The sequence below is a fragment of the Eleutherodactylus coqui genome, chromosome 7, assembly GCF_035609145.1.
Source record: "Eleutherodactylus coqui strain aEleCoq1 chromosome 7, aEleCoq1.hap1, whole genome shotgun sequence".
Classification (NCBI taxonomy): domain Eukaryota; kingdom Metazoa; phylum Chordata; class Amphibia; order Anura; family Eleutherodactylidae; genus Eleutherodactylus; species Eleutherodactylus coqui.
In genome coordinates, this window is record NC_089843.1 from 193,485,778 (window position 1) to 193,629,956 (window position 144,179).

The 144,179-nt window shown below is 44.9% G+C and overlaps 1 protein-coding gene across 1 annotated transcript; it reads right to left on the reverse strand.

The window, feature by feature from the left end:
* Positions 1-35,488: 35,488 nt before the first annotated feature.
* Positions 35,489-89,283, reverse strand: MLLT1 (MLLT1 super elongation complex subunit). The gene is made up of 12 exons (XM_066574178.1): positions 89,038-89,283; positions 83,432-83,612; positions 78,956-79,038; positions 78,707-78,850; positions 77,326-77,454; positions 76,682-77,236; positions 74,882-74,969; positions 62,992-63,100; positions 56,346-56,445; positions 50,522-50,593; positions 50,366-50,437; positions 35,489-38,217 (listed from the first exon to the last, which is right to left on the reverse strand). Exons 1-12 carry the CDS (start codon positions 89,047-89,049, stop codon positions 38,089-38,091), a joined length of 1,674 nt encoding a protein of 557 aa, XP_066430275.1. The 5' UTR covers positions 89,050-89,283; the 3' UTR covers positions 35,489-38,088.
* Between the last annotated feature and the right edge of the window lie 54,896 nt (positions 89,284-144,179).

Sequence of the window (144,179 nt, forward strand, 5' to 3'; positions counted from 1 at the left end):
TCTGAACACCAAAAAGATAATAATGGACAGATGGACATGGAGCCTAACATTTTGGAAGAAGAAATGGAGAACTGACACATAAGAAAGCCCCAGGAATTGATAGGACACCTATGGAGGTCCTGAGGTCCTGAAATGAATAAGTCAGTAACCTCACAGCCTTGTGGCAACAGATATGGTCCACTTGTAAATGGTCAAACGGTTGGTCAAGATCTATATTCATCTCACTACTAAAGCAAGTTGAGGCAATGGGGCTGTACCTTAACATTAAGAAAAAAAAAGATCATGACAACAGCAGCTAATGCAAAATTTAATCTTAAATTAACTACGAAGAAATTGAATCCGTTCAAGAATTCATGTTCCGTGGATGAAAAATCAATCGCAATAGTGAATCCTCCCCAGAAATCAAAAGTAGGATCACATTGGGCCACTTTGCAATGGTTGGCATCAATCAGATCTGGAAGAGCAAAGATCTTACTCTAACTACCAAAAGCAGACTAGTTAGAGCCATCATCTTTCATATGATGTATGGATCCAAGAGTTCGAAAGTAAGAAAGGCCAACAGAAGGAGAATCAATGTATTTGAATTGTGGTGCTGGCGGAAATTATTAAGAATACCATGAACAGCCAGGGTACCAAACAGGGAAGTGTTGGATCGCATCAAACCGGGGACATTGCTAGAAGCTAAAGACACTAGACTGCGAATAACTTACCTCTAACCCCCACCCCCCTTGTGCGTGCAAACTCGCTAGAGAAGTCAATAATGTTTGAAATGCCCAGCGGAACCAGAAGTATGAACCGAAAAAAAACACGCTGGCTCGCTACTATCAAAATGGCTACCAATATGTGCAATAAGTAGTTAAAAGAAGCAGTGCTTGACAGGGAAGCACGGAGAATGTTCGTCTACAAAAGTCATGGGGAGTCAGATACGACTAAATGGATAGATTAATTGATCGGTGTAGTTGGTAAAGTCTGATCAGTCAGTGCAGTGTTAATGTAGTGAGATCAGTATATTAGTGTAGTTACCATAGTAGAGTGTGATCAGTCAGTGTAGTTAGTAGCATGGGATATTAGTGTAATTTAGTACAATGTGATGAAGTCAGTGTAGTGTTAGTGTAATGGTGGGAAGCACTCCAGGAAGTAGACTTTAGATGAAAACATGTTCAAGCTTTATTAAGAAACATTCTTATTAAGAAAGACTGCCTCTGATGAGTGGTAAAATAGAGACTGGGGAAGAACTAGGATACTATCTCAGGCCCCCCTGGACTAAACTGACTAACCCCACCCACTCTCCACCTTTTATACTTTCCTTCTACACCAGTCCTGAGCTAGGGGACATCTGTCAGTCACCCCTAGCTAGCCTGGGATTAGGTAGACAGATGAAAAGAGCAGGTTAGGGTGAATTCTGCTGAGTCATACAGTGCTAGGTAGTAGGAACACAAATCGTTAACCATTTTAAAATCATATTCGTATCATTGAACATAATTACACACATTTATAAACCTATACACATACACTTACATTAGATTGCAATAGTAATGCTGTGTGACCCCCAATTCTGGGTTACTACACTATGCAGCATCCCTAACGCCAGTGCTGCTTTTATCCATAGCGTACACGTGCCTACCGTCCATGCCTCCAACTCAGGCTGCCACTAACTTTACTCACAAACAGGAGATGAAGAAGAGCAGATGTGATAGCAGCAGAAGAAGAGAAATTCCAGATATGGCACACCATGTGACTGACGGTAAAAGAGGGTAATGGTGGAAAATAGCAATATAAACCTATAATGCAAACTTATTGCTTCTGTGAAGAATTGACATTACTGAAAATAGTCCAGGAAGACTCCTCTGTGTCGCTGCATTCCAAGAGCCATAGCCGTTTTCTTTTCCATTGACAGAGCTCAATGTGGCTTGTTGTTTCTTGCAGGATAAACTCTAGTCTTCATTTATCCAGTTTTTGGGAACATATAGCATTTTGCTTGCTTTTTATTCCATTTTTTTTAGAAGCAAGATTAACATAATTTGGAACTCTGGCATGTTTTTTATTTTAATTTTTTATGGCGTTCACTATGTAGTATAAATAATGTGTTATATTAACCCTTTAGGCAGGACATAGAAACACTATGGTCTGGTCACTAAGTGGGCTTTAATCCCAGAGGACGTAAAAACATGCATCCTCTGGGGATTAAAGCCCTGTAGGCTGTGAACGTGACGGCTCCATGCTGTCGCATACTGGAAGTAGCCGACATCCTGCAGCTGTCATCTCGGGTTGTGGGACTCTTCCCCCGGTCATGCGATCGCTGTTATCCAACGGATACCGGTGATCACGTCAAACTCGGTGTACAGTTAAAAAAAAGTGAAAGTTTCAGCTCCCCTTATGGATCGGATCCATAAGGGGAGCTCAGGATACTCACCCCCGTCCTCCACGATGTCTGGCAGGGTTCTCGTCCTCCCCGGACCTGACGCCGGCGTCTGCGCATGTGTGCCAGACGGTATGGCGCAGAGGAACAAGAGGCCTGGGAAATGTAAAAACTCCCTGCTCCTGGCTAGTATGAGAAGCCGAGAGCAGGGAGCTGTCACTGGGAGCCGCGGTATGCGCCCGGCCACATGATTGCTGCTATCCAAAGTATAGCAGTAATCATGTAAAAGTTTAAAAAAATAGTTTGTTTCATCTCCCCTCTTGGATCATATTCTTGAGGGGAGATGAAATTATGTCTCTAAGTCCCCTGGATTTATCTGCGGACCTTACACTGGCGTCTGCGCACTCGCCCGTAGCTAAAGAAGTGGATGCATGCGCAAAAGCCGCGAATAATATAAAATCTCCCCGCTTTTGGCTACTGAACATAGCCTAGAGCCTGGAGATCTCACGGGGAAGCCGCTGATGCTCCTTTCAGTTTGGGCCCCGTTGAGCATATGGACAAAATAATATTAGGGATACAATGCGTATGTTTCTGTACACGGGACAAACGGCGGTATCCATTTTGAGGTGCAAGTCTTCATTCATATGTGTGCTGTTTAAAAGAAAAAAAAATTTTTTAAATGACTCAATTTCCAAAAAAAAGAAAATCCTAATTTTTTCCTTCTGCTTTGCAATTCATTCATGAACTACGGGATCAAAATACTCAGTACGCCCCTAGATGAATTCATTAAGGGGTCTAGTTCTCAAAATGCAGTCATTTGTGGGAGTTCTCTGTCGTTTTTGGTCACTCAAGAGCTCTACAAGTGGGCAATGGGGCCTAAAACGCCTTCAAGCAAAATGTCTGTTCTGAGAGCCACCAGATGCTCTTTCTGGTTTGGGCTCCTCTAAATTGAATTAACTCCTCATGACTCCCCAATACTCATGGCACCCCTCAGTGAATATATTAAGAGGTATAGTTTTTAATATGGGGTCATTTGTGGTGGTATCTATTATTCGGACACCTGTGAGCCTTTGCAATCTTGGCTTGGTGTAGGAAAACAAAGTGTTCCTCAAAATGTTAATAATTAATGTTACATTTTTACGTCTCCTAAATCATTAAAAGGAAAAGAAAGTCTTTCAAATAAGCATCCAGAATAAGTAAGCAGATGGAAATATATATCCTACCAAAAATTTGTACAGTATATTTTCACATTGCAATTCAAAATGTGAAAAAATCAGAATTTTTAAAACATTTTTCCCAATTTTGGCACTTTTAATAAATATACACATTCTATCGTTCTATTTTTACTACCTAAATGAAGCACAATATGTGGTGAAAAAACAAGTCAGAATCACTTGGATATGCAAAACCTTAATGGAGTTATTCTATGTTAAAGTGACACATGTCAGATTTCCAAAATATGGCCTGGTCATTAAGGCGCAAACAGGCTTGGTCACTAAGGGGTTAATTCTGCAGACCAGAACGATTGCACCAATATCAAGTTTCTTTATTTGAAACTACTTCATACTTAAATATTTTTTTCAGAATGAGTTGTACTTTTTACCAGCACCATTTGTCGATACATACAAAGTTTTGATCACTTTCGATTCCTTTTTTGTAAGGTGAGATATACAAAAATCATGGCAAACAGCTATTTTTTATGTGTACTGTGAGGGTTAAATGTACTAACTTTTATTCTCTGGGTCATTATGAACGCAATGATATTACATGTTTTATTTGTTTTGTTTTACGTATTAAGGGCGAAAGGTGGAATTTTGATGTTTTTAATGTTATATATGGCAAAAGCCCTGACTGACCAACCACTAATTCTCTAACTTCCCGGGATCGCACAAGCATGAAATTTGGCACAAGCATTCTTTATGTCCTAAATAGGAAAAGTAAAGGGGTCCCAACTCGATTATTCCATGCACCCTATGTAATGTAACTAATAACATACATCTGAACTGCACAAACATGAAGTTTTCCACGACCATTCTTTATGTTCTAAAAAAAAAAGGAAAGGGGTCGCAAGAGACACCGATCACAAACTAAAATGTTTTTACACAAATACACAGAGCCTGGGAAACAAACAAACAAGAAGAACTAGAGATCCTAACACAGGAAGAGAAATATGATGTCATAGGCATCACGGAAACGTGGCGGAATGATAGACATGATTGGAATACAAGGCTTGAAGGATTCAACTTATTTATAAGAAATAGACTAGAGATGAGCGAACGTACTTGTCCGAGCTTGATATTCGTGCGAATATTAGGGTGTTCGGGATGCTCGTTACTCGTAACGAGTACCACGCGGTGTTCCGGTTACTTTCAGTTTCCTCTCTGAGACGTTAGCGCGCTTTTCTGGCCAATTGAAAGACAGGGAAGGCATTACAACTTCCCCCTGTGACGTTCAAGCCCTATACCACCCCCCTGCTGTGAGTGGCTGGGGCGATCAGATGTCACCCGAGTATAAAAGTCGGCCCCTCCCGCGGCTCGCCACACATGCCTTGTGAGTTAGCTGAGGGACAGTGGTATCGTGCTGGAGCTGCTGTAGGGAGAGCGTTAGGAGTTAGTGTAGGCTTCAAGAACCCCAACGGTCCTTCTCAGGGCCACATCTAATAGTGTGCAGTACTGTGTTAGCACTGTATTTTTTTTTTTTTTTTTTCAAAATTGGATCTGCAGAGCATTGCGCCCTGCAATAGGGACAGAAGTGGTGGTTAGGCAGGGAGAGTGTTAGCAGTGAGTGTAGGCTTCAAGAACCCCAATGGTCCTTTCTAGGGCCACATCTATCCGTGTGCTGTCCAGGCTGCTGTTAGCAGTGTTGCATTTTTTTTTTTTTTTCTCAAAACCGGCTGTGCAGACCATTGCACCCGGCATTAATACTACAGGGATAGAATTGTGTAGGCAGGGCCAGAAGACATACATTATTCATTGAATAGATGCAGTGTGGCTTGTCCTTTGAAAAACAAGGGAAAAAATTCTATTTCGCCTGCCTCTGACAGTCCTCAGGGCTCTGGGTACGTGTGTGCTGCGTGCAGAACGTTAAAAAAAATCTGACGCAGCCAGCTACGTTTTACTGCAGGCTTGCGCCAATTTTTTTCCTGCATGGGAAATCCCTGATCTGCTGGAGCCAATAACTTTGCATCACTGCAGTTCTCTGACACATTTGCAGGGCCACAACACAGTTATTAAACTTAGTAGTATTCATTGAATACACGCAGTGTGGCTTGTCCTTTGAAAAACAAGGTAAAAAATTCTATTTTGGCTGCAGGCTTGCGCCAATTTCTTTCCTGCATGGGAAATCCCTGATCTGCTGGAGCCAATAACTTTGCATCACTGCAGTTCTCTGACACATTTGCAGGGCCACAACACAGTTATTAAACTTAGTAGTATTCATTGAATACACGCAGTGTGGCTTGTCCTTTGAAAAACAAGGTAAAAAATTCTATTTTGGCTGCAGGCTTGCGCCAATTTCTTTCCTGCATGGGAAATCCCTGATCTGCTGGAGCCAATAACTTTGCATCACTGCAGTTCTCTGACACATTTGCAGGGCCACAACACAGTTATTAAACTTAGTAGTATTCATTGAATACACGCAGTGTGGCTTGTCCTTTGAAAAACAAGGGAAAAAATTCTATTTTGGCTGCAGGCTTGCGCCAATTTCTTTCCTGGCTTGGAAATCACTGGTAATACAGCATGCTGAGGGGTAGGGGTAGGCCGAGAGGACGTGGACGCGGCCGAGGACGCGTAGGCCCAAGTGAGGGTGTGGGCACAGGCCGAGCTCCTGATCCAGGTGTGTCGCAGCCGACTGCTGCGCGATTAGGAGAGAGGCACGTTTCTGGCGTCCCCACATTCATCGCCCAATTAATGGGTCCACGCGGGAGACCTTTATTAGAAAATGAGCAGTGTGAGCAGGTCCTGTCGTGGATGGCAGAAAGTGCTTCGAGCAAGCTATCATCCACCCAGAGTTCTGCGCCGTCCAGTGCTGCAAATCCGAATCCTCTGTCTGCTGCTCCTCCTTCCTCCCAGCCTCCTCACTCCACTACAATGACACATGCTCAGGAGCGGGAAGACTCCCAGGAACTGTTCTCGGGCCCCTGCTCAGATTGGGCAGCAGTGGTTCCTCTCCCACCAGATGAGTTTATCGTCACTGATGCACAACCATTGGAAAGTTCCCGGGGTCCGGGGGATGAGGCTGGGGACTTCCGGCAACTGTCTCAAGACCTTTCAGTGGGTGAGGAGGACGATGACGATGAGACACAGTTGTCTTGCAGTGAGGTAGTAGTAAGGGCAGTAAGTCCGAGGGAGGAGCGCACAGAGGATTCGGAGGAAGAGCAGCAGGACGATGAGGTGACTGACCCCACCTGGTGTGCAACGCCTACACAGGACAGGTCTTCAGAGGGGGAGGCACGGGCAGCAGCAGGGCAGGTTGCAAGAGGCAGTGCGGTGTCCAGGGGTAGAGGCAGGGCCAGACCAAATAATCCACCAACTGTTTCCCAAAGCACACCCTCGCGCCATGCCACCCTGCAGAGGCCGAGGTGCTCTAAGGTCTGGCAGTTTTTCACCGAGACGCCTGACGACCGACGAACAGTGGTGTGCAACCTTTGTTGCGCCAAGATCAGCCGGGGAGCCACCACCAACAGCCTCACCACCACCAGCATGCGCAGACATATGATGGCCAAGCACCCCACAAGGTGGGACGAAGGCCGTTCACCGCCTCCGGTTTGCACCGCTGCCTCTCCCCCTGTGCCCCAACCTGCCACTGAGATCCAACCCCCCTCTCAGGACACAGGCACTACCGTCTCATGGCCTGCACCCACACCCTCACCTCCGCTGTCCTCGGCCCCATCCACCAATGTCTCGCACCGCACAGTCCAGCCGTCGCTAGCGCAAGTGTTGGAGCGCAAGCGCAAGTACGTCGCCACGCACCCGCACGCTCAATCGTTAACCGTCCACATAGCCAAATTTATCAGCCTTGAGATGCTGCCGTATAGGGTTGTGGAAACGGAGGCTTTCAAAGCTATGATGGCGGCGGCGGCCCCGCGCTACTCAGTTCCCAGTCGCCACTACTTTTCCCGATGTGCCGTCCCAGCCCTGCACGACCACTTCTCCCGCAACATTGTACGCGCCCTCACCAATGCGGTTAGTGGCAAGGTCCACTTAACTACGGACACGTGGACAAGCACAGGCGGGCAGGGCCACTACATCTCCCTGACGGCACATTGGGTGAATTTAGTGGAGGCTGGGACAGAGTCAGAGCCTGGGACCGCTCACGTCCTACCCACCCCCAGAATTGCGGGCCCCAGCTCGGTGGTGGTATGTTCGGCGGTGTATGCTTCTTCCACTAAAGCACCCTCCTCCTCCTCCTCCTCCTACTCAACCTCTGTCTCGCAATCAAGATGTGTCAGCAGCAGCAGGACGTCGCCAGCAGTCGGTGTCGCGCGGCGTGGCAGCACAGCGGTGGGCAAGCGTCAGCAGGCCGTGCTGAAACTACTCAGCTTAGGAGATAGGAGGCACACGGCCCACGAACTGCTGCAGGGTCTGACAGAGCAGACCGACCGCTGGCTTGCGCCGCTGAGCCTCCAACCGGGCATGGTCGTGTGTGACAACGGCCGTAACCTGGTGGCGGCTCTGCAGCTCGGCAGCCTCACGCACGTGCCATGCCTGGCCCACGTCTTTAATTTGGTGGTTCAGCGCTTTCTGAAAAGCTACCCATGCTTGTCAAACCTGCTCGTAAAGGTGCGCCGGCTCTGCGCACATTTCCGCAAGTCCCACACGGACGCTGCCACCCTGCGCGCCCTGCAACATCGGTTTAATCTGCCAGTGCACCGACTGCTGTGCGACGTGCCCACACGGTGGAACTCTACGCTCCACATGTTGGCTAGGCTCTATGAGCAGCGTAGAGCTATAGTGGAATACCAACTCCAACATGGGCGGCGCAGTGGGAGTCAGCCTCCTCAATTCTTTTCAGAAGAGTGGGCCTGGTTGGCAGACATCTGCCAGGTCCTTCGAAACTTTGAGCAGTCTACCCAGGTGGTGAGTGGCGATGCTGCAATCATTAGCGTCACCATTCCTCTGCTATGCATCTTGAGAAGTTCCCTGCAAACCATAAAGGCAGCCGCTTTGCGCTTGGAAACAGAGCCGGGGGAAGACAGTATGTCGCTGGATAGTCAGAGCACCCTCCTGTCTATATCTCAGCGCGTTCAGGAGGAGGAGGAGGAGCATGAGGAGGATGAGGAGGAGGGGGAAGAGACAGCTTGGCCCACTGCTGACGGTACCCATGCTGCTTGCCTGTCATCATTTCAGCGTGTATGGCCTGAGGAGGAGGAGGAGGAGGATCCTGAAAGTGATCTTCCTAGTGCGGACAGCCATGTGTTGCGTACAGGTACCCTGGCACACATGGCTGACTTCATGTTAGGATGCCTTTCTCGTGACCCTCGCGTTACACGCATTCTGGCCACTACGGATTACTGGGTGTACACACTGCTCGACCCACGCTATAAGGAGAACCTTCCCACTCTCATTCCCGAAGAGGAAAGGGGTTCGAGAGTGTTGCTATACCACAGGACCCTGGCGGACAAGCTGATGGTAAAATTCCCATCCGACAGCGCTAGTGGCAGAAGGCGCAGTTCCGAGGGCCAGGTAGCAGGGGAGGTGCGTAGATCGAGCAGCATGTACAGCCCAGGCAGTGCAACAGTCTTTAAGGGCCTGGACAGCTTTATGGCTCCCCAGCAAGACTGTGTCACTGCTCCCCAGTCAAGGCTGAGTCGGCGGGAGCACTGTAAAAGGATGGTGAGGGAGTATGTAGCCGATCGCACGACCGTCCTCCGTGATGCCTCTGCCACCTACAACTACTGGGTGTCGAAGCTGGACACGTGGCCTGAACTAGCGCTGTATGCCCTGGAGGTGCTTGCTTGTCCTGCGGCTAGCGTCTTGTCGGAAAGGGTGTTTAGTGCGGCTGGGGGAATCATCACAGATAAGCGTACCCGCCTGTCAACCGACAGTGCCGACAGGCTAACACTCATCAAGATGAACAAAGCCTGGATTTCCCCAGACTTCTCTTCTCCACCAGCGGACAGCAGCGATACGTAAGCAATACGTAGGCTGCACCCGCGGATGGAAGCTACGTTCTCTCTCACCATCCAAAACGGGGACATTTCTGCTTCATCAATCTGTGTCTAATATTCCTCCTCCTCCTCCTGCTCCTCCTCCTGAAACCTCACGTAATCACGCTGAACGGGCAATTTTTCTTAGGGCCACAAGGCTCACTCATATAATTTTTCTAAAAATTTTTTATACGTTTCAATGCTCTTAAAAGTGTTGGAACTTTAACTTGAACCAATTTTTCGTTAAACTGGGCAGCCTCCAGGCCTAGTTACCACTTAAGCCACATTAACCAAAGCGATTAATGGGTTTCACCTGCCATCTTGGTTGGGCATGGCCAATTTTTACTGAGGTACATTAGTACTGTTGGTACACCAATGTTTTGGGGCCCTCACCTACAGTGTAATCATAGCAATTTGTATGTTCTTCGCCTGCACTCATGGTACAGAAGTGTGTGTGGGGTTGGCCTACACTTTAGCTACATAAATGTAACTTGGGCCTTGGCTATACTGCAGCTACTGAAATGGAACTAAGACTGCGCTCCCACTATACTGCTGCTTCGGAATTGTTCCTGGGGCCTGTGTAGGCTGCTACAATGACTTAAATGGAACTAAGACTATGCTCCTCCTATACTGCTGCTTCGGAATTGTTCCTGGGGCCTGTGTAGGCTGCTACAATGACTTAAATGGAACTAAGACTATGCTCCTCCTATACTGCTGCTTCGGAATTGTTCCTGGGGCCTGTGTAGGCTGCTACTATTACTGAAATGGAACGAAGACTGCGCTCCCACTATACTGCTTCTTCGGAATTGTTACTGGGGCCTGTGTAGGCTGCTACTATTACTGAAGTGGAACTAAGACTGTGCTCCCCCTATAATGCTGCTAGTGATATGTTAGTGGGGCCTGTCGCTAATGCTACGGCTGAAATGTTACTAATTCTGGGCTCTGCCTATACAGCTGCTAATGGTATGTCTCTGGGGTGTGGAAACAGAGGCTTCCCAAAGACATGATGGCTGCAAGGCCATTTCCCACCAACGCTGTTACTGTTAAGGTGCATATAACCACGGACACGTGGAGAGGACACGTAGTGCCTCCAAAACATCCCCCGCCACGGCCCACTTAATCCTGGCCACATTCCGAAAACCAACAAAATAAAACCGCGCTACTAGGTCCGCAGTCACCACCACATTACCACCAACGCGGTTACTGTTAAGGTACATATTACCAGTCTGACTGGGGCATGCAGTGTGGGCCGAAGCCCACCTGCATTAAGCACGACATTACTACCTCAGCTGTGTTGGGCAATGCAATGGGATATTTTTGTGTATCGCCGGTGGGTTCCAGGGAGCCACCCATGCTGTAGGTGCACACGGAGTTTAACCTACATGTGTCCACTTGTAAAGAACCCCAGTCTGACTGGGGCATGCAGTGTGGGCCGAAGCCCACCTGCATTAAACATGACATTACTACCTCAGCTGTGTTGGGCAATGCAATGGGATATTTCTATGTACCACCGGTGGCTTCCTGGCACCCACCCATGCTGTGGGTCCACAGGGAATTATAAATGCATCTGTTTCCACTTGTAAAGAACCCCAGTCTGACTGGGGCATGCAGTGTGGGCCGAAGCCCACCTGTATTAAGCATGACATTACTACCTCAGCTGTGTTGGGCAATGCAATGGGATATTTTTGTGTATCGCCGGTGGGTTCCAGGGAGCCACCCATGCTGTCGGTCGACAGGGACTTCACAATAGGGAGTTGTACCTGCCTGTGTCTATGAATTAAAAAGCCCGGTCTGACTGGGGCATGCAGAGACACCTTGACAGAATGAATAGTGTGTGGCACATAGGTTCCCCATTGGTATGCCCACGTGTGCAGCTCCTGATGGCGGTGGCACAGGATTCTATTTCTCATTGCTTCTGTACAGCATTGTGGGCTATCGCCCCGCCCCTTTTAAAGAGGGTCGCTGCCTAGCCGTGCCAACCCTCTGCAGTGTGTGCCTGCGGTTCCTCCTCATGGCAGACGCACTTCTAAATAGACATGAGGGTGGTGTGGCATGAGGGCAGCTGAAGGCTGCGCAGGGACACTTTGGTGTGCACTGTGGGGGGGAGGGGGGGCGGTTGGGCAGCATGTAACCCAGGAGAAGTGGCAGTGGAGTGTCATGCAGGCAGTGATTGTGCTTTGTTGGAGGTAGTGTGGTGCTTAGCAAAGGTATGCCATGCTAATGAGGGCTTTTCAGAAGTAAAAGTTGTTGGGAGGGGGGGGGCCCACTCTTGCCGCTATTGTGGCTTAATAGTGGGACCTGTGAACTTGAGATGCAGCCCAACATGTAGCCCCTCGCCTGCCCTATCCGTTGCTGTGTCGTTCCCATCACTTTCTTGAATTGCCCAGATTTTCACACAAGGAAACCTTAGCGAGCATCGGCGAAATACAAAAATGCTCGGGTCGCCCATTGACTTCAATGGGGTTCGTTACTCGAAACGAACCCTCGAGCATCGCGAAAAGTTCGTCCCGAGTAACGAGCACCCGAGCATTTTGGTGCTCGCTCATCTCTAAAATAGACCTAAAAAAAAAGGGGGAGGAGGTATTGTGTTGTATGTTAGGAAAACATTCATCTCCACAGAGATTCAAGCTTCAGAGCATGGTAGTTCTGTTTGGGTAAAAATACAAGGAGAGTAGAACAGAAAGGACACTATTGTAGGCATTTACTATAGGCAGCCTGGACAAGCAGAAGATATTGATGAACTCTTTCTACATCAGATGACCAAGCTCTCAAAAAAGTATGACATAGTGATCATGGGAGATTGTAACCATCCAGACATTTGTTGGAAATCTCTTTCTGGAAAAAGTAATGCACACATGTCAAACACAAGGCCCGCGACCAGAATCCAGCCCGCCACCACATTTTCTCTGGCCTTACGGCTGTCCAGCAGGTTCCCTCTCCCTCCATGCTGTTGTCAGTAAGAGATCTTCAATCGTTTTGTTCTGTTTAGTAGAGCAGACAAAAATAGAGGAGTGCCGATAGCACACTGACAACGGCCGCGGAGGAGGGAAGAAGCCTGCAGAAGACATCATCTTTGGTGCGAGGAGCAGCTGCAGGAGGAGAGCCGCTCAGCGCTGACCTCCTCTTACCGGCCCTCCCTCTGCTCATGGCAGCAAATCTGGGGAGACATCAGGAGCCCAAGTATGTAGGAGGATAGCAGCCAGTATACCTGCCATTGGGACCACATTGGATGCAGGTAAGTATACAGATTGCTCTGTCTGGTATATAAACATATTTGTTTGCCTTGTGTATAAAACTGCAAAGGTGTCTGTGTAAGGCTGGGTTCTCACACGGCTTATTCTCGGTGGAAATCCCGCGAGCTTTCCGCTGGGAAAGCGCTGCTTTAAAATCCGCGGCACTCTTTTCCATTGCGGCCGGCGTTCTCATAGAGGAGAGTGCAGCCGCAGTAGAAAAAAAAATGGACATGCTGCAGTCGGTGAATCCGCGCCGCAGCGCCAGCTTTACCGTAAAGGATTCGCCATCCCGTGTGTACGAGATTTCTGAGAAATCTCATCCACATGGCTGGCTAATACCGGGATTAGCGGCCGCAGGCGGATTTGCCCTGTGCGAACCCATCCTATATGTATACATATATTATATAAAAAGTGTGCACCTGTGTGTGTGTGTAAATGGCCATCTGCAGAGGCCGGGTCGGATCCCGCTGCGAGAATTCTTGCAGCCGGATCTGACCTGTGCCCCTGCAGTGACCAGTGCGGCTCGCCTGCTTCCGCGTATGCTTTGCTCTGTGATGTGCCGGCTCCCGAGACCCGCACAGAAATAGAACATGCTGTGATTTGTTTGCCACGTGTGTTTTCACGCGGACAAATTGCGGCTGTGTGCTTAGGATTGCGTTTCGTAATGCAATGCTATGCAGGCGGGCACGGACGGAAATTCTGCGGGAAATCCCGCCGCGGAATTTCCGCCCATGTGCAAGGGGCCTGGCTATATATATATATATATATATATATAATCTCAAATATAATAATGTTCGTCTGTGCATATATATGTATAAGGCCGCCTGCAGACGGGTGGGTCGGATCCAGCGGCGAGGATTCTCGCCGCGGGACCCGACCTGAGCGCCTGCAGGGACCAGCGCGTACTCACCCGCGCCCGTGGCTCCGGCTGTTTGATGTGCCGGCTTATCGGGCAGCCGGCGCATGCGCAGACCGGAGCCGGCAGCGGGTGAGTGACGTTTCTGTGAGCCCCGCACAGAAATAGAACATGCCGCGGTTTGTTTGCCGCGTGAGATTTTGCGCGGCCAAACCGCGCCCGTCTGCATAGGATTGCGTTTGTTAATGCAATCCTATGCAGGCTTCCAGAGGCGGAAATCCCACGGGAAATCCCACCGCGTAATTTCTGCTCGTGTGCAGGCACCCTAACAGCGTGTGTGTATACAGTATATACATATATATTTATATATTGTGTGTGTATATGTATGTGTATATATATATAATATAGTGTGCGTATGTGTATAATATATCTCTATCTATCTATATTATTAGTGTGAGGGTCACTTTTTACTACTGCGGCCAATATAGGGGACACAATTACTACTGGACCCACCATGGGGGCACTATTCCTACTGAGGCCACCAATATAGGGGACACTTACTAAAGAGGCTACTATGGGGTTACTATTAATACTGGGGCCACTATGGGGGACCCTATTACTACTGGGACCACTATGAGACAACTTCTGGGCCATTATGGGGGTAATTATTACTACTGGGGCCACTATGGTAGCACTATGACTACCGAGGCCATTATGGGGGTCACTATGACTACTGGGACCATTATAGGGATCACTATTTATTATTGGGTTACTATGGAGGTTACTTACTACTGGGGCCACTATGGGGGACCCTATTAACACTCGGGCCACTATGGGGTTCACTATTACTATACAGTCTTACAATTAGAATCGGCCCTTTGAAGGCAGCCATAAGGCTGATGTGGCCCTCGGTGAAAATGAGTTTGACACCCCTGAAGTAATAGATCCAACAAATTCCTATCTGCTCTTGCTGATAACTTTATCTTCCAAAAGGTAGAAGAGAAAACAAGGGAATCTGCTATCTTGGACCTAATGCTTCCCAACAGGGAGGGGATGCTTGAGGAAGTAAGGGTGGCTGGGACTTTAGAAGGCAGTGATCATATCTTGACTTCAGTAACACATTTGGCAAAGTATCTCATAACATACTTATTGAAAAAATGACCAAATATGCGATTGACAAGGCAACTGTTAGGTGGATTTACAACTGGCTGAGTGATCGTACTCAAAGAGTGGTCAAAAATGGCTGCAGATCCAAGTGGGGTACCACAAGGCTCTGTCCTAGGCCCAGTGTTGGTCAACATTTTTATAAAAGATCTGGAGGAGGGAATTGATGGGAAACTGATCAAATTTGTTGATGACACAAAGCTAGGAGGGATAGCTAACACTAGGGAAGAGAGGGAGTATTCAAAAAGATCTAGAAAAGCTTGAACAATGCGCGGCGACTAACAGAATTGTATTTAACAAGGAGAAATGCAAAGTCCTATATCTGGGCAAGAAAAATGAAAAATGCACATACAGAATGGGGGGAATTGGGCTAAACAGCAGCACATGTGAAAAAGACTTGGGTATACTAATAGATCTTAGACTGAACATGAATCAACAATGTGATGCAGTAGCCAAAAAGGCAAACACAATTCTGGGATGTATTAAGAGAAGCAGAGAGTCTAGATCACATGAGGTAATTGTCCCCCTCTACTCTTCCTTAATCAGACCTCATCTGGAATACTCTGTCCAGTTCTGGGCACCCCACTTTAAAAAAGACGGGCAAACTAGAGTAAGTTCAAGATGGTGAGCGGTCTGCAAATCATGACCTGTTAAAGGATCTGGGAATGTTTAGCTTGCAAAAAAGAAGGCTGAGGGGAGATTTAATAGCTGTCTACAAATATCTGAAGGGCTGTCACAGTGCAGAGGGATCAGCTCTATTCTCATTTGCACAAGGAAAGACGAGAAGCAATAGAATGAAACTGGAAGAGAGAAGAGTTAAATTAGATATTAGAAGAAACTTTCTGAAAGTGAGGGTGATCAATGAGTAGAACAGGTTACCACGGGAGGTGGTGAGTTCTCCTTTAATGGAAGTGTTCAAGCAGAGGCTGGACAAATATCTGTCTGGGATGATTTAGTGAATCCTCCACTGAGCAGGGGGTTGACCCGATGACCCTGGAAGTCCCTTGCAACTCTACCATTCTATGATTCAATATTCAATTCTAAGCGTGAAAAACTGTGAAAATCCACGATATATGAAATAGTTCTTTGCTCAGAAACAATAAAGCCTAGGGAAATTATTTGTATACTGAGAAGAATCTACTTCACCTGTGGGCTGCATTCCCACGAACGTATATCGGCTCGGTTTTCACGCTGAACCGATATACGTTGTCCTGGTTTGCAGGGGGGGGGAGGATGGAAGAGCCAGGAGCAGGAACTGAGCTCCCGCCCCCTCTGCCTCCTCTCCGCCCCTCTGCACTATTTGCAATGGGGATAGGCGGGCCGGGGGCGGGGCTAATTTGTGAACCTTAGCCCCGCCCCCATCCTGCCTCCTCTCATTGCAAATAGTGCAGAGGGGCAGAGAGGAGGCAGAGAGGGGGCGGGAGCTCAGTTCCTGCTCCTGGCTCTTCCATCTCCCCCCCCTGCACACGAGGACAACGTATATCGGCTCGGCGTAAAAACTGAGCCGATATACGTTCGTGTGAATTCACCCTTATGCATATATACTGAGGAGAATCGAACTGACCTGTGTGTGCATATACTGAAAGGAAGCGGCCATTAACTGCCAGGATGGAGCATGCCTTCAAGGCTAAGAAGGGGCTGCAACCTCCAGTCTAGGGGTAAATTTCAATAAAAAGGGGTATTACCTTTAAGGGTTAAAAGTGAGGAGAGTCAGAGGCATGCCATATTCTGCAGAGGGATATCAGTACATGCAGTCTGAGGAGAATCTAACACTCCTCTATGTATACACATTTTATTCCTTGGTTCCTCTGAAGTAACCACCACTTCATAAAATTTTCAGTGCGAACAACATGTAAACACCTGTATCAACGTAACTTGGGCGAAGCCGGGTATATCAGCTGCTTTCTTTATGTACTTTTTAACTTATTTTTGTCCAACCAGGGGACTTGAATATCAGCGTCTTTCAGCATTTTTCTAATACACTACTATACCTCAGTATAGTAATGCATTAGAAAGCCTATCAGGTCAGCCGGAGGCTCAGCCTCATAGGCCACTGTAGTTGGCAGACCCGGAGACCATATTCAATTCTCATAACTCATCAAGACCTCATGATCACATTGCGGGAGTCCAATAGGTGAGAGTGGGAGCCACTTCCCTCGGTCACAATTTTAGATGCAGCAGTTGCACTGACCTCGCTAATGGCCGGCGTTCAGAGGTTTCTCGGGTCATTGCTGCTTCAGCAGGTGTCAGGCTGTCATTCAACGGTTGAGCACTGACTGTCCCTGGCATGGGAGATGCATCTGCCCTTAAAAAGCAGCGCATCAGAATAAAGCTCCATAATGGCTGCCATCAAAAGGCATATGGTTGGCCGTTAAGCGGTCAATGAAGTGTGTCACAATTTTGGCTCTACAGTCAAAGCAGTTGTAGCCTCATGTTGCACAGAGTGTTAAGGCAGCAGAAATGCAGTCTTAAGCTCTCGCTCACGACTTGAAGGTTGCAAGTTCAATCCCTGCCTGGTTCAGGTAGCCGGCTCAGGGTTGACTCAGCCCTCCAAGGTTGGTAAAATGAGTACGCAGCTTGGTAGGGGGTAATAAATAAATTACCTGAAAGCGCTGCGAAATAAGTTGGCACTCTACAAATAAGATTTATTTACACAATCGGGTTCAATATAAGACTGATGTCGCAACTCTTAAACTTCTTGCAACATGCGGCAATTATCACACAGCATGTTCCACAGGAATGGACTGTACACTCTGCATGCGTTTACATTTAGATGGGATTAGCAAATTTTCCTCAGTACTTCCATCAAACTCATCTACATCACATTTCTTCCCTATTATTCTGAGCCTCTTGGCATTGTCTGCGTTTTGCTGGGGTGTGGGTACAAGCCATGTGCATCACTGCCAATTACTGTCTGGTCCCTGGTCTTGCCAACTGAAACCATAACAAAGTTTCGGTGTTGCCCAATAATTATAGATCCACTTTCAGTTACAACAGAACAGCCGCACCTTTATAGATGTTGTTGCTGCCACATGATTGGCTGATTAGTTCCATTAGTGCAAGTGCTTTGGCTCCATTTTATTTATTTTTTTAATTTTCTTTTGCCAATAAAATATTTTGCCGGGCAGGTGCGGCAAGAGCTCTGTGTGCGGGCGTAACAAGGCTAGAACATCGAATGTTGTAGTGTAAGTGTTGCTCCTCATTTGTGACCTGTAGCCTCTGATCCCTCCAGTCTACATATTGGCATGATCGCAGGCACAACACAACCTAGATGTAGCCTACTAGCCTTCTCCACCACTTACCCCGATGGGCTGGCCCACACTGGCTCCTGCACAGAATGTATTTGGGGTCCAGCCTTTCCCAACAACTATCCCTGGAATTCAGACACACTACTGCAGCAGCATGTAGGACACTTCTTGAGGACTTGTGGCTGATGTTGTAATTGGTGATCGCGAACTGATTAAAAGAGTATCAGAGGGTTCCTTTCTTGAGCGTTACAATATTACATGTTATATCACTGATTACTCAGAAGGGTCGGTGATCTGGGGATTATTCTGATTGCCTGATTGGAGTTAGAAAGGAATCTGTTTCTTAAAATTAGGAAAATTGGCTTCTACCTCATTGGGGATTTTTGCCTTTCTCGGCATCAGCACTGCAGGATAGCAGACTGAACTGGATGGATAAATGTCTATTCCTCCGCTCGGACATTGCACTGTACAAAAAAACCTGTTTTTAAAATGACGCAGTTGCCAAAAAAGGGAAATTGTATTTTTTTAAATTCTGCTTTACTTAAATTCATTCAAAAACTGTGGGGTCAAAATATATATTATCAAAAATTTGTATTGTATGTTTGCACATATTTGACTTAATGCAGTTGAAAATGTGAAGCAACGACAATTTTTTAATAAATCCACACAAATTCTATCGGTCTATTTTTACAACCTAAATGAAGTACAATATGTGGCGAAAAAACAATGTCAGAATCACTTAGATATGCAAAACCTTTACGGAGTTATGCTATGTTAAAGTGACACATGTCAGATTTCCAAAATATGGCCTGGTCATTAAGGCACAAGCAGGCTTGATCACTAAGGGGTTAAGGACGGAGCAATTTGCATCATCGCATTGCAAGAGCCATAACCGTGTAGGACTTGTGTGACTTGTATATTTTATGTTTCAACGGTTTTTATTGAAATAAAATCTTAAGGATGGCAACACTCTGCCGCAATTTCCCCACGCAAGGGGGTAAAGTCTTGACAATGCAGTACAGAGTCCTTGGCCTGTTTTTAACTTATATACTACTAGCGTACCCGTCGCGCGTTGCTGCGAAGACAGACATACATACATACATTCGTTTTTATATATCTAGATGACGGCAGCAGCGACCACTGAGGTTTTGTAGGCCGCTGCTTCCCCCTTGCGGACTGAATAAAATAGCCGTTGGGTGGAACATCCAATTTATCCGGCTGCTGTGGCTTCTTGGGAAGATAGCCTAGTACATGTTTGCCCACTTCCAACTCCAATGGAGACTGACTGTAAATGGCTGGCGTGCTCTAGTATTTATGGTTTCAAGCTGTACGTGTCATTGCATACAGTCTATCTATCTATCTATCTATCTATCTATCTATCTATCTATCTATCTATCTAGGTTATTGCATACAGTCTATCTATCTATCTATCTATCTATCTATGACATCCGGAAATGAGAGAATTAGATTCCGTACATAAAATTTGAACGCTAATTCTTTGGCGCTTTGAATTGAATAATCGAGTTGGGACCCATTAACTTTTCCTATTTATGACATAATCAATGCTCGTGCCAAATTTCAAGTTTCTATGACATTGGGAAGTGAGAGAATTAAATTCCGTACATAAAATTTGGACGCTAATTCTTTTGCGCTTAGAATTGAATAATCGAGTTGGGATGAGACATAAGGCCTTGCCCATAAGCATTCCCCAACCTCCAAGAACTGAACCTACCTACCTGAATGAGATTTTGTAGGCCGCTGCTTCCCCCTTGCGGGCTGAATAAAATAGCCGTTGGGTGGAACATACAATTTATCCGGCTGCTGTGGCTTCTTAGGAAGATATCCTAGTACTTGTTTACCCACTTCCAACTCCAATGGTAATTGGCTGGCGTGCTCTAGTGGTTCCAAGCTGTACGTGTCATAATACAGCCTTAATGACATCACAATGCAGCTTTATAGAACATGTTGGGGCATGTTCAAGGGCGTCCGATGTTGATGACATCAGTGATGACATCACAATAGCAGGTGGCTTACTTATTCGATCTACGTGGGGGGGGGGGGCGTAACTTTCGACGACGCTCGCGCGCCATTTATCGTAGGATATTTGTACTATGCCTATAATCTTCCCAGGAGTGTACTTAACAACTTCCCAAAGTTTCATGGCGATCGGATGAATGGTGTAGTAGCGCATAAAGGACAAACAGACACGCACGCACGCACGCACGCAGACACGCACGCAGACAGACATACATTCAATTTTATATATATAGATAGATAACAATTAACAGAACTAAAATATTTATTCAGTTTGCATAGATAGGGTTACATCATGGTGTTATGAGTCTCACATGTTTTTATTAGAATGATAGGGGGGTGAGGGGGTAAAACAGATCTCGATGTCCTCCAGCTCTGGTCATGACTGAGAGAATCATTATTTTTTAGATGCCTTTGCCACCTTCATAGTGGATATTTTTAGATTAGTGAATATAACTAGATGGAACTAGCAGGATCTTCCACTTATGTTCTCATGTGGTTGTATAGATTAGGGATGTTGATGTGCGTTATCCAGGGATTCCATATCTTCTCGAATTGGGAGGTTGTGTCTTGCCGGATGGCAACAAGCTTTTCATTTACAAAAATCTTATTTATTCGTGTTATGCAGGCTTCGAAGGGTAGTGTAGGTTTTCTCCATTGTTGTGCTATTAGTATGCGAGTTGCCATAGTTATATGTTGGAGTAACTTAAATGGAGGGTTGCGCATTCCTGTGGGTTTATTTCCCAGTAATAGGATGAATGGGTCTAGTCCAATATCTGTCCCTGTTACCGAAGCTATGAGATGAGAGACTCTTTTCCAGAAGTCCTGGGCTTTTGGGCATGACCACCATATGTGTCTATGAGAGCCCGTGTCATTGCATCCTCTAAAGCATAATTGTGAGATATCTGGGTATATGTTGTGTAGTCTTTCAGGTACTAGGTATGCTCTGTGTAGTACCTTTAGGGAGGTCTCGGTTAATGATATTTGCCAGCTATTCTTGCTGAGGGTTTCACAACAATGGTGCCAGCGGGCTAATGATAAGGTTGTGTGCTAAAGTCGTTTCCCACTGTAGCATGCAAAGTAGCTTGTGATCTGATAGTGTGTTGTTTAGCATGGCATAAAAGTGGGATAAGGTTCCCGGGTGAGTGGGGCAAAATTTACATATGGCTTCCATCTGATTTAATTCTATCTTTGTTGATAGCTTTAGTTTTGAGGTCCAAAAGTGGAAGACCTGCATTTTTCTCCACCACTCGCCAGGTGGTGGGTTGTAGTGGCTGTTAAAAGTGGACATCGATATCAGTTTGCCATGGATCAGAAAGTCATATAAAGTATTCAGATTATTTGCTTTCCACCATATGAATTGAGTCTCTTCTAGCCCAGGTAGGAAGTCTGGGTTATGGCACAAAGGTGTCAATGGTGATGGGGTAGCGGGTAAGTTTATTTTAAATCTAGTTTGTCTCCATAATAGTATGGAGAAGAAAGTATATGGAGAGTTGGTTTTTAGATTGGGTGGGAGGGGGACTTTTGTCCACAGAAGTGATGGCCAGGTGTATGGTTTTAATTTGGTTTCCTCTATGGTGGTCCATAATGGCGATTGGGAGCCTGCATATACGGGTGGTATTTGGGCCAGTCTCGCGGCCTTATAGTATTTTGTAATACAGGGTACTGACAATCCCCCGTGTTTCTTATGGAGATGCATTATGGGTTTGGATATTCTGGGGCGTTTGTGTGCCCAGATGAATGAGGATATTTTCTTTTGCAAGGAGCGTAGTTCTGGGGTTGGGACTGGTATGGCGAGGGTTCTAAAGAGATATAGCAACTTTGGAAGTAGAGTCATTTTAATGCTGTGAATGCGACCGATCCACGATAAGAGTGGGTTTTCCCATCTCACCAAGTCAAGAGCTAGTTGTCTAAAGAGTGGAACGTAGTTCCATTTGTGTAATGTATCGAGTGAGTTAGTGAGTTTTATCCCTAGGTATGATATGTAGTGTTTTTGAGTTTTAAATTGGAAATTTATTTCGATTAGTTTTTGTATATTTGGCGGTGTGTTGCAGTAGAGGATTTCTGACTTAGACTGGTTTATGTTGAGTTCCGAAACGCTGCTAAATTTTTCTAGTATCATCATTAAATTTGGGAGTGAGGTTAATGGGTTGGTTATAGTAAGGAGCAGGTCGTCAGCAAAGAGACGGAGTTTGTTGTTAGTATCACCAATCAGTATTCCTTTGATATTAATGTTACTTCGAATGGCAATTGCTAGAGGTTCTATTGCGAGGGCGAATAGGGCTGGTGATAAGGGGCATCCCTGACGTGTTCCTCTCAGAATATGGACTGGGGAGGGGTGGGATGAGGGAATTTTAAGGTATGCTGTCGGTTTAGAGTAGAGTGCGGATAATAGTTTCACGACAGGACCTTTAAAACCCATCTTCTGGAGGGATAGTTGAAGGTAGGGCCAGGAAAGGGAATCAAAAGCTTTTTCTATATCTAGTGCCAATATTGACATGGGGGTTTTATTTATGTTTGCATGGTTAATGAGGTTGAGAATTTTTCTTACGTTGTCTGGTGCCTGTCTGCCTGGGATAAAGCCCACCTGATCTCGATGTATTAGTGCGGGGAGTAGTCTGTTTACTCTGTTTGCTATTATGGATGTTAGTAATTTTAAGTCTATATTAAGAAGTGAGATTGGCCTATAGTTGGAGGGGAGGGTTTGGTCTTTCCCTGGCTTGGGTATTGTTGTAATAAGTGCTTGTAAAAAGTCGGGGTGTATGTGTCCTTCTTGGAGTATGTGGTTGAATAATTGTACTAAGTGTGGTTTTAGGGTCTGGGCAAATTTTTTATAGTATAATGATGTAAAGCCGCCCGGGCCTGGAGCTTTTCCTCGTTTAAGTCGTTTGATCGCCCAGTCTACCTCCTCTTCCGTGATGGGTGAGTTAAGATTTGTTGAGCTTGATTCAGATAGGCAGGGAAGCTTAAGTTGGTTTAAGAATTCGGTTATTTGTGGTTCTGTGGCTGTTTGTTGGTTATTGTATAGCTTTTGATAGTATTGATGGAATGTTTTGTATATTTTTTCCGGGTTGAATGTTAGCTGGCCGTGTCTGGTTTGGATTTTATGGATTATGTTTATAGTTTGCTTTTCCCTAAGCTTTCTAGCCAGGAGTTTGTCAGGTTTGTTTGCGAGTTGATAGTATGTGGCTTGAGTCCAGGCTAGGGCTTTTTCTGTTTTATGGGTTAGCAGCGTGTTAAGTTCTAATCTAGTGTCCTGGATGGCTTTTCTAAGATAATTTGAGGGGTTCTGCGTGTTTGCTATCTCAAGTTTGCGTATCTTGTATTCTAATGTAGCTTGTGCTTTGTTTTTTTCTTTTTTTCTTTGTGAAGCTATAGAAATTAGTGTTCCTCTTATCACTGGTTTATGAGCTAGCCACCTTATATCAGTTTCTGTGTCGTCTGGTCCATTATGTTGGAAGTACTCATCTAGTTTTTGTTGTATGGTGTCTCTTATTGTGGGGTTGGTGAGGAGAGCCTTGTTAAGTCTCCATGTGTAAGGGATTCGTGTCTGGGGTGAAAATAGGAATTCGGACAGAACAGCGTCATGATCAGACCATTCCATTATTAGGTGGCGGGTAAAGGACAGTAGTGGCAGGGTCACAGAGTTGGTGAGGATCCAGTCTAGTCTATAGTGTTGTTTGTGGGCCGGGGAGTAATAGGTGTAGCCTCTCTTATGTTGGTTGAATTCTCTCCATGTGTCGGCTAAAGTTAGTAAATTAAAGGCTTCTTTAAGTTTGTGCCTTAGTCTTTTCTCTCTTGGAGGGGTTGTTTGTGACGTTGAGTCAATTTTGGGATCGATAGTAAAATTGAAGTCCCCGCACCAAATTAATCTGGTGTACTCCAGTGGTAGAAGAATATCACAGACTGTTAGGAAGAACTCTATTGGGTTTTCATTCGGTGCGTATGTATTTACGACACAGAGTTTATCATTGTAGAGTTCACCCATGAGGATCAGGTATCGTCCCTGCTCATCGGCCATAGTGTTGTTTATTTTAAAGGGGAGGGAGTTACGAATAAAGGTAAAAACTCCTCTGCTTTTAGTGGTGTATCTGGCGTGGAGATGGGTTTGGTATCTTAGGTTGAAAAAGTTAGGGCTAGATGTACACTACCGTTCAAAAGTTTGGGGTCATTGAAATGTCCTTATTTTTGAAGGAAAAGCACTGTACTTTTCAATGAAGATAACTTTAAACTAGTCCTAACTTTAAACAAATGCACTCTATACATTGCTAATGTGGTAAATGACTATTCTAGCTGCAAATGTCTGTTTTTTTGTGCAAAATCTACAAAGGTGAATAGAGGCCCATTTCCAGCAACTATCACTCCAGTGTTCTAATGGTACAATGTGTTTGCTCATTGGCTCAGAAGGCTAATTGATGATTAGAAAACCCTTGTGCAATCATGTTCACACATCTGAAAACAGTCTAGCTCGTTACAGAAGCTACAAAACTGACCTTCCTGTGAGCAGATTGAGTTTCTGGAGCATCACATTTGTGGGGTCAATTAAACGCTCAAAATGGCCAGAAAAAGAGAACTTTCATCTGAAACTCGACAGTCTATTCTTGTTCTTAGAAATGAAGGCTATTCCATGCGAGAAATTGCTAAGAAATTGAAGATTTCCTACAACGGTGTGTACTACTCCCTTCAGAGGACAGCACAAACAGGCTCTAACCAGAGTAGAAAAAGAAGTGGGAGGCCGCGTTGCACAACTAAGCAAGAAGATAAGCACATTAGAGTCTCTAGTTTGAGAAACAGACGCCTCACAGGTACCCAACTGGCATCTTCATTAAATAGTACCCGCAAAACACCAGTGTCAACATCTACAGTGAAGAGGCGGCTGCGGGATTTTGGGCTTCAGGGCTGAGTGGCAAAGAAAAAGCCATATCTGAGACTGGCCAATAAAAGAAAAAGATTAAGATGGGCAAAAGAACACAGACATTGGACAGAGGAAGACTGGAAAAAAGTGTTGTGGACGGATGAATCCAAGTTTGAGGTGTTTGGATCACAAAGAAGAACGTTTGTGAGACGCAGAACAAATGAAAAGATGCTGGAAGAATGCCTGACGCCATCTGTTAAGCATGGTGGAGGTAATGTGATGGTCTGGGGTTGCTTTGGTGCTGGTATGGTGGGAGATTTGTACAGGGTAAAAGGGATTCTGAATAAGGAAGGCTATCACTCCATTTTGCAACGCCATGCCATACCCAGTGGACAGCGCTTGATTGGAACCAATTTCATCCTACAACAGGACAATGACCCTAAACACACCTCCAAATTGTGCAAGAACTATTTACAGCAGAAGCAGGCGGCTGGTATTCTATCGGTAATGGAGTGGCCAGCGCAGTCACCAGATCTGAACCCCATTGAGCTGTTGTGGGAGCAGCTTGACCGTATGGTACGCCAGAAGTGCCCATCCAACCAATCCAACTTGTGGGAGATGCTTCTAGAAGCGTGGGGTGCAATTTCACAAGCTTACCTCAACAAATTAACAGCTAGAATGTCAAAGGTGTGCAATGCTGTAATTGCTGCAAAAGGAGGATTCTTTGACGAAAGCAAAGTTTGATGTAAAAACAATGTTATTTCAAATACAAATCATTATTTCTAACCTTGTCAATGTCTTGACTCTATTTTCTATTCATTTCACAACGCATGGTGGTGAATAAGTGTGACTTTTCATGGAAAACACAAAATTGTTTGGGTGACCCCAAACTTTTGAACGGTAGTGTAGTTGAAAAGTGAGACTCTTGTATGCATAGGATATCTGGTTTGTGTCTTTCGTAATCAAGGAACGCTTTTCTTCGTTTGTTTGGGGAGTTAAGTCCCCGTACATTGTGGCTTAGAACTCTACACATGGTGGCTTATCTGGGTGAGGCTGCTGATGTATTTGGATGGTTTTTGAGATCTGTTTTTTTTTTGGGGGGGGGGGAGGATTGGTAGGGAAGACTTTAGTATCTTTGTGAGATTTGAGATATTTAAATTGGGTGATGGTAGTGTAGCCCTGAGAGATTTTAAGTGGTAAAACAACTTGACTAATAACTTTTAGACATGTTCTAAACATCAACAAAATAGTAAGAATGCGACGGGGGTCCTTGTGGTGGACCATCCCGCGCTGTATTCTCCTGCTCCTCCGGTTTCTGAGGCTGGTGGGAGGGGGTCGGGGGTGGTTTTGGGCTCTCCGGTGTCTCCGGCGGTGGATCAGATGTTCCCCCTGTGCTTGGGCTGCTGCCGTTCGCTCCTCCGGCTCGCGCCGACCCGCGGCGTCCCGAAATCTAGGCCGGGGATGCAGCCGCGGCAGTAGGCCTCAGTCTACGGACCTCACGGAGCATGTCGGGAGAGGTGTCTTCCTGCTCCTCTTGTGCTGGGCCGCGCGACGGGACAGGTCGACTTGTATATTTTAATGGCACCACTCCAGGCTACATATAATGTATTCTATAACTTTTATTACATTTTCTTTTGGGGGAAATGGAAACCCCTTCCCCCCACACAGAAATCCCACCATTGTTTTGGGGGTTTTGTTATTACAGCGTCACCATTCAGTAAAAATCAGCACGATTACTGAGATACCAAGTTTATAGAGATTTTTTTTATTTTTTATTACTTAAGCACAATAAAAGCATGTTTTTAAAGAAAAACAATTGGCGCTGCATTGTAAGATCCAGAACATTATTATTTTTCCAGTGGCGGAGCTCTGAGGGGTCTTGTTTTTTGTGGGGAGAGTTATAGCTTTTAGTGGCACCATTTTGAGGTACATGGGACTTATGAATTACTTTTCATTGTGTTTTTTGGGAGGCAAGCAAAAGAAAAATAGGAATTCTGGAATTCGTTTTTTAAATTACTTTTACGGTGTTCACCAGGTCTGATGAATAAAATATTTTCATTATTTGGATCATTGGGTGCATGTGGCAATACCTTTTATGAGCCTGTTTTTGAAACATTTTTTGGTATTTTATCCATTTAGAAAGGGTTTTTGTGGGGAAAGTGTGTTTTCTTTTTTTTTTTAAACTGCATTTTTTCCCTTTAAATTAAACTTTATTGAACACAATTTTTTGTTAGTCACTGAAGGGGACTTGAAGAACCGATCGTTCGATCTCTAGGATTGTATTACTTACGTACTGCATTCTACTAAACCAATGACAGCAGCCTATTAGACTCAGTGGGAGGTGGGGCCTAATAGAGTGAGTTATATGGCAGACATAGAATCCTTCTTCAGGCTTCCAGATGAAAAGGGAATCCATTGGTGACTTGCAATCCTACTGTGGGGGTGCCCATGGGTAACAGAAGGAGCCCCATCTCCTCGTCATCTAATTACATGCTGTAGTTGCTATTGATTTTGGCATGTAAGGGGTTAAACTGCCGGGATCTGAGGTTTTTCTGTCATTGCTCGTTAGCGTAAGAGCTTGGCTGGTACTAGTCAGGCAAGCTACCACCTAAAAAAGATGTATGTGCAGCTGTAAAGCCCATTAGTGAGGTTGGTAACAAGGCGTATTGGCCATCACTAAGGGGTTAGATATCTCCAGCTAGAGAAGGCTCTGCACTTTAGGGCCCGTTCACACAGGTGTATTTTCTGTGCGAGTGCTGTCCATGTATTTCACAGACAGCGCAGAGACCCATTATAGCCAATTAGGATATTTCGATGAGCATTCATGCAGTCAGACATGCAATGTTCTCTGCCAGCAGGTAGCGGCACACAGACGTGTGGGCATGTGCTGTGCCATGGGCGTTGTGCCTGAGAACCTCTAGAGCAGCTCACATACATCCGTATAAATGAGCCCATAGTCAGTGTTATAGGAGATGCCTCAAGAGGATTCTCACCCTTCTCATTCCTATTGTTTTATACCGATTTATTTCCGATCATTTGGCAGCAGTTAGAAAGTCTACAGTGACCCGAAAGGACTTTACACCTAAAACAGCCTGCAATATGTCAGATGGAACAAGCCTGCTAGTCACCCCGCCACTTGCTAGTGATTCCTCAGCTTTGGGCCCCATTCAGACTGTAGTATTTGGTCAGTATTTTGCATTAGGATTTGTAAGCCAAAAACAGGAGTCGAACCTACAAGAGAGAGTATCATGGAAAGATGTGTATCTCTTCTGTGTTTTGAAAAATCACAGAAAACGGCTATCTAGTTAACAACATAATACAAAAGGGCACTACACGTACCATGTGGCCTGACAGCCTTTGTATGCTATATCTGTGTGCGGGTATTGTGCTAAGCAGCCCCCGACCCCAGTATATGGAAGGTGTGTGAGCGGGTGTTTGCCAGTACTTTGTATCTGTGTGGAGACTCCTCCATATAGCAGTCGGGCTTGTCTGCATGACGGGAGTTGTGGTGCTTCTACCTGTCCTCTTGTGTCAGTACATTGGTAAGTATGTGATAGACATGATGATTAGTCAGTGTAAAATGTCTATTGATTTGTATAAACCAAATGTATTATGCTATTGTAATGACTTCAGCCTAATGTGGAACTCTGCTGCATAAGGAAAGAGTTAAATCACAGTGTTATATGTTATTGCTTGTGTTCATCTTGGATGTTTCCCCAGCCCTGCCCCCACACAGAAACTTCTGAAACAACACAGAGACCTCTCAAACAATTACTTGTCACGAACACAGAAATTCCTTCAGCTAGGACAAAGTCCAAGCTACATTGGACTTGAGAGAGGTGTGGGGAGAGGGAGGCGGGGGTTCTATATGATCCAACAAATGAGAATCTTATATGTTACTGATGTAATCTGTTGCACGCCCATTAAAGGGCAGTTATCATGTATTATAATAAAAGCCTGAGACTCTACACATTTAGCTAGAGTCTCCAGGTTTAGACCAGCATTTGTGTCTGATCTGGTCGATGATGTGTGCACACTATACAATTTGGAAGCTACAGAAATCCCCCGAAGCCTGCTGGAGAAAATATGATCTAGCACAAGTATATGGTCGCTTTCTGTGACACTTTTTACTATCTTCTGTATTTTGGATCCACTCCTGGTTTTAGCTTACAAATACTGACCAAATACTGCAGTCTGAACGAGGCCTAGGCCCTATTTGCAAAATATGTAAGAGGTGAAAACTTTCCTCCATGCCAGTATTTCCCAAACTCCAGTCCCAAGCGCCCCCAGCAGGTCATGTTTTCAAGATATCCTATGGTAAGAACACCTATGGCAATGTCTGAGGCACCAACAATAATTACATCACCTGCGCAATACTGAGGAAATCCTGAAAACACGACCTGTTGGGGCCTGTAGAGAATGGACACTTCATCACCAGAAGATGAAGAATCGGACAACTGGAGGTGAGGTGATCTGGAGTGACTGCAGGAGACAGGAGAAGATTGACGGGGAGAAGATGCGGTAGGTAAGAAGACTGACGGGGGAGGAATAGATAAGTATACAATTTTCTAATGACTGGATCACTTTAACACTAACTGCTTTGTTTAAAGAATTGGTACCATCCATCCCACTCTACTGCCTTGCAATGGATAGTGTGCATCGTCCATTGGTCCTTTAATGCTCAGATGGCAAGCCTCAGGACGTCATTGCGGAAGTGACCTTCTATAGGTCAAAGCAATCCAACATGCAAGTGACCTGCAACCACTTCACTCAAACATTTAAATCACACAATTCCAAAGCAAATCTTGGTGAGGCCACCATTTTTACTTGACCGTTCTGCAGAGCTCAAAGCCAAGCTAGAATATTTGCATCTCCTTGACCAGTCTAGCAAACCTGCGGACTCCAACCAAGACCATGAAAGACTTTGCCTGTGCCCAGTAGGGTCCAATACTTTTAAACTTCAATATCCTCACACTGCTCAAAAGTCACAAGCTGAGCTGATTGATTCAGCCCGTCCTTGCCCAAGAGAAGATCAACACGAGATTCACCTGAGTTTTACAATCCATACACTCCCACTAATTCACATGTCGTGTCAGTAATGCCATTCCCATCATGCACCTTACAGTTTTAACCCAGGGTTCAACCAACACAGAAACACTCAATGTTTTTGATGGGGTATTTTCTACAAACTTTCAAATGGTCTATGGTTTTCTAAAGATCCCCCTTATACTGTGGTGACACATTTCTTGGGCTTCGCTCCAGATTAAGCATTTTAGGACCAAGGGTCAAAATGTTTTGGAGTAATGAATTACTCCAAAATGATTTAATGCATTAATTAAAGTACTTTTTTTTTATTACTAATTCTAATTTGAATTCTAATTCAATTTTTTTTTACCGGGGCACTAAGGCCTGCCTTGTCGGATCACAATGGAACCAGTCTTTTCAATTTGCATTTTATAGGAAAAAGGGACATAAATTGTAAAAAAAGGGCAACTCTCCTTGGTCCTTCCCCCTTGTATTCTAATGTGATTGATCAGAAATAAAATATACGGTTGTGAGTAGAGATGAGCGAGCACCCAAATGCTCGGGTCCGCGTAATTCCAGTCGAGCTTTTCGTAAAATTCGAGAGCTCTACTCGAGTAACGAACCCCATTGACTACAATGGGAGACTTTTTGTATGTGGGATGCCGGGTCCCGAGCTTTTTTTGTTTTCTCTCGCTCTCGCTCGACAAAAAAATTGCCAATGACGCGCGCTGCGGCGGAGAGGGGCCAAAACAGGCACATCACAGCAGGGAGGAGCCAAAAGCTGGGGTGGGGTTGAACACGATTTGAAGCTCTTTCGAGTAATGAGCACCATCGAGTACGCTAATGCTCGAATGAGCATCAAGCTTGGCAGAGTATGTTCGCTCAACTCTAGTTCTGAGCTGCATAGACCTGCTCCACCTGAGGAAGCCATCATTTGATAGCGACACGCATTAGGATTTGTGGATCTTATTGTTCCTGCATGTTTATAACCATTTGGGTGGTAATTCCACCCCTGAGCGGCACTGAGCATCTGCGTCTGACACACTATCTGTTGCTGGCATTTATTATAACTCTTATGTGATATTTGATCCACAGGATTCACTAACGCTCTATAAATACATAGATTTATATGGACAGAATTTGTTTAAAGGGGGATTTGAGGTGTTTGCACACATTGGTGCAATGCCTGGGGAATATTTTGTTGTATGCAGTTTCAAGTGCTTTAATAGATTTGTCTGTTTATGGTGCAATAATAAAGCCTTTAGTATAGTGTATATTTTGGTTTCATTTTCGGTTATGTAGCACACTAGTTTCTTTTTGTTCCTGAGCATTTTTTCATTGAATGTCCATATGTTATAGGCAGGTGCCTGGCATTGCTATATACTGTGCTAATGTAGGTGATATAACCAATTCAATTTATCACATATAATAATCCTTGAGGGGCCTCGTGGGGTGCAGTGTTAAGGCAGCAGTATGCATTCCTAAGCGCTTGCCCACGACCTGAAGGTTGCAAGCTCAATCCCCGCTTGCTTCAGTTAGCTGGCTAAAGGTTCACGAAGCAGCCTTCCATCCTTCTGAGGTCAGTTAAATGAGTACCCAGCTTGGTGGTGGGGTAATAAATTACCTGAAAGCGCTGTGGAATAAGTTAGTGCTATACCAAATAACAAGTCCCTTTCCTTCAATTTTGCCAAAATGTACACGCTACTTGTTGAGTGGTTTCATTTCTATTAAAAGCTAGGGCTATAGGACACACATAGATCCCCAAATATCCTATTTGTCCGAGCAGTTGTACCCTTAGTAATTCTTATCTTGGCTGATCCAAACATGATAGGTGTAGAAGTTTCTGAAGTGCACCAAAAATGTACTCTTTTCTTGGATTAAATTGTCCTTATCGTGTCCCAACCGCTTACCTCTCACCTGGCCCTTCAACAAACCTTTATCCTTTGTTACAGCCAAGGCGGTAGTGACATGTAAAAGGAGCACACCTACCGTATTCACTACTACTCATCTAGAAGTAGCTGAAGAGACAGAAGGGAAGTACATTGCGCCAGTGTGGTAATTTAGACCTGTGGAAGCTTGAGTTACTAAACTTAAAATCCAGAATGCGTCTCGTACGTTCAGGGCTCTGGACCAATCCTCCCCTTAAGGGTTTATTAACCCATTCTATGCCACATACTTTAAAGGAGATGTCCCGCGCCGAAACGGGTTTTTTTTTTTTTAAACCCCCCCCCCGTTCGGCGCGAGACAACCCCGATGCAGGGGTTAAAAAAACCACCCGCACAGCGCTTACCTGAATCCCGGCGGTCCGGTGACTTCAATACTTACCGCTGAAGATGGCCGCCGGGATCCTCCGTCTTCGTGGACCGCAGCTCTTCTGTGCGGTCCACTGCCGATTCCAGCCTCCTGATTGGCTGGAATCGGCACGTGACGGGGCGGAGCTACACGGAGCTACACGGAGCCCCATAGAGAACAGCAGAAGACCCGGACTGCGCAAGCGCGGCTAATTTGGCCATCGGAGGCCAAAAATTAGTCGGCACCATGGAGACCAGGACGCTAGCAACGGAGCAGGTAAGTAAAAAACTTTTTATAACTTCTGTATGGCTCATAATTAATGCACAATGTATATTACAAAGTGCATTATTATGGCCATACAGAAGTGTATAACCCCACTTGCTGCCTCGGGACATCTCCTTTAAGAAGGCTAGTGTCACCTGCCTGTATGCCAAAATAATACTCCTTATATGGAATATTTTATTGTTTTGTTAGGTTGTGCACCTAGTATGTGTTCCGATATTTAGACCTTTAATTTACGTGTAGTACACCATATACATATCAGACATTACATATTGTAGACCTAATACAATCAATCTACATATTAATTGGCTAAATAATAGTAAAATGAGCTCCTGGCACTTCTGCAATTACTCTGTGAAATGTGGGGGTGCTGTGTATACCATGACATGTTGAAATGTGAAAATCAGGATACTTTGCCAGAAAAGTATTTTTCTTTCAAGTGAGGTTGCTGGGATACCTCCCACAGCTCCAAAGAGGTTTCCTCTCCAAACTTGTAAATTACAGGAGCCGAAGCAGCCATGATCAATAGCTGCACATAACATTCCCAGTTGAATATTCCAAGTGGGGGGTGGGGGGTGGATTCTGCAAATGCATTATGTTTTATATAAGTAACTATTCGAGTGTCTGGCAGGTGATAGCAGCTCAGCACTGCTATAGGTGCTTAGGTGGCACTGTGGAGGATTTATTCCATCTCCCTTATTTGCAGCTCAGCCTGAGATAAGGCTGATAGATTCTAAGTCCTCAGCAGGACAGTATAGAGATGGCTCAGAGGCAGATATGGAATGCTGACAGGGAATCAAAACCGCACGTGACCATCTAACAGGATTACTACCCTTGTTTATAACTCCTGCTGCTAATGTAGTCACAGGGGTCACAAGTCAGTCAATAACTCTGAAACACTTTAATAAGAAAAGAACATGTACACACGGAACAATCTTTAATTTTTAACTGAAATATCAATTTGGGCCAATTTTACTTTGTGGGGAAACCGCTTTAAAGGGGATGTCCAACAAAAAATATTGTTTAGTGTTAAATTCAATGCATAACTCAAAACAAATTTTGCTTTTACACTTTCAAAATTATTATATACGTATCTCTTCAGAGATCTCACGATGTCTGTAATAGAATATCCAAACACTTTATAAAGTCATAGATATAAACGTTCGTCCTTCACAACTATTATGAAGCAGCTGTAACAGACCAACTTACCCTTCTTCATGCTACTTTTTCAGCTCCCTCTGGGTAAAACTTGGAACTTCCAAATGTAGTTTTGCTAGTGTGGAATCACTTACTCCAGAGGTCCCTTTTACGTTTCCCTCTCTACCGGTCTGGGACTCTGAAAAAAAGTTTCTTCCAGCCTTCTTTCATTACATATGCCCCTTACACCCCCCTACGTAGTAGCTTTAGCCTCCAACCAGACGTGAACTTCCTTCCTTCATTTCACTGGTGGTCTACACCAATTTTTTTGTTACATTTTTCTGTCAAACTCTGGAATAATCTTCCCGACTTCACCGATATCTTACAATATTTCCAGTTCGGAGATATTTTGCTACCTCCAACTTAAAGGGATAGTTTCATCTGGAACTTTCAAGGAAACATCCACAGGATAGGTCATGAACGTCTGATAGATGTGGACTCCACCTCTAGGACCCACATCTAGTTCTGGTCCTCACTAGCCACAACCCTGCTGAATGTGACATTTAGGAGTGGCCATAACTAACAGAAATCTCCTCATACTCCCATACATATGTACAAGCACGGAAACAAGATCTATCACCGTACAGGGCCCCTTTGGTTTTCACTAATGTGTGGCTAAAGATATCTGTTCAATTAACATTATCTCAACCTTTATGGTTCTTATTAGATATGCAGTCTAAGTACTATGTATGTGCCTAACTACCCATCTTAGTTTGGAATGTGCATCTACCCAGGGACTGTTACACATTTGGTGGACGTACCCAGGAGCAGTTAGGTTCTGCACCAGAGTTTAGGGTATCATACATAGTCTCTTCAGTGTTCTTCTCTGATGTGACCCCTGCATTAGCCTTCTATACCAAGACACCCCAATGCTTTCATACACCCATGGTTTCTTCCTGTCCTTGCCTGTTATTTTCTCTTATACTCCTACCCTTGCTGCTGTGATCAGTTTATTTCTGTTGATTTGTAAATTTTCCTATTGAAGCTCTGTTGATTCCAATTCGTACGGTGGCGATCTGCTTCTAGTCCTCCTGCTCCTTACTAGGATTGTGTCTTTGTAGGCTCATTCTCATACCAGCTATTTAACTTTAATTTCAACCTATTGCTAATCAAGTCACCTTGGATTGTTTCGGCTTTTGGTTTTCCCAGTTGTTGTGTTCTTCCGCTGTCTACGAAGCATTTTGGCATGCATACTACATTGCAATAATGATGCAAGTTTCTCATGTATTGTATTTTTATTACAAAAAATAAAACTTTGAAATAGAAAATATTTTACTGAAGTAAAACATTAAAATTATCGGCAAAAACAGGATGTTAATGCGGCCTGCAGCGTTTCAGAATAAATACACTTTGAGGTTTGACTCGGAGCTGAGCTTGGCGTCCCGGGGTGGGCTGTGCCGGCCTCTCCCCGCCCACTGCATGCAGAGTGGCGGCGCTCTCCTAATACATAACTCTACACAAAGTCATTCTTGTCATTGATCACATTCCTTACTACGGTTATATTTGCAGGTACATTTGTGTTGGTTGATAACTTTGTTCGGATGATGCAACAGACAGCAACCTACCTCCGTGTTCATACAGTAAATACTGGCAACCTACCTCCGTGTTTATACAGTACATAGTGGCAAAGTAGTAATATGAAGCCTGTGCCCATAGAACACAATGAGAAGCTTGCTTACTAACGACATGCAAGAGTTAGACCAGCGGTCTGATAAAAGTGCATATTGTTTGGCACTGCAGTAATGGAATAAATAGTCTGACCCAACTATTTGCTTAATGAAGTGGAAACAACTCCATGCAACAGATTTTCTCCATCTTTATTTTTTTCCTATAAAAACTCTTACAAGATTCCAATATTAAAAATAATACAAGACCGAATTATTTATGCATCAATAGCAATACGGTTTCCAACCACTGAGCTTGGTCTAAAACTCCTTCACTTTGCTTGATACATTAATAAATACTTTGTGGACAATAAAACAGTCTAATAATAGAGCTCATCGTCTCATTTTAAATGTGTTCGTAACTCTGTAACCATTAAAATGCGAAATTTGCTAAAAAGTATCTCACGTGAGAGTGATGTCACCCGATCTCAAACTGGAAACAGAAGAGAAGTGGTCAGTCTGGAATCAACATGCTCGACACAAGAGATTGGCCCATGAATACTTCGTGTTTTTTTTTTTTTAAAGCAGTTAACTTTATTAGCAACAGTTGTTAAAGAAAACACAGACAGCTGTCTCCAGTAGTGTTGTCATGTTGTTAATAAAGTCAACTGAATTCGAAAGCCACCAATCAGAGGAGATGGTGGAAAATATAAGAGCTGCTTCTCCACAGACACTGACAGACACGGTGGCTCTGCAGGTAGTAATACTGCCAGTTCTGTTGCTCAGTAATCTACTATTCATCCATTAGATACCTGATCATTGTGAATTGAACACCAGGGGGTCACATGACCATTATTATAGACAGACCTGTCCTTGGGCTGTACCATCCTACTGTGCAGATAGGGACCACTGTGCTGGTATAAGAAAGGGATGTGAGCAGAATTTGACATACATGTATATTGGAAAATTGTATGATTTCCTATTCTGTAACTAAATAAATAAAAACTGGAAAAAAGTAGTAAAGAGCGGACAACCCCTTCAATGGCATTTAATACCTTTAAGGCTATTGAAATCCCTCCCTAAAGACGAGATACATTTTATTTCATGCTGCCAAATGAAATTCATTTGCAATGAACAACAAATACTGATATGAAATGGAGGGAATCAAATACTGTGCGGAAGACCCAAAATCTAAACATCTGTCCTTACAAATACAATGGACATAAAAAGAATGTAAATGCAGTACTACGCCCCCCGGGGGAGACCATTCTATCGCAATGGGGAAAACAGGAACTGTTGTAGTGTGGCTTCTGTCAAAATGAGGAAAACATGGAAGAGGGAAAACTAGTACTAGTCCAATATCTTTATCAATGACACATATGGTTTGCAGAGGCAGATAATACAATACCAAGTGACCAAAAAAGTAGGTTTGACCACTTCAAAACACATCAAATGCTAAGTTTGGTCCTAAGAGGGGCCAATGCTGGTCCAGAATGGGTATCATGTGGAAAAGGAGTGTAACAATATCAAATATTAAAAAAAAAAAAAAAAAAAAAAAAGAAAGAAAAAAACCTCTTTAGTGTTTAGTACAGGTCAGGGTCATCTGTAGAACGTACGTTACTATAAAACTCCAGTTACTAGATTCTGTTGCAGTTTAACTTAAGTAGGAAATGTAGGATGTCTGTCAACACAATGAACCTTAAAATTAGTGTCAACCAAGTAGTTCGGGTTGGATGTCCATGATGCTTTTGGAATTTTATTTTTATTGCACAAACATAAGAAACCTTACTTTAAGGTTTCCCGATGTTAGCAGTGTCCTATATAAATACTCATCTTCCTACCTGAGCCATTTGTACCTGTACTTGTCATTTGCAAAACGGATTCTCTTACAAGCCCTTCCGATATCAGGATGTATTGACGTTTTCACCATATTTGTGTATGGCAAGTTTTCCATTCCATGCTCCAAAAAAAAATATATATATAAAATTAAAAGCTGATTCAAAGCAGGAAACAAAAAAAAAATCCTTGTTCCACCCTTAACCGTCAACATAAAAACAAAGTGTAATAGTCTGGCTCTCCAGGCCCTCTTATACATAAAATACATACATACATATATATAATATATATATAATATACAGCTTACAGATTCAATGTTCCATAATGTTTCTGAAGCAGAGTGAAGCCAGTGCTCACACGTGATAAATACAGTATTCTCTCCTCCGCCACGTCCCTAATATCATGGAACCAAACACAAAATGCCAACAGGAGAGAGAAGGAGCGGCTCTACCACAGATTACTCACAACATGGACTCACTACTGCCACACTTCTAGATAATTCCAGGCTTTTTGCAGGAGCTCCTAAAGGTTTAGAACAAATGCTTTCACACACTCAAAATACAGACACAGAAGATGGATGGATACGGCTCTAAAGAAAGTGGATGTTGGCAGAAACCGAATATGGAAGAGAAGAAGACGCCTTGTTCACAGCTCACCATCCGCATGTCATTCCTATCTGTATTGTGAGAGAGAAAACCACTTCCTGCACTCCCTACACGCCGAAAGAGGATAAAATACTGTATTCACTCAGAGTATTAAAATCTGGAGCAATAAACTCCTTGTAGGAACAACCTGGCTTAAAATGATCCAATTTGTCAAGAGCAGCTGGTCGGCGCCAAGAGGCGCTTCGTGATGACCATATTTAAAAGTTCAAGGAAGGAGGGCATTGTTTAGAGAAAACTACCCCATGATGCACTTCTCTCTCTCTCTCCCCTTTCTTCAATGACTTGGCGGCGTCATGTGGCTCCAGCTTCCAGATAACTCTGCAGTTTACGGACTGTTGTCTCATCCAGTGAGAAGAGGTCAAAGTCAAAAGTCGTATTTGTGACATTGAAATGGCCCGTTTCTTCTATGAGGTTGACAATCTTGGGAAAACCATAAAATGACAGAGAAAGGCAAATGTATTATTTGTTTTTACAAAAAAGACGACTGCACAATATTTCCTCCTACTTATCTTTACTAGAGATGAGCGAACGTACTCGGATAAGCACTACTCGTCCGAGTAATGTGCCTTATCCGAGTACCGCTGTACTCGTGCTGAAAGATTCGGGGCGCTCCGCTGCTGACAGGTGAGTCGCAGCGGGGAGCGGGGCAGAGCGGGCGGGAGAGAAGGAGAGAAAGATCTCCCCTCCGTTCCTCCCCGCTCTCCCCTGCAGCTCCCCGCTCCGCAGCGCGTCCCGAATCTTTCAGCACGAGTACAGCGGTACTCGGATAAAGCACATTACTCGGACGAGTAGTGCTTATCCGAGTACGTTCGCTCATCTCTAATCTTTACCTATTAAAAGAACTACAAAGACAACGGTTCAAAAGAAGGTATTAAAGGCGTATTCCAACTGGAAGCATTTATCATCTATTCACTGGGCCGGTGATAAATGTTTGATCGGGACCCCAACTGACCACGAGAAAGGGGTACCCCATCTAGGAAGAGTTGGAATGGAGTGGCTTGACTAAGCATGCATCTGGTTTTCCATCAGTGCACGTGGTCAACTGCTCTTCCGCTCAAACTCCTCCTTGTTGTAGTCTTCTGGTTGCGACCATTAAAGAATTCAATTGGTGTTCCAGCTGTAGAACACCAACCAATCCAGAATGAATCAAGTAGCCCATTGAAAGGTGATATATGCTTCTGGCTGGAATATCTTTTTTTTTTTTTTTTTTTTTTTTTATCAACCTCTCAAAGGCAAACCAAACCTATCCATATTTACAATATAAAAAAGAGAATCTATCATAACAAAAAAAGACCTATTGTTCAAAGGATTTGTCCCACAAAATCAAGTTATCCCAATCACGATCAATGCCATGTTCTCCGACTTGGTGGGGGTTAAAACTTGCTTTTCTGGGATAACCTTTTATCAGAATAAAATTTAAAATTATACATTTTTGAAAACATTTTTTCTAATTCTTCATGTCAGTATACTAAAAAAAATACTGAAATCTTGCAGTTTTCACAATGATCACTAACCTCAAAATACAGTAGGCCAATACAAGAAAACAAGAGACTAAAATCAATGTGCGGGATTTATCCTGTATATTGGGGAATGTCAGCAGCACAATATATTTCCTGTTGCACATTACTGAGCTAATAGCCGATTAAAATGTACAAAACCAACAAATATGAGCAAAGTTTTTTTTTATTAAACAGCAGACAGACAACCAGAGGCTGATTAAAAGCATTTAAAACAAAAAGTATCACAGAGAGGAACAGTGACCCCTATATACTCCACTGCCTGATATACCCGGCTTTGCCCGAGGTAATTTGGTACAGGCGTTTACGTGTTGCTTGCATGGAAAATTTTTATGAAGTCAAGGTTACTTTAGAGTAACCGAGGAATAAAATATTGCAATATTGTAGGAAAAAAAAAAAAAAGAGCAAAAAGTTAGCTCACTAGTATTCCTGCAGGTTTTCAGTTTCTGCTGTTGATTGGAAATGATTGCTTGTGTCCGGCTTGCTGAAAGTTTGTACAGTTTAAAATATTGTTTTCAGTAAAATAGATATAGCCACTTCAACGTGCAAAAAAATCTTATTCCTTTATTTGAAGACAAAAATTAAAATCTTTGTGTAGCGTTATGCAATGGCAACTAACGCATTTCCACCGTTTTGCGGTCTTTCTCTAAACCTCAAAGAGGAATAAAATATGTATATACATAGAGGAGCGTTAGATTCTCCTCAGGCTGCATGTACTGATGTCCCCCTGCAGAATGTGCCACCTCTCCCACTCACCTCATTAAGGACCTAAAGCATGCTTTCGCCAAATTTCACGCTTGTACGACACCAGGAAGTTACCTTACATAGGGGTGCACTCACTTTTGCAATTAGCATTAAAAAATTGCATTGTGACCCCTTTACTTTTCCTATTTAAGACCTAAAGAATGGTCGTGCCAAATTTCAAGTTTGTACGACAACGGGAAGTTAGAGAATTAGATTAAGTACATTACATAGAGGTGCCAATACTTTTACACTTAGCATTGAATAATCAAGTTGTGACCCCTTTACTTTTCCAATTTAGGACCTAAAGAATGGACGTGCCGATTTTCATGTTTGTATGGCACCAAGAAGTTACATTACATAGGGGTGCCAATACTTTTGCACCTAGAATTGAATAATCAACTTGTGATCCCTTTACTTTTCATATGTAGGACCTAAAGAATGGACGTGCCAAATTTCATGTTTGTACGACACCGGGACGTTAGAGAATTAGTGGTGAGTCAGGGAGAGCTTTCACATATTATATATATATATATTATATATACACATACATACACACACATATACACACACACAAATAAATAATCACCTCTCCCAGTGAGGAAGCCATCAAACCATGGTGATATACACGTGATATCAGTTTGATTCCCCCCTCCCTGCTCTTTTTGGGTCTTATTTATCTCTACTTGGGTGACTGATGCTTTGAGCTTACCTTTCAATTGCTGCTTTTATATTATGGCATTTAGCCCATTTGCTCAGTCTTTATATTTTGGTCATCTAGGTTATGGTTGTTTTATGGTTTTATGCATGAATTGTTCAGTGCTGTAGTGGGGTTATAGAGTAGGGGAGTGTCACTCTATTTCAGGCATACGGAATCTTGCAGCGAAATCCGGCCATGGGAGCAGCTGCGTCTGCATGTACGCGTTACTCTCCTCTATCATCTGTACAGCGGATTGTCCGCACGGCAAGCTGTCGGTCATGTGCAGTACAGATTTAGAAAAAAAAAACTCCTGCATTTCCCACGTAATCGCCTAGTGATGATGCGGAATCCGCGACCATTCCGTAATGTGACTGAAATTGACTTCAATGGAAGCCGTCAGTGTGGAATCCGCAGAAAAATGGAGCATGCTGCAATTGGTTTCTGCAAGTGTGCAGGAAGAATCAATTTTCCATACATGGTGCGGATCCGCGGTGCGGACGCCTGCCGCGGATTCCACAGCAAATATCAGTCTGTGGGCAGGAGCCCTTATGAGAGTTTCTCTTTGTGAGGCTATCATGTTTTTAAAATACTTTTAAATCAGTCTGTGGTTGTCTATATGTACATTTACAGAAAATGTTTATTTCTTGGCAATTCTAAATGTTTGAATTCCATGGGAGCCTCACAGACATGCACTCGAACACGATTTTTGAGCGCTGTCTGTTCTATTGTTTGCGTTTAGCGCATCTCATCAATGATGGGCTGTGCTAAAGTCGCCGTCGGAGGCAAAAGTAAAATCGTGGTGCTCTGCTGCTGTTGTAAGACATCCCCCGAAAAGAAGGCCCAGCGCCTCTTTTGTGGCAAAAATTAATCTAAGACAAGGTCTTATTTTCGGGGAAACACTGTAAAGGCTAGTTTACACGGGCCGATGATCGCTCAAACGACAGTTTGAGTGACAGCTTTGAGCGATCATTTTGCATAAAAATTAATTGCCATTTAAGTAGCTACTCAGGTGTGCAAATGAAGCCTTCACTGAACGCAGCTAATAGCCTATTTCTTCTCCATGGGGAAACAATGCTATCAGCACTCCCCGTGGAGAACTACTGATAAAAGTGACGGACGATTTTTATGTTGGACTAAATTTAATGATCAGCAAGCAGTGCCTGAAAAGCAGACGATGGGCACACATTTACACGCACCGATTATTGCTAAAACAATCGTTGTGTAGCGATATTTTAGAGATCATCGGCTGGTGTAAATGGGCATTAACAGTCCAAGTCATATCACCGTGGACAGAGGAAATGCCCAGGACGTTCCTAAGGTCAAAATAAGAGGAAAAAAAGCCTGATTTTTTTCCCGCCAGTGTTCAGATGGCCAACACTATGAAAGTTCAAGTTCCTGTGGTCAGCCACCCACGTCTATCACACCTGCGCACCAATAATTCAGGATCCTTGGGTCCTATATAGAATTAACAAAAAAAAAAAAACACTATCTGAAAGAATTCATACAAATTCCAGTAAACAAATTCATTCAGACGTGTCCTTTTCCCATTGGGAAACCGAGAACTCTAGTAGGTTTCCACTGTGGAGTACTCCGAAAAAGGAACCTTAAAGCTGGTGCCCTTGGCAAATGTCAAGGTATACACTGGCCCATCTTTCTAATGCAAAACCCTCAGGGGTTTGGGGGATATAGCAGATTTATGGTCCATATAAAAAAGAACTAGTTCTGTATGGAGAAAATAAGATTAGTTTGCTCCATACTTCAACAAAGAGACTTCATGATCACGCTAGACTTACACATTTACACATTCCCATACTGTCACAGGAGATATCTTAGAATTGCAGTCATAATTGGTGGAAGAACCCAGCCTTTCCAGTTCACAGCCCTCCTGTTTGGGATTTCTTCTGCCCCATTTGTCTTCACAAAGGTTATCTATGCAGTGGGATCCGTCTTGAGAATTCAGTGATTAAACTACTGGGAGTTTTCGCACCTAGGTCCTCTGCAGAATGATGTTCTGCTTCAATGGGATTGGATCCTAAAAGAGTTGATTAAAAGAACCTCCCTGAGTTGGCAGACCCATCGCTCCTTCAAATGGCAGACCTGATTACAACACTTTGCTGCATCCTGTTGACAACAGATGCGTCTTTAACGGGAAGGGGAGCACATCTAGGAGTGCCAATCCAAGGCTCCTTGATGATCCTGGAGAGATTCTTGTTATCGAATCAGAGGGAACTCAGCAGTTCGTCGAACTCTTCTACATATCTCCTCCTAGCTCAGAGGGAAGGCTGCGAAAATATGGACTGACAACATAAAATCAGTCCTGTACCTCAACAAGCAGGGAAGCACATGATCCAAAGCCCTTCAGAAATCATATCATGGGCTGAGACAAACCTATCTCATTTGACTGTAGTTCACAAGTGGTAGCAGTTGGGCCATGGACTCCCTGTGGCAGGGGGATTGGTCCTTGAACGAAAAGATCTTCCAGTGGATCCTGAACAGATCGGGTACACTATACAGCGATCTCACAGCAACATGGCTCAACGCTGAAGTGGAAACATTCTACTCATAAAAATCGGGAGGACATTCCCCTAGAGCAGTGTTTCTCAACTCCGGTCCTCAGGGACCCCAACAGGTCATGTTTTCAGGATTTCCTCAGTATTGCACAGGTGATGTAATTATTGCCGGTGCCTCAGACATTGTCACAGGTATTCTTACTATAGGATATCCTGAAAACATGACCTGGTGGGGGTCCCTGAGGCCTTGAGTTGAGAAACACTGCCCTAGAGGTAGATGCTCTGTTCATTCCATGGAGGTTTGGGCTGGTCTACGTATTCCATCTAATCTCTATGATACCCAGGGAATTACAGGGCCACTCCAGTGTTTCTTCTTTTTATTCATGATAACTATTTCCCCAGTACCTAGAAGTTAACTTATGTTACCCTGATTAGTTATTCATTTCTATTTGATAATCTCCTGGTCTCTTATTCCTCAGTTGGTTAAGTAATCTCAGTTCTGACCAACTCAAATCTACTTGGGTTTATGTGGTCTAAAACTACTCAGTTTCACAGTCTGTGTGATGCGGTTGCAGGAATCCTACCACAGAAGCTGCCTAGAGGGGGACACAGTCACAATTACAGCTGATGATCACACAGCTACTGTTACACAATTGTAATACAAGAAGGATCACAGCTCTTCCTTCTGACTTATAGGCTATAGCTTAATTAGGTGAACATATAATAATTAAACTGTCCGCCAAGCACGCAGAAATTGTATAGCCTCTAGCTAAAGCTGTGCTGATGCATCATGGGATAGATGTGAAAGTAAAAAAAAAATCTCACTCTCAAGATGGTGCCTTATAAGCATAATACAGGTGGCTGCAGTGCTTAGAAGTGGCTGCAATGCACAGACCTCCGGAGTCTGACAGCCAATCAGGTAAGGGGACAGGGATGGAAAAATGTGTTTTCGCTGGATTAGCCCTCTAATATCAGGCAAGACCAGGCCACAGTAATAGCCATCATACCATTCTGGACAAAGAGGTTGTGATTCACCCAGCTCATATATATGAGTCGAAGCAACCGCTGGAGACTTTCAGCAGTGCGGATCCTGGTATCTCAGGGCACGTGGCTCTGCACACATCTGAAGGGCTTCAACCTGACAGACTAAAGACTGACCATTTTTTGCTCAAAGATAGAGGGTTTGGGGCTTTCCTTTTCTCTTACAATGTTCATTATGCAGTATAAATGACATTCACTAAAGGTCAATAATGATTCTGGCAACACCGCATTATATAGTTTGTTTTACTACTTTTCAACAATGACAACACTTTCTCAAAAATAATTTTTTTGTGTGTTGCCATATTTAGAGACCCATAACTTAATTTTCTGCTGACTGTCCCAAGTAAGGGTTCATTTTTGCTGGTTGAGAAGCAGTATTCAATTTTATCGCTTTGGGGTTTGTAAGACTTTTTGATCACCATTTACTTAATTTTTCGAAAGACCTGAAGAACAAAAAAAGTTATTCTGATGGCATGGCTTGCTGATGGCGGAGTAGGTCATAAGCACTGCCAACTCAATGATCCTCTGGCTATCTCCAAAGCTTAACATATCAGGACTTACTTTTAATCCTCCACGGGGAGAACCAAGCAATGTAGCAAGGAAGTGGCTTTCTCTTGAGTGTGATCCTGGAAGGGCTTGGCCCACTAAGGAAGACTTTTGAGTATTATTTATATAGATTAAAAGACTCCTGCAGAAACAAACTCTACACTTTTATCTCTGAGAAAATAATTAGAGTTGAGGTCATTGAGCAATCCCAAGACTTTTATGCAAGAAATCTCTCCTCGCACTTCTCAAAACCAAGGAAATATCCTAGTGGTGGTACTTCCCATTTATGCTGCATGCTCACAACAATGGGAAATTGATCTCATTCTGCCAGCCCGATGAACTTCCCTCTTTACTGGGAACATTTGAATGGTCTGTGATATCCCTCTCTGACTACCGTTCTCCACTTTTCCTATTGGATCAATGTGGTCAGAAACCATGGCGTAAATTGGTGCGACAAAAGAGAAACGCAATGTAACTCAATTGCTAGTACCATAAGAGCTCCTGTGGAGCCCATCTCTTCAGATTTACCTTTCATTTACAAGTAGATGACAACTACTACAGAGATTTTGCCTTTTTAGGAGTCCCGGTTTTAATATAGTAACATAGAATGTTAGGCTGAATGAAGACAATGTCCATCTAGTTCAGCCTGTTTCAACACCTCCCCCCCCCCCCCCCATTGTTGGTCCAGAGGAAGGAAAAAAAACAAAAACAATGAACCAATTTAGCTCATTTGGAGGAAAAAAATTCCTTCCTGATTCCATAATGGCAGCCAGAGTAAGTGAATAATCCCAATTTTGATAGCCTCTCTGGGTATTCCAGTTCTCCCATTCCGTTTATTAACTTAGTTGCCCTTCTTTGAACCCCCTCAAACACTGCAACATCTTTCCTGAGCACCGGTGTCCAGAACTGTACACAGTATTCCAAGTGCCTTATATAGTGGAAGAATAATGTTCTCGTCCTTGACCCCTATGCCTCTTTTAATGCACCCCAAGACTTTATTAGCTCGTGCAGCAGCTGACTGGCACTGGTTACTCCAGTTTAATCTACAATCCACTAGTACCCCCAGGTCTTTTTCCATATCACTTTTCCTTAGCAGTATCCCTATTTAGTGCATATTGGTGACATCCGTTCCTCCTGCCCATGTGCATAACCTTACATTCATCAACATTGAACTTAATTTGCCATTTTTCTACCCAAGCCACAATTTGCATTTTATTATTAAAGGGGTTGTCCCGCGGCAGCAAGTGGGTCTATACACTTCTGTATGGCCATAATAATGCACTTTGTAATGTACATTGTGCATTAATTATGAGCCATACAGAAGTTATAAAAAGTTTTTTACTTACCTGCTCCGTTGCTGGCGTCCTCGTTCCCATGGAGCCGACTAATTTTCGCCCTCCGATGGCCAAATTAGCCGCGCTTGCGCAGTCCGGGTCTTCTGCTCTCTTCAATGGAGCCGCTCGTGCAGAATGCCGCCTCCGTGTAGCTCCGCCCCGTCACGTGCCGATTCCAGCCAATCAGGAGGCTGGAATCGGCAATGGACCGCACAGAAGAGCTGCGGTCCACGGAGGGAGCAGACCCCGGCGGCCATCTTCAGCAGGTAAGTATGAAGACGCCGGACCGCCGGGATTCAGGTAAGCGCTGAGCGGTTTGTTTTTTTAACCCCTGCATCGGGGTTGTCTCGCGCCGAACGGGGGGGGGGGGGGGTTTAAAAAAAAAACAAAAACCGTTTCGGCGCGGGACAACCCCTTTAACTATATCTAGTTGGAGCTCTCGTGTGATGGAGCTACTGGCACTGTGGACCTAGATTGTCCCTATTTGTAACAAGTGATATTTTTGTTCCTTCCTAACACTGCTTCTCAAATACGTGCCTTTTCAATACTGTTGCAGAATATTGATGGCTCTCATGTTTAATTTACAATATTAAAGGCCATTTCCAGGATATGACTACTCATCAGCACCACCATAAAATTAGAACCTGTATACAGGATAATTGACTTCCTTCCCTTTTAAATGCACCTGCCAAGTATACCTGTTATTCCCATTACTTTACATCTTGATGATGGACTACCTGGCGATTGCCATGAGTATAAATCCCTCTCTAAAGGGCTTTTCTTCTAGCTCTACAACTTATAAACGGTCCCTCTTTGCTGATGATCTCCTGTTATATTACACTTTCCCCCTCACTAGCCTTCTTAGCATCTTCAGTCGGATCTTTTAGTAATTTTAAAATCCCCATAAGTCAGAAATCCTTAATGTCTCTCGTTAACCATTTCTTATTCTCCTAACTCCATTCATCGTACCAATTACAAATGGCAAACAAACTTCAACTGTTTCGGTGTCAAAATGCCCTCAGATCCCTCTCTACCATTCTTCTTCAATTTTCCTTCCCTACTAGGTACCACCGAAATAGAGCTTTCCAAATGGCACAATTTACAACTCTCATGGCTTGGCAAAAATAGTGCACTAAAAATGGTTATTTTATGCTGCTTGCTCCATTTCTTCCAGACAATTCACAATCCTCTTTTCTCACCTCAAACTACTCTGTACTCATTTTATTCCGGAGGGGGCATAAGTTGGCAGGGCTATTGTCTTACCACAAGGCTGCATGGGAACATGCATTTTAGATTTACTTCATCCTTGCTCTTAAGAAAACAAAAATGGGTCAAGCTTCATCAGGACTAGAGTGATCCCTTGGTTATTTCATGACTATCCCCAAATACAGGTCTCATTCCTAGAGACATACCCTTTTTCACTCAGAATTTACGTTTTCTTGACACTGTAAAGCTTAGCTTGACATATTCTCTATTGCAAGCCCTTTAAATCCATCATCTGATAACCCCCATTTCCTGCAGGTAAAGGAAGGCAGGGTATCTTAGGTAAAACCACGGACAAAGGGAAACAAAAAAAACGCCCATTTTTACCCATAAATCTTTTGTCTGCTGTCACACCCAGGAGAGGAGCTACAATTTTTTTTTCAGATGGTTTAACTGTACATCTTGTGAGACACTGAAGGGGTTAATTGTGGCTGGTCGCTATATTTCTCCCCGGTTTGGATGTCATGCCCAGTGGGTACGAAGGGAGTCCATGTCTCACTGCGTGGGACACAGGGAAAAACCAGGGATGTGATGTGATCTCCAGCATATAGTTGCTGGAGATGCTTTTTACAAAATGTATTGGGCCTCGTTTTTTTTGGAATGGATGGCAGGCTTGGTAGTGGGGCTGTCCATTCCACTCCCTCCACTCCAGGTGTTATTAGGGGGAGGCAAGGCTATAAGGTCTGCTAAGAGGCAGACAGAGAAGAGGCCGGGTGCAGCTAGATGTTGGAAGCTGCTGGTCTCATGGGACGCACATTTAGTGGGGTGGCGCAGAGATCCAATCATGCTGGTTTGCAACATTTGATTTACATAATAAAGCAATTCACTCGGACGTCACACTCTTCATGGCATTGGTCTTGTTGTCCCTTGGTGACAGCAACCTTCCTAGATAAATGAAGCCATTGAACACCCCCTTAGTCTCTTAAAAGGTAAAAAAAAAAACAAAGTAGCGCCATAGGAATATGGGAGTAAAATATGTATGTGGAATACTCATTGGTGTGTAGAACACCAGATGGTGTCATACTGGTATCCAATAAAACTATACCGAATACAATTCCTCCAAGGAGAGCCTGAAAGTCAAAGAATCCACACAGACCCGCTTCCTATGTGCGGTTACATCCAATGCCCTAAGAGCAGTGTACAAAGAAGAGTTATATACAGTTTTGTATATCACTCTGCCTTGGCCTCTGTAATGTTGCTGATCTGAAACAACTTCTATTCCAAACTTAGGAAGCGCATGGCTCAAGCGCTCAATAAATTCAACACCTTCTTTGCTTTCTCGACCCCATGGTTGACCTGCATGCTTGGCTGTCATCATATTAGGAAACCCTACCTTAGCTTGTGCCATCTTTGAGTTGAAGGAAGTCCGCTTAGTCCACCTCCCCTTCCTTTTTTTGGCCCTTCCTTTCCCTTTTTTTCCTGTCTTTTATTTTTTTGTTTACCAACCAGGTATAAATAAATATAATGCCCAACGTTGTAGCCTGCTCCACCCGATATTGGAACCTTGCATTTTCTATTATGTTTACGTCTATGATGTTCCTTGTCCTTTGCCAGTTGTTAATTTTTCCAATTTTTCTATCTTTTAAAATATTTACCTTGTGGTTTAAATAACATTATAAAATGTTATAATTTGGATAGTTATGGAAGCAGAGGTACTAATTATTTATACATTTTTTGTGGTTTTACTTTTGTACATAATAAAGAATTTTGTAAGGTGAAAAAAAGGTACAGAGAGGGTAGAGCCGTACATTATGGTTATCAGTCTGTCTTGTCGTGCCCCCTACTAGTGATGCAGGATATTTCTTGGCGCTGCCCAGGATTTCGAATGAGAGATCATCAACATATGGAGAGCAGTGAACTTTTGCCATTCACGTCATGAAGGAGCGAGCCTGCTCCCTACAACCTCTTAGATGGCATGGTTGCTATTGCCTGCAGCATCTAAGGCGGTAAATGTTTGCATTTGGTGTTTCTCATTTGCAGTCTGTCAGCGCCATATCTATACAGCACATTGCAGGAAGTACTTACTGACCGTTGTTCTTCCAAAATACTGACACCGCAGTCCATTGACGGTGCATGGTACTTTAGCACAGCCCGATTATTTCACCACAGCAAAATTGCACCTTATTTTTGGGTTTCTCTTTTAGCAGGACACATAGCACATTTTTATTTTTGTAAAATTGACGTGGACAACAAATAATTTTGTAGGTCTTATTTAGGTATAAAACAGGTAAAAAAAATGGACAAGACAGGAGGGGAAAAAAAAAACTATTTTAAAGACGCTTTCCATGGTAAACCTCTTTATGATGACAGCTGAGCTCCTACACTAATGGCTGGGATAAGAGTTTGCTCCAATCTCAGCCGTTTAACTCATTAGATGCTGAGGTCCATGCGATTGTGGCATCTAAGAGACTGACAGAGGGAGAGGGCTCCATCTGTCACCCATTGGTTGCTATAGCACCCGGAGGCCATCTATCTAACAGGGTTGTAAAATACACAGCAATACAGAAATGCTGTTGTGACTTCTACTAACAATCAACGTAAAGTAAAATAAGTTTAAATCCCATTATGGGACAATAGTAAAAAGTATAAAAAAGTGAAATCATTCCACCCAATAAAATATTACAACAAGCCCTTACAAGATAATGTTGACGAAAAAAAATACAAAAGTAATGGCTCTTGGAATGAGATTATGGAAAAAAAGGTGCAAAATTGGTTGTTTATTAGGGCCAAAAATGATCTGTTATTACGTGGTTAAAGGTACGTGTACACTAGAACTTACCAAAAAAAATGTAAAAAAAGAAAAAAACAACAGTTTTGGGTTTAAAACTAAATTGGTTAGGTGAGATAAGGGAAGTTAAGAAAAGTAAACTTTTGCAACAATGCAGCTGACCATAATCGTTTCATACATGGACTCACCTGCTGCAGGACATTTCTCTCTCGTAGAGCCATCAGCCTTCTGTGCAGTTCAACTAGTTCATCTGTGTATGCCTACAACAGCCAACAATGAAGCATTTAAGACCACTAGTTCCATCCTAGTGTGAAATGCCCAAGAGAATGGATCTCGCAGCTCACCTTGTCATAAACACCCTTCTTCAACATTTTATCAGACTTGCTGCAACTCTCAGGACTTCTACGGCCAGTGGTCTATGTAGGAAAAGTAAGAGCAGAAAACGCTAGTGTGGTTATCAACAGATAAAGAACACGCAAAACAAACTACATTATGTTGGACAGATGATTATAAAACCCACCAACCAACACAATTACCAGTACCTGCTAGAGGAATGTACCGTGATAACGGACGTAGGCCACAAGAAGATATTAAAAACACTACTTAGACCGTTCTAATGCAACCTATTTACTTGTACAATAATGCACTAATAACATACACCAGTACGCCGATGTGTACAGAAACACCTCATTTATATCTTCTTTACCCAAGATTTACACTTGTATTCGGCATTCTGCCAAGGTTTCACTTTTGACAACAACAGTTTGACACTAGTTGGGTCATTCCAGGACAAATCACCAAAAACACCCAATCATCTCTGATTTTAACAAAATTTTGCACATTTGTCAGTGACTAGAATTTCCAAAAGTCACTGAGAACCATATCTCAGAAACTATTGGGCGTAGGAAGATGTACAAGGGGTCTCTCTCTTCATAGAAATATGTAGATTTATAACATTTTTCCTAACGCTGTAATTCCAATACAAGTTAAAGTTAACTTGGAACAAAAATGCCAAACTTTTTTTGGAACAGAGTCAGAGAAAAAGGTAAAAAAAAAATATATTCTCTCTCATATCTGTAAAACACTGAAGTTTCTTACCACTAAATTTCAAGAAGACATTCTTTGTAGTTTTTGAGAAAAAAAATTAAAAAAAAAGATTCTTGACCCCTAACAATAAAATAATGCATGATTAATGATATTGTGAGGCGGATAAATATAAGGAAATAAAAAATAAATCTTGCAATTTATTCCGCAGCGGTTTCAGGTAATTTATTTATTATCCCACCACCAAGCTGGGTGCTCATTTTACTGACCTCGGAAGGATGGAAGGCTGAGTTAACCTTGAGATGGCTACCTGAACCACGCAGGGAGTGAACTCGCAACCTTCAGGTCGTGAGTGAGAGCTTAGGACTGCATTTCTGCTGCCTTAATACCCTGCGCCACACGAGGCTCTAATATGGTGCTGTGGGAAATATTTTAAACCATTGTAATATCTACATACCGCATACTATGCATAAGATGCATTTGGGAAGTCCTCAGACACTTTCACTTTTTGTTTACATTTTGTTATGTTATTAAGTTTATACAGAATGTTAGGAATCTTGGTAGTTTTTCTTGAGAGGTTTCAACACCTTGATTATAGTCACCTGTGGTAAATTCAGTTAAATGGACATAATTTTAAGACACCCCAACCCAACCCGTCTAGATAAGGGTCTCACGGCTCACAATGCATATCAGAGCTAAAACCAAGCTATGAGAAGGAAAGAACTTCCTGTAGAGCTCAGAGATCGGATTGTGTGAAGACACAGATCTGGAGAAGACTGCAAAAAATTCTGCTACACTGAAAGTTCCCAAGAGCGCAGTGGCCTCAGTTATTCTTACATGGAAGAAGTTCGGAACAACCAAGACTCTTCCTAGAGCCGCTGATCCACCAAAGAAGGGAGAGAAGGGCCTTGGTGAGATAGGTGACCAAGAACACAATAGTCACTCCGAGCTCCAAAAGGTCCTGGGCTTTAATCCCGGCAGATAGCAGATGTACAGCACAGGATTAAAGCCTCTCCTCCTGCAATCAAACTGGAGCAGGTCGGGTTCTCAGCTATCAGACACAGCTGAAAGCCTGGAGGAGAAGGGAGAAGCGTTTAACGGCTTCTGACTTCTCCTTTTCAGGCTATATAGAGATCGATGAGCATTCTGTACTAAGAAGTGAAAGCGGAAGAGTTTCTTACACTATGAGACCCGGCGATCACGTTACCATCGGAAGCCCCCAGGCACAGCAGAGCTGCAGGGTCATAGCAGCCCCTTATTCGTTTTGATAGTGACTATTGTCACTACTGGGGAATGTTCCCCCTGTAATCGAAGCTCCTATGGATGCAGCGCCTATGGATGCCCCAGCTACAGTGGAAAAACGTCAAATAAGAAAAGATAAATAAAAACCCATGTGAATGACTCCCAGAGTTCTTACATGACGTCTTGGGGGACATACATGGTAAAAAAAATAGTTATGGGGGAGCAGCTGAACAAGTGTTCTAGCAACAGCTATTAAAGATATAGGAAAGAGAAGTGTTTGGACCAACAGGGTAGATTTCTATGAATCAGAAGCAATAATTAGCTAATGACCATTAATTTGTTCACATAAAAAAAAAAAAAAAAATATATATATATATATAGGTCACCCCTAGATCTGTTGTCAGATTTCGACACTTGCTGTCTTATCCCCAGCAAAGTCAGAACTATAACCGCAGGTTTTCTTATGTAAACTATGCACGGAAGACTTTTAGGAAAGTAAAACCCCAGATGAGTAAATAAAACGTTGCCATATGTTTGTGAGTGATACGAATAACCATTACAACAAAGAATGATGTATTTTAGGATTACTGTGCCTTTTACACTACATTTTTGTGCAAAAACATTGCGTGTAAATGTAGCGACGTTCCCACTTCTCATGTGGCCAGATGGCTTTGGTTTATATGCAGATGTAACCTAAATCTTTATATCAATCTGGGCCCTATAGAAGATACACAGTGGGATGAGATATTAGAGATGGCGCCAAATTGTCAATAAGTGAATCCCATGGCATACCAGAGATATACCTACTGCATAGGGTGTTCCGTACCCCAGACTTCCTACATAGTATGGGAGTGAGAAATTACCCTGTGTACACGATGCAAAACCCCATCGGTGGGACTCATCCACATGGTATGGCGATGCCCCAGACTATGCAGATACTGGACTGAGCTTGGAGGACACGCCATTAGTGTGTACCCTCGGGTATATAGAGGACCTGCAGCTAGAGGAGCTGGAAAAGGTGGCAGTGGCGCGCCTTCTATATGTAGCAAGTAAGCTGATAGCTCATCTAGCCAGTGCTGCGCTACCTCCGACAATAAAAGAATGTCGTCACAGAGTTAACAAACGTTTGTTGTGGGAAAAAAGGTATATATATGGAAAGTAATTCGGGGAAGAAATTCATCACAATGTGGCAAAAATGGTTTAACAGCCGGGACTGGCACCACTTAACCTGATCAGTAGGAGGTTACTGGGTAGATAAAGACTCTACCCCGGGTATATCCTCTTGTCTTGGAGTATGTCTGTAGGAGAGGAGCATGGATTAAGATGATAATATTGATGCATGAACCAGCTACTTATTGCTTCTCACTGATTTTTAATATAGATTGAATGTCCTTCATAATTGCCTAAATCTTAATAAGGCCACATGTTCATGGTGCACACGCTGTGTTGAATGTCCTATACGCAACTCATGAAACCTCGGATTATACCGTCATATTGCAGGACAATATAATAATAATCATCTTTATTTATATAGCGCCAACATATTCCGCAGCGCTTACAAAACGGGAGAATAAAAACAAGACAACGGTTACATGAAGTAATTAATTGATGGTGACTAGAGTTGAGCCAACATACTCTGGCGAGCTTGATGCTCGTTCGAGTATTAGCATACTCAATGGTGCTCGTTACTCGAACGAGCAGCAAATCACGTTTGACCGCACCCCAGCTTTTCGCCCCTCCCCGCTGTGATGTGCCTGTTTTGGCCCCTCCCTGCCGCGACGCAGCGCGCATCATTTGAAAATTTTTGGTCTGGCAGGGGAAGGAAGGAAGGAAGGAAGAGGGAGAGACGAACCAAGGGGGGGAGGGGGGGGGAGCTCGGGACCCTGCGTTCCACATACAAAATTGCTCGAGTCTCCCATTGTAGTCAATGGGGTTCGTTACTCGAGTAGAGCTCTCGAATTTTACGAAAAGCTCGACTCGAATAACGTGGGCCCGAGCATTTGGGTGCTCGCTCATCTCTAATGGTGACAGTAGGGGTGAGGGTCCTGCTCCAAAGAGCTTACATACTACAGATAATGGGGGGATACAGAAGGTAAAGGGGCTGGAGATGGAGAGTGTGGGATGCTATACTCATAGTTGAGCCATATAGTAGCTCAATCGGTATGACTGCAGGGGGTGGTTGGTTACGGCTATCAGGAATTGTAATCACTAGGACAGGGAGCATGTTGTCAGGTGAGTACAGAGGGGTTTGGTTTAGGGGATATGGTATACCTCCCTGAAGAGGTGCGTTTTTAGAGCACGCCTGAAGTTTTGTGAGTCATTGATTGCCTGGATAGCTTTTGGTAGCGCGTTCCAGAGGACTGGTGCTGCTCTGGAGAAGTCTTGGAGGCGGGAATAAGGAGTTTGAATTAAAGGGGCACTTAGTCTGATTTTGTTAGTATAGCAAAGGGCGGGGGCTGGGTGGTGGATTGAGATGAGGGAAGCAATGTAGGGTGGCGCGGCACTGTGGAGGGCTTTGTGGATGAGGGTGGGGAGTTTGAATTGTATTTTATATTTGACAGGCAGCCAGTGCTGTGGCTGGCACAGGGCAGAAACATCCGAGATTCTTGCGATGTTCTTGAGGTGCAGCTGACATGTTCGGGCCAGAGATTGGTTATAGGAGGGTAAAGGAGAGGTTGGAGTAGAATGTAACCCCAAGGCAGTGGGCATGCTGTCTGGGAGTTATGGTGGTGCCGCACACTGAGATGGAGATGTCAGGATGAGGTCGGTTAGTAGAGGGCGGAAACAGGAGAAGGTCAGTTTTTGAGAGGTTCACATTTCAGTAGAGAGAGGACATAGTGTTAAAAACTGCAGACAGACAGTCGGTGGCGTTCTGGAGGAATGTTGCTGTGATGTCAGGAGAAGAGGTTAATAACTGGGTGTCATTAGCATTAGGCTGGTACTGAAAGCCAAATCTCCTAATGGCTTGTCCAGTAGGGGGTGTGTAGATGGAGAAGAGGAGGGGCCGAGGACCAAGCCCTAGGGGACCCCAAAAGCAAGGGAAAGAGGAGAGGAGGGGGCCGAGGACCGAGGCCTGGGGGACGCCAACAGCAAGGGGAAGAGGAGGGGAGGTAGAGCCAGCAAAGGAGATGCTGAAAGAGCGGTGAGATAGGTAGGAGGAGAACCAGGAGAGGGCAGTGTCCTTTAGGCCGATGGAGCGAAGCATACAAAGGAGGAGTTTATGGTCAACAGTGTCAAAGAGATCGTGGAGTTTCAGTAGCGAGTAGTCGCTGTTCGATTTGGCCATCAGGAGGTCGTTTGACACTTAAGTCAGTGCAGTTTCTGTTGAGTGTAGAGGGCAGAAGCCGGACTGTAGGGGGTCAAGAAGAGATTTTTCTGAGAGATAGCTTATAAGGCGGGAGTAAACTAGGCGTTCTAAATATCTCCAGTAGTGGATTTCGACCACATTTTGGACTGTTACTATGAGAGGGAGCGAATTACTTAGAAAAAAAAAATTCCTGGGATGTGGGAATCTGTATGTTTTGGAAAAAATGGAAAATGTTCAATAAAAACTACTTGTTAAAAAAAAAATCTTTATATCAGGGCTTACGCAAAGTAGAGAACTGTAATGTACGCAGTCCAGGAAGGAGACATTCGATTTGTCAATCAACCTTAACTGTGAATTATGGCAATTGCCCAACATTCCATTCAAAGCACCGAGACTTTTGGGGAAGAAGGCGTAAATCGTTCCATTGCATACTTAAAACAGAAAACACGTTTGCTGCTCTAAATTAAAAGGACGAAGATTTAGCAACGCTTATTTACTAAGTATCTCAAGATGCTGGACCATGCTATTGTACACGTAGATTCTGGAAAGAGCTTTACAAAAAAAGTGCTTGATACCTTATTGTTAGATGGAGGCATCTTCTGTATAGGCGTGGTACCACGGCTGGGAGCACAAGAGTCGTCACTACTGTCACTATCGCTGTCACTCAGGCTCATCCTGTCAAAACAAACAACAGAGTGTATCACGGGTTATGCCTGTCATCTAGTCCTACTGTACACCGATGAGGGGCAATTACCCCAAAACAGCCTTATGCATGAGCTTATTCTGGATAGTCATATTGCAAGGCCTGATAACGGGTTGGATAATGACTCAGAGTAGCTACCACTCCAATAGGTGGCGCAGTGGAGTATTATTCAATCACTCATTTGAATAATATATGAGATTTGGGTCCCTTTTAGTTAAAAATGCTTTCTGAACTTACCTGCAGAAAGCTGCTGCAGATGACTCTTCTATGTGTAGTCCATACACCATTTCTTAGCAGTGTCCGGACTGCAGAGTCTCTGTGGGGGGAGACATCTAATCATTGCTCCAAGCCTCAGCACAGGTCTTCGTAGCATGGGACAGCGGATAAGACGGCTCCCTGTACAAAGGCTGCAGTGCAGGGGACTAAGAAGTGGGGTGCGGACTAAACGCAGAACAGTGACCTGCAGCAGCTGGCAGCTTTGTGCAGGGAAGGTCAAAAAGCATTTTAAACAAAATGGAAGTAAATTATATATTACAAAGTTTATTACAATCTTGTATCAAATCAGTCAAATAAGAGGAAAAAAAATAGATGCTCTTTAACCCCGTAAGGACGATGCACGGTAAATATACATATAGCAGATGCACAGCATGGGATTAAAGCCTCTGCTGCTGTAATCAAGCAGGAGCAGGTCGGGTTCTCAGTTGTTAGTCACAGCCAAGGACCCGGAGGAGAAGTGGTTTTTAACTGCTTCTACCTTCTCCTTTCCCGGGTACATAGTGCTCAATGACCGCTATGTACTAAAAGGTGGAAGCGTTTCTTCCATTACGCAACTTCGTGATCACATGACCGCCGGGAGTCCCGTGGCACAGCAGAGCTGCAAGGTTCTAGCAGCCTGATCATCTCTGCCAGTGACTATTGTCAGTACAAGAGGATGTAACTGGGGCTCCTATGGATGTGGCTCCTATGGAGGCCCCAGCTACAGTGGAAAAGTGTAAAATAAAAACAAACAAACATGTGACTCCCCAGGGGTCTTACATGAAGTTATGAGAGACATAGATGGTAATAAAAAAAAATAGTTACAGAAATAAGTAAAAATAATAATTTGTAATAATACAAAAATAAATTACAGAATAAAATAAAAATACTTGCTAACCAAAAACGTACATATACATTTAGGGCAGTAAAACCACCACATGGGTAAAATAAAAGTGTCTGGTCCTTAAGGTACAAAATAGCCTGGTCCTTAAAGAGTTAATAACTGAATTGTTATACTATACCAAATAGGCAAATGCCCATGTATGGCGGCACTGGATCTCCATACTGGGCTCCTCTCACCACCAAATGTGTTTTCCCATCACTGTCTACCGTGCACATCTCCAGCCCATTTATCACCCCATTATCTGTAGTATGTAAGTTCGTTGGAGCAAGCCCCTAACCCCTACTGTCTATCAACGGATTACTACATGGAACCAGGGGTTTGTTTCGGTTCCCCCTGTTTTGTAAGTGCTGTGAAATATGTTGGCGCTATATAAATAAAGATTATTATTACATAAAGACCTACAATTCATAGCCCCTCCCGTCTCTTTCTAACCCTATTTTTTTGCCAGTATTGTCTTATAGGAATTTTCCCATATTACACATAAGGGGCATGTGAGCCCCCATTCACCAATTGAGGTGCAGATGCTGTCTCGATACAATAGCGAGTTGGCCAACCCCCTTGTGTGCCACTTTCAGTACCTTCAATGGAGACACTAGTCCTTTAGATATAGTGAGATGGGGTCACAGCACCCTCGTTCTTCTGATGCCATAGAATTTTTAAAGGGCCACTCCAATGAAAGTACATTTTCCCATGCCTACCACTCTCACCCGATTGCCTGTCATACCCTGGAGGTCTCCTCTGTGTATTGTATTAAGGCCTCTTTAACACGGGCTACAAAACGCATGTATGTGAGGCTCATGGTTACCCATGGGTTCTTTCACGAGATGTTTTGTAGCCTGAAAGAGCCCAATGGAAACGATCAGCTTCACATACATGTGGTTTGTAGTGAGATTTTGTAGCCCGTGTGAAAGAGGCCTAATTTCCATGGAGTGCAGCCCCCGTCAGATACTTATCAGACACTATCTGGAGAGTGAGATTCTTATATCAGTTTCAAATCAATCCCATGATGCATCAGCACAGCAATAGCTAGGGGGTTATAGCATTTTTGCCTGCTGGGGAAGGTAGGGGATAGTTTAGTTACCACTACCTTCTATATACACATAAATAAGCTGCAGACCACAAATATACAGTCAGGAGGATGAGCTGTGATCTCCTCTATTATAACTGTGTGACCATCATCAGTCACTATGATTGGAGTGTCTGTGTCCCCTCTAGGCAATTTCTGTGACCGGATTCATGCGACAGCATAAGACAAATTTATTAATGGATTAGAAACTTTATACATAAACCGAAGTAGAGCTGACCTGGTCAGAACGGAGATCACATGACCAACCAAGGAGAAAGTTCCATCATTATGTGTTCATTGAATCAAGAAGGGGAGACTACAAATCATGTAACAAGATATTCAATATTACAAAAAGATTAGGAATACAATTGATTACATCAGCTATCCCTGAACCTATATTACTCCCATCCATGCGTGTTCTTCCACCTCCTTGAGTAATTCTAGTTTCGGAGGGTCAGGGGATTTCCATTGTTTTGCAAGGATTGCTTTTGCCATCATCAGGGAGTGGCCTAACACATATCTGTCTGGTTGGGGTATATCATTAACATTTATTAACATAGCAAACAGCTCCTGTCACACAGTTATAATAGAGGAGATCACAGCTCATTCTGCTGACTGTATACTTGTGGTCTGCAGCTTATGTATGTGTATATAGAAGGAAGTAGTAAATCACTAACCGAGGTAACACTTTTTCACTTATATATCCGGGGGGGCTAGATACATAGTAAAGGAAAAAAAGAAGTTACCCAGTTTACTTGCACTGGCCCGCATGATACAGATTTTTACCCTGGTGGAAAGCCCTGGTCATTGGCCACCAAACTTGACTTTAGACTCATGTACATAGCTGTAATAGGAGGTGCATGGGAGCCTCAGTTTTACCTCCGTAAGCCTCTAATTTCACACAGAGATTTACCCTGTGAAATTTTGTACAAAGTTTTCCCAGAAAAGCTTCTATAAAAATTGCTGCAGTGACCAAAGTTTTTACATGCAGATTTTGATTTCCGTGAAGTTAAAGGGGTTGTCCCGCGCCGAAACGGGGTTTTTTTTTTTATCAATAGCCCCCCCGTTCGGCGCGAGACAAACCCGATGCAGAGGTTTAAAAAAAAAAAATGGATAGTACTTACCCGAATCCCCGCGCTCCGGTGACTTCTTACTTACCTTGTGAAGATGGCCGCCGGGATCTTCACCCTCGGGGGACCGCAGGTCTTCTGTGCGGTCCATTGCCGATTCCAGCCTCCTGATTGGCTGGAATCGGCACACGTGACGGGGTGGAGCTACGAGGAGCCGCTCTCTGGCACGAGCGGCCCCATTCAGAAGGGAGAAGACCGGACTGCGCAAGCGCGTCTAATCGGGCGATTAGACGCTGAAGATTAGATGGCACCATGGAGACGGGGTCGCCAGCAACGGAGCAGGTAAGTGAATAACTTCTGTATGGCTCATAATTAATGCACGATGTATATTACAAAATGCATTAATATGGCCATACAGAAGTGTATAACCCCACTTGCTTTCGCGGGACAACCCCTTTAATGTTGATAAGTGTAATACATGGGGAGTGCTGCTCTGTTATGTCATTCAGACTTCTGTGTGTTCATTCAGTCTAAGGCGGCCATCATAAAAGCTGCACTTTTTTTTCCAGTAGAAAAAAACCCTGAAAAAATATGACAAACGGACAGAATTCACTACAGTCAATGGGTTTAGCTGGTTTTCATCACTTTGACAAATCCGACACATCGGGGTTTTTTTTTTTTACATTTTTCTGTTCCATTAAGATCACAAGAAAGGGAATGTGAGCAGAGCTTTACAAATACAAAACTGTGATATGACATTTATGCAACATCTCGATCTATCCTTACAGAACCCGTCATGTGATCAGTCGTGGCGGCTGCGAGTACTGTGCTTCATTGTGTGCTTAAAGGGACACAATTTTCAAACGACTTGTGCTTATATAATAGCCAGTGACATAACTAGTGAAACACATATTTACTTTATTTGCATAAAATGACGTTTCAGTGCTGACAAAAAAAAATCACTCCAAAGTTCTGTCCACTAGCGCAGTGTTCCCCAACTCCAGTCCTCAGGGACCGCCAACAGGTCATTTTTTCAGGATTTCCTCAGTATTGCGCAGGTGATGTAATTATCATCGGTGCCTCAGACATTGCCACAGGTGTTCTTACCATAGGATATCCTGAAAACATGACCTGTTGGCGGTCCCTGAGGACTGGAGTTGGGGACCCCTGCACTAGTGGGTCTCCCTGCCTCCAAGCTTACTGCCTACTGCCTGCCCTCAAATGATTGGCTGGAAAGGTGGAGACCTTGGAACAAGGACGGGGAGGAGTCATCCTGCTCAATGACATGTATAGAGGGCAGAGCAGAGGAGGCAGTGAGAGACCGAAGCACTGCCTGCAGCTAGTCATCTTTTGATGCCTTTTGGCTAGAGAATTCCCATCTTCACTGCTCACTCTTGCCGTACACGGTACTACATAATATTTGTATGCCTGTGTGTCACAGATAATTAGAGAGCAGGATTTTCAGTTCTCTGCACAGTCTATAGAACACAACATAACAGCATCCAGGGTCCTCCCACCAGTCCTGAGACTCATTGAGCATCAGATGTACACCCTGCAGAGGGTAAACTGAGGAAAAAATCAGGATACAAGTCATATAATGGCCAGAATTAATGTTCTTCCTCATGTGCACACATGGCAGCTTATTCAGAAAAGTTATTTGAAAAATTGGGTACACGTTAAAGTTAAAGGGGTTGTCCCGCGCCGAAACGGGTTTTTTTTTTTTTCAACCCCCCCCCCGTTCGGCGCGAGACAACCCCGATGCAGGGAGGTAAAGAAAGCTCACCGGAGCGCTTACCTTAATCCCCGCGCTCCGGTGACTTCTCTACTCACCGCTGAAGATGGCCTCTTCCTCCGTGGACCGCAGGGCTTCTGTGCGGTCCATTGCCGATTCCAGCCTCCTGATTGGCTGGAATCGGCACGTGACGGGGCGGAGCTACACGGAGCTACACGGAGCCCCATTCAGAAAAGAAGAAGACCCGGACTGCGCAAGCGCGGCTAATTTGGCCATCGGAGGGCGAAAATTAGTCGGCACCATGGAGACAAGAACGCCAGCAACGGAGCAGGTAAGTATAAAACTTTTTATAACTTCTGTATGGCTCATAATTAATGCACAATGTACATTACAAAGTGCATTATTATGGCCATGCAGAAGTGTATAGACCCACTTGCTGCCTCGGGACAACCCCTTTAAGTTGGTTCTGGTTATTGTTTTCCTCCAAACAGCCTTTTTTTCAAAGTATTTTTAATACAAGCTTTCCTCTATACACTGATCCTGTGCTAAATTAGTTTTAGCTTGAGATGCTGCAGGTCCTGTACGAATACCTGTGTGCTGAACTTCTGAACAAAGCCTGAGTTCTAGGTAATACATACAACAGATATTAAGAGCTCTTACAAATGGATTTCTTTTAGAATATTTTCCATTTGGGGTAGGAAAGTAGTGATTAAAATTTCCTGATATTCACTCTCTAACTCGCAGACTCTGGTTTTTGAGAAGGAGGGGAGAATGGCTAACCTCTTCTGAAACCATTTTGACTGCAGGTAAGACAGGACTGAATCAAATGAGAGGAGAAATGAGAAGAATTGCTAGATTTTCCTTTAGCTCGGTCATTTAGTCCTTTAACCCCTTTAGTGGCTCTAGTGCAGCACGGAGCCGTCATCTGAAATCTTCTGGGGTTTTTACTGCATACTCAGTGCAGTAAGGAAGGAAATAAACCAGGTGGGAATGTAAGCTTTGTGGAAACATCACATTACATCCTGAAGGCTGCTTAGAGACGTATCACACCAAAAGAAATTATTAGAATTTCTTGATTGATTTTACTAAAATTATGAATTCTTTTATTTTTAAATTTTCCAAAATTGTTATAATGTATTCTTTCATTACAAAACATGTTGTAATGTGATTGTTGCATTCCTTAATAAATACTTGTGAGACTAAATTGCATCGTTGACTCATTTAAATAACCTGCCCTGTGAGGCATGACATGGTGGTAATAACCCTGCCACCAAAGGGTTAATGAGCTAGACTGTTTTTGCTTTGATACATGCATGGAATTAGCTGAAATAAAGAGACCTACAAACTAGAAGTTGCTGATTTCTCATAACATCTTGAAGATTACAGGCACAATCATAATCCTGGACCATTCTGATTTACAGGCATCTCCCTGGATATTCCTCGTGTTAACACTTTAGTGTAATTCCTGTTCTCTACTGGTACATCTCTTACCGTGAATCATGACCGGCTGCTTTATTCTTCACCGCTGCCTCATCGCCACCTGAACTGTCATCATCCGACTCCTCTGACTGAAGTCCTTCCACCATAGACCTCAAAGGACCTGGTAAGCACAACCAAAATAAAAAATACATTATGTCCCAACTGCTATAATAGACAATATTCAGGATTTATATGTGACTTCAAGTGACAAACTGTAGTCTTTTGCTAAGGAACGTGCGACTTTAGTTTAAGTATCATGACGAAAATCATAAGGGGAGCTTTCATTTAAAGTTGCCAATTTGTGAGATCGCAGAAACAGTATAATACTGAAACAGTTTATCAATGGGGGCAACCATATCCTTTCACAAGAGTGAACAGAGGATTGCCACAGCTGCATCCCTCTAAGAGCATCACACTAATTATCTCTGTAACATGTTCCAATTAATATAGAATAGCTGAAAGAGTGAAGAGAACATAATTCTTGCAAACATCTGATCCCCCTGTAGATGTTCCCCAGCAGTGGTCCCCAACCCCACCAAAATGACCAACAGAACAGCGTGGCACTTTTCACACACTGCAAGTATACTATTTGTGCTGTGGGCTTCTACATTAGGCCCTGGGCTACTGAAACAGACAACTGACATAAGAAAGACTACATGGCCCATCTAGTCTGTCCTTCTATTACTTACCCCTTAGGATACATATATGCTTATCCCAGGCAGCCTGAATTCAGTTAGAGCTGATTTTCATCCACAACTGCTGTAAGTTTATTCCAGGCATTAACTACTCTTGCATAGTAACATATTACGTTAGGCTGAAAAAAGACACAATGTATGTCCACCTAGTTCGGCCTATTACCCCCCAAAGTAGATCCAGAGGAAGGAAAAAGACCCAATGAGATAGAAGCCAATTTTCCTCATTTAGGCCTCATGTCCACTAGGAAATTCGGGCCCGCATGGATTTTCCATGCAGAATTGCTTCTGATCTTCCCCCAACTAATCTCAGATTGTGCCGCATTTTTCTAGTGTTTAGTGTCCAAATAGACACTCTTCCCTCCGGAACCTTATATATACACCTATATATAAAAGGTTCCCATCATGTCTCCCCTCTCTCTCTGCTCTCCTCCTGTAATATATGTAAAGGTTCACATCATGTCTCCCTCTCCCCCTGTAATATATATATATATATATATATATATATATATATATATATATATAAAAAGGTTCCCATCATGTCCCCCTCTCCCTTCTCTCCTCCTGTAACATATATATATATATATATATATATATATATATATATATATATATATATATATATATATATATATATAACGTTCCCATCATGTCCTCCTCTCCCTTCTATCCTCCTGTAACATATATAAAGGTTCCCATCATGTCTCCCCTCTCTCTCTGCTCTCCTCCTATAATATATGTAAATGTTCCCATCATGTCCCCCTCTGCCTTCTGTCCTCCTGTAATATATATAAAGGTTATCATCATGTCCTCCTCTCCCTTCTCTCCTCCTGTAACATATATAAAAGGTTCCCATCATGTCCCCCCTCTCTCCCTTCTATCCTCCTGTAACATATATAAAGGTTCCCATCATGTCCCTCCTCTCTCTCTGCTCTCCTCCTATAATATATATATATATAAACGTTCCCATCATGTCCTCCTCTCCCTTCTCTCCCCCTGTAACATATATAAACGTTCCCATCATGTCCCCCCTCTCTCCCTTCTCTCCTCCTGTAACATATGTAAAGGTTTCCATCATGTCCCCCTCTCCCTTCTCTCCTCCTGTAACATATATAAAGGTTCCCATCATGTCCTCCTCTCCCTTCTCTCCTCCTGTAACATATATAAAGGTTCCCATCATGTCCCTCTCTCCCTTCGCTCCTCCTGTAACATATATAAAGGTTCCCATCATGTCCTCCTCTCTCTTCCCTCCTCCAAGCTATACAAATTAAGTCTTTCCTGATACGTTTTGTTCTTGAGACCTTCCACCATTTCTGTAGTCGTCTTTGGACTTGCTGTATTTTATCCATGTCTTTCTGTAGATGAGGTCCCCAGAACCGACCCCAGTAATCCAGATGTGTCTCCACAGAGCTCTATACAACAGGATCACAATCTCCCCCTTTCTACTGGTTATACCTTTAGCTATACGGCTGAGCGTCCTACTTGCTTTCCCTGCTGCCTCTGGACTCATTTCGAAGCTACTTCTACTCCTAAACTTTCAGGCACATATCCACTAACTCCTTAAGGACATCGTCTACTTTGAACTTCAGAAAGCAACCCCATTCTTTAAATCTAGCTGATGTTAACTTACGTGGGAATAACTTTTTAATGCTTTTACTTATAGAGACGATTTTGAGACTCTTTTTCATTATACATTCTACTTTGTTTTGGTGGTAAATATTGTGTTCATTTAGAAAATTGCCAATTTATCTAAATTTTCAGGGTTTTTTCCTAAGGGCCCTTTCACACAACGTTTTCATTTCAGTTTTGCCGTTTCGTCATGAAAACTCTTTCATTTTAAAGCCCATAGAAATGTACAGTAGCAAAAAATCTCCAGTTTCAATCCATTTCTGTATTTTCGGTCTCCATTCCAGTTTTTACACTGAATCAAAAGTGCAGTTTTGCAAACGGAATACAGATGGATCTTTATTTTTTATTACATTGTCCTCAATGGGAGGTGGATGGAACTTTAAGACACTCCGCATGGAGTGGTGTCTTGCATATGGCTCAGTGGTCAGCACTGTTGTCCTGTAATGCTGAGCTCCCTTGTTCAAATCTCATCAAGGGCAATAATAACTTTGAAAAAGTCCATCACCGTTGGTCAGACGTGAACCTACAACGTGAACAAAGCAACAGTGCCAACCACTGAGCCATCATGCTTGAGAAGAATAAACACAATGACCAAGGGTGATGGCTGTATGGCAAATCTGACCAAGAGTGATGGCTGTATGGCAAATCTGACCAAGGGTGATGGCTGTATGGCAAATCTGACCAAGGGTGATGGCTGTATGGCAAATCTGACCAAGGGTGATGGCTGTATGGCAAATCTGACCAGGGGTGATGGCTGTATGGCAAATCTGACCAGGGGTGATGGCTGTATGGCAAATCTGACCAAGGGTGATGGCTGTATGGAGTTTTTCAAGGTTGGGGTTTCCTTTGATGAGATTTGAACCTAGGACCCCAGCATTGCATTCATTGAAGAGGCGCCATCACCACTGCTTACAGATGCTTTCCATTTTAATTCTAGGTTTCTGATTTCTGTTTTTAATAAAACTGGATCAGTTTAAAAACCACCGGTGTGAACGTGGCCTTAGTTTGAATTTTTCTACTGCAAGAAACATAGCCATAAATACAAATTAATAATTAAAGGAGCTTTCCTTGCAAAACTACTGCTGCCTTATCCTGAGAATAGGTCGTCAACAGCATCACCGCCCACTGTCCATCAAAGTGAATGAGAAAAAGCTGCAGTGCCATATTGGGCCTCTAAATAGTGGACAGTGCTTTTACTCATCCAGATTTATTGCTGATCGGTCTTTTACTGCATGCATTCACACTGCGCAATTATCGAGCAAATTGCTGGATCACGCAAGCGATTTTCACGATAATAGTCTTGTGTAAAAGGAGCTTAAAGCCATCAGATCCCACTGACAGATCTCCTGTTGAGACTTAGGCCTCCTGCAGATGGGCGGAAATTCCGTGGTGGGATTTCCCACAGAATTTCCGCCCGTACACTCCTGCATAGGATTGCATTACATTACGCAATCCTATGTAGACGGCCGCGGTATGTCTGCGCGAAATCACGTGCAAAAAACAAACCGCGGCATGCTCTATTTCTGTGCGGGACTCGCAGAGCCCCGCACAGAAACGTCACTCCCCGGCCGCCGGCTCCGCTCTGCACATGCGCCGGCTGCCCGGCAGCCAGCACATGAAAGAGCCGGAGCTGCAGGAGAGGCGAGTACGCGCTGCTCTCTGCAGGTGCTCGAGTCGGGTCCCGCTGCGAGAATTCTCGCTGCCGGATCCGACCCGACCGTCTGCAGGCGGCCTTAGGGCTATTTTACACGGAATAATTAACACTCAGGCAAGGGTAAGACCGTGCGAAACTGCATGATCATCATTCAGTGTAAACCCGGCCAACGACGGAACGACAAGCGAGAATTTGTTTGCTTATCACCAGTTTTATGCAGGTAGAAAAACCTGAAGAAAATTGTCCCGCGTACGCAGGTAATCCTCCATTTATTAACGACTACCTGTTTACTATGAACGGGGACGGGTGGATGGAAGATCTCCGGCGCACTCCTCTTCCAATCAGTGAGCAATTACTGCTCCTGTGTGAAGCCTCAATCCGCCTCTAGACAAGGAGTAGTGATGGCTGCGGTCGAGCACCACAGCCATCACTCTGTAGTCACTGTGTTACTACAAGAGGTGACCCCATACCGTTCCGCAGTACATGTATGGTGGGCTGCAGCACACGTCATCTGTATGAGGGCTTGTTTATGTCAGATGAGGGTTTATTTTTTAATAATGGAGTTGCTTTGGGGTACAAATAATGTATCAAAGGGGTGTTCCCAACTCAATTAAACATGATGGGAACACCTCGGATTACAAGGTGACTAGGATGATTGAAGGGCCAATGTCCACGGGCAGATGTGATTTGGGGAATCCGCGCGTGGCACCTGCGCACGAGTTCCGCAAATCAAGCCGCCCATAGGGAAGCAATGGACGTCCACGCTTCATTTAACACCTGCGGGTTTGTTGTTATTTGCTTTGTGGATGCCAAGCACCATTTTACCGCGGATGTGCTCCATTCATCTCTATGGGAGCTTATGATCCGCTGAGCAGCAAAAAAAAACACCCAATCTGCGATCTCCCACAAGCAATAAAAAAATCTATTTAGCAATGACCCGCAGTGCATCTGCTGTGGTAATCCGCATGAAAAATCCATGAGTGCCGTGGACACGAGGCCAAAACTGCTGAGCTCAGCTGAACTAACTTGTTTTCTAATTCCCATAGATGTCAATAAGAGTTAACAGTACAGTCCAGAGCCATTTCTAAAGATTTTCTCTAAAACAATTCCATGTGACTTGACTCATTTTGGAAAAACACACACACACACACACACACACACACACATATTTATATATATATTTATATATATAAATATACACACACACACACACATATTTATATTATATATATATATATATATATATTACACACACACACACAGCATATATATGTAACAGTGCAGCTATTGACAAGGGGGTTAATTACATAGGTTTCAGGCAGTTATGTGACAGGAAACAGTTTGCGGATTTTCTTGACTTTAAATTTGGCTAATTAGGCCAATTATGAGACACCTGAGAGGGCTCACTAAGAGAGGGTTGAGTCTCTCAGAAGTATCTCCCATTCTGGAAGACAGGTTGGGAAAGAGGCCTGTGGGGGCTGTATGGCAATGGTGCACGACAAGGTAAAGACGCACCTTGTATGTGGTTTTGAGGTACTGGGTGGTAGTCTACAGTAGTGCCTGGTGTAGCTAGGGGAAGCTAAATGTTTAGCCAGAGGACACGTATTGGTTTACACGGGTATTCTAGTGACCTTAACTCCCCCTTAGTGACCAACTTTTTTTTAGTCTTTCTATTTTTGTTTTTTCCTCCCCCTTTTTGAAAAATCATAGCTCCTTTATTTATCCATCGACGTCGCTGTCTGAGGGCTTATCTTTTGCGAGACGAGTTGTATTTTTCAATGGTGCTATTTAATGTACCATATAATGTACTGAAAAACTTTGATAATTCTAAGTAAAGAGAAATGGAAAAAACGACATTCCACCATCTTTCGGTGCGCCTTATTTCTATGGTGCACAAACTGCAACAAAAATGACGTGATAACTTTATTCTATGGGTCAGTGTGATTACTACCATACCAAACATAGTTTTTTTTGCTGCAGTACTTTTCTGCACTAAAACTATCTTTTTTTTCCCAAAGATATTACATTTTTAAAAATTATTATTTTCTGCCTCTATCTTCTCCGCGCAATAGCCTTTTTATTTTTTCGTCAACATAGTTGTGCAGGGGCTCATTCTTTGCGGGACGTCCTGTAGTTTCCGTTGCTACCATTTTGGAATACATACAACTTTTTAATCGTTTTATTACATTTTTTTCTTGGAGACCGAGTGAACAAAAAAGTGCATTTCTGGGGTCATTTTTTTTCTGACGTTCACAGTGCGTGGAAAATAACGCGTTACTTTGATAGATCAGACTTTTATGGACGCAGCGATACCAAATATGTATTTTTGTTTTATTATTTAGATTTATTTTATTATAAATGACAAAAGGTTTTTTTTTTTTAATAATTAGTAAAACTTGATTGATCTTATTTTTTTTTTTTTTTAATACCCAGAGGGGACAATAACCTGCGATGCTTTGACCGCTCCTGCAGTATCATGTAATGCCATAGCATTACATCATACTATGATCGGGCAGGCAGTCTATCAAGCCACCCCACGGGGATGGCTTGACAGGCATTCTGCCCTAACAGCCCTGGATCTCATCACGGAAATCGACTGCGGCATTTAAAAATTAACAGCTTCGATTAGCTGTGCAGCTGATCAGAGCTGTTGCTGCCGAGTGTCGGCTGTACGATACAGCTGGCACCCGCAGTGTATGGAGGAAGATCGCTGTGCAATCTCTCTTCATACATAGACCGCCGATACAGACCATAAAAGGTGTTTCGGCGGTCACTAAGGGCTTAAGTTATCACCTATCCTGTGGAAAGGGTATAACTAGCTGATCAATGGGGGTCTGACTGCTGAAACCCCCAATGACTGCCAGAACAGAGGTCCTGTATCCTCTGAAAGAATGACAACATGAATAGAGTGGTGGCAAACATACTCAGCCATCATTCTATTCATTTCAGTGAGAGTGCTGAAAATAGCCGAGTTCAAGCCCTTGGCAATCCCTGGCGCTTGCTGAAATGAATGGAGCGGTGGCCATATGCGCTGCCACAGGATAGGGGATAACGTATGGTCACCGGAATATCCTGTAATGTTTTTGCACTGTGACTTTGTGAAGTATTTGCTGTGAAGAAGCAATAAGCCTGCCTGAAAACAGAATAAAGAGAATCTCTGGTGTTGGAGTTTTTATGGCTGACTAATCCTGAAATTGTCACATATTATATTAGTCATAGGCTCCTAAAATTCAAATTCTAAATTGCCAAATTTCCCACAACTTAATATTGCTCCACAAACACACTGTCCTTCCTGCTTGCTGCTGACAGGACATGTGACTGCTGCAGCCAATCATTGGCTATAGAAGATCACTGTTGTGGACAGTGATTGGCTGCAGCAGTTACATGTCCTGTCAGCAGCAACAAGGACAGACAGAGTAGTGGTGAAGCAATTTTAAAGTCATGGGAAAAGCCCTCTACATACATATACTAGTGATTATAAGGAAATTATAGTACTAGGGTTTCAGGTGGCGCACATCACACACACAGCTCTGCTACCCTGCACGTCACACACACAGCTCTGCTACCATGCACGTCACACACACAGCTCTGCTACCATGCACGTCACACACACAGCTCTGCTACCATGCACGTCACACACACAGCTCTGCTACCATGCACGTCACACACACTGCTCTTCTACCATGCACGTCACACACACTGCTCTTCTACCATGCACGTCACACACACTGGGTTTATTATTGTGGCCACTTTGTATATTCCAGGACTGCTATTCATTAAATCGCCATGCAACACACAGGTAAATCACTTAGTTAGAATAGCTAGGCTAGATTACCAGACCATCCCCTATGAACAAGAATATAACTACTATAATACTGCCCCCTATGAACAAGAATATAACTACTATAATACCACCCCCTATGTACAAGAATATAACTACTATAATACTACCTCCTATATACAAGAATATAACTACTATAATACTACCTCCTATGTACAAGAATATAACTACTATAATACCGTCCTCTATGTACAAGAATATAATACTGCCTCCTATGTAAAAGACTATAACTACTATAATACTGCTCCTATATACAAGACTATAACTACTATAATACTGCTCCTATATACAAGACTATAACTACTATAATACTGCTCCTATATACAAGAATATAACTACTATAATACTACACCCTATGTACAAGAATATAACTACTATAATACTGTCCCCTATGTACAAGAATATAACTACTATAATACTGTCCCCTATGTACAAGAATATAACTACTATAATACTACACCCTATGTACAAAAATATAACTACTATAATACTGTCCCCTATGTACAAGAATATAACTACTATAATACTGTCCCCTATGTACAAGAATTTAACTACTATAATACTGCCCCCTATGTACAACAATATAACTACTATAATACTGCTCCTATGTACAAGAATATAACTACTATAATACTGCTTACTATGTACAAAAATAACTACTATAATACTACCCCCTATGTACAAGAATAAAACTACTATAATACTGTCCCCTATGTACAACATTATAACTACTATAATACTGCTCCTATGTACAAGAATATAACTACCATAATACTGCCCTCTATGTACAAGAATATAACTACTATAATACTACCTCCTATGTACAAGAATATAACTACTATAATACTGTCCTCTATGTACAAGAATATAATACTGCCTCCTATGTAAAAGACTATAACTACTATAATACTGCTCCTATATACAAGAATATAACTACTATAATACTGCTCCTATATACAAGAATATAACTACTATAATACTGCTCCTATATACAAGAATATAACTACTATAATACTGCTCCTGTATACAAGAATATAACTACTATAATACTGCCCCTATATACAAGACTATAACTACTATAATACTACCCCCTATGTACAAGAATATAACTACTATAATACTGTCCCCTATGTATAACATTATAACTACTATAATACTGCTCCTATGTACAAGAATATAACTACTATAATACTGCCCCCTATGTACAAGAATTTAACTACTATAATACTGCCCCCTATGTACAAGAATGTAACTACTATAATACTGCCCCCTATGTACAACAATATAAATACTATAAAATACTGCCCCCTATGTACAACAATATAAATACTATAATACTGCTTACTACGTACAAATATAACTACTATAATACCATCCCCTGTGTACAAGAATATAACTTCTATAACACTACCCCCTATGTACAAGAATATAACTACTATAATACTACACCCCATGTACAAGAATATAACTACTATAATACTACACCCTATGTACAAGAATATAACTACTATACTACTGCCCCCTATGTACAGGAATATAACTACTATAATACTGCCCCCTATGTACAAGAATATAACTACTATAATACTGCTTACTATGTACAGGAATATAACTACTATAATATTGTCCCCTATGTACAAGAATATAACTATTATAATACTGCTCCTATGTACAAGAATATAACTACTATAATACTGCCCCCTATATACAAGAATATAACTACTATAATACACCTCCAATGTACAAGAATATAACTACTATAATACTGCCCCCTATGTACAAGATTTTAACTACTATAATACTGCTTCCTATGTACAAGAATATAACTACTATAATACTGCTCCTATGTACAAGAATATAACTACTATAATACTGCCCCCTATGTACAAGAATATAACTACTATAATACTGCCCCCTATGTGCAAGAATATAACTACTATAATACTGCTCCTATGTACAGGAATATAACTACTATAATATTGTCCCCTATGTACAAGATTTTAACTACTATAATACTACCCCCTATGTACAAGAATATAACTACTATAATACTGCCCCCTATGTACAAGAATATAACTACTATAATACTGCTATGTACAGGAATATAACTACTATAATATTGTCCCCTATGTGCAAGAATATAACTACTATAATACTGCCCCCTATGTACAAGAATATAACTACTATAATACTGCTCCTATGTACAGGAATATAACTACTATAATACTGCCCCCTGTGTACAAGAATATAACTACTATAATACTGCCTCCTATGTACAAGTATATAACTATTATAATACTGCCTTCTATGTACAAGAATATAACTACTATAATACACCTCCTATGTACAGGAATATAACTACTATAATACTGCCCCCTGTGTACAAGAATATAACTACTATAATACTGCTTACTATGTACAACAATATAACTACTATAATACTGCCCCCTGTGTACAAGAATATAACTACTATAATACTGCTTACTATGTACAACAATATAACTACTATAATACTGTCCCCTGTGTACAAGAATATAACTACTATAATACTGCTTACTATGTACAACAATATAACTACTATAATACTGTCCCCTGTGTACAAGAATATAACTACTATAATACTGCTTACTATGTACAAGAATATAACTACTATAATACTGCTCTCTATGTACAAGAATATAACTACTATAATACTGCCCCTATATACAAGAATATAACTACTATAATACTGCCCCCTATGTACCAGAATATAACTACTATAATACTGCCTCCTATGTACAAGAATATAACTACTATAATACTGCCCCTATGTACAAGAATATAACTACTATAATACTGCCCCTATATACAAGAATATAACTACTATAATACACCTCCTATGTACAAGAATATAACTACTATAATACTGCTTACTATGTACAGGAATATAACTACCCCGTTTTTCTAAAAATAAGCCCTACCCTGATTTTTAACTATTTAAGAGGAGGCTTGAAATATAAGCCCTACCCTGATTTTTGGATATTTTTGGGAAGGCTTGAAATATAAGCTCTACCAAGAAAATAAGCCCTAGTTAGACTACATAAAAAAACAAACAAACAAACAAACAAAAAAAACCATGAATACATTACCTAGCCGATGCTGTCTGGGCCCCTCCAAAGTTCTGTAGCTCCGTAGCACGTTCTGCACTCCTCGGTCGCCGACAGATTATCACTTCCTGGTTGCCGGGTTCATAAATCCCGCCTCCAGGAAGCGATGGCTCTGATGGGCTGAGAGTAAGGCTTTCTGAACCAATCAATGCAGTGCTCGCTGAACCAACGCGACGGCTGTGATTGGCTGAGACAAGTGCCTCGTGTTCTGCGGGGGCCATTTAAGTTTATGCCACATCTCTTCTACATCACTGGTTTTCCTTCAGTATGATTATATGCAGAGGCTTCACCTACCCCCTCCTTCCCAAAATATAATAATATGCAAGGGTCTTCCTTCCCCTCAGTATAATCGCATGCACTAGAACCCTATTGATTGGAGCCAGGCACCCACCCATCCGTAGTGAAAACAATCGCTAGAGTCAAGCCCCCTCCCTCAAGTAGTCGCACACAGAAGCTGCACTTACACAGCTCATATTTCATACTTCTCAGGAGAGTTTTGCCGATTCTCCAGACCAGGGCAGCATATGTGTCAGGGGACCATACCAGACATGCTACATGTCCGAGCCCCCTGACATCCATGGTAGATGCCTGGAGGCCTCAAACAGTAGGGCATGCATTCTGCTCATAGCTACATACTCCTGATAACACTGGGAGAGGTGGTTGTAAATAAAGGTACTTGACAAAGCACATATCAACTCCCCTGTAGCATGACCGTTCCCTAAAAGTAGGCTGCATCCTGGGAGTAAGACAAACCGACTACCCCCTATATAGAGGATGTGGCCATGTCGGTTACTACATGAATACGCCGTGCTTGATTGACTCTGTATAGGAAATAGGGCAAGACAGAGCAGGCTTCTATCAAGTCACAAAAGGCCACAATATTTCTGGATAGAACTGGAATTATAGGCAACACGTTTCCTGGAAGGAGGTGAGCATTTACCTTGGCTGTGGTTCTGTGAAGGTTCAAAGTCTGACTCGGAGCTGGATTCTGAGCTGGAGCTGCTGTTGGAAGGACTCGATGGAACAGACTAGAAACATGACAAAGACAAAACTTTTAGGAGATGCACGGAGAAGCAATGACAGCGAATCCAGAGGCAACTGGATGAGCAATTCACAATAAAGGCAATTCCCACGGCCGGATTTCTGCAGCGGTTCACATGGCATAAATCTGCGGCAGAAAAACGCTGCTATTAGGTTCTATTGAACCTAATAGCTCAGTGCCCACAAGCGGGATTCCGGAGCGGATTTACGCCATGGGAAAGAAATCGTGGCATGTTCTATTACACAGTGTTATAACGCGGTGTGAGGTATCCATTAATACAGTATTAATGCCAGTTATTCAGCGATCGCCAGTGGGAATTTTTTTTTTACCCCGCTGGGGACCGCGGCGTGATGCCACGGCAGAATCCTGCTCCAGCCGTGGGCATTTACCGTGACTGTAATAAAGGTACAGGATGTGACCTCTGGAGTTTTTCACCATGCTTTCCCTTCGCGGGTGAACAATATTAAGCTCATTGATGGCCATTAGAGATTCGCTTTCCTTATGTTAGAACATTAGTTACAACACATCAGATGCTCTCCACATGGTTGTCACTGGAGCACGTCTGGGTGGCAGTATGTAAATCAGCCAAACTTATAAAGTCCTCTTCAAACATTGACATCAGATAGAAAGCAAAAACACATTTAGTTTAGCAGTATTTATATATGTAAGCAGTTAAAGCTCGGAGCTTGTGTACATCGTGTCATGGCTCTACACAACCTTGTCAGCCACACTTTTACTTTGTGTTCTTATGATAAAATCCACTTAGGGAAAACCGCTGCAGAAACCCACGGGTTTAGACATTACTGCCGACTCTCATCCGCACGCCGATTCGCTGCAATCAATGGAGCTAATTAGTGGGCGAATCTGCATCAACAAATGGCACGTCCGTTCAAACTTTTCCGTGATGCAAAATCCGATATCCTCGTATAGAAAAAAATCTGCGCTGCAGAGCTTCTGCTGCGGATTCACATTCACAGAACACAGATTTGCTGCAGCACCGGTGTGGATCCTGGACAGATCCCGATGTGTGAACACTGCCTTATGGCTCTGCTCTACCTCTGTAGGCCTCTCATCTAGGAGGTTCTACAAGAACGTGACAGGAAAACAATTGTGAGTTGCTCAGCTGCAAGCCGAATAATGAAATTGTACCCTGGAAGCAATGCTGCTGGCGGAGAATCTCTCTATAATAAAGGGTGGCAGGGAAAACTAAACGATGCCACATGGAACAGTCCTCTAAACGGGGAGCCTCAAGGACTCTGTGTGCCTCCGTAAAGTCACCTGCACGGGGCTCTGTGTGCCCGAAGGCTGACGCATTGTTTAGGCAAGCACTTGGCTTGGAGCACCTTAACCCTTTCCAATCCACTGTCTGACGTCTAAAGACATTATGATTTAAGGCTGTACAGCCTCGATGTTGGAAGACGTCCGTCGGGGTTCTCTTACTGTATATTGCCAGCCTCTCTGCTGTCGGAGCCTATTAAACGTGTTGCCTCATGCAGTACTGGCTTTAGCCAGCAGATAGCGCCGTTGTATAACGGCAGAAAAAGAGTAAGACCCCTAGGAAAACCAGGATACAAATTGGATTGGAAAGGGTTAAAAGCTGTTTTACCAACACTGTATTTTTGCCTGACCTGAAACTGGTAACTGAAAGACGGCTCATGCGACATCACCCTCAGTAAAGACACTGGAGGACATCATTACCTCTGATTTTGATGATCCTTCCTCATCAGAATTGGAATCGTCATCCTCTTCTACGGGTTTCTTTACATCAGCATCTGGTTTGCTCCTATCAGCTTTGTTTCCTGGTTTCTCCTTCACAATTTTCTTGTCTGTGTAGGAGGAGTTGGTGGTGATAGTGTTATTGGGGTTCGGAGGACCCCGAGGGGAAGTTGCAGAGACTGCAAGTCCTTTGGAGGTGCCTTTTTTCAGCTTTTTGCTACTGGATTTCGGAGAGTCTATGTTTGGCGGTCTCTTACTTGAGGACTTGGGCTCAGATTGACCACCTTTTGGAGACATATTTTCCATCTTTTGCTCTTTCAACGCTAATTTTTGTTCCTTAAATGCTACTTTAATAGGCGCTTTCTCTTCCTTCTGAGGTTTGTTCTCAGTGGGCTTTCTGGAGGACGAGGACTCCTTTACTTGTTTGCTGATATCGCTCTCTTTACTTTTGCTCTCTGAATCTTTCCTCATCCGCTCCCTGTGTTCTTTCGTAACTTTGTGGGGTTTTGAGGTTTTGCTGCTTTCTTTATTGCCATCCTGCAAAACATTAGGCAGTGTACATAACCATATATTTGTACAGCGAGTTAAGTTATTATTTGCCTATTTTGTTTATATCTTGTTCTAACCTTTGATGCATATGTTGATGGTTTGGCCTTCTTTGGGTCTGAAAATGCAGAGAGGGGGATTGTTGGCAACATGGGATAATCAGGGCTTGGTCTCGATAAAGTCTCGGCTCCCTCTGGCATGACCATTACCTGAAAATAGAACTTCTGTGTATCAAATCATATGTTTCTATGTAATCCAAAAACTAATGCACTATACCTGCCCTCTGATTGGCCAGAGTGGCTCACATGATCAGTGCTGGCCATTCATAGAGCAGTGCAGTGTGTGCATTAGGTAGTTAGAAAATTGCTGCAGCGATATTGGACAGCTGAAAAAAAGTAACCCGCCTCCTGTGACACATTTTGACCTGAAACTGGAGAGTCACTTTAAGATCATTAACCCCTTAGTGACCAAATGTTTTTGTTTTTTTCCCATTTTCGTTTTTTCCTTCCCCCTTTTAAAAAAATTGTAACTCCTTTATTTATCCATCGACGTCACTGTATGACGGCTTGTTTTTTTGTGGGACAAGTTGTATTTTTCAATGGTACTATTTAACGTACCATATAATGTACTGAAAAACGTAAAAAAAATTCTAAGCAGAGAGAAATGGGAAAAAAAACGACATTCCACCATCTTTCGGTGCGTCCTGTTTCTATGACGCACAAACGGCAACAAAAATGACATGATAACTTTATTCCATGGGTCAGTATGATTACTACGATACCAAACTTGTAGGTTTTATTTTTTTTGCTGTACTACTGATATTATTTTTAAGATATTTAATTTTTTAAAATTATTTTCTGTCTCTATCTTCTGTGCACGGTAACTTTTCTATTTTTCCGCTGATCACCGTGGGGGGGGGGGGGGGGCTACGGGACCCCCGAACACTTTGTTCGGGGTATTCAAAGGGTTAACAGTCCCGATTGGCCGTGTAGCCAAACAGGGGTGTTGCCCACAGGTGTCAGCGCTGTCTCCCTCCATACATGTCCTGCAATGGTAGGACGTAAAAACACAATAGGGTGGTCACTAAGGGGTTAAGAAGAACCTGTCATGTTGAGCAATGCAGTGGGATCTGCTAGCATCCTGTTATACAGGGTGGTCCAAAGGTAGGTATGAAGACACCAGAATCAATGGAAAACGATGGTTGGAAACGCCATCCTGTGTGTGTGGAATGCTGCTAAGGGTGAAAATCATCTTGGAGCCAAGTCGATATTTTCAAATGGGAAGGGGTGCATGTGACACCTATCTGAGGACATATGTGACACATGTCTACCTGAAGGTTTGAAGTCTGCTGTGGACCTGCATCAAAATCCACTGCATGTGAAGCTACTGTACATGGCAGACCAGTATGTGACCTTATTTACAGGTCCAGTATACAGAGCTACTCTAACCATATGTACTCACCCCTCCAGCTTTCAGCAGCTTCCTACGAAACTCCTTCGTAGGATTATTGAAAGTCAATTTCTCACAGCGTAAGTGATTTACCGGTGGATTTCCCTCAAGATTCAGAAACAAATCATATGTAAAACAGACTTTCTTGGGTTCTTCCTGCAGAAGAAGTACAACAAAAGCAAATTAGTAACAAGTCTGAAAAAATCAAACTTCATCTGATCCTCCGAGGAGAAATCAAGTCTAATGAGATACAGATTGTACCTTGTTTTTGAAGTACACTTCAATAGGTAAAATGAAGCCAGCATATCCAGATTCTTCAACTTTATATGGAGGTTCCTTGCATACTGCCAAAGGAAACACATGACAAAGCATGACAGCATTAAATACTACTAGAATAATAAGTGGCAACAAACACAACCCAACAGCCACAGGTTTCATCAGTTTTTTGCCTTTAACGACCATGTACGCTAATAGCCGCCTTACAGACGCGTACAAATAGCTCGGCCTGGGGGGTTCAGGAGCGGAGCCCACGCCATACCTGGCCACCCACACACAACCAGAGCTGGCTCCATCACAGCCATCTATTAAGCAGTCAGCAAAGGGGGAGATTATGTTCCAAAATGTTCCTTTCCAAGACTTAAAAAAAGAAGTGATGCTCGCCCCAGATGTGCAGAACAGATATATTTGTAGATAATATGTAAAAATAGGCAGATCTTGTAAATCTTTCCGTGCCAAAGTTTAGATCTGATCTGGAGGCAAGAAACCCAACTGTTTTCATTCTGTATTGCGTTTACATCTTTATAGATATCTTGGGTCTGTCTCTAGTAACAGAGACATCAACATGGATAATAGAAAGTGGAGCGGGTGCCGTCTCATGCTACCCACTGAAGTATATGAAGAGGAGAAGGGTGAAGAAGAAGCCGCTGAGCGAGAGAGAAGCAGAGTGACTCATACTAGCATGCTGCTGCAGCTTACAGTGATTACCATCTCACAGCTACTGAAATCACATCCACACTGCTCAGTATTGCTGTATATTAGGATCCTGCTATGTCTGAGGTTGTGCTACAAAAGAGGTGATGATATCCTGCTCTCCTGTATGTTCTGTGTACAGGAGATGACTAGTGTAATTTCACACATCAGCTCGAGGAAGACAGAGTTGGGCCCAATGCTCACGGACGGAAATTCAGCGGCAGGATTTCCCACAGAATTTCCGCCGTGGCACGCAGTCATAGGATTGCATTAGTTTATGCAATCCTATGCAGGCAGTTACAATTTGGCCGCATGAAAACTCGCGCGGTATTTAAATCGCGGCATGTCCTATTTCTATGCGGGGCTTACACAGAAACGCCGGCTCTGCGCATGTGCGTCTGTGCGCCAGCCGGCACACCGCAGAGCGGAGGGAGAAGATGCTGGACGGGTAAGTATGAGGTCAATGCTGGGGCACAGGTCGCATCCCGCTGCGTGACTCTCGGAGCAGGATTCCGACCCGGCCGTGGGCATGAGGCCTTAGAGATGAAATCAGCATAGGGGAAAACTGGTGAAGAATGCTACATACCAATCATATAATGGCCAGAAATCCTGTTATTTCTCATGTACACGCACAGAGGCCTATTGTTAAAAGTTAGGAATGCTTTAAAAGAGCTTGTGCAGGATAAGTAAAACATGGAGGCACCACAAGTGTCTGGTATTGCAGCTCAGCTTCACTGAAGTGAACAGGACAAAGCTGCAATACCCCACATAACCTGTGGAGGGGGAGGGCACTGATTTCGAAGAAAGCAGCAATTTTTTTATCCTGTACAATACCTTTAAAGCAGCCCTTCCGAGAGAAACAAAGATGGCCACCGCAGCTTCTCTGACTGCCTGATGCACACTGTATATTAGTATACAGCATTAGTCTAAGATACTACAGGTGCTTCTATTAACCAATATTGCCCACATGAGCCGTGCTGACCAGTCAGATCAGCATGCAGGGTCGTGGACTACTGATGTATACCATCAGGTAGTCAGAGAAGCAAAGCGACGATCTTTGTTTCTCCGGAGGCTCGCTTTATGGCCCTCATACACATACAAGAGAAACGTGGGTTAAACCTGCCAATTTAGGCGGAATCAAAGGACTTTCTTAGATGTGTGGGGGCGACGCTGACAGAGGATGGAAGGAAGGATTGGGCATGCTGAATTTCAACACCCGATACATTTTTCTGAGAAGAGGTATGTCGCTGTCAGAGGTTTTTGGCAGAAGAAAGAGGACTTCCATTTAATGTCTTAAATGTTCTCAATGTAACGGCTCTAAGCAAACAGAACTATGTGATCAAATTAGTATATAATATACTGTACAGCGATAAATCAACACATTCCCCGGGCAGCAAACCCTTTACAGTTCAGAAGATCAATATTATACATTAAGGTAACAAACAGAAAAGGACTTTGTTAAACTGTATGGTATACACAATGCCAGGGTAAGGCCCATTTAGACGATTATCACTCAAAATTCACTCAAAAGCCGCCTTTTGAGCAATAACTGTTGCGTCTAAACGTGCAGCCATCGTGGATTTTTCGTGCAGGATTCAGTCATCACTGATTTTTAGCAAGCTAAAGGTCAGCGATGAGCCTGATCAGCGCCGTGCACTGAGTTCTCAGTGGGATACCAGCTGATAGTATTCTTTCAGCTGGCATCCCGCTCTGAGCTCTCAGCGATAGCTCAGAGAACAAAGCAGCTCCTGCTGTTCTCGGCGCTGACAGTTCAGCGGGATACCAGCTGACAGCTCCGAAAACAAAGCAGCTGTTTGCATATACAAAGCAGCTGCTGTTCCCAGACTGGTCACCGGTGTCCAGCTCCACCTGCATTTAACTCTTAAGTAGCTAATTAGCTACCTAAAGAGTTACGCAAAGATGATCGCTCAAAACTGTCACTCAAACTGTCTTTTGAGCAATCATCTTTCAGTGTAAATGGGCATTTAAACATTTTTACCAAACTTTCCTTCATTCATGAATGTTAGAGGCGACCTTCAGGGCCTGGAGAAACAAAGATGGCCGAACTGCTTTTCTGACTACCAGAAGTAAACTGTGCCTAGTAGGCGTTGGTAGTCTGAGGGCCCTTTTACATGGAATGATTATTGTTCAAAAATTGTTGGATTGTGCAAGTTTGAACAAAAATTGCTCACCATAAACCCGGCCAACGCCTGAAGGACACACGAGAATTCATTCGCTTCTTATTTGTCGTTTTTCAGCATAAAAATAATTGCTTGCTCGTCACTGCATGTAAACAGCGATCCGTACAGCGAATGTGATCGACTAAACAAGTGAGCAGATAAAACATAAAAGATTCATCTGCCTGTATAAACTGTCTGAACGAACGAGCTCTGACATCGTTCACTTGTGCAAACAGTTTACCGCTCCGTATAAGAGGAGCCTAAGACACGACATGCTGCCGACTGGCCGGCCCAAAGCAGGTGCAGCGTCTTAGACCAGTGATGCATACTAATACACAGGGGGCATCAGGCAGTCAGAGAGGCTGCTTCGGCCATCTTTGTTTCCCTAGGCCTGCAGGGTCGCTTTAATACTCGGCAAACATGCCCCAAGCCCATGAACAAGCCAAGTACACGGCAACTGTCTAAGCAAAATACGGCAATCTGTGTATTCATATGGATTACAATGCAAATTGTATAAATCCACAAAAATAGCCTAGATTTTTTTTACTATACATTGCATATTTTCTAGGAGCCGCTTACAGAATATTAAAGCAACCATCTAGTCCCCTTATTTTATCCCATGGGAAGACAGATGAGTTGCAGCCCGTTAAATGCTTATCTAGCTACATTGCACACCCTTCGTCTGAGAGTGAAAGGGGCAGCTCAGTGCTAGTGAGTGCATTACCAGCCCGTACCGGCCCACAACATCTAATAGACACTGCTGAGCTCTAATACACCTTCAAGAGCTGTCAGACAAATACTAGTCAGGTCCACAGCCATTTCCTCCAACTCCCCAAACAAATGGACGTTTGGTTCGTCCGAGTGTTTGTGGTATATCACACAAGGAGAAGGAGGTAAGCTGGAGTCAGACAGCTCTGGTGGGGGCTTATCTCCAGATGGGACAAAAGGATCAGGTGTTGAAATACAAAACACAGATGATGTAGGGGAAAGTTGTGACGCCCCCCCCCCCATACACATGAGGAAGTTGTGCGGCTGCCAAGAATCAGATGAGTAGAATTTAATGTACATGGGCCATAATACAGACATCAGCCGGCCCAGGGAGACTCAGATTACGCTACAGGCTCCTAGGAGAGTGTTCTTTAGTGGAGAGAACACTGATGCACCAAGGAACCCATGCAGCGACAGGGATTCGCATCTTCCTTGTGAGATGGTTGAACTGCTGAAACAATTACATAGGTAGTATGGTTGAAAAAAGACATGAAGTTCAACCAAAGGAAGGGATATGGACGAAGGGATGCGGGGAAAAAAAACATGTGTTGTCCATTCACCAATCTGTCACAAAAGGGAAAAATTCCCTCCTGATCCCAAGTAGCGATCACACAGGATCAGTATTCAAAACAAGAATTCTATATGTTTCTCATAGGTGCTTATGAGGTAGAATTTGCAGGTTTTGGGCCCATCAATCGAAAAAAACAGTAACAAAGCTGACCAATCAGAAACAGATAAGAAAAGACAGCTGTTCATTCGTAAAGAATTACGCTCGTTGCAAGGACACGAAGGCGGCATCACGATAATAGCGGTCACTCACCCCGCTTCGGCCTAGGGAAGCTGTCGTGCAGCCTGAATACAACCTTCTCTACAAAATGCTGTATGTCACACTGCTCGGGACCGCGGACAAACACCATCCAGTCATGCGTGAATCCATCAGTAGTCGGCTTCTTCCTCAGTTGAGCGCGGTGCCCCAGCTCCAGCTTCACCTGAACAGTGCACTGCGGAGGGAGCAGAACATCATTACTAGCGGCCCGGTAGCCGGCATACATCAGACATCACCATATCGCACAGTCCACGCTGGATCCACGATGGACAGGTCTTATTGGTTATTATCTAGTTATCTACTTCAACTCTTACTGACTTGTAATGGGCCAGGCACTACATAATGCTGGCTTCACAAGGGTATACTACAGACACATTTTAGGTCCTCGATGGCTCAACACCCCCCCGAGGTTCTACTATGCCGACACGGATCTGCTGGCAGGGGGTTGTGTTTTGCAGTAGTATGATGTACTAAATGCACAAGTAACGATATTGCTATATACGGAGGCATGCTCCATCACGGGCTGCATATACAGGCACTCCAGGATATGGTGGCATAGGAGGTGCGGACATGCAGGGTCTGTGCCATGGGCATGGGCCTGATGGGAGAGCGCTAGGAAATATTCTGGCTTTTAGTCCATTTGATTTGCTTCATTTCAAGCAAGATACTTGAATTTATTAAGAATATAGGACGATATGAATCTGTTTTAGTGGGGGCTTCGTCAGGTTTTAAAATGTCATTTAACTTGATAATTCTCCTTCCATCTTAGCTGTAGTCCAAATCAGTCTATGCAAAAACACTTATATTTAGGCCGGGTTCCCACACGGCGTATTCCCGGAGGAAATCTCGCGGTTTGGCCACAGCGGAAAAATGCAAGATTTCTGCCAGGAAAGTGCTGCCTCAAAACCTGCGGCACTTAGCCACGGGTCTTGGAGCGGCTTGGCCGCACGCTTTTCCATTGCAGCCGCGCTCTCCTCTATGGAAAGAAAAAAAAAAAGACATGCTGCGGACGGTGAATCCGCGCCGCAGTGCCAGCTTTGCTGCAACAGATTCACTGTCCCGTGTGGACGAGATTTCTGAGAAATTTCGTGCACATGGCTGGCCAATCCCGGGATTAGCGGCCGCAGGTGGATCTGCCACGGCAAACTTCCGGACGGAATTTCCACAGCAAATCTGCCCTGTGTGAACCCAGCCTTAACAAAAACCTCAAAAGGGAGTCAATCACTGCGACATCAGTAAACTAATCTGGTTCGTGCTTCCTATACTAGAAGTAGCCGTTGAAAACTAAATGCTGTTCTTAGTTAAAGGGACACTCCTGCGACTTTTTTCTCTTTCACGATGCAGCTCTCCACCCAGTATATAGAAGTGGGCTACTGTTATCTTGGCTAGTTCTTCCTTTCTATCTGAGACTCTTGGCCGCCTCCTCCTCAGACGGTCATGTGACCTCAGTTTTTACCGACTCAGATCTACTCGGGGGTAATGGAAATCTGAAGTGTCAGCCCCCTAAATGACAATTACTCCAATAACCAAAATTCCAGCTCAATTCCAGTGCAGCTTTTGCCACTAGAGAAGTGATGTATGGCAAGGGCATCCACTTATTTTAGTAGGCACTTTGCCAGTGGGTACAGAAATATGAAAAAAAGCACTTGTTAAAACTCTGTGAGCTCTTCCATTGTTAAGACCCTCTGATTTTTTTAATGATTTTTCTCCCATTTCTTCATTCTAAAAAGCTTTAATTGAAAGAAAATAACTTTAAACTTGTCTGCTGACCCACCTTCACCTCTTCACTGCACAGCTGGGCACTTTCCCTATAGCAGGAGTGCCCACAATGCCCCTCTGTGTGGCCCTCAGGCACAGTAAAGCGTGTGTGCTATCTGCTCACATATAGCTTCCATGTCAGAGAGGAGGAATAGCACACAGTCCTGGAGCCGAGATGGTCAAGTACTCCAGAGAGGACTATACGAGTTACTGGGGTTGTACCAGAATATCCACAGTATAGGCGATAACCTTCTGATCGGTGGGAGTCTTACCGTTGAGGGTCTCTCTTGTGTCTCTCGTCCTCTTCATTGAGGGGTTACTGCACCCCCTACAGGAGAGGAGGAGACTGAATGCAGAGCTGGCCGTGCAAGTGCATTAGTACTCCCTTCACTTTCAATGGGACTGCCAAGTGCCCAAGCGGTGTCCCCATCGGGTATTTCCATCACGCCCACTGAAATGAATGGAGTGCTGACCGCACATGCTCAGCCAGCGTTCTAGATAGAATGGGAGTCCCGTTCTCCGTATCGGCAGGGATCACAGCAGTCAGATCCCACCGATCAGCATGTTATCCCCTATCCTATGGATGTCCTGTGGACAGAGGATAGCTTGATATTCCGGTACAAGCCCTCTCTAGGTGGACATGTGTGCATCTGTAGCCTCCTCCTTTCTGAAGTGGGGAAGAAGACGACCTCCATCCTCCCTATAGGTGGGAGTTGTAGAAGCGGTATCGATCAGCCGTTCAGGGAATATGCTTGTGAAAGGCTATAATGCCTCAGATGGTAATACCTAGTGGGGGATTCAATATGACAAAATGGCCTTCAGACCAGAAACAGTTGGGCACCCCTGCCCTATAGCGACTTCAGAAGTAAATTACTCCGGGAAGGCAGGTTGTCACCACATTTATTAATAGGATCCATAGGTGATAAATAATATGGAGACATGTCTTATGTACCTCGTTTGATTCTGCAAACTGTGACATTAATGCTTGCATTCATCCAACTAGCATAACACGCAGTCACCAGCCTTCCATGTTATGTTTTCCTGCGGTCCGCCCTACTTACACCTAGTAAATGTTTTACGTTTCAGTGATTGACTACACAGAGCGGCCGGCTCTCTCGCTGCTGTTATCGAGCCATTCCCTCACCTGCATCTGGCCTGTGTTGTATTTTTACTGGAGGGCGTCCCGTTCGCTCACTTCTGCCTGGCCTGCTCCTTACAGCATGTCCCATACTGTCCTGGAGTCGTCCAGTTCTGTTAGCGATCACTTCTACTGCTCTTAGTCTCCCTTCTCTAGTTCCATTATTACCAAGTGCGCGACCATTTTTATCTAACACGCCCCATGTACCATTCTTCTCCTTGTGCCCCATATCTGATGTTTTCACCTGCTACCTATCCTGTTCGCACTCTATTCAGCCTGTTCAGTGTCATGCTGCCAGCCCTAGACTCCCCCAGCATACTGACTGCTCCTCCCTCATCCTACCGCCTGCCCCGTGTCGTCAGAGCCCTATCGCCTGCCCTGTCAGCACTCGACAGCTTGCCCTGTGTGCCGTCAGAGCCCTACCGCCTACCCCGTGTGTCGTCAGAGCCCTATCGCCTGCCCCGTCAGCACTCGACAGCTTGTCCTGTGTGCCGTCATCACTCTACCGCTTGTCTCGTCAGCGCCCCACGCCTGTCCCATTTTGTCTTTCTCCTCTGGCTCCATTTATGCCTCAGTCTAGGTGTTCTTTACAATTCTCATTCATTATCGCAGTAGGTCTCTCTTCTGACACTGTCTCTCAACACACGACTGTCTCTCTGTGTACTTGCCGCACATCCCTCTCTTCCTCCATGTACTGCTGCCTGTCATAGTAACATAGTATGTTAGGCTGAAGGGAGACAAGGTCCGTCTAGTTCAGCTAGTTTCCACCCCCCTTGTTGGTCCAGAGGAAGACAAAAAAATCCCAATAAGGCCAAAGTGGCCGCCTTGTGGGAAAGAATTCCTTCCCAAGTGTCGTTTTATTCTCCTCCGTTTCTTCCTAACTGGCCTTCAAATCTATCAGGTATAGCCTGAGCCCCGAAGGGTTCTGTCGCCTATTTCTCCAGGTTCGGTTGCCCGTCTCTGGTCACCTGTCCTGCACCGGATCTGTCGCCAGTCCTTCTGGGTTCTGTCGCCTGTCCCCATCGCCCGTCCTTCACTGGCTCTGTCGCCCATCTTTCACTGGCTCTGTCGCCCGTCCCCATCGCCCGTCCTTCACTGGCTCTGTCGCCCGTCCCCATTGCCCATCTCACGCCCCCTCTGGGTTCTGTCACCCAACTTCTGCCCACTCCAGGCTGTCACTTGTCCCATGCTGGTACTGTCAGCTGTTCTGTGCCGGTACTGTCAGCTATCCCATGCCCTCCCCCCCGCCCCCCAGGCTGTCAGCTGTCCCATGCTTGTACTGTCAGCTGTTCTGTGCCGTTACGGTCCGCTTTCCAATGCCCCCTCCAGGTTCTGTCGCTTGTCCCCTGCCGTCTTCGAGTTCTGTCGCCTGTCTCCTGCCATTTTCGAGTTCTGTCACCTGTCTCTATCGCTGTTCTTCACTGGTACTGTCACCTGTCTCACGTCCCCTCTGGGTTCTGTTGCTCGTCCTGTGTTGGTTGCTTCCCCTCCCACATCCCCTCCGGGTTCCGTCCCCTGTCTCTGTTGCCCGTCTCTATCGCCTGTCCTGCACTGGTTCTGTCGCCCATCTCGTGCCCCCTCCAGGTTCTGTCACCTGTCCTGCACTGGTTGTCACCCATCTCATGCCCACTCTGGGCTGTCACCTGTCCCGTGCCAGTACTGTCAGCTGTCCCGCACCCCCTTCAGATTCCGTCGCCTGTCCCCTGCCATCTTTGGGTTCTGTCACCATCGCTGTCCTTCACTGGTACTGTCACCTGTCTCATATCCCCTATGGGTTCTGTCCCCCTCCAGGTTCCGTCACCTGTCCCGCGTTCCCTCCGGGTTCCGTCACCTGTCCCGCGTCCCCTCCGGGTTCCGTTACCTGTTCCTGTTACCCATCGCCTGTCCTGCACTGGTTCTGTCGTCCATCTCATACCCGCTCTGGGCTGTCACCTGTCCCGCGCCCCTTAAGGTTCTGTCGCTCGTCTCTTTCGCTAGTCCTCCGTTGTCTTTGGATTCTGTCGACTGGCTCTATCGCTGTCCTGCACTGCTACTGTCACCTGTCTCACGTCCCCTCTAGGTTCTGTTGCCCGTCCTGTGCAGGTTCCGTCGCCCGTCCCGCGCCCCCTCTGGGTTCCGTCGCCCGTCCCGCGCCCCTCCGGGTTCCGTCGCCCGTCCCGCGCCCCTCCGGGTTCCGTCGCCCGTCTTGTTCTGGGTTCCGTCACCTGTCCAGCGCCCCTCCGGGTTCCGTCGCCTGTCCCGCGCCCCTCCGGGTTCCGTCACCTGTCCAGCGCCCCTCCGGGTTCCGTCACCTGTCCCGCTCCGGGTTCCGGCACCTGTCCCGCTACCCCTCCGGGTTCCGTCGCCTGTCCCGCTCTGGGTTCCGGCACCTGTCCAGCTACCCCTCCGGGTTCCGGCACCTGTCCCGCTCTGAGTTCTGTCACCTTGAGTTCCGTCACCTGTCCCCCGCCTCTCCAGGTACCACCGCCGTTTGCCGCTGCGCTGCCACTTCTGTCCTGTCTTCTTCTACCTGCTCCTCATTGTCTCCTGCCCTGCTGACAGCACTCAGTAAAGCTTTCTTATTAGTGGGAAGCTTCTGCTGAAGGAGCTCTTTGTTCCGTGTGAGCCAGCATGGAGCTGCGGGCACACCGTGAGAGGAGCTCCGGGGGGAGGCTGCTGCTTACTGCCTACTTTCACCTCAGTACCTCCCTTTCTCTTTCAGTACCTGACTGTCCATGTCTCTAGCTTCAGGTCGGCTTTCTTCCTCCTAGGGTCTTCAGGGTGCCTACGGCCTCATCCTCCGCCTCTATGGCCTCCTGCTCTTGCACCCTGCTCGGCACAACCAGAAAAGAAAAGCACGGATCCAGCGAAGCTTCGCAAGCCCGGCTTAGGCCCGAACACCCTTCTTTCCTTAATGGAACACTCCGCCTGCAGGTTCCACAGCCGGGATACCGGAATGTACCACCTTGAATCTAACCAATCCGAAGGGTACGGCAGGCGGAGCTTCCTGTCAGGAAGGACGGTGGAGAAAGAAGGGGGACACAAAGCCACTGGATAGGCAGGGGTGGTGTGATTGACATCCGGTCTGACCAATCGCCGGGAGCTCTGTAATTTCCATAGTGACTGCAGGGTCCCGCCCCCACATTCCCGTCTTCTGCTCCTCCCACCTTTTTCCTCACAGAAGTGATTTCTTGCCCTGCGAGGTTATTGTGTTCTGCTGAGCCGCTGAGTGGCTGGGAGCGCCGCTGTGTCTGCGGGGCAGTTAGTCCTGTCAGGGGCCTCAAGTGGCTGAGAGCCGCCATGTCTGCGAGGCACTTAGTTCTGTCAGGGGCCTCTGAGTGGCCGGTGCAGTCCTGTCAGTGGCCTCTGAGCCGTCGGGGCTGTTATTTCTGTCGGGGGCCTCTGAGTAGCCTGGAAGCAGCCATGTCTGCGGGGCACTTAGTTCTGTCAGGGGCCTCTGAGTGGCCGGGGCAGTCCAGTCAGGGGCCTCTGAGCCATTGGGGCTGTTAGTTCTGTAGGGGGCTTCTGAGTAGCCAGGAGCCGCCATGTCTGTGGGGCAGTTAGTTCTGTCAGGGGCTTCTGAGTAGCCGGGAGCAGCCATGTCTGTGGGGCAGTAAGTTCTGTCAGGGGCCTCTGAGTAGCCGGGAGCCGCCATGTCTGCGGGGCAGTTAGTTCTGTCAGGGGCCTCTGAGTAGCCGGGAGCCGCCATGTCTGCGGAGCAGTTAGTTCTGTCAGGGGCCTCTCAGTAGCCGGGAGCAGCCATGTCTGCGGAGCAGTTAGTTCTGTCAGGGGCCTCTCAGTAGCCAGGAGCAGCCATGTCTGCGGGGCAGTTAGTTCTGTCAGGGGCCTCTCAGTAGCCGGGAGCAGCCATGTCTGCGGGGCAGTTAGTTCTGTCAGGGGCCTCTCAGTAGCCGGGAGCAGCCATGTCTGCGGGGCAGTTAGTTCTGTCAGGGGCCTTTGAGCGGGCAGGAGCCACCAGGGTAGTTCTCTCAGGGGCCTCTGAGCCGTCGGGGCTGTTAGTTCTGTCGGGGGCCTCTCAGTGGCTGGAAGCCGCCATGTCAGCGGGGCAGTTAGTTCTGTTAGGGGCCTCTGAGTGGCCGGGGCAGTCCAGTCAGTGGCCTCTGAGCCATTGGGGCTGTTAGTTCTGTCGGGGGCCTCTGAGTAGCCAGGAGCCGCCATGTCTGCGGGCAGTTAGTTCTGTTAGGGGCCTCTGAGCGGGCAGGAGCCACCAGGGCAGTTCTCTCAGGGGCCTCTGAGTGTCCGGGGTAGTTCTCTCAGGGGCCTCTGAGCCCTCCGGGCTGTTAGTTCTGTCGGGGGCCTCTCAGTGGCTTGAAGCCGCCATGTCTGCGGGGAAGTTAGTTCTGTCAGGGGCCTCTGAGTAGCCGGCAGCCGCCATGTCTGCGGGGCAGTTAGTACTGTCAGGGGCCTCTGAGTAGCCGGGAGCCGCCATGTCTGCGGGGCAGTTAGTTCTGTCAGGGGCCTCTGAGTAGCCGGGAGCCGCCATGTCTGCGGGGCAGTTAGTTCTGTCAGGGGCCTCTGAGTAGCCGGGAGCTGCCATGTCTGCGGGGCAGTTAGTTCTGTCAGGGGCCTCTGAGTAGCTGGGAGCCGCCATGTCTGCGGGGCAGTTAGTTCTGTCAGAGGCCTCTGAGTAGCCGGGAGCCGCCATGTCTGCGGGGCAGTTAGTTCTGTCAGGGGCCTCTGAGTAGCCGGGAGCAGCCATGTCTGCGGGGCAGTTAGTTCTGTCAGGGGCCTCTGAGTATCCGGGAGCAGCCATGTCTAAGGGGCAGTTAGTTCTGTCAGGGGCCTCTCAGTAGCCGGGAGCAGCCATGTCTGCGGGGCAGTTAGTTCTGTCAGGGGCCTCTGAGTAGCCGGGAGCAACCATATCTGTGGGGCAGTTAGTTCTGTCAGGGGCCTCTCAGTAGCCGGGAGCAGCCATGTCTGAGGGGCAGTTAGTTCTGTCAGGGGCCTCTGAGTAGCCGGGAGCCGCCATGTCTGCGGGGCAGTTAGTTCTGTCAGGGGCCTCTGAGTAGCCGGGAGCAGCCATGTCTGCGGGGCAGTTAGTTCTGTCAGGGGCCTCTGAGTATCCGGGAGCAGCCATGTCTAAGGGGCAGTTAGTTCTGTCAGGGGCCTCTCAGTAGCCGGGAGCCGCCATGTCTGCGGGGCAGTTAGTTCTGTCAGGGGCCTCTGAGTAGCCGGGAGCAACCATATCTGCGGGGCAGTTAGTTCTGTCAGGGGCCTCTCAGTAGCCGGGAGCAGCCATGTCTAAGGGGCAGTTAGTTCTGTCAGGGGCCTCTCAGTAGCCGGGAGCCGCCATGTCTGCGGGGCAGTTAGTTCTGTCAGGGGCCTCTGAGTAGCCGGGAGCAACCATATCTGCGGGGCAGTTAGTTCTGTCAGGGGCCTCTCAGTAGCCGGGAGCAGCCATGTCTGAGGGGCAGTTAGTTCTGTCAGGGGCCTCTGAGTAGCCGGGAGCCGCCATGTCTGTGGGGCAGTTAGTTCTGTCAGAGGCCTCTGAGTAGCCGGGAGCAGCCATGTCTGTGGGGCAGTTAGTTCTGTCAGGGGCCTCTGAGTAGCCGGAAGCAGCCATGTCTGCGGGGCAGTTAGTTCTGTCAGGGGCCTCTCAGTAGCCGGGAGCAGCCATGTCTGCGGGGCAGTTAGTTCTGTCAGGGGCCTCTGAGTAGCCGGGAGTTGCCATGTCTGCGGGGCAGTTAGTTCTTTCAGGGGCCTTTGAGCGGGCAGGAGCCACCAGGGCAGTTCTCTCAGGGGCCTCTGAGCCGTCGGGGCTGTTAGTTCTGTCGGGGGCCTCTCAGTGGCTGGAAGCCGCCATGTCATCGGGGCAGTTAGTTCTGTCAGGGGCCTCTGAGCAGACAGGAGCCACCAGGGCAGTTCTCTCACGGACCTCTGAGTGGCCGGGGCAGTTCTCTCAGGGGCCTCTGAGCCATCGGGGCTGTTAGTTCTGTTGGGGGCCTCTCAGTGGCTGGAAGCCGCCATGTCAGCGGGGCACTTAGTTCTGTTAGGGGCCTCTGAGTAGCCGGGAGCCGCCATGTAAGCGGGGCAGTTAGTTCTGTTAGGGGCCTCTGAGTGGCCGGTGCAGTCCTGTCAGTGGCCTCTGAGCCGTCGGGGCTGTTATTTCTGTCGGCGGCCTCTGAGTAGCCTGGAAGCAGCCATGTCTGCGGGGCAGTTAGTTCTGTCAGGGGCCTCTGAGTGTCCGGGAGGCACCGGGGCAGTTCTCTCAGGGGCCTCTGAGTGGCCGGGGCAGTCCAGTCAGTGGCCTCTGAGCCATTGGGGCTGTTAGTTCTGTCGGGCGCCTCTGAGTAGCCAGGAGCCGCCATGTCTGCGGGGCAGTTAGTTCTGTTAGGGGCCACTGAGCGGGCAGGAGCCACCAGGGCAGTTCTCTCAGGGGCCTCTGAGCCCTCGGGGCTGTTAGTTCTGTCGGGGGCCCCTCAGTGGCTGGGAGCCGCCATGTCTGCGGGGCAGTTAGTTCTGTCAGGGGCCTCTGGGCGGGAGCCACCAGGGCAGTTCTGTCAGGGGCCTCTGGGCGGGCAGACGCCGCCGGGGCTGTTCTGTCAGTGGCTTCTGAGCGGCCGGGAGCAGCTGGGGCTATTAGTTCTGTCAGGGGCCTCTTAGCCGCCGCAGCTGTTAGTTCTGTCAGAGGCCTTTGAGCGGCTGGGAGCTGCCGTGTCTGCGGGCCAGTTAGCTCTGTCAGGGGCCTCTAAGTGTCCGGGAGCTGCCTGAACAGTTAGTTCTGTCAGGGGCCTATGAGCGGCTGGGAGCTGTGGGAGCCGCCGGGGCTGTTAGCTTTGTTTAGGGGCCTCTGAGTGGTTGGGAGCCGCCAGTGCAGTTCTGTTAGGGTCCTCTGAGTGGCCGAGAGCCGCCGGGGCTGTAATTTTCTGTCAGGGGCCTCTAAACAGCCAGGAGCCGCCGGGGCAGTTAGCTGGCTGGGAGCCACCGTGTCTGCAGGGCAGTTAGTTTTGTCAGGGGGCCTCTGAGTGGCTGGGAACCACCGGGGCAGTTCTGTCAGGGGCTTCTGAGCTGCCAAGAGCAGCTGGGGCTGCGGGGCAGTTCTGTCAGGGGCCTCTGAGCGTCTGGGAGCCGCTGTGTTTGCGGGGCTTGTGAATGGTTGTCCCCGCAGTTCGTGGCGGTTCCCTGCAATGGACGGCAGACTACCGTCCTGCTCCCTAATACCACCGAGAACCAGCATGATTGCAGAGCGGGGGGCAGGGAGTAGATAGTAGTACAGTGCAAGGCCCCTCCACCCCTGTATCTCCGGTTCAGAGCCTCCAGTTAGTTCTGTCAGGGGCCTCTGAGCGGGCAGGAGCCACCAGGGCAGTACTCTCAGGGGCCTCTGAGTGTCCGGAGCAGTTCTCTTAGGGGCCTCTGACCCCTCGGGGCTGTTAGTTCTGTCAGGGGCCTCTGAGTAGCCGGGAGCAGCCATGTCTGCGGGGCAGTTAGTTCTGTCAGGGGCCTCTGAGCGGACAGGAGCCATCGGGGCAGTTCTCTCAGGGGCCTCTGAGTGTCCGGGGCAGTTCTCTCAGGGGCCTCTGAGCCCTCAGGGCTGTTAGTTCTGTTGGGGGCCTCTCAGTGGCTGGGAGCCGCCATGTCTGCGGGGCAGTTAGTTCTGTCAGGGGCCTCTTGAGTAGCCGGGAGCCGCCACGTCTGCGGGGCAGTTAGTTCTTTCAGGGGCCTCTCAGTGGCTGGGAGCCGCCATGTCTGCGGGGCAGTTAGTTCTGTCAGGGGCCTCTTGAGTAGCCGGGAGCCTCCACGTCTGCGGGGCAGTTAGTTCTTTCAGGGGCCTCTCAGTAGCCGGGAGCAGCCATGTCTGCGGGGCAGTTAGTTCTGTCAGGGGCCTCTCAGTAGCCGGGATCAGCCATGTCTGTGGGGCAGTTAGTTCTGTCAGGGGCCTCTGAGCGGGCAGGAGCCACCAGGGCAGTTCTCTCGGGCCTCTGAGTGGCTGGGGCAGTTCTCTCAGGGGCCTCTGAGCCCTCGGGGCTGTTAGTTCTGTCAGGGGCCTCTCAGTGGCTGGGGAGCCGCCATGTCTGCGGGGCAGTTAGTTCTGTCAGGGGCCTCTGAGTAGCCCGGAGCCTCCATGTCTGCGGGGCAGTTAGTTCTGTCAGGGGCCTCTGAGTAGCCGGGAGCCGCCATGTCTGCGGGGCTGTTAGTTCTGTCAGGGGCCTCTGAGTAGCTGGGAGCCGCCATGTCTGCGGGGCAGTTCTGTCAGGGGCCTCTGAGCGGACAGGAGACACCAGGGCAGTTCTCTTAGGGCCTCTGACTGGCCGGGGCAGTTCTCTCAGGGGCCTCTGAGCAGTTGGGGCTGTTAGTTCTGTCGGGGGCCCCTCAGTGGCTGAGAGCCGCCATGTCTGCGGGGCAGTTAGTTCTGTCAGGGGCCTCTGAGTAGCCGGGAGCAGCCATGTCTGCGGGGCAGTTAGTTCTGTCAGGGGCTTCTGAGTAGCCGGGAGCAGCCATGTCTGCGGGGCAGTTAGTTGTCTCAGGGGCCTCTGAGCGGAAAGGAGCCACCAGGGCAGTTCTCTCACGGGCCTCTGAGTGGCCGGGGCAGTTCTCTCAGGGGCCTCTGAGCCGTCGAGGCTGTTAGTTCTGTCGGGGCCTCTCAGTGGCTGGGAGCCACCATGTCTGCGGGGCAGTTCTGTCAGGGGCCTCTCAGTGGCTGGGAGCCACCATGTCTGCGGGGCAGTTCTCTCAGGGGCCTCTGAGTGGCTGGGAGCCGCCGGCGTAGTTCTGTCAGGGGCCTCTGAGTGGCTGGGAGCCGCCGGGGCAGTTCTGTCAGGGGCCTCTGAGTGGCTGGGAGCCGCCGGGGCAGTTCTGTCAGGGGCCTCTGAGTGGCTGGGAGCCGCCGGGGCAGTTCTGTCAGGGGCCTCTGAGTGGCTGGGAGCCGCCGGGGCAGTTCTGTCAGGGGCCTCTGAGTGGCTGGGAGCCGCCGGGGCAGTTCTGTCAGGGGCCTCTGAGTGGCTGGGAGCCGCCGGGGCAGTTCTGTCAGGGGCCTCTGAGTGGCTGGGAGCCGCCGGGGCAGTTCTGTCAGGGGCCTCTGAGTGGCTGGGAGCCGCCGGGGCAGTTCTGTCAGGGGCCTCTGAGTGGCTGGGAGCCGCCGGGGCAGTTCTGTCAGGGGCCTCTGAGTGGCTGGGAGCCGCCGGGGCAGTTCTGTCAGGGGCCTCTGAGTGGCTGGGAGCCGCCGGGGCAGTTCTGTCAGGGGCCTCTGAGTGGCTGGGAGCCGCCGGGGCAGTTCTGTCAGGGGCCTCTGAGTGGCTGGGAGCCGCCGGGGCAGTTCTGTCAGGGGCCTCTGAGTGGCTGGGAGCCGCCGGGGCAGTTCTGTCAGGGGCCTCTGAGTGGCTGGGAGCCGCCCGGGCAGTTCTGTCAGGGGCCTCTGAGTGGCTGGGAGCCGCCGGGGCAGTTGGGGCTGTTAGTTCTGTCAGGGGCCTCTTAGCTGCGGCAGCTGTTAGTTCTGTCAGGGGCCTTTGAGCGGCTGGGAGCTGCCGTGTCTGCGGGGCAGTTGGCTCTGTCAGGGGCCTCCAAGTGTCTGGGCGCTGCCTGAACAGTTTGTTCTGCCAGGGGCCTCTGAGCGGCCGGGAGCTGTGGGAGCCGCCGGGGCTGTTAGCTTTGTTAGGGGCCTCTTGAGTGGCCGGGAACCTCTGAGTGGTTGGGAGCCGCCGCTGCAGTTCTGTTAGGGTCCTCTGAGTGGCCGAGAGCCGCCGGGGCTGTTAATTCTGTCAAGGGCCTCTAAGCGGCCAGGAGCCGCCGGGGCAGTTAGCTCTGTCAGGTGCCTCTAAATGGCTGGGAGCCACTGTGTCTGCAGGGCAGTTAGTTTTGTCAGGGGGCCTCTGAGTGGCCGGGAACCACCGGGGCAGTTCTGTCAGGGGCTTCTGAGCTGCCAAGAGCAGCTGTGGCAGCGGGGCAGTTCTGTCGGGCCTCTGAGCGTCCGGGAGCCGCTGTGTCTGCGGGGCTTGTGAATGGTTGTCCCTGCAGTTCGTGGCGGTTCACTGCAATGGACGGCAGACTACCGTCCTGCTCCCTAATACCACCGAGAACCAGCATAATTGCAGAGCGGGGGGCAGGGAGTAGATAGTAGTACAGTGCAAGGCCCCTCCACCCCTGTATCTCCGGTTCAGAGCCTCCAGCACAGCATTCTGCACTACTTCATCAGTGAGAATACCGGAGCCGGACGTAGCATGTAACAGCCAGTCTGATCTGCTTCGTCCCGCGCTTCCAGTATTTTTGTCATTCAGTGCCATCGGACATGCAGGCGCAGATAAAAATGGGGGCTGATGGCCCGTTTACACGTAATGATTATCGCTCACTACTCGTTCGCGGTTGTGTGTCGGTGACTTGTAGTCAGTATAAAAACTATTGATTGATCGTGGCATTTGGTTGCGTGTCAACGCTCCCCGCTCACATAGGAGAGGCACTGTGCAAGGAGACGGCTGCATGGAGGTCTATAAGAGCTTTCTATACATCTCTTTGTGGCCATCTGCAGCTGTCGGAGAAGCCGGAAACCAGCGAAGTCAGTGGAAGGGCCCCAGCACTGTGGTTAGGGCAGCAGCCCCTCCTAGCGGCCAGCTGGGTCTCATCAGGCGGAGCCCAACTATTGACATGTGAAAAGTTTGTGAAAGCTGCAGATACTCTTTAACCCCTTAAGGACATGGCCCCCCTTTTTTTCATTTTCGGTTTGTCCTTTACCCTTTTAAAAAATCGTTTGTTTTTTTTATTATCCATCAAGATAGATGTCTGAGGGTTCGAGTTGTAATTCTTAATGGTACTATATAATGCACTGAAAAGCTTTTAAAAATTGTAAGTGTTAAATTTAAAAAAAAATGAAATTCTGTCATCTTTCGGTGATTCTTGTTTCTATGTCGCACAAATTGCAACAAAAATTACATAACTTTATTCTATGCGTCAGTACGATTACCACAATACCAAACATAGTTTTTTTGCTGTACTGCTTTTATTTTTTTTCAAGGTTATTTAATTTTTTTAAATTATTTTCTGTCACCATCTTATTGCAATAACTATTTTTCCTTCAACATAGTTGAGCAAGGGCTCATTTTTTGCGGGACGTCCTGTAGTTTGCATTGGTACCATTTTGGATTACATACGTCTTTTTGATCGCTTTTTATTGAATTTTTTTCTTCATAGAATGGTAGAGTTGGAGGGGACCTCCAGGGTCATCGGGTCCAACCCTTTGCTCCGTGCAGGATTCACTAAATCATCCCAGACAGATATTTGTCCAGCCTTTGTTTGAACACTTCCATCGAAGCAGAACTCACCACCTCCTATAGTAACCGGTTTCACTCATTGATCACCCTCACTGTCATAAAGTTTTTTTAAAATATTTAATTTGTGTCTCCTCCCTTTCAGTTTCATCCCATTGCTTCTAGTTTTTCCTTATGCAAATGAGAGTAGGGCTGAACCCTCTGCACTGTGACAGCCCTTCAGATACTTGTAGACAGCTATTAAGTCTCCTCTCAGCCTTCGTTTTTGCAAACGAAACATTTCCAGATCCTTTAGCCATTCCTCATAGGACATGATTTGCAGACTACTCACCATCTTGGTAACTCTTCTCTAAACTTGCTCTAGTTTGTCAATGTTTTTTTTTTAAATGGGGTGCCAAGAACTTGACACAGTATTCCAGATGAGGTCTGACTAAGGAAGAGTAGAGGGGCATAATTATCTCAAGTGATCTAGACTCTATGCTTCTCTTAATACATCCCAGATTTGTGTTTGCCTTTTTGGCTGCTGCATCACATTGTTGACTCATTTTCAGTCTATGATCTATTAGTATACCCAAGTCTTTTTCACGTGTGCTGCTGCTTAGCCCAATTCCCCCCATTTTGTATGTGCTTTTTTTCATGCCCAGATGTAGGACTTTGCTTTTCTTCTTGTTAAATACCATTCTGTTAGTCTCCACCCACTGATCAACCTTTTCTAGATCTTTTTGAATTCTCTCTCTCGCCCTTCCCTATTGTTAGCTATTAGAGATGAGCGAACTTACTCGTTTAGGGCGTTTTTGCACTTGAGCATCGCTTTTTCCGAGTAACTGACTACTCGGATGAAAAGATTCGGGGGGCGGCGTGGTGGAGTGGGGGGTAGCAGTAGGGAACAGGGGGGAGCTCCCTCTCTCCCCCACTCCCCTCTGCAACCCCCGGCGCCCCCCGAATCTTTTCACCTGAGTAGTCGGTTACTCGAAAAAGCGGTGCTTGAGTGCAAAAACGCCCTAAACAAGTAAGTTCGCTCATCTCTATTAGCTATCCCTCCTAGCTTTGTGTCATCTGCATCAGTTTCCCATCAATTCCCTCCTCCAGATCATTTATAGAAAGGTTGAACAACACTTGGCCTAGGACAGAGCCTTGTGGTACCCCACTTGATACATTCTTCCACTTAGATGTGCAGCCATTTATGACCACTCTTTGAGTACGATCACTCAGCCAGTTGTGAATCCACCTAACAGTTGCCTTGTCAATCCCATATTTGGTCATTTTTTTCAATAAGTATGGTATGAGATACTTTGTCAAATGCTTTACCAAAGTCAAGATATACTATATCCAGCGCATTTCCCTGATCAACCGAATCAGTGATTCTGTCATAGAAGGAAATTAGATTCGTCTGGCATGACTTGTTTATTACAAACCTATGCTAGCTCTGGTTAATTACTCCATTTTTATCCAAATACTTGCATACATACTGTTTAATAATCCGTTCAAAGATCTTTTACCAGTATATAAGTCAGGCTCACGGGCCTGTGGTTTCCTGGATCCACCTTCTTCCCTTTTTTGAAGATAGGGGCAACATTTGCCCTCTTCCAATCTTCTGGGACTTGTGTCCTCCAGGAATGTTCAAAGATTATGGCATGTGGTTCAGCAATTACCTCTGCTGCTTCCTTTAGTATCCTAGGATATAATTCATCTGGACCTTGAGGCTTGAATTCATTTAAGTTAGCTAAGTGTTCCCTCGCCATCTCTCGGCTTATAGATGGTCTGCATTCTTTTATTCTCCCAATAGCACAGGGAAGACCAGTTGATGTTCCATCTGCTTTCTGAGAGAAAACAGATACAAAATAAGAATTTAAAAGTTCGGCCTTCTCAGCATCGTTGTTAACCAATTCACCATTTTCATCCTGTAAGCATCCAGTAGCATCTTTGACTTTTCTTTTGCTTTTGACATACACCCCCCCCCCCCCCCCGAAATCCTTTTATTGCTTTTGGCCTCTGTTGCAAGCCTCAATTCATTAGTAGCTTTAGCTTTTCTACAGTTTCTGCAGACCGCATTATATTCTTCTTTAGATATTCTCCCCCTTTTTTCATTTGATAAACATATTTTTCTTCCTTTTTAACATGTGCAAGATCTGTGTTCATCCATCCTGGTCTTTTTAAATTTTTCCCATTCTTCTTTCTTTTAGGGATTGTTAAAGGCGTTCTGTCAGGAAAATAAAAAAATGTATACACTGCTGCATCCTGCCCTGCATCCCTGTAGAGTTTAATCTGTGAAAAGAAAAGGGTTAAAAAAAAAAAGTAAACTCACCAAATCCCAGAGTATTTCTTCCCTCTGTTGTTTAGGTGTCGCGTGAGGGGTCGTCTTCCAGTGGCTCCTGCGCTGGCCGCATCTGACATCCCCGAAGAGTTGACGGCAAGTGCGCAAGCACGCTGGGAAGGGGGGTGCATGAGCACTCGCTGTTAACTCTCTGAGGACTTCAGAAGTTAGACATGGTCAGGCCAATCAGTGGGCAATGCGTCACTTGTAACGCGTTGACCACTGACCCGGGTGGCAGTACTTGCCGTCCGGCAGTGGTTAAAGCAGCGGTGGAAGCTGGCACTTTGCCAATTTCTGCCGTGCGATAGAAAGGCTGCAGGAGGGACTGGAGAAGAGCGGCAGTTTCCTAGTTAATGGCCCGGCAAGGCACAGGTGAGTATAATTTTATTTTTTTTTTTCCCTTACAGAACCCCTTTAACAATTGTGCTTTGAGAATCTCATTTTGCAATATTTCCCTACCTTCTAAGACATTTCTGCCCATCAGAACATCCAGCCATTGGATTCTTGATACCCGCTTTTTTGAGTTCATTAAAATCTGCCTTTCTAAAATCCAACCTTAAGGTCTGAGTTTTCTCAGGTCTTCCTCCCCTTTTTATCCAAAATTCAAGGATAGTATGATCACTGCCTACTAAGGTCCCAGCCACCCTTACTTCCTTAACCATTTCCTCCATGTTGGTAAGAATTAGGTCCAAGATAGCAAATCCCCTTGTTTTCTCTTTGACCTTTTTGAAGATAAAGTTGTCAGCAAGAGCGGATAAGAATTTGTGGGATTCATTACTTGTACCTGAGAGAGATTCCCAGCAAATGTCTGGATAGGTAAAATCTCCCATAATCACTATGTAATGCTTTTTTGAGATGTAGAAAGAGTTTATCAATATCTTCTGCTTGTCCAGGCGTCCTATAGTAAATGCCTATAATGGTGTCCTTTTCTTTTGTTCTCTCCTTGTATTCTTACCCAAACAGTTTCTGCAGAACTACCATGATGGCCATAGTATTACATCACACTGCGATCGGGCATGGCTTGATAGGCATTCTGCTATGACAGCCCTGGGGCCTTTCAGAAGGCCTCCTGCTGCTATGACACCCACACAGCTTCCTGCGATCTCATCGCAAGGGGCCGTACAGGACCTCCAAAAATCGGTCGGGGGATTTAAAGGGTTAACAGCTTCGGGGCTGTTGCCGGCGGTAAAAAACAGCTGGCGCCCAAGTTGTATCTCCCTTCATACATACCCCAATGCTGTAGGATGTAACTCTACGTCCTATAGCGTCAAAGGGTTAAATAAAACATCACTCTGCATCTTGAAAGTGGATGACTGCTGGAACTTTTTCCTTCCTCTGAGGGGCACCATCTGCTACGTCTTTTGGAAGGAATTATTTAGCTTTTGAGTATTTACAAAATTTTGAGCTTAAACATGAGCCAACAGCAAAGAAGAATTGTGAGGGTATTGTTCGTCAGCATAAGAACCATCGCATAATGGTGAATGCATGACCACGAGTCACACGCCACAGCCCCCATGACAGCTACCTCCGGCATCTGATAGCAGGGAGCTGTGACATACACAGACCCCAGGCGTTACTCTGCAGGGTCAGTGTGTTTTTACAGCCCTGTAGAATAAAGCCCTGACACCCAGGATATGGAAACAGATATGGGTAGTCACTATGGGGGTAAGAAAAGTGACAGCGACAGTAAGAGCAAGATGAGCAGAGCCACAACAATAGAAGGATAGAGTCACAATGAAAGAAGACAAGAAGGATTGGGACTTAAGATGCGAAGAGTGACAGCGTAAGACGACAGACCCAACAGCAGACAGGGTGGAGATGACTGACATGCAAGAGAGGGATCTTTGACAGCAATACCCCGCTCCCACAATTGGAGAAGAACCTCTGACAGTTCTTCACCTCCTCCCCCTTCACTGCCTGTCAGAGGAATAAGAGATTAATCTCCCCTGGCCTAGGCAGCAATGAGCAATGGCTCCTACTAACATCAGTGTAATTCATTACCAGGTCATTAGCGGGAATAGCATATGGGAACATAGCCCCATATTAAGGTCATTATATGCACCCACTATCCATATCTACTACTAGGAGGATAGTAAGCACAGACTTTTAAACCTTTCACACGGGAGACAGCAATATCACTGTGAGAAGATCGCAGCAATAATGCATTTGTTTTCTGTGTGATATCACTGTGGTTTCTGGCGGCGATATCGTGATTTTGTGCCACTACAAAGTCTTGGGCGATTAACAAAATTGTGGCATGCCCTATTTCTGTGCGAGCCTCGCAGAGGCTTGTGCTACTGCATCATTGCTGACGCGCCGGCTCTGCGCATGTGCAGCTGTGCGCCTGCTGGCACATCCGCAGAGTAAATACACAGTAAGTCGCGGGTCACTACAGGAGCACGGGTCGCATCCCGTGCTGAGAATCTCGCAGTCGGATTCTGACCCGGCCATCTGCATTCACCCTTAGTCAGGATCATTTATTGTCAGTTTGTTATTATCTGTTCACTTTCAAACAACTGTTCCATTATTTGACTGCCAATAACGTCATCTATTTGTGCCATCATCTGATTACCTTCACCATTCTGTTCCTGTCATCTTTTGTTACCAACTATTGTTGATACATGCTTCATATTATTGCCCATTTGACTGTCCACTTGTTACATAATTTAACACTAAAGTGAGAGAGAAACTGCTAGTACCCAGGAAAGACAACTGCTTTAGGTGAAGTTCAGTTCTGTTGTTTTGTGTCCGGCCAGTGTCATTACACTGACTTTCTCATTAAAATGAAATTCACACTAAAGAAGCCATCATAAAATATGAAAAAAGTGGCCTAACGAGCCAGGTGCATCTTTATAAAAATAATAAACTTTGTTTGTATAGCGCCAATGTATTCTGCAGCTTTTATCATCTTTATGTTGATATGGTCCCAATTACTTTGCAGGAATAGAAAGCCTTCAAACTCTACTTAGAGAAACCTACACAGAGAAGTTGAGCTTAAAGGGGTTGTCCGGCCATGAACATCATATCTCATTACTTCTGTTTGCACATTTCCATGCACTTTGTAATGTACATTGTGCATTGAAAATGTTGCAAACAGAAGTTATTCACTTACCTTTAGGGGTGCCCCCCCCTGTGTTGACCCTCGGTCGTCCGTGGTTACGACAAGAAATCGTCTGCATTTCTTGTCGGGCCGGCAGCAGCTCTCGTCGGCGCTGGAACGCTCCTCTTCCCTTCCGCGCATGCGCAGTCCTTCTTTCTTCCGCCGGGACCGCGCTCTTTACCTAATCATCGCAGGGGACGCGCGCCACCGGTCGGCGCATGCGCAGTACACTCACTTCCTGGTTTCATATACCAGAGCGGAGTGAATGACTGCCTGCCGCTGCTGCTTGGACAAGAGCCAAGAAGACACCATCGGGACTTGGAAAAGTATGTGAAAGGGGAGAAGGGGAGTAGGGGAGAAATGTTGGAAATGTTGGAGAGATGGATGGATGGATGGATGTGTGCACGGGGGGGGGGGGGGGCGGGGTGCAGTGATGTGTGTGTGTGTGCACGGACCGGCTGACAGAAGTCCCGGGGGAAGGGGGGGGGGGTGTGGAGTGGGAGAGATCGATCGATGGATGGATGGATGGATGTGTGCAGGGGGGGGTGCAGTGATGTGTGTGTGTGTGTGTGCACGGACCGGCTGACAGAAGTCCCGGGGGAAGAGGGGGGGGTGTGTGGAGTGGGAGAGATCGATGGATGGATGTGTGCAGGGGGGGGGGGGGGGTGCAGTGATGTGTATGTGTATGTGCATTGACCCGGCTGACAGAAGTGTGGGGGGGGGGGGTCATTGTAAGAGGGGCACTATGAGGGCATGTGTGTGTGGGGAAATGTTTTACTTTACTTTAGCAGGGGGCGGGGCCTGGGCGGGGAGAGACTGTAGAGCAGTTCAATAGAGGTGGGCGTGTCATGGGCGGGGCTAGGATGTGAGCTGAGGGAAATCCTGCCTTTCATGTCTCTTACTACCATCGGGAGCGCGCACACAGAGGAGGGAGAGCGCAGGGCATGTGAGAAGGCAGCACAGAGGCGCCATCTTTGAAAGCTGCAGAGAAGATCAGAGTCTAAGGTAATAAACTGACATTGCAGCTGATCTGCCTGCCGGTTTGAGCCCCTGTATGCTGTCTGTTACTATCCTTACTGAAAGGAAAGCAGCAGCATTATAAAAATTTTTACCCTGTGTGGCCGGACAACTCCTTTAAGCTTTAGTGCAAAACTTGATATAGCCACCTCTGCAGAGAAACAGAAGTGCACCCTGCCTAATAAATTACTTTTTGAACAAACAGACCCATTGGTTGAATCTGCCACTATATTGCAACTTGCACTGTGTTACATTCTATAGCAGATTTACCTTTCTAGATCTTCCCTGGGATTCCTAATGTATCCCCTTTCCACAATATCTCTCTTCTATGGGTCCCTCCCTTGACTATCAAACTGAAGCCCCTAATACTGTATGTCACTCTCTACAGTTACAGCAAACGGTAAAATGCTTTAGAAAACGTAGTTCTGTACATCTTCCCCTCCAGTCTCTTTGCATAACAGTGCCTACCCTCCAAGCTTGGATAATTAACCCTCCTTTTTTGTGTTGATGAGGGAGCAGCATTAAACAGTACCTACCATCTCTAGTGACATGCCTGCTTTAGTTAATGATTTAAAGAAAACCAATATTATGTGGCATATTTTCTAAAACTCTGAGTTGTGCTATTCCTCTGTTATTTCTCGTTAAAATCCAGGCTTATTAAAAAAAAGTATAGAAAACTTGGAGGCGTCCCAGAACCTGGGTGTGCCCCCCCCCCCCCCCTGTGATCTACTCCATCACCCCTGACCGCTCTCCAGAAATCCACCCGTTCCCTTCCCCTCCCCCGACCTTATACCACCTCCCCCCGGTTATATTTGTTTGTTAGTCCTGTCCTTGTCTTGGTTTAAGAGTTAAAGGGGTTGTCCCGCGATAGCAAGTGGGGTTATACACTTCCGTATGGCCATATTAATGCACTTTGTAATATACATCGTGCATTAAATATGAGCCATACAGAAGTTATTCACTTACCTGCTCCGTTGCTGGCGTCCCCGTTGCCATGGTGCCGTCTAACTTCAGCGTCTAATCGCCCGATTAGACGCGCTTGTGCAGATGGGTCTTTTCCCTTCGGCTCGGCTCGGCAGCAGCGGCGTTCTGGCTCCGCCCCCTTGTATGCGGCATCGCGTAGCTCCGCCCCATCACATGTGCCGATTCCAGCCAATCAGGAGACTGGAATCGGCACATGTGACGGGGCGGAGCTACGCGATGATGCTTACAAGGGGGCGGAGCCAGAACACCGCTGCTGCCGAGCCAAAGGGAAAAGACCCATCTGCGCAAGCGCGTCTAATCGGGCGATTAGACGCTGAAGTTAGACGGCACCATGGCAACGGGGACGCCAGCAACGGAGCAGGTAAGTGAATAACTTCTGTATGGCTCATATTTAATGCACGATGTATATTACAAAGTGCATTAATATGGCCATACAGAAGTGCATAACCCCACTTGCTGCCGCGGGACAACCCCTTTAATATGTTTGGGCAGCGAAGATCTGCCATAGGAGAGATGAGAAAAATGAGAACATACTCAATTACTTGTTGCGAAAGCACGTTTATTTACAGTATTTGACAATAATCCACATTACATTAATTGTGCTCATCTTGGTTGAATGTATGTTTTCTAAATTGATAATTCGGAATAAAATACTTTTTGAACGAAAAAAAAGGAGCAGATTTGGGGTTTATTTGCAAAATACTATGAAAGAGAGGTACACAATCCACAAATCACTGAAAAGAGGAAGTTTTTTATGACACACCAGTAAGTTCCATTTTCTGCCACATCGCAGTGCTGTTTCCTGTTGGCAGCACCACAGCAGAAAGTGTTTTGTGTGCTTGAGATTGCTAAGTGTGAATCCATTGCTCAAGAGCTACAGGGAAGTCTGTGTCAGTTGCAAAAACAGCTGCCTTGTCACAAGTAAATTTGTCATGCAACAGTGCCCATGTTAAATGCATACCACCCCATACACCTCAGGGACCATAAAACTGTAAAAAAAAAAGATACCCAGCACTGCAATATGGCAGAAAATGGAACTTACTGATATGTCATAAAAGTTTTGGACCTTTTTCTTTTAGATAAATACTCAATATCCCTCAGAAAATTGTAGTTATATGCAAAACAAATAGAGGCTCAGTATCTGCTTCCAACCTATGACTCTCTACAACCCTTTACATCTTTTGAACGCATTTGTCAAATGTCCCAATATTTCCAGGGCATATTCCTGTTGTTCCTCATTGTTCATTGCACTACATGAAGTTGTATAAATAAATGAGAATTGGTTTTGACTTGTACACCAGACAAAGCTTTTTGGGATGAAGCATTGAATGCAATTTGCACTTGCTACATAAATACCAGCACTATCGAATCCACTTACAAGCTCCTGGCTCCCCAGTCCTCTGCTTTAGACACATCTCTCTAAGCGTGCATTCACACGAACGTATATTGGCTCGGTTTTCACGCCGAGCCGATATACGTTGTCCTCATCTGCGGGGGGGGGGGGTAGGATAGAAGAGCCAGGAGCAGGAACTGAGCTCCCGGGGCGGGAGCTCAGTTCCTGCTCCTGGCTCTTCCATCCTACCCCCCCCCCCTCCCCGCAGATGAGGACGACGTATATCGGCTCGGCGTGAAAACCGAGCCGATATACGTTCGTGTGAATGCAGCCTAAGGGTGCGTTCACACGAGCGCATAGACGGCGCGTTTTTGCGCCCAATCGTATAAACGTGACCATCTGAGGCATTGGTTTCCAATGTATTCGTTCGCACGGGCGATTTTACGGCGCGTAAAAACGGCAACCCGAAAAAAACCCGGAACATATGCGACCGAAATACGCGCCAACGCATATTCGATGGCCGAAAAGATAGTTTGCAAAGTAGGAACAAACGATAATACGCTTTCTAGCTCTGGTCATGATCGCCGAAAAACGTTCTTTCCGGCGATTAAACACTGCACACGTGCGAACGTAAATACGCCTACGCTCGTGTGACCACGCCCTAAGAGTGTCATGCTACACCCACTGGACCTCTCAGCCCACAATGAGCAGAGATTGGAATGAATAAATTACAGATCAATCTGCTCAGCTTCTCCTGCAGAATAACATGAAGCCTACAGTTTGCACAAAATGGTAAATGTGAGAGGTTCCATATGATTAGAAGGTATGGAGGCACCCAATCCAGAAAATATGGAGAATATTGTAAACATTATACATTTATTTATTTATTAGTCATTCCAGGCAGATATTTGTCCAGCCTTTTGTTTGAACACTTCCATTGAAGGAGAACTCACCACCTCCCATGGTAATCTGTTCCACTCATTGATCCCCCTTACTGTCATAAAGTTTTTTCTAATATCTAATTTGTGTCTCCTCCCTTTCAGTTTCATCCCATTGCTTCTAGTTTTTCCTTGTGCAAATGAGAATAGGGCTGATCCCTCTGCACTGTTACAGCCCTTCAGATATTCATAGACAGCTATTAAGTCTCCTCTCAGCCTTTGTTTTTGCAAACTAAAAATTTCCAGATCCTTTAGCCATTCCTCATAGAACATGATTTGCAGACCGCTCACCATCTTGGTAACTCTTCCCTGAACTTGCTCCAGTTTGTCAATGTCTTTTTTAAAGTGGGGTGCCAAGAACTGGACACAGTATTCCAGATTAGGTCTGACTAAGGAAGAGTAGAGGGGAATAATTATCTCACTTGATCTAGACTCTATGCTTCTCTTAACCCTTTCCAATCCACTGTCTGATGTCTAAAGACATTCGGATTGAAGGCTGTACAGCTCCGATGTCGGAAGACGTCCGTCAGGGTATTCTTACTGTATATTACTGGCTGCTCTGTTGTCGGGGGCCTCTCCAGCATGTCCCATACCGCAGTACTGTCTCTAGCCAGCAGATGGCACCATTGTATAATGGCAGAAAGCAAAACCCCCCTAGGAAACCCTGAATCCTAAATTGGATTGCAAAGGGTTAATACATCCCAGAATTGTGTTTGCCTTTTTGGCTGCTGCATCACATTGTTGATTCATGCTCAGTCTATGATATATTAGTATACCCAAGTCTTTCCCACATGTGCTGCTTAGTCCAATTTCTCCCATTCTGTATGTGCTTTTTTCATTTTTCTTGCCCAGATATAGGACTTAGCATTTCTCCTTGTTATACCATTCTGTTAGTCACCACCCACTGTTCAAGCTTTTTCAGATCTTTTTGAAAACCCTCCCTCTCTTCCCTAGTGTTAGCTATCCCTCCTAGCTTTGTGTCGTCTGCAAATCAGTTTTCCATCAATTTCCTCCTCCAGATAATTTATAAAAATGTTGAACAACACTGACAAAGATGAATCATTCATTTTTTTGTGTCTTCAATGTGACCGGTTATCTGTACAAGGTTGGAAAAATAAAACTAATAATGTGGTTGCATACGTGTTCACACACTCTTCTATTTGGGGATGTGGATGTGTTCAGGATTAGCCAATCACTTGTAACCTCCTGATAAATAGTAGCCAATACTCTGCTGCCATTATATAAAGTGATTGATTTCCCCCATATAAACTTCGGCTCTTCTAGGAATTTTCCTGAAATTTTCTTAGTTGGTCTGTAAAAATCCTACAGCACATTAAAGGGGTTTGATTGTTGGAAGGTGTCAGTTAAGAGAAGGAGGACCAAAACGTCTCCAAAGCATTACATATATCATGGAACACAAGGGAGACTGTCAGCAAGAAGGGGACCAAAACATCTCCAAGGTATTGCATATACCATGGAACACAGTGAAGATGTCATCAAGAAGTGGATTAAATTTGGCAAAACAGTGACCCCACGAAGAACTGGATGTCTCTCAAAAATTGATGAGTAGACAGAAGGAAATTGGTCCAGGAGGCGGCCAAGAGGCCAACAGCAACATTAAAGCTGCAGGTATTTCTTGCAAGTACTGGTTGTATAATGCATGTGACAACGATCTCCCGTATTCTCTGAGGAAGGGGTGGATGGAAACCTTTTTTAACAAGGACATCCAAGCCCGGCTATGTTTTATCAAAACTTCCATCCCGTCTTCAATAAGTATGTGAAAGAATGTGTTATGTCTGATGAGACCAAGGGGGGACTTTTTAGCCATAATTATAAAAGGTATGTTTGGCACAAAGCCAACACTGCCATCACCAGAAGACCCGCAGTAATTATAGTGCAGGCAGCATTACGTGGTGGGCTGTTCTGCTGGAACTGGGGCTTTAGTGAAGGTGGAGGGAATTATGAACAGTCCATTTTGGCACAAGACCTGCAGGCCTCTGCTAAAAAGATGAAGAGTAATTTAACCTTTCAACATGACAATGATCCAAAGCAGACTTCTAAATCAACTAAAGAATGGCTTCACCAGAAGATCACAGTTTTGGGATAGCCAAAGCCCAAGCCTGAACCCTATTGGAGATCTGTGGGTGGCCTGAAAAGGGTGCTACATATTAGACTAGCTGATATACCCCCGAGTTAATTTGGTACTGGTGTTTATCTGGTGTTCACACGGAAAATCTTATGAAGTCGTGGTTTCTTTAGAGATACTGAGGAAAAACATATGTTCACCATTTTGCATAGTTCTCTGCGTTACCCAGGAAACACCACGTGGAGGTAACCATGCGACGTTTCCTTCATATAAAATGACATCAGGAAGTGAGAGAATTAGATTACGTACATAAAATTTGGACGCTAATTCTTTTGTGCTTAGAATTGAATAATCGAGTTGGGACCTATTAACTTTTCCTATTTATGACATAATCAATGCTCGTGCCAAATTTCCCGTTTCTATGACACCGGAAAGTGAGAAAATTACATTCCGCACGTAAAATTTGGATGCTAATTCTTTTGCGCATAGAATTGAATAATCGAGTTAGGACCCATTAACTTTTCCTATTTATGACATAATCAATGCTCGTGCCAAATTTCACGTTTCTATGACACCGGAAAGTGAGAAAATTACATTCTGCACGTAAAATTTGGACGCTAATTCTTTTGCGCATAGAATTGAATAATCGAGTTGGGACCCATTAGCTTTTCCTACTTATGACATAATCAATGCTCATGCCAAATTTCCCGTTTCTATGATACCGGAAAGTGAGAAAATTACATTCCGCGCGTAAAATTTCGATGCCAATTCTTTTGCACTAGAATTGAATAATCGAGTTGGGACCGATTCGCTTTTCCTATTTATGACATAATCAATGCTCGTGCCAAATTTCCCGTTTCTATGACACCGGAAAGTGGGAAAATTACATTCCGCACGTAAAATTTGGACGCTAAATCTTTTGCGCATAGAATTGAATAATGGAGTTGGGACCCATTAGCTTTTCCTATTTATGACATAATCAATGCTCGTGCCAAATTTTCTGTTTCTATGACACCAGAAAGTGAGAAAATTAGATTCCATACGTAAAATTTGGACGCTAATTCTTTTGCGCATAGAATTGAATAATCGAGTTGGGACCCATTAGCTTTTCCTATTTATGACATAATCAATGCTCGTGCCAAATTTCCCGTTTCTATGACACCGGAAAGTGAGAAAATGACATTCCGCACGTAAAATTTCGACGCCAATTCTTTTGTGCTAGAATTGAATAATCGAGTTGGGACCCATTTGCTTTTCCTATTTATGACATAATCAATGCTCGTGCCAAATTTCACGTTTCTATGACACCGGAAAGTGAGAAAATTACATTCCGCACGAAAAATTTGGACGCTAATTCTTTTGCGCATAGAATTGAATAATGGAGTTGGGACCCATTAGCTTTTCCTTTTTATGACATAATCAATGCTCGTGCCAAATTTCACGTTTCTATGACTTTGGGAAGTGAGAGATTTAGATTATGTACGTAAAATTTTGACGCCAATTCTTTTGCGCATAGAATTGAATAATCGAGTTGGGACCCATTAGCTTTTCCTATTTATGACATAATCAATGCTCGTGCCAAATTTCAAGTTTCTATGACATTGGGAAGCGAGAAAATTAGATTCCTACGTAAAATTTGGACGCTAATTCTTTTGCGCATAGAATTGAATAATCGAGTTGGGACCCATTAACTTTTCCTATCCATGACATAATCAATGCTCGTGCCAAATTTCACGTTTCTATGACACCGGAAAGTGAGAAAATTACATTCCGTACGTAAAATTTGGACGCTTATTCTTTTACGCATAGAATTAAATAATGGAGTTGGGACCCATTAGCTTTTCCTATTTATGACATAATTAATGCTCGTGCCAAATTTCGAGTTTCTATGACATTGGGAAGCGAGAGAATTAGATTCCGTACGTAAAATTTGGACGCTAAGTCTTTTGCGCTTAGAATTGAATAATCGAGTTGGGACCGATTAGCTTTTCCTATTTGTGACATATTCAATGCCCGTGCCAAATTTCAAGTTTCTATGTGAGAAAATTACATTCCGTACGCAAAATTTGGACGCTAACTCTTTTGCGCATAGAATTGAATAATCGAGTTGGGACCCATTAGCTTTTCCTATTTATGACATAATCAATGCTCGTGCCAAATTTTAAGTTTCTATGACATTGGGAAGCGAGAAAATTCAATTCCGTACGTAAAATTTGGACTCTAATTCTTTGGCGCATAGAATTGAATAATGGAGTTGGGACCCATAGTCTTTTCCTATTTATGACATAATCAATGCTCCTGCCAAATTTCACGTTTCTATTACATTGGGAAGCGAGAGAATTTGATTCCGTACGTAAAATTTGGACGCTAATTCTTTTGCGCATAGAATTGAATAATCGAGTTGGGACCCATTAACTTTTCCTATTCATGACATAATCAATGCTCGTGCCAAATTTCACGTTTGTATGACACCGGAAAGTGAGAAAATTACATTCCGCACGTAAAATTTCGACGCTTATTCTTTTGCGCATAGAATTAAATAATGGAGTTGGGACCCATTAGCTTTTCCTATTTATGACATATTCAATGCCCGTGCCAAATTTCACGTTTCTATGACATTGGGAAGCGAGAAAATTAGTTTCCGTACGTAAAATTTGGACGCTAATTCTTTGGCGCTTACAATTGAATAATCGAGTTGGGACCCATTAGCGTTTCCTATTTATGACATAATCAATGCTCGTGCCAAATTTCAAGTTCTATGACATTGGGAAGCGGTAAAATTAGATTCCGTACGTAAAATTTGGACGCTAATTCTTTGGCGCTTAGAATTGAATAATCGAGTTGGGACCCATTAGCTTTTTGTATTTATGACATAATCAATACTCGTGCCAAATTTCATGTTTCTACGACATTGGGAAGTGAGAGAATTAGTGGCAGTGATGGAAATTGAACGATCTACGTGGGGGGGGGGCGTAACTTTCGACGACGCTCGCACGCGCGCCATTTATCGTAGGATATTTGTACTATGCCTATAATCTTCCAAGGAGTGTACTTAACAACTTCCCAAAGTTTCATGGCGATCGGATGAATGGTGTAGTAGCGCATAAAGGACAAACAGACAGACACGCACGCACGCACACAGACATACATTCAATTTTATATTTCCCGTTTCTATGACATTGGGAAGTGAGTGATTTAGATTATGTACGTTAAATTTCGACGCCAATTCTTTTGCGCTAGAATTGAATAATCGAGTTGGGACCCAATTTCTTTTCCTATTTTGGAGATAATCTATGCTTGCGCCAAATTTCATGTTTCTACGACATTGGGAAGTTGGAGAACTTTTGGCGAGTCAGTCAGTGAGTCAGTGAGTCAGTGAGTCAGTCAGTCAGTCAGTGAGTCAGTGAGGGCTTTCAGCTTTATATATATAGACTAGCTTACCCGTCGCGCGTTGCTGCGAAGACAGACAGACATACATTCGTTTTTATATATCTAGATAACAACCAATCACAGCGCAGCTTTTTTAGGTTACCTCAGTGGTATAATATATAACAACCAATCACAGCGCAGCTTTCATGTTACCTCAGCTTTATAATATATAACACCCAATCACAGCGCAGCTTATATGTTACCTCAGCAGTATAAAATATAACAACCAATCACAGTGCAGCTTTTATGTTACGTCAGCAGTAAGAGAAATAACAACCAATCACAGCACAACTTTTATTCTGCCTCAGCAATATAAAAAATAGCAACGAATCACAGCGCAGCATTCATTTTACCTCAGCAGTATAATATATTGCAACCAATCACAGCACAGCTTTTATTTTACCTCAGCATTCTCAATATCCAGGAATTGTCTTGTGATACGCTCAACGGATGCATCATTTTGTAGTTGAACACGCATCCCGTTGCTCGTAATGCCTTTTGCTTTTGTGCTTGAGATGGAAATCAAACGATCTTTGTCTGGGGGGGCATAACTGTCGACGACGCTCGCAGACGCGCGCGCCACCTATCGTAGGATAGATGTACTATGCCAGTAATCTTCCCAGGAGTGTACTCAACAACTTCCCATTAACTTTTCCTATTTATGACATAATCAATGCTCGTGCCAAATTTCAAGTTTCTATTACATCGGGAAGCGCGAAAATTAGATTACGTACGTAAAATTTGGACGCCAATTGTTTTGCGCTTAAAATTGAATAATCGAGTTGGGACCCATTAACTTTTCCTATTTATGACATAATTAATGCTCGTGCCAAATTTCGAGTTTCTATGACATTGGGAAGCGAGAGAATTAGATTCCGTACGTAAAATTTAGACGCTAATTCTTTTGCGCTTAGAATTGAATAATCGAGTTGGGACCGATTAGCTTTTCCTATTTGTGACATATTCAATGCCCGTGCCAAATTTCAAGTTTCTATGTGAGAAAATTACATTCCGTACGCAAAATTTGGACGCTAACTCTTTGGCGCATAGAATTGAATAATCGAGTTGGGACCCATTAGCTTTTCCTATTTATGACATAATCAATGCTCGTGCCAAATTTCACGTTTCTATGACACCGGAAAGTGAGAAAATTCGATTCCGTACGTAAAATTTGGACGCTAATTCTTTTGCGCATAGAATTAAATAATCGAGTTGGGACCCATTAGCTTTTCCTATTTATGACATAATCAATGCTCGTGCCAAATTTCAAGTTTCTATGACATTGGGAAGCGAGAGAATTAGATTCCGTACATAAAATTTAGACGCTAATTCTTTTGCGCTTAGAATTGAATAATCGAGTTGGGACCGATTAGCTTTTCCTATTTGTGACATAATCAATGCCCGTGCCAAATTTCAAGTTTCTATGTGAGAAAATTACATTCCGTACGCAAAATTTGGACGCTAACTCTTTGGCGCATAGAATTGAATAATCGAGTTGGGACCCATTAGCTTTTCCTATTTATGACATAATCAATGCTCGTGCCAAATTTCTCGTTTCTATGACACCGGAAAGTGAGAAAATTCGATTCCGTACGTAAAATTTGGACGCTAATTCTTTTGCGCATAGAATTAAATAATCGAGTTGGGACCCATTAGCTTTTCCTATTTATGACATAATCAATGCTCGTGCCAAATATCAAGTTTCTATGACATTGGGAAGCGAGAAAATTAGATTCCTACGTAAAATTTGGACGCTAATTCTTTTGCGCATAGAATTGAATAATCGAGTTGGGACCCATTAACTTTTCCTATCCATGACATAATCAATGCTCGTGCCAAATTTCACGTTTCTATGACACCGGAAAGTGAGAAAATTACATTTCGTACGTACAATTTGGACGCTTATTCTTTTACGCATAGAATTAAATAATGGAGTTGGGACCCATTAGCTTTTCCTATTTATGACATAATTAATGCTCGTGCCAAATTTCGAGTTTCTATGACATTGGGAAGCGAGAGAATTAGATTCCGTACGTAAAATTTGGACGCTAATTCTTTTGCGCTTAGAATTGAATAATCGAGTTGGGACCGATTAGCTTTTCCTATTTGTGACATATTCAATGCCCGTGCCAAATTTCAAGTTTCTATGTGAGAAAATTACATTCCGTACGCAAAATTTGGACGCTAACTCTTTTGCGCATAGAATTGAATAATCGAGTTGGGACCCATTAGCTTTTCCTATTTATGACATAATCAATGCTCGTGCCAAATTTTAAGTTTCTATGACATTGGGAAGCGAGAAAATTCGATTCCGTACGTAAAATTTGGACGCTAATTCTTTGGCGCATAGAATTGAATAATGGAGTTGGGACCCATAATCTTTTCCTATTTATGACATAATCAATGCTCCTGCCAAATTTCACGTTTCTATTACATTGGGAAGCGAGAGAATTCGATTCCGTACGTAAAATTTGGACGCTAATTCTTTTGCGCATAGAATTGAATAATCGAGTTGGGACCCATTAACTTTTCCTATTCATGACATAATCAATGCTCGTGCCAAATTTTTACGTTTGTATGACACCGGAAAGTGAGAAAATTACATTTCGTACGTAAAATTTGGACGCTTATTCTTTTGCGCATAGAATTAAATAATGGAGTTGGGACCCATTAGCTTTTCCTATTTATGACATATTCAATGCCCGTGCCAAATTTCACGTTTCTATGACATTGGGAAGCGAGAAAATTAGTTTCCGTACGTAAAATTTGGACGCTAATTCTTTGGCGCTTACAATTGAATAATCGAGTTGGGACCCATTAGCGTTTCCTATTTATGACATAATCAATGCTCGTGCCAAATTTCAAGTTTCTATGACATTGGGAAGCGATAAAATTAGATTCCGTACGTAAAATTTGGACGCTAATTCTTTGGCGCTTAGAATTGAATAATCGAGTTGGGACCCATTAGCTTTTCGTATTTATGACATAATCAATACTCGTGCCAAATTTCATGTTTCTACGACATTGGGAAGTGAGAGAATTAGTGGCAGTGATGGAAATCGAACGATCTACGTGGGGGGGGCGTAACTTTCGACGACGCTCGCACGCGCGCCATTTATCGTAGGATATTTGTACTATGCCTATAATCTTCCCAGGAGTGTACTTAAGAACTTCCCAAAGTTTCATGGCGATCGGATGAATGGTGTAGTAGCGCATAAAGGACAAACAGACAGACACGCACACACGCACACAGACATACATTCAATTTTATATATATAGATAATCCTCACAATCTGACAGATTTGGCTCGCTTTTGAAGGAAGAGTGGGCAAAGATTGCCAAGTCAAAATGTGCCATGCTGATAGACATCTACCCAAAAAAACTGAATGCTGTCATAAAGTCAAAGTGCACATCCACAAAGTATCAGTTTTGTGGTGCATATTTATACAGCCACATTTACGTTTTTTTATTCTTTCACCCTAACTAATTTCAGTTAGTCTTTCTATAGAATTGTATAGATAATGGGTCACATTGAAGGTGGAAATAAATCTGAAATCATTCATTTTTGCCTGATCTTGTAAGATAACAAAACTCTGGCATTTTAACAGGGGTGTGTAGACTTTTTTTTATATCCACTGTAGCTATATGATCAAGAACTAAATCACAGCGTCAGGTCCAGACTGCTAAAAAGGAGCTCTGGCAAACCAACCCTACCTGCCCACAAACTAAATCATCCCCAGTATGGAAAAATAGCACACTATGCATTCTGCAGGGAATTCTGCTTTACTTGGTTATGCCCCATTGCTACTATCTTAAAGAAGTTTCTCACTTTTATCATTATTTTCACAAATGTGTTGGAAAACAGTATATCAGTAAATAGTTTATAGTGCTGTTTCAAGCATATTTGTGAAAATAAGAGTTCCCAATCCCTTTAACACTTTCCCACCTCATGATGTACATATATGTCATAGCTAAGAAAGGGTTTGCGTGAAATGCTGTATGTTTACATCTAGAGCCTCCATAATGCCAATATCCCATCTTGTATCCAAGCTAGAGGTGGTAGAACAGAATACTAGAGCCTCCATGTCCATATTACATCTTGTATCCAAGCTAGAGGCCGTACAACAGGACACTAGAGCCTCCATGCCACCGGTATCACATCTTGTATTCAAGCTAGAGGCAATACAACGGGACTAGAGCCTCCATGCCTGCTAGTATCACATATTGTATCCGAGGTGGTACAACAGTGTACTAAAGCCTCCATGTCCCCTGTGTCACATCTTGTATCCAAGCTTGAGGCAATACAACAGGGTACTAGAGCCTCTATGCCTGCTTGTATCACATATTGTATCCACGCTAGAGATGGTACAACAGGGTACTGGAGCCTTCCTACTCATCGGTATCACATTTTGTATCCAAGATAGAAGTGATATAACAGCGTAACAGAGCCTCTATGCGTGTCTGAATCACAACTTGTATCCAAGCTAGAGGCAGTACAACAGGGTACTAGGGCCTCCATGCTCCCACCCTTGTCACATCTTGTATTTAAGCTAGAGGCGGTCCAGCAGGTTACTAGAGCCTCCACGTCCCCTATATCACATCTTGTATCCAACCTAGAGGCGGTACAACAGGGAACTAGAACCTCCATGTCCCCCATATCGCATCTTGTATCAAAGCTAGAGGCAGTACAACAGGGTACTAGAGTCTCCATGCCTGCCGGTATCACAGCTTGTATCCATGCTAGAGGTGAAACAACAGGGTACTACAGCCTCCATGCCCTCCTGTATCACATCTTGTATCCAAGCTAGAGGTGGTAGAACAGGGTACTAGAGCCTCATTGCCTGCCTGTATCACTTCTTGTATCCAAGCTAGAGGTGGTCTAATAGGGTACTAGAGCCTCCATGCCTGCCGGTAACACAGCTTGTATCCAAGCTAGAGGTGAAACAACAGGGTACTACAGCCTTCATGCCCTCCTGTATCACGTCTTTTATCCAAGCTAGAGGTGGTAGAACAGGGTACTAGAGTCTCATTTCCTTCCCTGTATCACTTCTTGTATCAAAGCTAGAGTTAGCCCAACTGGGTACTAGAGTCTGAATGTGCATATCACACCTTGTATCCATGCTAGAAGAGGAACAATAGAGCAATAGAGCTCCATGATACCCGTATCAAAACTTGTATCCAAGCTATAAGCGGTACAGCAGAGCACTAGAACCTCCATGCCTGCCCATATCACATTATGTATCCAACCTAGAGGTGGCCCAACAGGGTACCAGAGTCCCCATGCCCCCCATATATCATCTTGTATCCAAGGTAGAGGTGGTACAACAGAGTATCAGATCCTCCATGCCCTCCCGTATCACATCTTGTATCCAATCTAGTGGTGGCCAAACAAGGTACTGCCTGTATCACAACCTGTATCCAAGCTAGAGAAGGTACAACTGGGTACTAGAGCCTCCATGCCCGTTTCTCATCTTGTATACAAGATAAAGGCCGTAAAACAGGGAACTAGAATCTTGTATCATTTCTAGAGTCGGTACAACACGGTACCAGAGCCTTCGTGACTGCCGGTATCATAGTTTGTATCTAAGCTAGAGGCAATACAACAGGGTACTACAGCCTCCATGCCCTCTTGTATCACATCTTGTATCCAAGCTAGAGGCAGTACAAAAGGGTACTAGGGCCTCCATGCCCCACCCATATCACATCTTGTATCGAAGTTAGAGGCGGTGCAAGAGGGTGAATTCAATGAATGGCCAAGTGCTGCCTGTGATTTGCTGAGCACTGTGACCAATGACAGGCAACGCTCAGCTGTCATTCAATGAATGACTGAGACTGCCTGTGATTGGCTGAGCTCTCAGCCAATCAGACGCAGCCCTTTCAGCAGGCGAAGATTTTAAATCCTCACCTGGTGAGAGAACTTCATTATAGTGCTGAGATGACTACCCGCTAGACGCACCGAGCCACTTTTATTTTTTACTATAGCTAGGGACTATTTTCAGGGAAGGATATTTAAAGCCCTTCCCCTGAAAATCACTGCAGGGGTTGCCAACAGACCATTGCTTTCAATGGGGCCACCGGCAGCAGCCGCGACCTTATTGAAAGCAATGGGAGAGCTTCTCGATCCTTTGCCACAGCTGTCACAGCTATGGCAGGGGATTCTTTACTCCCTGCGGGGAGTCCCCTTGTTCTCTAGTATAAGCCCACCTTAGGCTTAACTTGAGTCACAAAGTTTTCCCAGTTTTTTGTGGTAAACTTAGGTGCCTCAGCTTATATTCAGGTCGTCTTATACTTGAGCATATACGGTATACACTCTTTCTAGGGGAGGGATGTTTCTGACAATGTGTGTGAATATAAATACTTCTTCTATGGAAGGGATGTTACTGACAATGAGTGTATATATAGGTGTCATCTCTCAGTGTAATCCTGTTTACAGATACCAGGAAGTAGCAGACTAGTATTAGACTGTACTCAGTGTGAAAAATGCAGAATTTTAGGATTATAAAAAAAAAACCACAAACAAAACTCTAAAAAAATATGTATAACATAAAAATGTGATTTATGCAATAGTTCTCAGCAAGAGAAACCAAGTAATCTTGTAGATATGATGCCTTTTAATGGCTCATGCAAACACATGATGTTATAGAGAGCTTTCCTACCTCTCACGATCCTTCCTCAGGCTTAGGCCCAATGTCCACGGGTGGATTTGATTTGCGGAATTCGCGCTGGAGATCCACAAATCAAGCCGCCCATAGGGAATCATGGGTGCCTGCAAATGAATTAAAGCATGCACATTTGTTTTGTGGACCTTTTGGTCTAGAAAACAAATTTCAACATGCTTCATTTCAGTGTGGTTCTCACACGTATGGCGTTTATTGTATGGGCCGCAGATCCTGCAGGATAGCAGGAGATTTAAAAAAAAAAAATCTGTACTGCACATGTGTGACGGCAAGCATTTGCAGTACAGAAAACCTCAAAGTACAGAGGTCTGTGCGGACGACGGCGCTTGCCCGCACAGATATGCTGGGTCCTCAGCGGCAGGCAGGGTCAGATTCCACTGCGGGCTCCCGCACGCCAAATCCGACCCGCCCGTGGACATGAGACCTTAACGAAATAGATCCGAAGAGGCATGCATAATGTTATATTTATATAATAGGTCATTTTCTGATTATACATTTCCTTTAAGCAGGGACTGTCATATTGCATATGTGGATCTATATCCGTTCGTTATGTATATATATACCTTTTGCTATGCTGCCACCTAGTGTCCAAGATGCATTATTACTTTCTAGTACATGCAGCAGTAGATTTGGCTCACATGACCCTTCTAGGCTACATCTGAAGATTGTCTGGAGGATTTTTACTGTAAGGCATGGTGAGCTCTGTGCATTGAATTTGGCTGTGCCCAACCAACATTGAGCTGAGGAGATATGGCCCCAGATGCTATGAGTGGTGGGGAGCTACACAGTGATTGATTCATAACAATGTGGCAGTGCATGAGCATTCATGCTTCACTTGGACTCGGTAACAGAGTACCCAGGTACAAATGGGATAGATAGAATTTTGGTACCGGGACTGCCTGAGTGTACTGTCTGTCCTTCCCCTCTAGGAAGTGAGCAAACTGAAGAGTGGGATCCATGTAGAAGGTGAAGCCTGCAATCCAGCAGTGAAGTCCATCAGTGTAAACGCTCTGCACCAGTGCTGACGACCTTAGTGGTGACATCAGCGCTCGTGGAGTTGTTTATCCGACTGTCAGCCCGTGTATCCAAGACTTAATTGGTAAAAGATGCTTTAACCCTTCCCAATCCACTGTCCGACATCTAAAGACATTATGATTTAAGGCTGTACAGCTTCGATGTAGAAAGACGCCCGTCGGGGTTCTCTTACTGTATATTGCCAGCCTTCTTGCTGTCGGAGCCTATCCAACGTGTCACCTCATGCAGTACTGGCTTTAGCCAGCATATAGCGCCATTGTATAACAGGAGAAAAAGAGTAAGCCCCCTAGGAAAACCAGGATACAAATTGGATTGGAAAGGGTTAATGAAGGGGATAAGATTGGAAGTGTGGGTTTCATGGATGTTTTGGTTCCATAGTTAGACAAATTATCTACAAAGAAAGTTCAGGATTGTTGCTACTTTCCCTAGGAGTGGAAGTCCTTCAGCGCATCTTAACAGAATACATTGGACAATCCTAAAAGAGCAGAGAATGAATCAAAGGGTAACAGACTTACAGAAGACTTTACAAAGTGCAGAAACCTCTGTTCATGTGTTGACTTTTAAGGTATGTTCACATGTATCGGAAATGCTGTGGAATTTTCACGTATCCTTTAGCAGCTACAGCGCTCCTCCACACCTTGCAATACATCGCGGCCTGTGACTCGCCACCCAACAACCTCTAGTGAGTGCCAAGCCACTGATTATGTGATTTGGAAGTGGCATTTCCACTACATGTGAACGTATGCTTAGAAAAACTCTGAAGAATTCCAAGAAACACACCACTGCTGTCCAAAAAATGCATTGCAGCCCATTTTAAGTTTGACCAAGGCCACCTGGATGCTCTACAATGCTTCTAGGATAATGCTCTATGAACAGATGAGCCAAAGAAATGGAGATTTTTTAGCATAGAGGTACAGTGTTATATTTGGAGGAAAAACAACGCTGCACACCAAAACCTTCATGGTTTGGAGCTGCTCTACTGTCTGAGGTCTTAGACACCTTGCAATCATTAAGGGAGCAGTGAATTTAAACATGTATCAAAAAGCATTGCAGTGTATGTAAGGGCAGAAGTCTATGACCTCAAACTGAAGAGATGTTGGGTGATATACCAAGACAATTACCCAAAGCACACAAGTATATCAACTAATAAATGGCTGAAAAATATGATTTGCGTTCTGGAATAGCCAAATCAGAGTCCTGACCTTATCTCTGTTGACATACTTTGTCATTACCTGAGAAGTATGCATCCAAGTTATCCTAGAAATATTAATGAATTAAAATAGATTGGCAAGGAGGGATGGTCCAAAATTCCTCCTCAATGTTGCACTAATCTTATGTGCAGCTAAAAGAAACATTTGGTTTAGGGGAATGCTGCCAAAGGGGGATCTGACAGTTGCAAATTAAGGCTACTATGTGCATTGGGTTGTATGAATATCGTGAGACCCCCCCACCCCCACCCTTCCCCCGCTTTCCCCTCAGATTAAAGTTGTAAAATAACCTGATGCGTCCTATATAGCCATGATAACAGAACCAAGCTCACTACATACATATAATCATAGAACCAAATTACTACGTAGATACAGTAGCAGAGCCAAGAACCAAGCTTACTGCATAGATATGGTAATGGAATGAAGCTTAATACAAAGATAAAATAACAGAACCAAGAGTAGTGCATAGATACGGTACAAAAAGTTTACTTTATGGATTTGGCAAAAAAACCAAGCTTACTGCATAGATACAGTAATACAACTAATTTTGCTGTGCAATTTACCACAGATTTTACCTCTACATTGAAAGGTGTGAAATCCATAATGAAAATACCGTATATACTTGAGTATAAGCCGAGTTTTTCAGCACATTTTTACATGCTGAGAAAGCCCCCATTAGTTTATACTTGAGTGAGGTAAAAAAAAAAAGTGCTGGCTGCGATTGGCTGGAGCTCGATCCAATCACAGTGCTAATGGTTGGGGAATTCAAAGCCGAGCAGGGAGATGACAGCGGGGAGAATTCTCAAGCCGCTTGCCGCACCACTAGGGAGACCATCGATCAGACGCCGTCTGGGAGGCGAGTATTGCGTTTTTTTATACCTAGTATATACTCGAGTATAGCTAGGCTTACATTCGAGTCAATAAGTTTTACCAGTTTTTTGTGGTAAAACTTATTGACTCGGCTTATACTCGGGTCGGCAAATACTCGAGTATATACGGTAGTTTGTATGCTGACCGAAAGTCAGTATAACCAACTGCAAATGAATGAAAATGTATAGCAGAACTTGACAGAAATGTAAAAATCTGCATCTCAAGTCAATTTCGATGCGTAAACCAAATCTCATTCACATGGCTGGTTCTGTAACCCGCTGCTGATTTTCAGTATGCAAATCAGCATAAGTTTCACTTTTTCCCCCCATATCCTTAGAGCGACCCTCTAGGATCCCCCTTACTATGGCTCATTTTCAGCATTATACCATATTGTGGCAGTTATCTGATACTTTTTTCTTACTGGTGATTTATTAATATATACTTTATAATCATTCTGCCTTTGCTGTACTGGAAATTGTCTCTACATTACACTGACTTCCTGGTGGCCTTGTGTGTTAATAGTCAATCAGAAGACCTATAACTGTTGGGGAGGGAACAGAGCAGCACCCTGAGCCAATAATGAGGCAGGAGGTGTATCTCAGACTACCTTATGAGAGAGATAAGCTTTACCACTCTTACTGTGTGCAGTTTTATCTTTCCCCTTCTTTTTGCCTATCCCCTGCCCCTCTTGTTCTTTTTTCACATACCACTGTGAGTGGGGTCACTGTCAAGCACATTTGGTGTTACTAGTTGCCAACGCATGTTGCACTATTACACAGATAAGAGGAGCTTTGAAAAGTTAATAAAAAGAGGAGGTCATAGGATGGAAAGAAGAGTGTGGCTGTAACCATATACACAGTCAGACCTTTAGTGTTGCAGCAGCAGTAGACCCAGTTGAGCTCCTGTAACGCAAGATAGAGTATATCTGACTGAGAACTACAGAGAGATTCGCTGAGATTCCTAGAAAGACTGCAAGAAAACAACATCCTCAGATAACCCTCCTCTTCCTGTGTGCTAGAAATAGTTTGATGCACCTGTTATTTCTCAACTTAAAGGGGTTCTGTCATAAAAAAAAAAAAAAATTCTATACTTACGTATTCCTTCCCCATCAGTCTACTTACCAGATGTTCTCCTCACCAATCTTCTCCTGTCTCCTGCAGTCCAGGGGAAGTCACCTCACCTCCAGCTGGATGATTCCTCTGCTTCCTGTGACATTCACAGGCAGTCTCCTTCCTGCCCGGCAATGTACGCTATGTCACAGTTCAAAGCCTAGGAGGGAGTGGTGAGATATTGCAGAGACTTCTCATGCCGCTGCCTCTGCAATAGATCAGCATTCCTTCCTAGCCAGCGAACCCTATGTCACAGGGATGTGACTTTCACTGACCTGCATGAAGAAGAATGTGAGGAATGCCAGCTTCATAGCAAGCTGGCCGGCTGGAGGTGAGGTGGCCCACGGCACTGGAGAAGCTCAGCTAGGTGAAGATGCTGTAAGGAGAGTGACAGGGAAGGAATAGGTAGGCATAGTTTTTTTTTTAATGACAAAACGCCTTCAAGTAAAATAGCTGTCAGTCCTTAAGGAGACAGTACTCTCAATTGAACTGAAACTAATTGCCCTGCTAGGCCATGGGGCCATTCACTTAATTGCTGTGAGCGCATGCACGTCACAGATTGGTAGTTTAGAGAAGCTAGGATTCATGAATAGTATTGGGCTAAAATTCACTGCGACTTATGGAGGTGTAGAGCAATTTACCTTGAGGTAGCTGGTGCATCCCTGCAAGTAGCATGTAGGCAGGACATGCTTTGGCAGAAGGTAGACCCTCTGAGACCTATAACAACACAGAAGGAACAAGCTGCTTAGGATTGCCCATGAGATCCCACTGGTTGGACACTTAGTAACATAGTATGTTAGGACAAAAAAGGACATATGTCCATCAAGTTCAGACTATAACCCCCCAATGTTGATGCCGAGGACGGCAAAAACGTCAATGAGGTAGAAGCCAATTTTACTAATTTTAAGCAAAAAAATTCCCTCCCGACTCCAATCTAGCAATCAGAATAATCGCCAGATCACTGACCCTTCTAAATAAACATTGATATAACATGTAATATTGTGTCGGTTAAGAAAGGCGTCCAGAATTTCTTATACTTTTATATCGTATCACCATCACTGCATTCTCAGGAAGGAGTTCCATAGTCTCACTGCTCTTACAGTAAAGAGCCCCCTTCTATGTTGTGTAGAAACCTTCTTACCTCTAGATGTATAGAGCTCCCCCTTGTTACAGTCCTGGGTATAGTAGATGATGGAGAGATCTCTGTACTGACGCCTGATATATCTCTACGTATCTATTAGAGTACCCCCTTGTTACAGTCCTGGGTATAATAGATGATGTGAGAGATCTTTGTACTGTAGCCTGATATATCTCTACATATCTATTAGAGCACCCCTTTGTTACAGTCCTGAGTATAAATAGATGATGTGAGAGATCTCTGTATTGACTCTTGAAACATTATCCATAGTTATTATAGCACCCCCTTGTTACAGTCCTGGGTATAATAGTTGATGTGAGAGATCTCTGCACTGATGCCTGATATATCTCTACATATCTATTACAGTGCCCCCTTGTTACAGTCCTGGGTATAATAGATGATGTGAGAGATCTCTGTACCGACTCTTGATATATTATCCATAGTTATTATAGCACCCCCTTTTTACAGTCCTGGATATAATAAATGATGTGTGAGATCTCTGTACTGACTCTTGATATATTATCCATAGTTATAATAGCACCCCCTTGTTACAGTCCTGGGTATAATAGATGATGTGAGAGATCTCTGTACTGACCCCTGATATATTATACATAGTTATTAGAGCGCCCCCTTGTTACAGTCTTTGGTATAATAGATGATGGGAGAGATCTATGTACTGTCCCCTGATATATCTATACAAAGTTATTAGAGCGCCCCCTTGTTACGGCCCTGGGTATAATAGATGATGGGAAAGATGTCTGTACTGACCCCTGATATATTTATACATACCGTAGCTATCAGAGCGCCACCTTGTTACAGTCCTGTGTATAAATATATGATGGGAGAGATCTCTGTACTAACCCCGAATATATCTATACATAGTTATTATAGCACAATTTTCTTACAGTCCTGGGTATAATAGATGATGTGAGAGATCTCTCTACTGACCGCTGATATATTATACATAGTTATTAGAGGGCCCCCTTGTTACAGCCCTGGGTATAATAGATGATGGGAGAGATCTCTGTATTGTCCCTTGATATATCTGTACATAATTACTAGAGCGCCCCTTTGTTACAGTCCTGGTTATAAATAGATGATGGGAGAGATCTGTGTATTAACCCCTGATATATTTATACATAGTTATGAGAGCACCCTTCAGATGTCTTTTTTTCCAAATTAAACAACCCCAGTTTTGATAACCTCTCTAGGTATTGTAGTCCGTCCATTCCGTCTATTACTTTACTTGCCACCTTTGTACCCGCTCAAGCTCTGATATGTCCTTTTTGAGTACCGGTGCCCAAAACTGTCCACAATATTCCATGTATGGTCTAACTAGTGACTTCTCAAGAGGAAGAACAATGCTCTCGTCATGCATCTCTAGACCTCTTCTGATGCACCCTGTGATGCTATTTGCTTTGGCAGCAACTGCCTGGCACTGGTTGCTCCAGTTAAGCTTACAGTTAACTAAAACTACCTATTTCTTTTCCATGTCAGTGATACCCAGTGGTTTCCCAGTTGGTGTGTAATGTGTAATTTGCCACTTTTCTGCCCCAATTTATACAGATCCTCTTGCAATCTCCTTGTGTCCTGTCTTGTTATAAGATCTTCACATAGATTAGTGTCATCTGCAAATATTAATATTTTACTGCACAATTCTTCTACCAGGTCATTTATAAATATTTGAAAAGGAATAGGGCCCAAACCAACCCTCTGTGGTACCCCACTAGTAACGGTGACCCAATCAGAGTATGAACCATTTATAACCATCCTCTTGATTTCTATTGTTGATACCCTTATTTATGAGAGACAAGTTAGGATTCCTGAAGTAGTCTTCGCAGTGTGCGGAATTAAAGACTATAGGTGGATACCTAAAGATGCAGGAGGAACATGTACACTAGAAATATTAGAAAAAGCTACATGGGTTTGTGAGAATGATGAGGAGGAATGTTACTGAAAATGAGTGTATATATATATATATATATATATATATATATATATATATATATACATACACACACACACACGCACACATATACACACACTCCTTCTAGGGGAGGGATGGGACTGACAAAGAGTGTGTGTATATATATATATATATATATATATATATATATATATATTACAAAAAACCCTAATATATTTATACATAGTTATACACAGATTTATAAGAAAGTACTGTCTCTGGAGCATATATCTTCACATGTGGCACACTATTTCCCGGATGGTGAGGAAGGCGATCCGCAGGCAAGAAATCCCCTTTCCACAATAATATATATGGTGAAAGGCCTCACTGACTGACTGACTCACTGACTTGCCACTGATTCTTTAACTTCCCTGTGTCATAGAAACTTGAAATATTTGGCACGACCATTCTTTAGGTCCAAAATAGGAAAAGTAAAGATGTTATGTCTTACCAACATTGAATTGGAGCCGCAGGTGTAGTAGCCATGTCAGTCACTGGAGAGTAGTCAAGACAGCCGGGAGTCATTATCGGGAAGTCACGGTAAGCAGTACAATGGGATGAGATGGAAGCGTGGTGAAATGGAATCATAGAATGATAGAGTTGGAAGGGACCTCCAGGGTCATCGGGTCCAACCCTCAGCTCAGTGCGGGATTCACTAAATCATTCCAGACAGATACTTGTTCAGCCTTTGTTTGAACACTTCCATTGAAGGAGAACTCACCACCTCCTGTGGTAACCTGTTCCACTCATTGATCACCCTCACTGTCAGAAAGTTTTTCTAATATCTAATCTGTGTCTCCTCCCTTTCAGTTTCATCCTTTTGCTTCTAGTCTTTCCTTGTGGAAATGAGAATGGGGCTCAGTATTCCAGATGAGGTCTGACTAAGGAAGAGTAAAGGGGGATAATTACCTCACGTGATCTACACTCTATACTTCTTTTAATACATCCCAGAATTGTGTTTACCTTTTTGGCTGCTGCATTACATTGTTGACTCATGTTCAGTCTATGATCTGTTAAAATACTCAAGTAGAGATGAGCGAGCACCAAAATGCTCGGGTGCTCGTTACTCGGGACGAACTTTTCGCGATGCTCGAGGGTACGTTTCGAGTAACGAACCCCATTGAAGTCAATGGGCGACCCGAGCATTTTTGTATTTCGCCGATGCTCGCTAAGGTTTCCTTGTGTGAAAATCTGGGCAATTCAAGAAAGTGATGGGAACGACACAGCAACGGATAGGGCAGGCGAGGGGCTACATGTTGGGCTGCATCTCAAGTTCACAGGTCCCACTATTAAGCCACAATACCGGCAAGAGTGGGGCCCCCACCCCTCCCAACAACTTTTACTTCTGAAAAGCCCTCATTAGCATGGCATACCTTTGCTAAGCACCACACTACCTCCAACAAAGCACAATCACTGCCTGCATGACACTCCACTGCCACTTCTCCTGGGTTACATGCTGCCCAACCGCCCCCCCTCCCCCCCACAGCGCACACCAAAGTGTCCCTGCGCAGCCTTCAGCTGCCCTCATGCCACACCGCCCTCATGTCTATTTAGAAGTGCGTCTGCCATGAGGAGGAACCGCAGGCACACACTGCAGAGGGTTGGCACGGCTAGGCAGCGACCCTCTTTAAAAGGGGCGGGGCGATAGCCCACAATGCTGTATAGAAGCAATGAGAAATAGAATCCTGTGCCACCGCCATCAGGAGCTGCACACGTGGGCATAGCAATGGGGAACCTATGTGCCACACACTATTCATTCTGTCAAGGTGTCTCTGCATGCCCCAGTCAGACCGGGCTTTTTAATTCATAGACACAGGCAGGTACAACTCCCTATTGTGAAGTCCCTGTCGACCGACAGCATGGGTGGCTCCCTGGAACCCACCGGCGATACACAAAAATATCCCATTGCATTGCCCAACACAGCTGAGGTAGTAATGTCGTGCTTAATGCAGGTGGGCTTCGGCCCACACTGCATGCCCCAGTCAGACTGGGGTTCTTTACAAGTGGACACATGCAGTTACAACTCCGTGTGGACCCACAGCATGGGTGGGTGCCAGGAAGCCACCGGCGGTACATAAATATATCCCATTGCAGTGCCCAACACAGCTGATGTAACGTCAGCTGTAATGCAGGTGGGCAAAAAATTAATTGGATTACACTGTAGGCGAGGGCCCACAAAAATTGGTGTACCAACAGTACTAATGTACCTCAGAAAAATTGCCCATGCCCAACCAAGAGGGCAGGTGAAACCTATTAATCGCTTTGGTTAATGTGGCTTAAGTGGTAACTAGGCCTGGAGGCAGCCCAGTTTAACGAAAAATTGGTTCAAGTTAAAGTTTCAACGCTTTTAAGAGCATTGAAACGTATAAAAATTGTTTAGAAAAATTATATGAGTGAGCCTTGTGGCCCTAAGACAAATTGCCCGTTCGGCGTGATTACGTGAGGTTTCAGGAGGAGGAGCAGGAGGAGGAGGAGGAGGAATATTATACACAGATTGATGAAGCAGAAATGTCCCCGTTTTGGATGGTGAGAGAGAACGATGCTTCCATCCGCGGGTGCATAATACGTATTGCTTAGGTATCGCTGCTGTCCGCTGGTGCAGAAGAGAAGTCTGGGGAAATCCAGGCTTTGTTCATCTTGATGAGTGTAAGCCTGTCGGCACTGTCGGTTGACAGGTGGGTACGCTTATCTGTGATGATTCCCCCAGCCACACTAAACACACACTCTGACAAGACGCTAGCCGCAGGACAAGCAAGCACCTCCAGGGCATACAGCGCGAGTTCAGGCCACGTGTCCAGCTTCGACACCCAGTAGTTGTAGGGGGCAGAGGCGTCACGGAGGATGGTCGTGCGATCGGCTACGTACTCCCTCACCATCCTTTTACAGTGCTCCCGCCGACTCAGCCGTGACTGGGGAGCGGTGACACAGTCTTGCTGGGGAGCCATAAAGCTGGCAAAGGCCTTGGAGAATGTTCCCCTGCCTGCGCTGTACATGCTGCATGATCTCTGCGCCTCCCCTGCTACCTGGCCCTCGGAACTGCGCCTTCTGCCACTAGCGCTGTCGGATGGGAAGTTTACCATCAGTTTGTCCACCAGCGCCCTGTGGTATTGCATCATTCTCGAACCCCTTTCCTCTTCGGGAATGAGAGTGCAAAGGCTCTCCTTATACCGTGGGTCGAGCAGTGTGTACACCCAGTAATCCGTAGTGGCCAGAATGCGTGTAACGCGAGGGTCACGAGAAAGGCATCCTAACATGAAGTCAGCCATGTGTGCCAGGGTACCTGTACGCAACACATGGCTGTCTTCACTAGGAAGATCACTTTCAGGATCCTCCTCCTCCTCCTCCTCTTCCTCCTCCTCAGCCCATACACGCTGAAAGGATGACAGGCAAGCAGCATGGGTACCGTCAGCAGTGGGCCAAGCTGTCTCTTCCCCCTCCTCCTCATCCTCCTCATGCTCCTCCTCCTCCTCCTGAACGCGCTGAGATATAGACAGGAGGGTGCTCTGACTATCCAGCGACATACTGTCTTCCCCCGGCTCTGTTTCCGAGCGCAAAGCGTCTGCCTTTATGCTTTGCAGGGAACTTCTCAAGATGCATAGCAGAGGAATGGTGACGCTAATGATTGCAGCATCGCCGCTCACCACCTGGGTAGACTCCTCAAATTTTCCAAGGACCTGGCAGATGGCTGCCAACCAGGGCCACTCTTCTGTAAATAATTGAGGAGGCTGACTCACACTGCGCCGCGCAAGTTGGAGTTGGTATTCCACTATAGCTGTACGCTGCTCATAGAGTCTGGCCAACATGTGGAGCGTAGAGTTCCACTGTGTGGGCACGTCGCACAGCAGTCGGTGCACTGGCAGATTAAACCGATGTTGCAGTGTCCGCAGGGTGGCAGCGTGCGTGTGGGATTTGCGGAAATGTGCGCAGAGCTGGCGCACCTTTCCGAGCAGTTATGACAAGTGGGGGTAGCTTTTCAGAAAGCGCTGAACCACCAAATTAAAGACATGGGCCAGGCATGGCACGTGCGTGAGGCTGCCGAGCTGCAGAGCCGCCACCAGCTTACGGCCGTTGTCACACACGACCATGCCCGGTTGGAGGCTCAGCGGCGCAAGCCAGCGGTTGGTCTGCTCTGTCAGACCCTGCAGCAGTTCGTGGGCCGTGTGCCTCTTCTCTCCTAAGCTGAGTAGTTTCAGCACGGCCTGCTGACGCTTGCCCACCGCTGTGCTGCCACGCCGCGTTACACCGACTGCTGGCGACGTGCTGCTGACACATCTTGATTGCGAGACAGAGGTTGCGTTGGAGGAGGAGGAGGAGGAAGGTGCTTTAGTGGAGGAAGCATACACCGCCGCAGATACCACCACCGAGCTGTGGCCCGCAATTCTGGGGGTGGGTAGGACGTGAGCGGTCCCAGGCTCTGACTCTGTCCCAGCCTCCACTAAATTCACCCAATGTGCCGTCAGGGAGATATAGTGGCCCTGCCCGCCTGTGCTTGTCCACGTGTCTGTTGTTAAGTGGACCTTGGCAGTAACCGCGTTGGTGAGGGCGCGTACAATGTTGCGGGAGACGTGGTCGTGCAGGGCTGGGACGGCACATCGGGAAAAGTAGTGGCGACTGGGAACTGAGTAGCGCGGGGCCGCCGCCGCCATCATGCTTTTGAAAGCCTCCGTTTCCACAAGCCTATACGGCAGCATCTCTAGGCTGATCAATTTTGCAATGTGCACGTTTAACGCTTGAGCGTGCGGGTGCGTGGCGTCGTACTTGCACTTGCGCTCAAACTGTGGCGCTAGCGACGTCTGGACGCTACGCTGAGAGACATTGCTGGATGGGGCCGAGGACAGCGGAGGTGAGGGTGTGGGTGCAGGCCAGGAGACGGTAGTGCCTGTGTCCTCAGAGGGGGGTTGGATCTCAGTGGCAGGTTGGGGCACAGGGGGAAAGGCAGTGGTGCAAACCGGAGGCGGTGAACGGGCATCGTCCCACCTTGTGGGGTGCTTGGCCATCATATGCCTGCGCATGCTGTTGGTGGTGCCTCCCCAGCTGATCTTGGCGCGACAAAGGTTGCACACCACTGTTCGTCGGTCGTCAGGCGTCTCTGTGAAAAACTGCCACACCGTAGAGCACCTTGACCTGTGCAGGGTGGCATGGCGCGAGGGGGCGCTTTGGGAAACAGTTGGTGGATTATTCGGTCTGGCCCTGCCTCTACCCCTGGCCACCACACTGGCTCGGCCTGTGCCCACACCCTGACTTGGGCCTCCGCGTCCTCGCCCGCGTCCACGTCCTATAGGCCTACCCCTACCCCTCAGCATGGTGTATTACCAGTGATTTGATTTCCCAGGCAGGAAAGAAAGTGGCGCAAGCCTGCAGCCAAAATACAATTTTTTCCCTTGTTTTTCAAAGGACAAGCCACACTGCGTGTATTCAATGAATACTACTAAGTTTAATAACTGTGTTGCGGCCCTGCAAAAGTGTCACAGAACTTTACTGTTGCAGAGTTATTAACTGTGGCAGAGCAGGTATTTCCCAGGCAGGAAAGAAATTGGCACAAGGCTGCACTCAACCGTAGCTGGTTGCGTCTGATTTTTTTACGTTCTCCACGCAGCACACACGTACCCAGAGCCCTTAGGACTGACAGAGGCAGGGCAAATATACTTTTTTCCCTTTTGTTTAAAAGGAAAGGCCCACTGTGCCTATTCAATGACTAATATAACTGTGTTGCGGCCCTGCAAAAGTGTCACAGAACTTTACTGTTGCAGAGTTATTAACTGTGGCAGAGCAGGTATTTCCCAGGCAGGAAAGAAATTGGCGCAAGGCTGCACTCAACCGTAGCTGGTTGCGTCTGATTTTTCTACGTTCTCCACGCAGCACACACGTACCCAGAGCCCTTAGGACTGACAGAGGCAGGGCAAATATACTTTTTTCCCTTTTGTTTAAAAGGAAAGGCCCACTGTGCCTATTCAATGACTAATATAACTGTGTTGCGGCCCTGCAAAAGTGTCACAGAACTTTACTGTTGCAGAGTTATTAACTGTGGCAGAGCAGGTATTTTCCAGGCAGGAAAGAAATTGGCGCAAGGCTGCACTCAACCGTAGCTGGTTGCGTCTGATTTTTCTACGTTCTCCACGCAGCACACACGTACCCAGAGCCCTTAGGACTGACAGAGGCAGGGCAAATATAATTTTTTCCATTTTGTTTAAAAGGAAAGGCCCACTGTGCCTATTCAATGACTAATAACTGTGTTGTGGCCCTGCCTACACAATTCTGTGCCTGTAGTATCAATGCAGGGTACAATGCTCTGCACCGCCGATTTTGAGAAAAAAAAAAAAAAGCAACACAGCTAACAGCAGCCTGCACAGTACTCCACACAGTTAAATGTGGCCCTAGAAAGGACCGTTGAGGTTCTTGAAGGCTACACTCACTCCTAACACTCTCCCTGCCTAAGCACCACTTCTGTCCCTAATGCCGGGTGCAATGCTCTGCACTGCCGATCTTGAGAAAAAAAAAAAATTTCTCCACTGCTAACAGCAGCCTGCACACACGTAGATGTGGCCCTAAGAAGGACCGTTGGGGTTCTTGAAGCCTACACTCACTACAAACACTCTCCCTACAGCAACTCCAATAGAACAGCACTTTCCCTCAGCTAACTCACAAGGCATGTGTGGCGAGCCGCGGGAGGGGCCGACTTTTATACTCGGGTGACATCTGATCGCCCCAGCCACTCACAGCAGGGGGGTGGTATAGGGCTTGAACGTCACAGGGGGAAGTTGTAATGCCTTCCCTGTCTTTCAATTGGCCAGAAAAGCGCGCTAACGTCTCAGAAAGGAAACTGAAAGTAACCGGAACACCGCGTGGTACTCGTTACGAGTAACGAGCATCCCGAACACCCTAATATTCGCACGAATATCAAGCTCGGACGAGTACGTTCGCTCATCTCTATACTCAAGTCTTTTTCACATGTGTTGCTGCTTAGCCCAATTCCTCCCATTCTGTATGTTCCTTTATCATTTTTCTTGCCCAGATGTAGGACTTTGCATTTCTCTCTCTCTTCCCTGGTGTTAGCTATCCCTCCTAGCTTTGTGTCGTCGGCAAATTTGATCAGTTTCCCATCAATTTTTATCCAAGTACTTGCATACATGTTGTTTAATAGTTTGTTCAAAGATCTTTCCCGGTATAGAAGTCAGGCTCACAGGCCTGTAGTTTCCTGAATCCATCTTCTTCCCTTGAAGATAGGGACAACAGTTGCCCTTTTCCAATCTTCTGGGACTTCTCATGTTCTCCAGAAAATTTCAAAGATTTTGGTGAGTGGTTCAGTAATTACCTCTGATGCTGCTTTTAGTATCCTAGGATGCAATTCATCTGGACCTTGAGACTTGATTTCATTTAAGTTAGCTAAGGGTTCCCTAACCATCTCTCTGCTTATAGATAGCCTGCACTCTTTTATTTTCCCAATAGCACAGGGAAGATCAGTTGATGTTCCATCTAGTTTCTGAGAGAAAACAGATACAAAATAGGAATTTAATAGTTTGGCCTTCTCAACATCTTTTTAAACCAATTCACCATTTTCATTATGTAAGCATCCAGTAGCATCTTTGACTTTTCTTTTGCTTTTGACATACCCCCAAATTCCTTTTTTATTGTTTTTGGCCTCCGTTGCAAGCCTCAATTCATGATTAGCTTTAGCTTTTCTGACACTTGCCCTACAGTTTCTGCAGACCACATTATATTCTTCTTTAGATCCCCCCCTTTTCTATTTTATAAACATATTTTTCGTCCTTTTTAACATGTGTGAAAGTTCTGCGTTCATCCATCCTGGTTTCTTTAAATGCTTCTTATTCTTCCTTCTTTTAGGGATTGTTAACTATTGTGCTTTGAGAATCTTATTTCGCAATATTTCCCAACATTCTTGGCCTTTTCTTTCCTTAAGAATATCCAGCCATTGGATTTTCCTACCCTCTTTCTGAGTTCATTAAAATCTGCCTTTCTGAAATCCAACCCTGACGTCTGAGTTTTCTCAGGTCTTTCTCCCCTTTTTATCCAAAATTTAAGGATAGCATGATCATTGCCTACTAGGGTCTCAGCCACCCTTACTTCCTCTAGCCAGAGGTCAGCAGCAGTAGGTATTGGTACAATTGCAGATGAGCAAGAGGAATAGAAGCTTGATCCAGGTGGTGGTGCACAACAATCACGCACTGGATCTGAGGCACGGTTAGGCTTTTATGGGAAGTCCCTATTAGTAGCAGGGAAGACCAAGAACAGGGAGACAGAAAGTGGATTTAGCAGGAGCAAGGAAACATAGAATAAGGCTGGGTTTCAGTATTGAGAGCCACTGACTGGAGTGCAAGAGGTCCCGGGTTTGAGTCCTGATAAATGCATTTCAGAATGGCCACTGGAAATCCCAGGAGCTAGCATACCTGAGATTAAATTTTTCTGAGGAGCATGAACATTGGAGGCCAGTTCCCAGGAATTCTGGGCCATATCCTTTCCATTGGACCTCTATATTTTCTAGAGTACAGGATCTGATCTAGGTCCAGGAATTCCTCTTCACCCTGAACCATCACTGGTGAGATTCTTCCAGGGAAACTGTTACATGGAAGAATAGCTTGAGCAGTGATACCTGGATCGATTCGAAGCAAAGGGTCTTTATCAACTTGATAAAGACCCTTGGATGGAGGGTTGAAACGTCGTGTGGGCACAATAAAGATTTATTCTTTTATTTAACCCCTGGAGTGCTGCTCTCATACATACTTTGCTGCTGAAATTGTGATCCAGGATCCAGGATCTTTGATGAGCGTGCACCAGTTGGTGAGGACTGTCTTCCCTGCATATTTGAAGGCGAAGTGTGTGCTGTGATCAGTGTTGTATATTGGATCGATTCGAAGAATGCCAGGGAGTCTTAGGCAGAAAATCTGAAAGGGCCCAATAAATTTTTGGGAGCCTTCAGGTTCTTAGTTGATACTTTTTCTCCCACGTTGAAGGCATGGACAGCTTGGTGGTGTTTATCTGAGGCCTCTCTGTAGGCCTCTTGGGCTTCCTGTAAGGCTTTCTTTAACTCTTCCTGAGTTCTAGCCAGTGCTGTCAGTCTCTGAGTGACATTTGACACCGGAGTATTGATAGGTAGGCCAGGAATAAAGGAAGGATGCCTTTAAAATGGAGTCTGGATGGTAGACTGTGTTTAGCATTATTATAGGTGAACTCCACTGTCTATAAGTTATCTATCTCAATTGTTCTGGAGATGGGAGATGCAGTGAAGATACTGCTACAGAGTCTGATTTGTTCTCTCAGTTTGGCCGTTGGACTGTGGATGAAAGGCAGAGGAAAGATTCATGGAAGTTCCCAGGGCCATGCAGAAGTGTTTCCAGAATCTTGAGGTGAACTGAACCCCTCTATCAGAGACCACATCCTCAGGAATTCCATGTAGTCGGAACACTTCCCGGATCATCTGTGGTGTGCTCAGTGGTGGAAATCTTCTTTTTGGGGATAAGGTGAGTCATCTTCATAAGTCAGTCCACAACCACAAGGATGGTAGTCATTCTCTTCGAGGGGGCAGATCCACTATAAAGTCCATAGATATAGACCCCAACGGCCTGGATGGGACTGGAAGGGGCTGTAACAAACCAAAGTGTGAGCTCATGGTTTCTTGTTCCGATCACATACTTCGCAAGGGGTAACGTACATCTTTACATCCTTCCTGCAGTTGGGCCACCAGCAAAAGTGAAGTAGAAGTTCCAAGGTCTTTGTGACCCCAAGGTGACCGGCAAGTTTAGAGTCGTAAACTAATTTGAGGATTTTGAGTTGACCAGCTTCGGGGACATATAATTGATATCACTGTCTCCAAAGTTCATTCTCAAAAAACAGCTTCACATCCTTAGAAGGATGATTCAGAAAAGAGTCACTTTCGTAGCCTCCTTTAAACTTTGTTAGGAGGTCCTCTGAATGCAGGATACCTCAAAAAATTCTTTAAAGACAGAATTGCATAGGGTCTAATTTCTCTTCAGGCTCTGAAACTATCCTGGACAGTGCATCTGCCTTGCCATTTCAGGAATCTGGGCAGTTGAACACAAGAAAATTAAACATGGAGAAAAACAGGGCTCATCATGCCTGTCTTGCAGATAACCTATTGGTAGAACGGAGGAATTCTAAGTTTTTATGGTCAGTAAGCACAGTTACTAGATGATGAGCTCCTTCCAAGAGGTGTCTTCATTCAGGGAAAGCCACTTTGATGGCCGGAAGTTCCTTGTTTCCGACATCACAGTTTTTCTCTGTGGGGGATAGGGTATAAGACAGAAATATGCAAAGATGTAGTTGCATCTTAACTCGCTGTGACAGGATAACTCCCACAGCGGAGTTGGAGGCGTCCACCTCCATGACAAACAGCAATTTTGGGTTTGGGTGATCAGTACTGATGCTGAAAAAAACTGAGTCTTTAGTTTCTTAAAAGTGGCTTGTGCCTCTGGGGACCAGTAAAATGTGTCTGCTTTATTTGTAAGGGAGGTGCTGGGAGAGATGACCTTTTGAGAAGTTGTTCCAAGACCACCCACATGTCTCCACGATGTTCCTCCAAATTGTCACAGAATATAAGGATGTCGTCAAGATATCCCACTACGAATTTATCCAACAGGTCTCGAATCACATCACTGATAAAGTACTGAAATATATATTATATGGAGTATGGCAGCATACATGGTGCGGCAGCTAAGAAAAAAAGCTTTTATTGTTCCATAAATAGACGAATAGGCAACGTTTCGACCATTTAGGTCTTTATAAAGCCTAAAGACAACACCAGATAACATACATTAAGTAAATATAAAAACATCATAGGTCACATATAACACTAAGTAAAATCAAGGGTGCAATACATACCGCTATCTGTGGAACACAGAGCAATAGATTCATGCTCCGGATACCTGCCATCACCAAACCTCCATACTTATATGATGAACACCCAATAGTGTCACGACCACAGTACCTCCCATCAATGGAACCTTTCCCCATATCTGCAAGTAACTCACGGTCTGTCGGATCACGTGACAACCCAGTTGCCTCCCCTTATGGCAATTACCCATCCAAAACGTCAATACGCATGCGCAACATGACGTCACCACGTAACAACGTGTGACGTCAACGCGTACACGACGTGTAATGGGCGCGCGGTGGAGTGTATTTAGGAACAAATGTGCTAACAATACAGCTATGCAACGTGATGTCAACACATCAATGGCGTGTAATGTTGTCACATAGAGTGATGCACATCCGGGACGTAATCAAGAATAACCCGGTCTACGTATACCAACACATGTAGTGCATCAACAAACGGAATTACGTCCACAAGTGGCGTGATTATGTCAGTAACTCACCATGAGGGGTGCAATTGTATCAAATATAAACAAATCATATGAGGTAAGCGCAATATTAGGTGCACCCACGGAGTTACACACTATGTTAGGAAATAACATATCGTGGGAAATGAGCACAACAATAAGTGCATATGCAAATCCACACACCCTGTGAAGTAATCTCATAACATGTTGTGTCATGTGATATGAATCATCACATGACATCGGTAGCACCACCGGTAATATGTGAAAAATAAGGTAAGTATTCACATCAACCTCAGTCTGCAAAAATAATCGATGGCTACTGTGTCATAACACAAAGAGTGGCTACTCATTACCTCATACCATACTCATACCATATGAATTATCACATATGCGTCATCCGTCAACCCAACGCGAGTGACGTCAAAGGAATCAACCTATCGTGGTGACACCATATCATAATGCCCCACAAGGTGTATAATGTCAGCCCTTGTGTAAATGTAACAAACTACAATACGACAGTGTTCAATTTAGACCACAAATTAATACAATTATCCCCAAGCTGCTTATGGAAACGGATCCAAGACGGAAGGGTGTGATATACAAATGACATTCTTTATTAATAGACATATACAGTATAGGTTAATAAACTCAATCAAAGAGAATCACATGAAAGTATTTTTTAGATATATTCACAACGAAGGCGAAAATTGATCATATGAAGGGGCAGGGCAATTCCGGAACATGGACCAGAGCGCCATCTGTAAAAAAACACACAAAATTACTAAAAATAACTAATCTGATAAAACCTAGCAGCAGTCTATTATTCATATAACAGATGATACAGCAGAGATGGATTCTAAATATATGGCATATAATGACAGATACAGGGACGTGATCGATAACACGGTATCGCAATTGACTGATTTTATGTTCTTGTTCCACAAAATGTTTAGGTATCGGAAGTTCTACCCTTTTATTACGTATTGTGCTTTTATGATTAGTAATACGTCTCCTTACTTCCAATGTTGTTTTCCCCCACGTAGCCAAGGCCACAGGGCACGTAATCAAATACACAACATATGTGGACATACATGAGTACCAATGTTGGATTTTAAATTTCTGCCCTGTGTAGGGATGAAAGAAGGTATCACCCCTCACCATATTACCACAACACGCACAATTGTAGCATGGATGGTTACCTTTTTTAACAGGAGCTAAAACCATCTGTGTGGCAGTCATCTCAGGGCTAAACAATGGCTTCACCAGTTTGTCCTTTAGATGTGGCGCCCTTCTATAGGCCATAATAGGTCTTTCTTTAAATTCCATAACATTGCCACAACCATTGAGTAACATGGGCCAATGTTTATTAATAATACCGGTGATTCCCTTACTCACAGCCCCATAAGAAGAAACAAATGGGATTCTATTATTAGCCGTTTTTTCAATCCTTGGAGTAAACAGGGAGCCGTGTTCAATAATGCGTTCCTTGTTGACAGTTCTATCAATTAGATTCATGGGATATCCTCTCATTTTAAATTTCAGGCTCATTTGTTCGAGTCTCAGATCGACGTGGGCCTCATCTGTGACCCTCCGAACCCGTTGCAGTTGGCTGAATGGTAGTGACTCAATCATCTTACTAGGGTGAAAGCTATTATAATGTAGGAGGCTATTCCTATCTGTATCCTTCACAAAAAGGTCAGTAGATAATTTATCATAATTCTTGTACACCAATACATCAAGAAACTGGACCCTCTCCGATGAGAAGACCAACGTGAATTGCAGCTTTGGATAAACTGAATTCAATTCCATTTGGAAATTCAACAAATTTGATGTCGTATCATCCCAGATCAGAAAAATATCATCAATGTATCGTAGCCAAAGTTTCATCTTTGGCCAATACCCTGAAGGATGTACATATTGTTCCTTAAAGCGATGCATGAAGATATTCGCATATGTCAGGGCAGTGTTAGAGCCCATGGCGGTGCCCTGCCGCTGCCTGTAAAACACACCTGCGATCGACATGTACAGCGATATCACATCCAAAGAAACCAATATTGTATCAGGTCCAATCTCTAGATTCTTGATTTTCATCAAGAAGTCACTCGTGTTGCGTACATGGGAGGCCGCACCATCAGCAAATGGGCGTAGAATTTTATCCAAAAATCTCGCTGCATTACTGAAGATGGACTCACACCCGGAGACAATAGGTCTACCGGGTGGATTCATCAAGTCCTTATGGATCTTAGGTAGTGTATACATGGTTGGCACCCGGGGATGTAAGATATCAATGTACCTGACCAAATCACCGTCAATCACCCCTTGGAGGAGGAGCTCGTTTAACAGGACTCTCAACTGAACCTGCAAACGTGATGTCGGGTCGAATCTCAGGACTTCATAAACCTCTCTATTGCTCAATTGTTTTAAAATCTCATCTCGATATTGTGGGATGTCCATCACCACGATGGCACCACCCTTATCTGCAGGTTTAATCGTAAGTGTTTTATCATTCGAGAGGCTAGTGAGCGCTTTGCATTTTACAGCTCCCCCCACTGTTTGGGTGAATTAATCGAGTGCTGCTGGACTCCTCTTTTGTCTATAAATACTGATAAAGTGCTGGAAGGTAGCGGGAGCATTACAGAGACTGAAGAACATCACTAGGGATTCAAAGTGTCCATATCTTGTTCTGAAGGCTGTCTTCCATTTGTCTCCAGGATGGATTTTGCTAGGTTATGTTTCTCTGAGGTCCAGTTTAGTAAAGACCTTGGCTGCCTGAAGCCTCTCTAGCAGGATAGCGATTCTTGAAGGTAGTCATCTTTAGTTCCCAGTAATCAATGCATAGACGATGAGTAGAATCCTTCTTTTAACAAAGAAAATGGGTGCTTCTGCTGGAAAGGAAGAAGGCCAGATGAAGCCCTTCCTTAGATTTTCACCCAGATCTTCCTGAAGGATCCCTAACTCAAGTTTGGCGAGGTTGAAGACATACCAAAATGGAATAGAAAATCGCAGGAGCAGCTCAATAGGACAGTCATATGGCCTGTGAGGTGGCATCTGGACAGCCTTCTTCTTACTAAAAATATACTTGAACATCAATTGTCCTGATTTCCCAGTTGATAGAGGAATTATGGGTAGAAAACTAGGGGATCCCGAGAATCACTGGAAATTTAGGGGATGAGATGAGTTTGAAGCTTATATTTTTTGATGGTTGGGGTTCATGTGTAGCTCCAGTTTAATTGTCTCTTGTGTGATGGGACCTGAAGACAAGGTTGACCCATCCATGGTTTCCCTATCTATCAGTATGGACTTGAGTGTGCTGGAATGTCTTTGTCACAAATGTTAAATCCATGAAGTTCCCCCCCCCCCCCAGCTCCCAAGTCCAACATTGCTGAACACTGTGTCTTATGATCACCCATACAATCTCAATTTGGAGAACAAAATTGTGGAGTGGAGGAAGGGTTTCCACACGGTCCTGAACTACTGGTTCAAAGTTGTGTTTGATGGCATTCTCTTGTTTTATGATGACTGGATTGGCCATGGGCTTAATGTGGGCTAAAGCGAGAGTCCTTTGGAGCTTGTCTGGACAGTTTAGGGCATAATGTCCTGAGCTCCCACGATAAAGGCACAGATTTTCAGCCCGGCGCCTTTCCTTTTTCCGTGGTGGAGAGAGGTTTGCAGACGACGTCAACTTGCATAGGTTCGGGAGAGGCTTCAGTACTCAACATGGATTGACTTAAGCAGTACAAGGTGCTGGTGCCAGAACCCCGCAGTCTCTCTTTTCATAGCTCGGAAAGTCTGTGGTCAATCCAGATGCATAACTGGATGACGTCTTCCAGGTTATCGGGATTCTTCACTCTGGTAAGTTTGTCTTTTACCCATTTAGATAATCTCCAGTGAAATTGGCTCTGTTGTGCAGCAGGATTCCACATGGTATCATTGGCCTAGCGACGAAACTCATATATTCAGCAATGGAATGTCGCCCTTGTCGTAGGCTATGTAACCTCCCTTCAGCTCGGATCATCAAAGATTTGCCTCATTGTGGCCATGAAGGAATTGAGGCTGTCCAGGAGATTACTGTTGGTTTATGGCAAGGCCCTGACAAGCACCTTATCAGTAAGGAAGTTAATGATAAAGAATACCTTTTTCCTGTCGCTGGTAAACAATGCGGGCTGCATTTGAAAATGAATCTGGCATTGATTGAGGAAGCCTCTATACCAGTGTTCCCCAACTCCAGTCCTCAGGGACCACCAACAGGTTATGTTTTCAGGATATCCTATAGTAAGAACACCTGTAGCAATGTCTGAGGCACCAGCAATAATTACATCACCTGTGCAATACTGAGGAAATTCTGAAAACACGACCTGTTGGAGGTGCCTGAGGACAAGAGTTGGGGAACACTGCTCTATACTGATGGCGATCCCTACCAAACTTTGTGGGCAGTGCCATGTGGACATCAGAGCGTGATGCAAGTCCAGAAGTTGCTTCTGTAAACTGATGATTTTCTTCTGTTGATCTAGCACCAGTGTCTTTAATCCAGCAAACTTCTCTTGGCAGGAGGCGCAAAATTCCTGGAGCTTTGTAACTTGTTTCTGCAGGGCATTCACTACGGGCTTCATATTTGTGCATGATTATTTTGCTGTATCTTAGCGCCGCTGGATTGGAGAGGCAGGTGTAGTAGCTGTGCCAGTCACTGAAGAGTAGTCAAGATAGCCGGGAGTCGTTATCGGAAAGTCATGGTAAGCAGTACAATGGGATGAGATGGAACCATAGTCAAATGGAAGCCAGAGGTCAGCAGCAGTAGGTATCAGTATGCAATACAATGGGATAAAATGGAAGCGTAGTTAAATGGAAGCCAGAGGTCAGCAGAAGCAGTAGGTACCAGTACAATTGCAGATGAGCAGGAGGAACAAGAGCTTGATCAAGGTGGTGGATCACAATAATCATGCACTGTATCTGAGGCACAGTCAGGCTTTTATCGGAAGTCTTAATTTGTAGCAGGGTGAAGCCAGTACAGGGAGACAGGAAGTTGATTAAGCAAGAGCAAGGAAATATAGAACAAGGCTAGGTTTCAGTAAGAAACTGTCCAAACCCTGGATAGCCCAGGGGAGAGAGCTACTGACTGGAGTGCAACAGATCCCAGGTTCGAGTCCTGACAAAAGGGGGTGCAATTTGATTATGTAATTCTAAGTGTGAAAGTAAGTGACCCCCTATGTAATGTAACTAATAGCACACATCTGAACTGCCACTACCATTCTTTACACCATGAATAGGAAAAGTAAATTCAAAGCATGAAAAAAAGTGAATATCTGCGATATATGACATAGTTCTGGAAACCATAAAGCCTAGAGAAATGATTTGTATACTGAAGAGAAACTACCTCACCTCTGTGTGTATAACTGAGGAGAATCTACCTCACCTCTATGTGTGTATATACTGAGGGGGATGCAACTGACCTCTGTGTGTTGTGGCAAGTTGGGGTTACTTGCCCAGGATCTCCTGCTTATTTTCCCCTGCCCAGGGGTGGCAGCACCACAATGATGTCCAGAAACACAGGGTAAAGTCCAAATGCCAGTTCCTCCAACGTTTATTTTAGCATAGCAACATATTCGGTATACATACAGTCCAGCATGTCATATACTACTTCACACTGTTGTCTGTCACAGTGCACACAGCAACGCAAACTGCTTCCTTCAGCGGACCCTCCAGGAAGATGACTTCGCCCAGACAGGCGATGAGCCAGGGGCTAACTACCGCTTGTCTGCTCTGTGCTTCCAGGTCCCTCACAGACTAGCACCAGGTCTACATAGACCTCAGGCTCCACAGGCTTCAATGGAGCTAAACTCCACAGGCTTCAAGGACCCCGAGTTTGTGAGGGAGGGGAAATTTAAACTGTGTAGCGGCACCCTTGCAGGTGCAGGTTAACTAAACCAAACACAGTGAATGTGATCAGGGGCCCTCTACAGGCCACTCTTGCTATCGCACTGTCACAGTGTATATGCTAAATGCCTCACCTCTATGTGTATATACTGAGGTGAATCTACCTCACCTCCTATTTGTATATACTGAAGAGAATTTACCTCACATCTATGTGTATATACTGAGGAGAATCTACCTCACCTCTGTGTGTATATACTAAGGAGA

Coding starts and splice junctions, on each gene's coding strand:
- MLLT1 (XM_066574178.1), bottom strand. Junction 74,970..76,681: donor AAGGATCATCAAAATCAGAG/GTAATGATGTCC, acceptor TCATGTTTCTAG/TCTGTTCCATCGAGTCCTTC. Junction 56,446..62,991: donor GCAGCCGGTCATGATTCACG/GTAAGAGATGTA, acceptor TTGTTTTGACAG/GATGAGCCTGAGTGACAGCG.